Source organism: Alligator mississippiensis, chromosome 1, assembly GCF_030867095.1.
Source record: "Alligator mississippiensis isolate rAllMis1 chromosome 1, rAllMis1, whole genome shotgun sequence".
Lineage (NCBI taxonomy): Eukaryota > Metazoa > Chordata > Crocodylia > Alligatoridae > Alligator > Alligator mississippiensis.
In genome coordinates, this window is record NC_081824.1 from 201,138,023 (window position 1) to 201,282,201 (window position 144,179).

Genomic DNA, 144,179 nt, shown 5'->3' on the forward strand with positions numbered 1-144,179 from the left:
CCACTAACAACTCAGGTCTATTATTCTCCAACAATTCAGATCCATTATTTCCCTCTTGCAAGCCTTCCCAGGTATACAATCATTAATGATATGTATCTATCTATCTGATTGGGTATATGTTAATGAAAGGGGTTGATTGTGAAGACCTCCCCCACACCCACAGTGAACTGAAGAATTTGATAAGTTTAACTAGGATGGCCTTTCAGAAGTTATCAGTTAGGTTTTGATTTTTGACAATGAGTGCTATCCCTTGTGGTAGACAAGGTTCTTTGGGTAAATATGATATCTTTTATTAGACCAACTAAATAGTTGGGAAAATTGTTCTTTGCAAGTTTGGGGGCACAAACACCCTTCTTCAGGTATATAGAGAGTCTGCTGGTGAATTGTGAGCTCTCCTGGGTAGAATAGAAGCCAAAATGCAAAATGCAAGTCTATGAAAATGCAAATACCTGGCAGTGAGGATTAGAGGGGTGGAAGACAGTAGGTGTGAGACAGGAAGGGAGGTGGGGTGGGGAAAGGGGAATGTTGGACTGGTGCTAGAAGATTGTAGCTGGCAAAATGCAGACAAGTTACCTGGTGTTATAAGATGGTAGGTGGGGTACAATGTGCTATAAATCTGATGTCTATATTTAGTCCCTGATTTTTGTATCCAGTAGATTTTTGAAGTGAAGTTTGTAGGCTCATCTATGAAATGTGTTTGGTAAATTCCCTCTGAGGATTAGAACTGAGATATGGGAGAGAGACAGTGGTTATCTTGTGACAAGTGTGCACCCACAGGTAATTGGGTATTTTTGTCTTTGATAGATTTTTGGTGTGTGTTCATGTTTGGTTTCTTCTACATGTTTTCCATCAGGGCATTAGGTGCGCTGGATAAGATATTACATTTCTGGAGGTGCAGTGTAAAATCCAGGAATGGTGATGGTTTCGTTGCAGCATGTAGTTATTGTGGGGGTGGTAGAGATGTGTTGGCAGGTTTTGCATTTCTTGTCCCAGCACGGTCTGGATCCATTCAGTGCGCTTTGGGCCACAGGAAGTTTGCTTCTGGATTTGAGGTTGGCGAGGTTCAGTGCTCATTAAAAGGCTAGGATGGGTGGTTCTGGAAAGATCTCTTTAAGAATTGGGTCTTCGGGAATGGGTTGCAATTGTTTGAGGATTTTCCAAATAGGTTCCAGGGAAGGATGGTATATCTAATGGTTTGTGATTCGTGCGGATTTGCTTTTTGTATTGCAGCAATTTTTCATGTGGTATCCAGGTGGCTCTTTCACAAGTACAATTGATCTCTCTGGAGAAGTGTCTTTGTTGGGTGAAAGCCCTTTTGAGATTTGCAAAGTGACAATTGTGGGTATTCTTCTCAGTGCAAATTCTATGATATTGGAGGGCTTGGCTATATATTACAGCTTTCTTTGTGTGTTTAGGGTGATTGCTGGTTCTGTGTATGTTGGTCTGTAGGTAGGTTTCTTGTATATGGTGGTTTACATTGTATCCCTCATAGTAATGGGTTTCAGTTACTTTGTGTTATTAGGCTCAAATAGTTACATCAATGCTTTCCTACTTAAATCAGCAAAAACATGGAATCTGGCCTTGCAAGCCTGTCTCCATACAAGGATACCCAGAGTATTTTCTAGTCTTTATATAATGGAGGATGTATACAAGATGCAAGCACTTACACCAAGGCCTCTAATATATGCATGACACTTTCTCTTGCCTTGTATCTACATGTCTAGTCTCATGTCTCTCTAGTGGCTCAGGTGCTGGTCTGACTGAAGGTTGCATTTCATGCAGCAAGTCATCCCTGGGCCATTTCCTCCTTTGTTGCTGGTTTCTTATCCCATGAGACCTTGGTGGCTGCCTCAGTCCAATAGAAGTGGAGCATGCGAACAAGACACTGAAAGAGCTTGTTATATTTTGCCTATGCATAGAAAGGAGGGACTCCTCCCTTGTATGTTCTGAGTCAAAGCAAAGTTATGAGTTGATACTCTTGTCAGCTTGGAATGTCTTTATTACAGCTTGACACAATAGTTGTTCAGAAATTGCTGCTAGTCCATGAGTGCACTATGATAAAGGTTTAATGGGTAACGTTTGTTTAAAAAAAAGAAAGAAAAGAAAAACACTAGATAAAATGCTGGACCTGGTTGTGGGGTAGGGGCTAATATAATCAGACCAAGGACTTCTTACCAGCATTGTTTTTAAGAGTGTTTCAGATCAGGGTAGCCTCACAGGATGTTAATCTGCTGAGCATTCCTGACTAGAAGAAGGAGCAACATTTCCAAGTGAGTGATGGTGTATCATCTCTTCATATGAAGAAAACATCATCAATTGCTGACTGAACAGCAAATTAAGAAATGGCCTGTAAACTACAAAGCCAGCCATTGTAAGTTTGCCCTGCTCACGAATCTCACTAACTGCCTTGAGTGTTTCCCTGCATGAAAAATTGTCAGGAATTTCCCCAGGAAGTGGGGGAAATTCAGATGGACATTAACAGGATGTTCAAGTAGGATAAGAAAGCATGCCAACAGCAGAACTGCTATGGTCCCTTCCTTCCAACCCATACAGGGTTGGAAGAGCACCAAATAAGACCAGTCCTCATGGGCTTTTATATTTAAAGTAGTGGCTGCAGGCAGGTCATGGTACTGCATTAGCTTAGTCCTGTGACAGCATTACAGAAAGGTCAAGATATGCTGAATATTGCTTCATAATCCTCTAATCCCAGCACTGATTTTTCTCCCTCCTTTTTAACAAAAAATTACAACCAATTTAATGAGAATTAATCATCAGCACTAGGTTTGCATTTGGGGCTTTCTTCTATTTTGGAATCCATCTTAACTTTTGAAGGTGGGTAGGAGGAAGGATAGAGGAAGTAGGCCCAAACCGATCCTTGCAAGACAAGCCCAAGACATTACCTTAGTCATCTGCATGGCCTTCCTCAGCTCAGGGTCTCCATTGGCATGTGGTTGTGCTTTACCTCCCCTTTTGTCACCTGGATACCTTCTTGTGCCATTCCCATCTCATCTGCTTCTGATCAAAAAAATCAAACTGTCCATACTTGTAAGTTTGGTACACAGAGCTATGATCTACATGCTCAGGGCACTGGCAAGTACCCAGGCAAGCTCCTTGTAGTGGGAACAAATGAACAAGAAGTTGTCTAACCTGCAATTGTCATCCTTTGCTTTGCATGAGGCACTCTTAAGGTTTTTTATGTAATCCCTCAACTGGATGGCAAAACAAACCTGCACCTCTGCCAGCTTCTTTGATATGATTTCACACCAGTGCAGATGTTGGATTGCATTTCCCCAAATCATGGTCTTTGTGATAGTTGCCTGAGTGGTCACCCAGAAATATGATGTACATCTGTGGCCATCTAGCATAACATTGGGATGGCATCCTCTAGGGCTGTTGGGCTGAAGTGAGCTGAGACCAGAAGAAATGAAACAGGCCTCATGGAATGAAGGGGTTAGAGGTAAGTACCAGTCAGGTGCATATAAACAGAGTGGTCATGTCTAACATATAGGAGGAGACTGGGAAGTGAGTAAGCAGAAGAATATATGGGCTGGGGGAATTGTGGTATGGTATTGGAAGATTATCAAAACCCATGTGAATTCCACTGCCTAGGTCTTAGCTTCATACTGCTATAAATTGTCAGGTCAAAGTTCACCCTAAAGTAAACCCACAACATCAGCCAAGCAAACAAGTCAGTCTGGGTTCAAAGCACATTTGAGACCAGGTATAAGGGTCTTGTGTGAAGACAGTTAGGGGCATTGGGCTAAAACCCAGGAAGAGACTATTGGCAAGTTTACAATGAAGATAAACTCTTAAAGGAGTAGGACCAAGTTCCTAAAGGCTCTGCCAGCTCCTGAGGATGATGGAGATTCTATACAATCTGGGATTTTAAACAACCTAGACTGCAGCTCTTGAGAGGCTGTGGCTGAGAGCTTACCACAACAAACTGGGAGTTAATTCCCCTGGGCTAAGGACAGAAGTTAAACACAGACCAGTTTAAGTGATCAGAAACTGATTTAAACCTGTAACAGAACAGAAGCTCAGTGCACATAAACCAGTTTCAAAATGGCTGGAACTGGTTTAAGATAAACCTAGTTGAAAGTAGTATCAGACTTAACTGATTTGGGCCAAACCAGTTTATGAAACTTCTGTCCCAAACCCCTTCCTGGTTCAAGTTAAATCAGTTCCCTAGCAGCCCAGCATGCTTTGCTGTGCTGTCTGCTCCAGAGAGCAGGGCTGACCTTGCCCCTCCACTTTGTAGCTGGAGCGGTGAAGGCTGCCTGACAAATGGGTGGGGGAGGCAAATCTGGCTGGGGATGTAGGCCCCGGGTGGGGGGCATGGAAACCTTGTCTGGGTTCTGGGGCCTGGGAGGTGGGTGTTAAATGCCCCTTTCCCCACTCAAACTTACTGCTGTCTGTGATTGTGGAGTACAAATCCCAGAGGCACCTGTAAGCAGCAAGAGGAAGTGATAAGCAACTCTACAGAGTCCTGTTACTGTGATTTTGGATTGCAGATCCCAGAGATCTCCATGCAGCAGGAAGAGGGAGCAAACACACAGCCCCTGCTGGCTACATGCCAGAGAACCATGCTCTAGTGCCCGCCCTGCTTTTTACTTCTGGCCTGAGCCACTGCAGGCACGTGGCTGCGTTTTCTGAATCAAAGGTAAATATCTGTTCACTTCTGTTTCAATTTTATCTCTGTATTTTAGACTAACCTGCAAAGACTGAATCAATTCAGCCTCAGGCTTTTTGACTGTCTGTACTTAGCCCTAGAGTCCTATACCAGGACACTTGCAGATTGGGGACAGCACTGCAAGTGACTTGGGGTAGGACTCTAGGTGAATCACTTATAGCCTGATCTTCAGAGGTGATTCACCTAAACTTCCACAGGCACTATAACAATCATAATCTCTCTTTTTCCTCAGTTTACCCACTTGTAAAATGGGTATAATGAGATGATAAAAATCAGTGTCTCAAAGGAGTGTTGTGAATCTTAAGTATTTGCAAAGCACTTTGAAATAACTAAATGTGAGCCTGATTCAAAACCCAGTGAAGCCACTGGCAGTCTTTCAGCTGACCTCACTAGACTTTGGAACTCAGCCTATGTTTTTAATAATAAATTTGAACCATTAAACTATATTTGATGTGAGAAGGAAAATCAAATATTGTTTCTATTCAGTACAGCTGTGAATATTTTACACTATGAACCACAATGAAATAATTTTCTTTGAAAAGTACCCCAATTCTGTGTAAACCAAAGAATGCATCTATTTTTCCAGATTAGAAAATGAACTATAGCCAGCAGCCTTAAAATGGGTCAATTTTTTAAAAAGAAGTATTAAACCAGAAATGAAATAAGTTCAAGTGCTGTTGAATATACTGAAACAGCAAGTTAAAGGATGATTGTTAAAAGGCAAGTACTTTCCTTATAATAACAAAAAGAAATCACCATAATACAAGACAAAAATAACCAGAAAACAAACAAAACATGCTATTGATTGAGTCCTTCATTATCTAGTGTAGCCTTTAATGGAGAAACCTGCATGTGTCATTGCTGTTATCTTACGATAGGCAGTATGCACACACTGTAAAAATCAGTCTCTTCATTTTCTGCTTGAAAAGATCATTGTAAAAAAAGTGCCAGGGAGTAGAGGTCATGCTGATTTATTGGCAATTAAATCTGCAGGATTTCTGCACTCCCTTCAAAACAAAGTATCTCCGGGTAATTCAGCCTGGTAGATTACATAGTGGGCTATCTACTAAAATGCATGAGTCTTTCTCTTTGTGCACAAGAAACAATTGTCTTGGTCTTATTTAGAAAATTACTGCTATTTTCTATATAGGTACTTGTATCTTCCATAAATGGAGGGAGATGGTAAAGTTATGTAGCTTTACAATACAAAATTTGTACAAAGTAGTAAAACTGCTATTTTTACTCACTCCATTGTTAAGAGTAGAAAATCTACAGATAAACTTATTCTAGACCTAGTGCACATAGTCAGAGTGCTAAGCACTCAGACCAGATACATTTTGAAATGTAGCCAAAGCTTTAGTCCCTATTAGATGTGCAGGTTTCCCTCGCTTTATGCAGATTCTGTACATGCAAATTTGCTCTTACGTAATGACCCTCTTTATACTAAAGTTGTTATATGTGAGATAAATTCACTCTTATGCAATTGGTGTGGTGGAATCCCACAGTCAGCTGCTTTGTGCAGTGCATTGTGGGAGTGACCATAGGTGGAAGAAGAACAAATTATTTAGGGGGCCTGAGCTGGGTGGTGGTGTCCCAGGAGCTGTGAACCATGAAGCCACCCAGCAGCAGTGCCCATGACTGCTGCTCAAGGCACCTGGTGCCCATGCTTCTGAAGCTGCAGCTGCCCCAGGAGCGGTGAGATGCCACATCAGTACAGTCAAGGTCTTGGAAGGTATTCCTATTTGTTACATTGTAAAGTGGGTTCCCTTTATGCGAATTCGAGTTATACACTGTTTTCTAGGAACGCATGTACGGCATAAAGCGAGGAAAACTGTTGTATAGAATCCACATAAATTGAGAGAAACCTGTATTTATTATGAAGCAAAGCCACAGAGGCTATGACAGTGAAAATCATGTACAGAAAAGTATGTGTAATGGTAGCTACTTAAAGGCAGATAGTGGAAGGGCAAAAGGATGGACATAAGGATGAGCAAAGAAACAGAGATCCTGAGTTAAGGAGCTCTTTAGGAGCTTTTTTGTGCGTGTATCACAGTACCTTGCACAATGGGACCAGGATTATCGTGACTTGAATATAAATTAAGAATGAAACAGAGTGCAGACTCAAATTGGGCAAAGGTCATCATATTAGTATATGCACTGTTATTGCCAGGCACAGTGGTGAGTAGCACAGAAGATGCACTTAGAATATTGCAGGGGATGGGGCAGGAAACAACTTAAGCGAGCAGCAGGACAACTGAACTAGAAAGGTGGTGCCAGAAAAAAAGCTGTGCAACCTATCCCTCATAGCTTTGCCTGGGGCAATGAAAAAGATCATACACATGCCAAGTTGGTAGCAGCAGACTGCAAACTAGTAGAAATACATGAACACAAATTGTCAGCGGAGCATTACAAGTGGCATCTGGGTAGGTAGACATATTAACCTAGAGTGTATACAGAAGTGCTTCAGGCATGTTTTACAGCGCAATAATTAAGAGCACTTTTTATAGCACTAAAAAATTACAGCACTCTTAAACATGACAGAAGTGCAGTGTTTGGTGGCTCTGAGCCTCCCTGCACTTGCCAGGCTAGGAGGCAGGGGGTACTCTGCAGCCTCTTGGGGCTTCTCTACTGGTTAGAAATGTGACCAGTGTACAGAAGTTATTTAAAGCACTGTGGTTGCTAAAATGCAGTAAAATACAGCGCTTCATATTTAATGCCTTATTTAACAAGAGTTAATTTAAAGCTCTGTACCTATTTTTAGAGTGCTTTAAAACCATGCACTTCCGTTATGGCAATTAAGCATTTTAAATGGCAAAAAAGCAACTTCTGTACACACCCCTAGGGACTGAAGAAGTGGCTTTGAAGTTGTTGCTTTTACAAACACTCACCAATAGACAGAGAACTGCAACTCTAAGGAGCCATTTAAAGTTTATTTAAAAATCTTCAGAAAATCAGGTGCCTCTCGTGCACCAACATTTCTCCTTGTTCTCTAAATAAGGATGTTCAGTACCATGCAGAAAATATGAGGTCAATCCAATCTCCAGAATACTCAGTGGGCAAGACAGCTGATTTACAGTTTAGAATTTGCTAAGGCCCTTAAATTAAAGGTAACATAGGATTAGCAAAGGCTTGCATAACCAAGATCCTGGGAGATGCAGCTGTTGCCATGTGTTTACTATGTGATTTACTTTTCTAAAACACATTTTCAGCTGATATAGGTATGACAAAGATGCTGAAGAAGTACTTCATTGAGATGAACCCCTGATGATAGTAAGTGGAAAATTGACACATTAAAACTGCTACAGGGACTCTCCCAAATCCTTTTTCTACCCAAATTATCCCACCATGGCTACTACTGATTAAGTTGCATCAGTAACAACCACCTTTGCAGTAACAATGGCAGTGCTAGTGATAGACCTGAACTAACTGGTAGTACTGGTGTGGAATTTGAGAGTAAAAGGGCTGGATTAAATAAAGTCCACAGAGGGCTATGAATAGTGGTGGTTAATAAAAGAAGTAAACACAACTGGTAAACCACTTTTAAAAAATGAAGTGTTCTGATTTCAGCTGAAATTTTCTATTACATTTTTTCAAATTTTCAAAATATTTTTTTTCCAGTGGGGGGGTATTTTCATTTTTTTTTCTTTCAACTTTTTTACATTCTTCTGCTTTCACATTTTTTTTTAGTAAAATGTGAAGGGAAGTGGACCTTTTCTACTGAGATGAAGTTTTATTTTCAAATGAGCTTAGATTGACGTTTGTATATGGCTCCAAATTAAAGGTCGAAATGAAGCAACAAGTTGGTTAGACCCCCTCCTACAGTTAGGTGGCCAATCTTTAGCCCTAATTGAATACATTGAATAGAAACAGGTATTAACTTGCTACTTGATACAAAAGAGTACCAAGTCCCATTGATTCAAATACAAGCAGTATTCAACATTGAGAACAAAAGATGCCATTTGATAGGGAATGTGTGGCTTTGGGTGAGGCCTTTCCAGGCCAGACTTGATACCTTTTTGCTTAGAAATGGCATGGTCCTGTTTCTTCTGTAAACACAGCCAAACCTGCAGTGTCCTCAATCTGATGCTTTTATTAGAAATGTCATTACATTGTGCAATGGCTGCAGTTTATCACAATGTGATCCCATCTTAGCCATTTTAAGGCAGTCACACCCTTCTTTCTAGGTAAATTTGTTTTATGTCAGTCCACTCAAAGAAAATCTGGGCAACTCTCCCACTTTGCTGTGGTCCCCAACCCCTGGCAGGACCCGCCAATACTGCTCACTGTCTCTGGACATTAAAAAGTTAAAACCTGGTAAGTAGAACAAAGCTTGAGATTGTACACTGTGTATTACTTGCTTGATATTCTTGTCTGTCAGCTAGTGAATATTTAGGAGGACTGCCACCATGGTCTGGGTCTGAACAGGTCAGAGTGTTTGAAAGATAAGCACACAGTGTGGTATTGGCAGCATGCAGAAGTTTTTTTTGTAAAAAGCTAGATCCTCCTACAGCAGTGATCAGGAGTTGCTCTTAAGCAGCAGTCCCTTGATTTAAATGAATGGAATGGCAGCAGATTGTTATTTGCATGTATTTTCAACTTTAGCCCTTCCCCCTTGATTTGAAGAAATTCAGCTTTGTTGACCCTTAAGGCAGGCCACAAACCCTAATTACTATTTGTGAAGGGGAGGAGCTCGGTGGGATCATTGTTTATGAGCTGAAGAATTTTTGAAGGGCAAAGTTCAGTTGGGCTTGCCAACCAGCTTGCTGCTAGTTTTATTTTTATTATTTCTATCAAAGGTGTCTTGACTATTAGATATTTTAAATGACAATAACGACAATAAAAGCTTTCCAGTTGCAGTGAGGAGTACCCCAAAAGATCTCTCTCTGTGACGGGATAGGCATGGCTTTGTTGTTCCTGGCTTGCTGTGTTTTGTACATTCATAACATATGCTGCATGTGTGTGGACTAACAGTGATGATGATGATAATATTATATATATACACATATTGCCTTCCTCACCAAGGTGGGGGGGGGGGGGAGAGAATTGGGGGAAGCCAGAGACAAGCCTTGAAGCTGCAGACAGGGGAAAGGGAATCATGATATCCTTAGCAGGCAGTAATCAGGACCAACCTGAGGCTCAAAGCAAAACCAAGCTGCTGAGGGTGTGCAAAATTCAGTCTGGTGCAAACTTTGCAGCTCAGCCCTATTTGTGAACCAGGTCCTATTCTTTCCAAGGAAATAAATCTGAGTATGTTGCCGGGTGGGCATAAACCTCAACACTTGCTGGATCTGATTTCTCTTTTGCAAGGGGATGCTCAGTGAATCCTAAGACCACCCCTGAAAAAAATACAGAGAAACTGTTTCCTGACTGGTAAATGATTTAATAGTTAAAAATAGGTGACAAATAGTGTGGGATGGGAAAATATCTGTGGATTCCCCCTGCGAATGCATTATTGTCCTTTCCTACAAATAAATCATTGCAATGCATCAGAGGCAGCCAAAAGACAATTGAGCGCACTTCAACACTAAAGGAAGCCTCATAAGGAATGGGCAACCTTCCTATTGGGGAGTGGGGGAGGGATGGGAGGTACAAAATCTTTCTTTCTCCTCCGGCCAGCTTATTCCCAGGTCCTATTATGATGTTGTAAAACTGTAAGTGTACACAGCACTGTAAACTCGCCTAAACAAACAGCAAAGTTCCTGCCCTCAGGAGCTTAAAGCAAAAGGCACGAGCCAATACAATGCAGTGCAACCTAGAACAAACACTGCAGCGTGTGGTCCACGCAGCCGGGAGCCGGATTCTCTCCTCAAAAGGGATGAAAAATAAATAAAGCCGATTTTCTTTTCTGTGGAAGGGGGAGTCCTGCACTTGGCCAAAAAAATACACTCTTCAGAAAGCAAAGCTGAATGTTAAGCGCCCGCCAACACAGAGCTGGGTGCCTGCGGCTCCCAGGCTTGCAGGAGGGGGGTTGGATCTGGCAACAAGTGGTAATAGGTCGCCAGGTTAATCCCACGCCTAGCAGAAGGCAGGGTAGGGATGCAGTAGATAATGCAGTAGTGTTAAAGGGGCTGGATGAGTGGAGCAGCACCAGTCCAAGGGCTGGATCAAGATCCATGCTCTTTTCAAGGCTGGTGGCACCTGCTTCTGCACCCATGCCACATGCAAGACCCATCGCTGCTGGTTGGGGATCCACCCAGTCCAGGACTCTGCCCCAGGTACATGTCCTGGACCAGGCCCTGCACACGGGGGCTGGCTGGAGTGGGTGTTGTGCGCCCAGAGGGTCCTGAGCAGGTGCCACGTGCGGGGGGGGGGGACCTTTGACACCCCTGGACTCAATGAATCAGAGACCGCCTGCCCCCGCGTGGTGAGGCAAGCCCAGACACAGCCCTGCTTCCCTAGGGGCTGCAATCCCAGGGCAATAGGAGGTGTCCCCGCGAGAGAGGTGACAGACGGGATGGAGGGTGAATACCCCGGGCTATCTGAGGGCAGGGCAGTGCCCACCACGCATTGCAATGCCTGGCTCAGGCATGGGGGGCGCCGCCCCTGAGGGCAAAGGGGGCATGGGGAGGCTGTCTGGGCAGCCCCGCACTGCCCCGAGCGCTCCCCCCCGCGCCGGAGTGGACTCGTCCCGGTGTAGGCGGGCGGGCGGCGCCAGGGTCGGCCCACTCGGGCGCGGGGGGGCGGAGCCAGCGGCCCGGGCGCCCGGTTGCTATGGGGAGAGCGCGAGGGAGGCGCCGCAGCTGCTGATCCCTGACACGTCCCCCCGCCCCCCGCTGCCATATTGTGTCGGCCCCGGCCGCACCGAGCTTGCCTGCCTGCCTACACACGGGAGGTGAGCGCCCGCGAGCGGGCGGGGGGGGGGCAGCGCTGGGGGGGGCCTCGGCGCTTGGCGGGGAGGCGGGGGGGCTCCTCCTTCTCCGGTCCCGGCCTGGCCCGGGGCGCGGGCGTGGGGCGCGCCGGGGTCGACACGTGGCCGGAGCTGGGGGGGCTGCGCCACGAGCCCAACAAAGAGCCGGGAGTCGCCCCCCGCCGCACGTGCCGCCCCGGGCCCGCGCGGGGTGGCCTTCCCGGCAGGCCCCTGTCTCATTCGCTGTTCTGCTTTCCGCTCCCTCCTTTGCTTCTTCGCATTGTCTGCTCTGAGTTCTACTCCCTTCCTGCTGCTCTGCTTTCTGCCCTCTGCTCCTTTGTATTTCCTGCTCTCTTCCCACTGCTCTTTTTGCTCTCTTGCATTGTCTGCTCTGCTTCCTGGTCCCTTCCTGCTGCTCTGCTTTCTGCTCTGTACTCTCTGCTCCTTTGCATTGCCTGCTCTGCCTCCTGCTTCCTTCCTGCTTTCTGCTCCTTTGCATTACTTGCTCTGCTTCCTGCTGCTCCACTCCTTTGCATTGCCTGCTCTGCTTTCTGCTCCCTTCCCAATGCTCTGCTTTCTGCCCTCTGCTCCTTGCCTGATCTGCTGCTGTCTGCCCAGGAAGCAGGCTCTGTCCAGGAGGGCCCCTGGGGGCTTTTCTGTCCCTCTTCCTTCATGTGTCTGGGCATTTTCTGTGGTCAGGTGTTCGCTGGCTCCTTGGATTCGTTCTTGGGCCAGCGGACACTTTCTGGTGCACTTTTCTCCATGCCCCCGTGGCATTGTTGCAAGTCTGTGCCCTTCACTGCTTTCCCTGTTTCTTTTGTTTGTCCTCAGGAATCAATTGCTATATTTACAGTGGCCTCCTTTTTAAGGAAGGCATATAGTTTTACTTAGTGGGCCTAGGCCCACGCTTTCCTATGGCATAAGAAATAGGCTCCCTCTCTAATCTGCTGCTCTGCTTTCCCCTCCCTGCCTGATTTGCTGCTCTGCTTTCCTTTCCCTGATCCTGCCATGTGCCACACAGAGGCTACCCGTGCTGCACATGACACACATGCTGCAAGTTGGGCACCCCTGCCCTGAAGTATGAGGAGGGCTTCCTCAAGTTCCCTCTCTTGTTAGGGGAAAAATTTCTACCCCCAGTATGTGGTGCTCTTGAGAAAGCTAAAGCCAGGTTTGTTTTGATCCCTAGCTCCTAGTGCTCATCTTCATAAAGTTTCAAGGTTTCTCTTTAAAGGTTCTCAGAGTGGTGGGGGGCACACGTCTACCTGTGCACACAACAGGCTTGTGCATCTGGAAATGTGAGTGTGTGTTTACAATGCTATAATATTTTGATGGAATTGGTTGCTGCACTGAAAATATTAGCCAGCAATTCTCAAGCACCATAAATTGCACACCTTTTCCCAAAATTTAGCTGCTGGAAATTGTGCAAATTATAATCCAGGATGTATGATAACAGCAGTTTTGCCACTTTAAAAAAGTAAATAAAAGTAAGCAGCAGGTGCTTCACACAGAGCTGCCTGCCTGCCTGCTGCTGGCTGTGGATGATTTCTTTTCACCCCCAGCAGAGGCAAGGAAGGAGTTTTTTCCTTCATTCTGTCTTTCAAATACCTTCGCTCTCCACATTTTATTTGGGGTTTTTTACTGCATGCAAGTAAATATGATATGTTAATAATTAACTCAGAACCAGGCGGGCTTCTTTTATGTTTGGACCTCCCTGAATGTCCTTTTTGGCACGTGATGAATATAATATGGTATCAGTATGGTGGACTTCAGTTTGTCTTATCAGCTCTTTAACAAGTATCACAGAAATGAAACCACATACACTGTATTAAGTTAAGACTGTTACCTAACAAAAGAGCATGGTGCAACTCACAGCATTGTCCCTGATGCATTCTGAATCTTGTTTTTTGCGGGAAAGTCAGTTACTCTGACAGAATTGGGAGGATTTAGGAAATGTTGTGATTACTGTTAAAGAATGGGGTAGAGTGTGCTGCTTTTTTTTTTTTTTTTTTTTTAAACAGCACAACCCAACTGTAGCTGGGGAGAACACATTCTCATCATCTTATATAATGGTTGAGGTTTGGGGTTGAACACTCTCATTGTGGCTTTCCCTGTTTTTGTGTGTTTGAGTCAGAAATATGCAACTGAATGATCTTCATGGTTTAGGAAAAAAATGTAATATCACAGTTATGACCTTTGGGTTAAAATTATAGACTGATGAGAATATTACCATGGTAGTGGAATACAGTACTATTATTTTCCTGGTATATACTATATGCAAATTTTCTTAGGCTCATAGGAAAGTAGGGTTGGAAGGGATTTCGCAAGGTCATCTAGTCCAGCCCCCTGACTCAAATCCCAGCCAACTGTGTGTCTAACTTGCTTTTGAAACTTTCCAAGTATGGAGATATGATAGTTTCTCTAGGTAGCCTGTTCCAGTGTGTGACCAGTCTCATGGACAGAAAGTTCTAATCTCCAAACTAAATTTCCCCTGCTACAGCTTGAGGCCATTGCCCCTAGTCATGTGCTGGACAGTCACAGAGAAAAGCCTGTCTCTCTAATTGCCCTTCAGGTATTGGAAGATGCTTATCAAATTGCAACTCTCTTCTTTTCTCCAAACTAAGCCTAGTTCTTTCAGCTTGTCCTCATAAGTCTTGCCTCCCAGGGTCCTGCTTATTTTTGTTGTCCTGCACTGGACTGTTTGCAAACTGTTCATATCCCTCTTGAAGTGGGAGCCCCAAAACTGGACACAGTACTCCAGGTGAGGCCTGAACAGGTGTCGAATAGAGTAGAAGAATCACTTCCCTTGATTTGCAAGGGTAAGTGCCGTTCCCATTACACAACCCGGCATGCCGTTCGCTTTTTTGCAACAAGAGCACGTTGTTGGCTCACGCAGCTTATGGTTTACTAAAACACCACGTTCTTTTCTGCAGTAGTACCACTTAGCCACTCATTCCCCAGTCTGTATTTGTGCATGCAGTTATTCTGCCCCAAATGCAGTACTTTACACTTGTCCTTGTTGAATCTCATCTAATAATTGCAAACCAGTTATCCAGGTCATTCTGGATCCCAGCTCTAATCTTCACAGTATCTGCAGTTCTACCCAATTTACTGTCATCTGCAAATTTGCTAGTTCAGTCCCACCATACAAATCATTAAAGAAGATATTACACAAGACAGAACCCAGGACAGACTTCTGGGGGATCTCCTCTTGATACCTCCTCCAAACTAGAAGTTGAGCCACTGATGATTACTCATTGAGGAAAAATGATCCAACTACTTAGATATCTACTTTACAGTACTTTCATCTAGTCTGTATTTCCTTCACTTGTCAATGAGAATGGTGTTAAAAGCCTTGCTCAAGTCAAGGTGTATCATCACACCAACTGCTCTCCCCCATCCACAGTCTGTCACCTTATAGAGGAAATCAGGTTGGTCAGGCATGACTTGTTCTTGGTGAATCCATGCCGACTGTTCCTGATCATCACCTTGTTCTCCACTAGGTGCTTTGCAGTAGATTCCTTGAGGACCTGCTCCATGATCTTTCCCACTATAGAGGGCAGGCTAACTGATTTGTAGTTCTTTGGATCCTTCTTCTTCTCCCTCTTAAAGATGGATTTGCCCTTTTTGAGTCATTGGGGCCTCACCTGATCTCCACAAGTTCTCAAAGAGAACTGACAGAAGTGGGGGAGGTTAGGGGGGAGGGGGAAAAAAACCCAAAACAACAACAACAAAACAACCCCCAAAACACACGCTTTAACAGAAAAAATAGCATGTTAGTTCAACCTGGTTCCACAGTGTCTGTATAGAGCAGGCGCTTCAGCGGCGCTTTTTGGTGCTTTTGTTTAAAGCTGATTCAATCAGCTTTTGGACAACAGTGCCATAAAAGACCCGCTGAAGTGCCCAATCTATACATAATTGGATACACTGCTCCATTATGTATAGATGGATTTAAGTTGTCTGGGACCCAGTTTTCTTCAGTGTGGGTTGCTTTTGTCCTGGAAGTTGGTGAATGAAGACCCTAGTCATTATCTGGAGAAAAAGCTTGTAGAAATACATGCATAATTAAAATAACTTGTTTTTTCAATAATCCATCTTTAAACAATGTATTCTGATGCCAACCCCAAAAGGAAAAGATTGGGGTAACTTGAGATGTTTGCTTCACATAGATGAGAGAACACCAACTAGAAAAGTTTTCAGAATTTTTACTTTTACTTACTTATAACTGGACTTGAACACTTTTGGGGATGTTTGAATTCTGTTTACAGTGACAGTTACACTGTGTTAGGTGAGCCAGAATTATTTGTGTAACCAAGGTACACGATAAACTTGTTAATCCATTGCCTTGTACGCCCATCCGGTAATTTTAACTGGTGTTAAAAGATTGTTTAGAAGCAACTGAATCAGAACGGCAGGGCATATTTTGCTTTTCACTTACACTGGGGCATTACTCTTTACATGGGTGTAAATAAAAAGAGAATTAAGCTGGTTTCATCTGCTCTGGGTAGTGTGGACTCTTGTCAGATGCATCTGAGTTCAACTTAATGGCTATATTTGGTTAGTGATTAATTTTAAACTAGACTTAAATGTGTTTAATTATAAAAAGGAAACCCCATTGTGTGAGAACCAGGTTGTAACAATTTGGCTAGTACAAATGGAGTTGAATGATGTTTCTCAAAGTATGGAAGATGAGGGTCCTGGTTCTTTATTGGCTTGTACATCTTTTATAAGAAGACTTGTAAAAGATTTCCAAGTTAGAATGGTAACATTTTTGCATTAATTTTGCACATCATTTGAAATACAGGGCAGAAGAAAATCAAGCTTTTAAAAAAGTTTTTGGTGTTTTTGCTCTTTTAGGCATTTGCCCTTTTACTGATGACCTTAGTATAGGAAAGATTCCTGCAGGCATAACAGCTTTTAAAATATTTTTTAGGTTTTCCTGTGAACTGGCTTAAGGGACACACAATGTCTTTGGCTATGGGTACATTATTACATGTATCAATCTTAAGGCTGTCGGACCTTATCTGTATTAGAAAAGGTGCAGTGGTTTAAACAGCCTAGCTAAACTAGTGCAGATCCTTAATAACACTGATATACTTTACATTTGCATAGCTTTCCATTTACTGACACAAAAGGAACAGATTTAAACCATTTCAGCACTTATATGCATCTGCATTAGTGGCTTATGCTAGTTTAGACAGATTAATCTAGTTACATCAGAGCAGCTCTTCTAGTATAGAGAACCCTTTTATCTTCCAACTACTGGTGAAGCAAGTTTGGGAGTGTTCCTAAGAATCCCTTGTGTAGATTGGTTTTCATTCTTCTAATTCACTAGAGCTATAACTCGTGAATCTATTAGTCTGGACGAACATTCAAGGGTGTTGCAACTGTTCAGGTGCCTGAATCATTTATCTCTAATGAGAGCATTTAGAAATCTATTATGGGGCCTTTGGAGATTTGGTGTGTACATGAGCTTTTAAGCAAAAGAGTAATGAGGGTTTGCCTCCTTGTTGCTTGAATTTGGGAGCAGTGACAGAACACCCTGATTCAAGCTTTCCACTTCTTACAAAATAAGAGGCTTTTGGTTCCTTGTCTCTTTATTTTTTACTACATTCAGCCTGCATGGGAACTTAGCAGAATTTTTCTATTGTATTTCCATACCATTTTAAACTTGGCCCTAAAATTACATATAATCTTTTCACACTTTATAACTATGGGGCTTGATTCATGTCAGGTGGAGGGACGCTTACTGAGTTTTGGCAGGCTATCGAGGGCCGCACGACAGGTAGCCAGGGGCAGATAAATATTTATTTTCTAAATTTTTATGGGCTTCGCAGGCCAGATAGAATGGCCTGGCGGGCCGCATTTTGCCCACCTCTGTGTTAGATGAACGTCCATTGGCAGTCATGTCACCAAGTTTGGCTTATTGGGTAAGGTGCTTTCAGGCTTTCCCTATTATGAATTCTAGTTTTTTCTGCTGGCAGAATCTCAGGCAGGGGATGAGGTTGTGGCTGCTATGTGTCACTGCAACCTAGGTGAGGCTCAAGAAGACATTTGAAGATGGCTGAGCCCAAAGTGAGGTAATGTGAGCCCAAAAGGAATGTCAGCAGTGTGGTGTGCTAATTTGGCAGATCTCACTCTTGAAGATAGTACAGAGTTTTGCTGCACCCTTTGGAGAACCCATCGGTGGAGGGTACCAGCAACACCAGTGAAAGATTGTGTAGGGATGCTTCATTTCCACAACCCCCTTTTACTGGATATTAGGAGGTTGTCACAATGGAAAGGATGAAGGCTTTCTTGTGTGTTTTTGTATTTGTACCTGTTGAGTATTATGAAAATCTGGGGGTTTTTTTTTCCATGCTGTCTAAAGATTTTAGCTATGCCCATTAAACTAAGTAAGTTTAGAAACAAATGTAGTTGAATTGGTGCAAACCTGTTATGTGGATATTCTTTAAGCTTAAGTGTAAGATGCTTTCATTTAAGCTGGTAAGGAATTGGTAAAATATTGATGTGTGGACAAAGGAGATATCACCAATAGTCTACAAAATTAGAATCTCTCTCCCCGATATATATATCATGGTGATACAGTAGGACATTGAACATAATGATGTAAGCACAAATCATGTGAAGAAGTCAACAGCAACAGGATAGCAAGTTGATTTCAGCTTTACTATTTTAGCATTTGTCTTCCATCATTATTTTCAGTGGGACACTCTTGTTACAGAATATATGTGCAAAACAAGCTAAATAAAAACATGTCCTTTCCTGGACTGTAAGTATAAGGGAAGCTCCACAGTGTAAAGTAGCATGAAACTTCATGTCTTTTTGTCCCCCAAAAGAAATGATCAGTTTTATGGATGGAGCTGGGTTTGCACAGTTATCTTTTAAGATAAAAATAAATTCCATCCATTTTATTCTATTTGGCTGCACATGGTTCCAATATACCACGTGATAGTATTTGTTGGTACAGAAGTTTGATATCCCATTAAACTTTAATTTCTTGCTTAGCACTTTAGGCTTGTTTTTGTACCCTTCCTCTGACAGTTAATAAAATGTTGTGTAACTTCCTGTGCAGAAGTTGTGCTGCACCTTTTTACTTGATGAATCAAAGACACCTGCTGGTCTTTACAGTCTGCATACAAGTGCAAACTTGTCTAAAGCTTATCCATATCCAGGCTTCACAAATTATGTAGGTGGTGAGATTTTTTTAAAATCAGATGCGCAATGGTTCCGTGTTTCCCAGCCGAAAGAACCATGGAAAAAATAAGGCTCTAAAGCTTTCTTCTTTTCCTTTTGTAATTGCATCTTTATATATTGCATACACCTTCTATATTCTCCAGATTTTCAGTGTTACATTGTGGAAATTGTTATACTTTCCACCATCTAGGACGCTGAACAATACATTATATTGAAAAGTATCTGAACTTTCTTTATCGCATTAAGCAAAAGCAAATACTGACACTCCAGAGTACATGCCATGTATAATGTATGTCAACAAGTGGGGAAAGAATTAGCCTGCAGAAGGATAATAAATTTCAGTGTACAGAAAGACTGCTGCCTAGTGTCCAAGAGTGTCCTTATGACCTCTGGTGACTTTGTCTCTCCTCTTTACAACATCATAGTTACAGAAGTGCAAACATCCAAATGTGTTCTGTCTTGAAAAGAACTGATGGGTAGTATTTAGTACTGGGTGTCTGAAGGTCTATGAAGTGAGTAAGTTTGGAAGAGTACCTATTGTATTGTAAATATGGCTATTTCTGCCTCTTACAACATGGCAAGTTTTGTACAAGAATCACTTCAAATAAATTAGGTGCCAGAGTTTATGGGAAGTTTTTATAGCTGAAATCTTGTTACAAGATCTTGGGCTCAGTAAGTAGGGTAGTTTTGTTCTTCATACTGTACAAAATTGGCTTTTTAATTCACAGCTCAATTATTTTAATGAAATAAGGCTATGCATTAGGATTCCTGTGTTAGATTGGGTGGGTATCCTACTGCTGAAGGGTGTGGGAGTTTTTATTTATTTATTTATGTATTTCCAATATTTTTATATTCTGTTTTGACTAGAATTCAGATTGTGCTAATGACAACCATGCTTTCACCAAGTTCTTACAGGTAGCAAGGTGCTGATAAGGGTTTTTTTGGCCATTGTATTCAAGGGTGGCTAAATTGGAACAGTCTGTCCAAATAAACTATATTAATACTTTATTGGCTGAACCATTTTAAAACATGATTTTTATCTTGGGTTGATACAAGGTCAGAAGACTGTAACAGCTATTGCTATATCTATTCCCTAGCCTTTTCATCTGTCTTTGACAACTTGTGGAAAATGCAGCTTTTTTTTTCTCCCTCTAACTGGCACTGTACTCTCCACATCAGAGGTACGGATCAGCACAGTTCAATATCCCTTTCAACAGCATCATTGATTGTGTTTTGACTTTGTTAGAACTACTGTGTTTTCAATCCATTTAGTGTTGGCTTTGTGCATGTTCAGGAGCAGCTTCTTGATCTGTCGGATATCTTTGCTCACACTTTGCCCTGTCTTTAAGGGTTCTGTCAGGGCATGTGATGTTGGATTGCAGTTCTCTTTTTGGCTATTTGGATCCTGTAAATCCTTTAACTTGTTCCACCTTCCCAAAAGCCACCTCCTTTTGTACCACTTCACACATCAAAGATTTGTGTGTTCCTTCTCATCCCCCAAAATTATTCTTGGTACATTCCAACCTTATTTCTTACCTAATTTTAGTTTTCCAATTAAACTGTGGTCCCTCATTTGTCCTTTGTTTTCAGCTTAACAGGACATTGTTTTATTACATTATGTTTGAGTTCTGTGCAGTTAGCAATCCAAGTGATGCTGGGTTACTTCATGAAGAATCTTAGTGGTTACAGTCCCTGAATCTAGGGGACTATAGAGTAAAACACCAGTTGGCAGAGGATGCTGCCAAATACTGCTGAGAATATTATAACAGTATTCTTACCATTGATCCATCTTCTAGGTTAGTCTAGCCAAACAGAATAGGCATTGTACAGGCAAATTTGCTTTCCTCTAGGAGTGTTCATTAATCAAAGTACAGTATGAATATTTTTCTTTTTTATCTGTGGAGTCTTGACCATGTTATATGAGATGTATTAAGGTATTGGTATTCTCACAGTGCTGTTGTAACAAGTGCCTTTCTTTTTACCTTCATCAAGAGCATTGTGCTTATAGTTTCAGTTTAAGATTCATCTACTGTTTAGCTGAGTAGTGGGGGTGCTTGAAAAGCCAGTATGGCCGGTACATGGACTTACAAACCCTTCTCTCAGCCGTGCTGGCTTTCTCCTTACCTCTCCCCGTTCCAGTGTTGCTTGCAGTTTAAAAGTCAGAGGGTTTGGAGATCCAGCTTAGGGAATGCCTCTGTACTCCCGGCTGTGCTGGCATTTCAGTCACCAGTCCCACTGCTCAGCTGACCAGGAGCAGTGTGGGGCAAGGTAGACTACAGTACCACTGCAGGAAAGCTCAATAGCCTTGCCACTGCAGCAAAATGCCCCTGTCTTGCCCTGTACTGCTCTGGGTGAGCCCAAAGTGGTGCAAGATGAGGCAGGCTGCCGTGCCTCTGCAGCAACACTCCCAGAACTTGCTGCAATGCCAGTGCTCCACACTGCCTCCAGTCCTAACCTTGCACGTCTCTGGGTCAGCCCAGAGGAATACAAAGATCAGGGTTAATTCTCATGTGGGGAGAACCAGGGAAGTTCCCACCATGGGAGGATGTCCCCCCTCCTGCCAGTCAGCTGATTAGCAGGATGTGGGCAGGGCATTTTCCCAGGACAGGAACCCTCCCCACCTCTTTGTGGCAGCTGCTGCTTCTCATTACCTACCAAATTCCATTTGAGGGTCTGCCCCCTTCCCATGCAGGGAGAGGGCAAGCTGTCAATGAATGCACTACCCTAAGGGTAAGGATAGAAGAAACTTCTGGTAGAAGAAGGGAGGAGAGGCTAAGGGACCTGAACCTGTTTAGCCTCCACAAGAGAAGGCTGAGGGGGATCTAGTGGTTGTTTACAAACTGGTCAGAGGGGACCAGCAGGCATTGGGGAGTCCCTGTTCCCCTGAGCGCTCTCAGGAGTGACTAGAAATAACAGCCACAAGCTGGCAGAGGGTAGATTCAGACTAGACATCGGGAGGTGCTATTTCACTGTCAGGGCAGCTAGGATCTGGAACCAACTTCCAAGAGAAGTGGTGCTGGCTCCTACCCTGGGGGTCTTTAAGAGGAGGCTAGATGAACACCTCGCCAGGGTCATTTGACCCCAGTACTCTTTCCTGCCATGGCAGGGGGTCGGACTTGATGATCTGCTCAGGTCCCTTCTGACCCTACCAACTATGAAACTATAACGCCTGGACGCAGGAGCAGGGGTTGATGTTGCATACTTAGACTTCAGGAAGGCCTTCGATACGGTATCCCACACCATACTGGTCAACAAGTTAAGAGGCTGTGACTTGGATGACTACACAGTCCGATGGGTGGTGAATTGGCTAGAGGGTCGCACCCAGAGAGTCATAGTGGATGGGTCGGTATTGACCTGGAAGGGTGTGGGCAGTGGGGTCCCGCAGGGCTCGGTCCTTGGACCGATACTCTTTAATGTCTTCATCAGCGACTTGGACGAGGGAGTGAAATGTACTCTAAGTTTGCTGATGACACAAAACTGGGGAGAAGTGGACACGCCGGAGGGCAGGGAACAACTACAAGCAGACCTGGATAGGTTGGACATATGGGCAGAAAACAACAGAATGCAGTTCAACAAGGAGAAATGCAAAGTGCTGCACGTAGGGAGGAAAAATGTCCAGCATACCTACTGCCTAGGAAATGACCTGCTTGGTGGCACGGAAGCGGAAAGGGATCTTGGAGACTCCAAGATGAGCATGAGTCGGCAGTGTGACAAAGCCATCAGAAAAGCTAATGGCACTTTATCGTGCATCAGCAGATGCATGACGAACAGATCCAAGGAGGTGATACTTCCCCTCTATTGGGCACTGGTCAGACCGCAGTTGGAGTACTGCGTGCAGTTTTGGGCGCCACACTTCAAGAGGAATGTGGATAACCTGGAGAGGGTCCAGAGAAGGGCCACTCATATGGTTAAGGGCTTGCAGGCCCAGCCCGATGAGGAGAGACTAGGGCACCTGGACCTGTTCAGCCTCCGCAAGAGAAGGTTGAGAGGTGACCTTGTGGTTGCCTGTAAGTTCATCACGGGGGCACAGAAGGGAATTGGTGAGTATTTATTCACCAAGGCGCCCCCAGGGGTTACAAGAAATAATGGCCACAAGCTAACAGACAGCAGATTTAGATTGGACGTTAGGAAGAACTTCTTCCCAGTTCGAGTGGCCAAGGTCTGGAACAGGCTCCGAAGGGAGGTGGTGCTCTCCCCTACCCTGGGGGTCTTCAAGAGGAGGTTGGATATGCATCTAGCTGTGGTCATCTTGACCCAGCACTCTTTCCTGCCTATGCAGGGGGTCGGACTCGATGATCTATTGAGGTCCCTTCCAACCCTAGCATCTATGAATCTATAAGTGAATGTACCCACAATGGAAAACCAAAATGATTTAAAACAATCCCTAAATTTAATTCTGAACATGTAAAATACAGTAATTTTTCTTATTAGTATGTGGACCTTTTCCTGTTACCCTTGGTGTTCTAGATATTTGGACCTATTTAATGTATTTCTGCATTGTACTTTTGCTCCCTTGTATGTGTATGTAACTTTGATGTGCCAGAGAAAGCTCTCTCTTGTAGAACAAAAGTTCTAGCCTGATAACCAATGCCTTCCATATTTACAGAGAGAGTAGTATGAAGGCAAGGAAACTACATGTAGTTTTAGTTAAAACATGTTTGAAAATATATTAATACTACTGATATTAAGTTCTGTTGCCTCTGTTTTTAATTCATGCAACTTCTGGGGTGCAATCTAAAACTGCCTGAAGCATTAAATTTGGAGACATTGCAACAGGAAGGTCAAAATCTAGATCCTGTCTGGACACTAGAGGTGTTTTGGAATGCTGTGTTAAAACAAAAATTACAGGCAAACCACAAAGGAAGAAGAACTTACCTGCATAACGTATTGTATGTACTTGAAACTAAGACTAGGGGTTTTTTTGTCCAATGGCGTTGGGGTAAAGGGGAAGCTCCTCATCTTAGATTTGCATACAAAGCAGGGGGAGGGGCAGCAGCCTCCTGCCGCCTCCCTCAGCTTGACATCTGCAGTTTCCTCCCCCCACATACTTCTTTACTGTCAGCTCAGCTCTGGCTCAGGCTGGATCCCCTCCTGGGCACAGAGCACCTGGAAATGTTGTCCTCTGTTTGGCCAATGAACAGCACCAACACTGCTGCATTGCCTGCCCAACTAATCAGCAGTGCTGACACTGCTGCATGGCCCGGTAAGGGCAGAGTTTCCGGGTGCTGTGTTCCAGGAGAGAACAGAGTCCGAGCAGCGTCTGACAGTAAGGAAGGAGGGATGGGGGAGAAGAGGCAGAGATGGGAGTGGGGGTGAAGGGACAGAGACTCTGGGGGGGCTGAGGGTGTGGAGCTGCTGGTGTCAAAGGGGTAGGAAAGCTGCAAGAGGAAGAAGTGGAGGGGAGGGCTGAAGGCAAGGAGACAACCTGACCTCTCTAAGGTACTGCTTTCCTTGCTGTAGACTGCAAGGGGGATGAATTTAAGACAGCCCTTCAATAATTAGATTCTGTACCTGAAAAATTATACTAAATGCATAACTTTTCCGTATATCGAATCTAATTATTGGGGGGGGGTCATATTTAAATTTAGGGTTGACTTAAATTCAAGTAAATATGGCAATTTGAATGGGAGTTTGCAAGCTTCCTGATTTCTTTGAGTTATTTTTGTATAACCATAGTTATCTTCTGACATTGTGAAGGTGGTGATATCCTTTCTTTAAAATATACAGTCTCACTGCAGGGTCATTTAAAATGAAGTAAACGTTCTGTATTGTTTTTTAGTTAAGATTTCAGAGGGCTAGTGTTGTTTTTAGAAGGGTTGGAAGCTGTAAGAAAAGTAACACATTGGGAAACTTGTTATTGCTACAGTTCAGCTGAAATATATGTAACATCTTGGAAATGAAATTAGCACTTTGAATTATTATTTTGAAATGCATTTGCTCAAATGGCACAATTATTTAACTATATCTATAGCTCCCAGCTTTTTGTTTTTATTCATTTACTTAGGGACAAGCTAAATATAAGAAATGGGGGTGGGGTATCTCTTGTAAAAAGATACTATTGGCAATAACATTTCTGAAAAACAATTTCTGTTTCTTGCTTTTTAAATAAATATCCATATTCATTGCTTTGATTATTTGGTTTCAATTTTAGTTTTACTTTCTTGCTGTTCTATGTTTGTTCTATGTTTTTTGTCTCCCATGGTTTCACTATTCCAGCTGATTAATCAATTCATTCAGTTCCACTTTCAGATTCTAAGGAACATAGAGCAGGGATGGGCAATTTATTTTGCCTGGAGGGCCACTTAACAGTTTTGGTAAGCTGTTGAAGGCTGCGAGGGCATGCCTCTTGTCAAACTGTTAAGCCCTGCCCCCTGGTCACTATCTTCGGACCAGAAGTCTCACTCCTAACCCTTGACTGAGTCTCACCCCTAACCTGAGACTGAATGGATTAAATCTTTGCAGGTTAGTCTAACCTGCATAGATTGAACTGGCAAGCAAGTGAATAGACATTCACTTTTGATTCTGGAAATGCAGCCACATGCCTGCAGGGGCTCAGGCCAGAAGCTGGAGGTTGCTAGAGCAGCCCTCCATTCCCTTCCACAGTGGCCAAGCCAGAGGGAAGCTGAGCTGGGGGAGGTGGGTGGCCAGGCTGTGGCAGGCCTGAATATGATTGGGGAGGGGTTTAAACCCCGACTCTGGCCTGCAGGGATCCTGGGCAGGCTGTGCCTGGAGGGAGAGGGTGGGATTCAGCCCTTTCCTGGCTTGGGGGAGGGAGAGGCAGACCTTGGTCCACGGCCAGATACCAGCCTGGCATGGCTCCCTAAGGTGAACAGGGCAGGGAGGGGTTTTATTCCCCAGCCAGCCAATGGAATTCCCTCTTCTTGCCATGGAAGTACTCTTTTTGGGATGGGGGTTTGTGGTCTTGGAACTGTAAGTCCCGCTCCATCACAGTCTGTGACATAAAAAGACCCGCCTACCCAACATCGATTCCTGTCCCCCTTGCCACCCTGTTGGCCACCATGTTGGTCCTAGAATCCCCTGCCCCCATCACATGGTCCCTGACATCCACAGATCTACCCCTTGACTGGGAAAAAGTGCCCCTCTGGAGGGCCTTCTTTCCTGGTGCATGTAAACTCATGTCAAGGGGTGGGAGAGGGGAAGGCACCTAGAACTTGGCACCGACCAGCGCCTGCAGCAGGAGCTGGAGCAGAGGGAGAGGAAGGCAGGGGGTGTTTGGGGCTGGGTCCCTCCACGGCCCCTCAGGCACTGCTACATGCCTCAGCCCCTCATCACCCTCCATTTACAGGCTGCAGTCCTGGGCCAGAGCTGGAGCTGCTAATGCAGGCACCTCCCACGGGGGGGGAAGAAGAAGGGAAAATGCCGGGGGCCAGACGGAATCACTTGGTGGGTTGAATCCGGCCTGTGGCCCATGTTTTGCCCATCTTTGACATAGTCACATAGAAATCTGTGAAGAAAGACCTCCATTGACTTCAGTGGGTTTTGAATAAGGCCAGTGGACAGAGCTAAAATAAATGGCTTTGATTTTTTTGCAGTTTGTTGCATTCATCCTGACTGTACCCACCTGAACAAAACAAATTGCTGGATTGGTTCAGGGTTTGTACCCATGAAACTTATTTAAAAAACATTGTTTTCCTGTGAAGTCAGCCTTTTTTACTGGAATGTTTATAAGTGGATCTAGATGTTGTAAAAAAAAACTTTTAGAGAAAACTAAATCTCAGGCTAAATTTGATCTGCTCTTGTCACTGTAAGACTTCACTCCTTCCCTTTTCAGTCCTTTGTGTATTTCTGCATCTTCCCTGAAACTGTCTCCTGTTTACACCCAGGTTGTTTTTTTTTTTTTTCCAGTTTTAATTTTGCAGAAAGAAAACTGGCAAAGAACATTAAGGATGAGAGAAGCTTGAAAATATATCAGTAAAACCCAAACAACTTTATATTGTAGGAAATGAAATTCCAATAACAGGAAGAATTTAAAGGCTGAAAAAGTAGACTTAAGTAGTCTTGTCTCTGGAACAGTTTTTCTGCTGACTTTAATGCTGCATATACAATTTATTAAAGTTCCAAATGATTATAAATCTGATTTAGGGTTTTTTGTGTTTTAAATAAAAAGACATCTTAATGTGTACTGTCCAATGAGAATCTTGGGATCTTTTGTTTTTGTAATGCGTTTTGCTGAAGAGTGCAGCTGCTTGCATTTTTCGTCTGGAGACAACGGATCAGTCGCATGCCGAGTTGCCTGAATCTATGTATGACCAAGAGGCAGTTTTATCCCCAGGAGACCATAATGCCTTAGTTGTCTTGGATACATGACATCATATAGCATTGTAATCAAATATAGGCCTTTTGCTGTTCATTTGGGATTAAAATCTGACCTCCAATCTGAAAAGCAACTCTTGTGAGTTGGACAGCATGTTGCATGGAAAAGTCTGAGACAAAGAAAAGCAGAGGGAATAAAAGGTTAAATTAATAGGGGAATGGTCTGGTTGTCATGTCCTTAATATTAATACGCTAATCAGATAAAAGCATTGTTCTTAACATTTTCAGCTCATATCTCTAGTTTTACAGTGTTCAGAGATTCTTTTGACAACTGTGAGTTGTCAGTTTCTCTAATGCAGGAAGATATTCTGTGAACTTGTCCTCAGCCACTTGTATGCACACTGACTTTTAGGATTACAGAAATGTTTCTGCATCTGAATAGAATATTTTTTTTCTACAAGGGCCTGTCTAAACACAGGTTTTATATTGCTTTAACTGCTTCAGATTAAAATCTAAATAGTTAAATCAGTACCCATTGTGGATGCAGATCCCATACACTTAGAATCCCATACAAGACATCTTTAAAATAAAATTGCGTATGCGCTAAGGGCTGTACTGATATATTTGTTATGATTTAGGATAAGCCCACACCTAGTTTAAAATGGTTAAATCTGTACAAAAACTGTTTGTAGAACAGGTCTGAGACTTCTGGCATAATTAAAGTCCTAAGCATCCTGTAGTTTATAACTGAGTCCAGGGCTTGGTTACATCACTACTGTCCTCTGACACACTTACAGCATGCTTAAAAATGTTACCCTCTGTGTGACTTCCAGTGTCCCCACTGGACTTGGACTGCATACAGAAGAATTTTTTAGCTTTTGTCAGGGAGTAACTGCATTGTAAGTAAATGCCTTGATTCATCTGAATTAATAGTATGTTCTAGTGCCATCTGGAATCCATTCCCACAAGAATAAATGGGCCTGCTCCACAAAAATAAAGGTTTATCCAACCTAGGATATCACTTACACAGGAACAAGCACCATCTAAATGATACTCTTTTAATGAAGAAGAAAAGCAGAAAAACAAATTAGTTGTGGCTACTTAAGAAAACATCTCAGCACAGCTCTAAATTTAGTAGACATTTTATTAACTTTTTTATGGCAGATTAGCTCCAACTTTGTAATTGTATGGCCTGATTTCTGCCCTTCCCTCCTGCCCTCCCCCCACACCTTGTGCATTGTTTACACTTGGCAGTTCAAAATAGGTGTGAAATACCAATCTATGTGAACGGTGAGTTCTGATTCGGTATAGTTTACATGTCCATTTTGTCCAGGAGTAAATCACTGCACAGAATATAAAACAGTTTAGGTGAGGCTTTATTACTGCTGCTTTTGTGTGGCAAGAGATGTGATCAGTAATGTTTGGAGAACAAATGCTTATAGTAGGTGTGCACCAGCCTTATTTATTTCCTGTATAATATAAAGATAGTGACGAAGTGGTGGGGATTTGCCAGATTTCAAGAGATCTATTTCTGACCTTCTCTGTGTCAACTTGACACTTTTAGCAGTTAAGTAAAAGTGTGAGGTGCACACTCTAGCTGTCACTTGATTGGCAGTATGTTACTGCATCAGGAGCTGCAAGTTCACGAAGCAGTGTCCAGGTATTGTGACAGAAAGGAGTGAAGTCAACAGTCTCTATTATCTTGTTCCTTCCTTTTAGCAGGGCAGTGTTCAAAGATGCTCTTCCTGCTTTTGCTATACACTTCAAGAGTTTGAATGTTTCTGGTTTCTAGCAAGAAGAGTAGTCATTGCAGTAACTACAGGGAATGTGCTTTATGGCCATTTTGGTAACATGAACAAAATGATTTTGCTTTTCCAGGATCAGTTTGTTTTGGTGCATCATATCTTCAACTTCTGAGGTCCGCACAATTCAATCTGCTCTGCAGAAATTTCAGTAGAGTTTTGAGTTCAGTTTGATCAACAGGATTTCAGAGATGATCTGCAGCATAATAACGTGGTTATCCACAAAGAAAATGCCTACATCTGACACTTGGAGGGGAACAGCCCCATTGTCCAGTAGGCATCCCATGTTTATCTAGCTGAGTGAAAAGTCCCCGGTGTTGAAAAGAAGGTGATCACTCATAAATGAGCTTGCCAGCATCACTTCTCTTCCAGCCCCATTGTGAATGGTGGCTTTTAAAGTTCCCAAAGTACACAACTGGTTGGGGAGAAAGATGGTAATTCAGGTGTTGGGGTCAGTTGTCTGAAATTTTTAAATTCATCAACAGAAATTTTCAGTCTTGGATTCCTCCCAGAATTGCAACATCTGTGACAGTCTTAGCATGGTTGTACCTAAGGGTGTTCACAGTGGTGAAGAGTTCATAGTGATGAATCTTGCAGGTTATGCTTCGTGTGCAGGGAATTTCTGGTAGAGTAGTAATATTAGTGGTGTTCAGTTTGGCTAAGTACAGACAATCAAAAAGCCTGAGACTGAATGGATTAAATCTTTGCAGATTAGTCTAACTGTATAGATTGAACCGGCAAGCGAGTGAACAGACACTCACTTTTGATTCTGGAAATGCAGCCACATGCCTGCAGTGCCTCAGGCCAGAAGCTGGGAGGCACTAGAGCAAGCCTTCCCTTTCCTGCCCTTCCTCAGTAGCTGAGCTGGAGGGAAGCTGAGCAGGGCGTGGCCAGGCCCTGGCAGGCCTGAGTGTGATTGGGGAAAGGTTTAAACCCCCAACCTGGCCTGCAGGGACCACAGCTGAGGTGTGTCTGGAGAGGGGAAGCAGCACTTGCCAGGCTTGGGGAGGGGGGAGGGGGGATGATGAGTGTGGCTAGCCCCTGGCCAGATGCCAGCATGACATGGTCCCTTAAGGTGAAGGGAGCAGGGAGGTTTGTTTGCCTCTCCCCCCCCCCCGGGGGACCACAGCCAGGGTCTGCCAGCCCTGGCCACTGCCTCTGTTGCTCACCCCTGGCCAGGCAGACCCTGGCTGGGGTCCCTCGGGGGAGGGAGGGAATAAACCCCATCCCTGCCCTTTTTGACTTGGGAGGCATGCTGGACAAGTCCTTGCCCCTGCTGCTGGAGCAGTGAGGGAGGTGGGACCCTGACATGGTATCCCAGGGAGTGCAAGCCACTTTCTGGAGGGGGGATTGCACTACAGGTGGGAGCACTGCACTAAAGAAAAATGATACTGATTGTGACATTGGGTGGGGCGGCTTCTCCTTTCCTCTCCCCTCCCTGCCCCCACAAATACCGCAGCCCATAGAAGCTGAAAATTGGTTGTATATAGTCCAGCAGGCTCTAAAAATTCTCTTATCAGCCCCGCTGGTGCATGCTAGCAACTCACCTCTGGGAGTAAGGGCTGCTGGAAAGATGGTTAGTTTACCAATATATGTTATATAACATGCATATGCATTCTAAAACATGAGCTACACCATTGTCTTGCAAACAAATCCAAAACATTTAAAATCTCTGTACCTTCAACTGATTCATAATTTGCCAGACTAAGAAGCATCTCTACAACTGATGCTGAAGTTCTCTTCTTTCTTTTGGAAGTTCTCTTCTTTCTTTTCACTGTTTGCATGGCCTGAAAGGGATCAGAAGCAGCACATGTCTGCCAAATCACGTATGATGAACACTGCATCCCTATGTGGCAAGAAGCCAGATGCCATAGGAAGTCTGCCTGCAGGAGTTTCAGGAGCTGCTGCACAAAAATAAGTATGCAACGGGCCAGCCATGTCCCTTGATTACAGTTGCTCATCAGGTGTTCAAAAGATACTGAAGTTTGGGGGTGAAGGTGGCATTGTGCAGTCTACCTTTTCCCTGAACACAAAGGTAAACTACATGGACTGTGAACTCAGTAGTAGAATTTCAAGTGTGGCATGTAACGTGACAGTACATTTAGTAACCTTTATTTCTGGTGAACCTGTAATTACAGGGTAACACATATCATGTAACACGTGATCTTTCAGTAACAGCACTGGGAGTTTAGAGACACTGAATAGCCTTCTCCAGTATCTTATGGACTTGGTAAACCTGAACCTTATCTGGAGGTGCTTGTGCAACCTTCATTTGATCCATTGTACCTGCATATTGTAACAATTCCCTTAACTATGTGATCATGTGATAATTGTTCTGTGGGAAGCCTGTCTTATTTGGTCCATAGATCAGACAGTGATCCAGTCTGGGAATTATAAGAAGAAAGAGATGTTTGTTTTTGTTTTTTAAGGCACTGACTTGTATTCCTTGCCTTATCCCGGATTTATATAATACAGGGCAAGACTAAGGGTAGTCAGTCTTTGGCTTGCAGGCCAGCTCTAGTGCACAGCACCGTGTTGTCTGGCCTCGCTGTGGGTCCAGAAATTTGGTGGGAGAAGAGCAGTGCTACTGCTCCCCTACTGCCAAATCTCTGGACCCATGGAGAACCTTGGGCCCTGCATGCTAGATCTGGTGCCTGATCCTAGCACACAGGACCTGGGAGGGGGCAGCACTGGGCCATTGGGAGACAGTCTTGGTGTACAGGGCCTCGGAGGAGGCAGTGCTGGGTCTCTGGACCCAGTCTCAGCGTGCAGGACAGGAAGGAGTAAGTGCTGGGGCCAAGCCCTGATCCGGCCCACAGATGGGCTCCTCACTCTCATCTGGTCCAAGGGGCCAGAAGTTTGAGCACTGCTGGGCAAGACTGTTGAAGTGTGTAATCACAAGGATGAATCAAAGCCATTTAACCTTACCTTTAGCATTCTTAACTTGGGTGCTTGACCAAAAGTAGTTCTGTACCTAATTTTTTTATTTGTACTTAACATTAATAATTTCAGGTAGTCATGTGCCTGTCTCCACAGCTATAGTTTAGCAACTAAATATCTATATTTTGGCTGAGATTTCTCAAAAGGAGCTTGGTGTACAATTTCATTTGAATGTCCTCTGCATTTGGGTGCCTACCATCCTTAGGCTCCTTTGAAAATCTCAGACTTCATTTATATTTTTAAACTGCTGCATGGCTCCCTCTTCATCCCTACCCCAACTGCACTATGATGGCATGCCCTGGCCATTGGCTCCCTGAGCCCTGTGGGCTGTGCTGCCAGTGCCCTGTCCCAGAGGTCATGAGGGCAGGTAGTAGAAGCTGGGAAAGAAAGGGGGAGCCCAGAGTCAATAGTAGCAGCAGATAGTGATGGGGAGAGCAACACCCAGACCTGGAGCCCAGGAGCCACAGGTTAACCCCTTAGGGGCTGCATGTAGCCTGTGGGCTACCAGTTGGCAGCTCTGTTTTAAATAATGAGAAATATAGCACATTATGACTGATAGCAAGGTCGATACAATAGATTTGGCCTAAGCTGTTATGTTAATAGAGGGTCTAAAGATGCACAAATGGATAGGTTCATTTTATTTATAAGGATGGGATTACATTCTGCGTCTGCTTTCAGGACAGGAATTGTTACTGTAGGAATTTCAGGAGGTTTTTGGCCTTCAAAATGCCAAGCAGGGAGGTCTGTTAAGTGGTTGTCATCTGCCATCTTCCTTTGGTTATAGGAAACTCAGGGACAGCGGGAAGAGGAATAAATTGAGTGCATCTCATGAGCTGAACAGGTGCATGCCATTTTGAGGGTTGTTCATGATGCTTTCTAGCACTGAAGCAATAGCAGTGGCAGCAAAAAGAGTGAGGAGACTAGAGGTAAAGATAAATTGTACCAGGAGACCTTGCAACATTACCATGTAATTTATAGTCTTGTTTACACTAGAATGTTTTTCAAAATATTGTCTGACAGTCTAGTTCACCAGCAGCATGAGCAAGGTGTTGGTGGCCTCCTGTAAGCTTTTAGCCCTTCTCCCATAGAGCTGAACCATGGATAGCAACAGTAGGAAATGTTAGAAAAGGTCCCGATACAGCAACAATTCGGTTTATTTAGCCTGTTTTGTAGTAGTATTCCAATTTGTGGTACGCTTCCATTTGCGGTTCTTTTCTCTCAATGAGCAGTCTTTTTATTGAAGTGTTCATGCTAAAATACTACAGTTTCCCCCACAAAACCTCATTAACTTTCAGGTAAGACTGCTACAATAAATCATGTAACAGTTAGACAAAATAGATTAGAAAGAGAAATGCTGTGCATTAAAATTCTTGGAAATAACCACTTAATTTACGAATTATTCTATTATTCTTAATAGTTCATGTGCTCAGTTATTAACAGAATGATGTACAGGTTGAGAGGGCATAAAAATGTCTTATGGCAAATTCACATGTCAGGATGTCATTACCTGAATGTATGAATAGTGGGGATTGTTAGAAGGTTTCTGTAAATTAAATTGAACAGTTTATATTCTTTCAAATGCACACCAGAGATTGTACCAGTAGCTATCTATCGCCTAGCTTGCCATATGCAGATGGGGTGAAAGTAGTGTCATGTCAGCTATACAGCTGCAGTAATTCCTACAGGCTATCTGACTGTAGGCTTTTGGGAGATGAGGAGTAAAAAGGAGGAAATGGGAAAGCTCATTTTAATTAGCTCTCATTCCTTGAGTACTTCTGCCACACAATGTAGCTATTTTTTGTTTAGAGAAATGATGGGTTTTTGTGGCTTTGCAATTGTAAAGGAAGGTTGCCAGCATCATTTACCTTTTCAGGGCCTGTCAGCAGCGGGTCATGGCTATAATAGTTGGAAATAAGACCTAGAATATTGTTTTGAGATGAACAATAATTGCAAACCATGGTGACAAAGTACATTCATTATTTTTGAAGCTGAGGCCAGAACTCCAGGAAGAAACGCTGATTATCCATAGGAAGCTAACATCAAACATTTCAGCTAAAGAAACCTGTACCTTTTTCTAGGTGTCATGTAATCATGTCTACCTTAACTATATTATTACTATATTTTTCTTGCATATAAATACCCTGGAATATAATATGTAACTTGTTTTTGAAATGCAGAATGAAGTCTGCCATATTTGTGTTGGAAACCTGAGCTACAGGATTGACAGTCTTTTTTAAATCACTTAACAGAAATGTTAACCTGTAATGTTATTTCTGTCTGCTGTATTGATGGCAAGTTTGCAAAGGGCCATTTCACTTAACATGTGGCCTGACTTGTAAAATAACTGTAATGCATAGCTGAGTGGCATAACACTGAATATAATTGGGTGGGAAGGAACAGAACAAGGAAATGAAAATTGCTTACCATAAGGAAAATGGTGAAACCCACATTGCAGCAATTTGGGGAATCTCTGTATTGTATTTTTTCAAGACTTTAGTATTATAATATTGTTCTAATTTAAGGAATGTTGGGGAAAATACGTATATTCTCATCCATATACTGATTATCCACATATATCTGCTGTGAAGGTTTATTTGGTGGGGGAGGGGGGAAAGGAAAGCTATTTTTGACCAGCTAAAGCAAATCGGTATAGGCTTGCATGGTTTTTGAATGGTTGAGCTAGTTAATCATCCAAATCACTGCACACAAATAGAAAATGAAGCACTAGTTTCCAGCAGTAGCTGGTAATTTTAGGTGTGGTTAGTTTTGTTGTTGTTGTTGTTAATACAGAAGTCAAGCAAATGTGTTTTGCAAGTGTACACCTGCATGGAAAGTTTCTTTGCATTTTGTAAATGCCATTACCTGCACTCTAGGTCCAGAACAGTAAATTTTTGCTTGTGTGGTAGTTGGCAAACCCACTAGCATAGGAAAAATTAGTGAAGAGCTCTGTTCATGGATTTAAATGGCAGTAGTAGAAGAAAGTGGTGTATTTCCAACTGAACTGTAGCTTCTCCTTACTCATGATTTGCATCATGAATATTTAGCTGTGTTAAAATCAAACTCCTGGTATTGGTTGCTCAACGGCAGTTAAGTTCAATTCCTTAATTTGGTTTCTCGTACTTTTTATGCTCAAATGATGCAGTAGCCGTTGCAGTTAGTAAAATGCCATGGGACCAACTGCTGGGTCACTCTATTCTCACGCTGCTCTGTAGACATAGCTGTGAGACTAATGCCAAGGAGTAATCCAGTGGAATAGTGCCAGATTAAGTACCAAGGGATATGTGTGTCTATAGAAGCTGTGATGGTTTGAATGTAGTTTTAGCCTTTTATTCTTGATTTGTCCTGTGCAGGGTGTGCTGCCTTTTGGGTCCAGGTCACACAGCACTACTTTCTGAAACCTTGATTTCTGGGGCATTTCAAAAAGCCTTTTGGGAGTTCAGGGTAACTGTGAGAGAAGGTCAGAATCCTGTCCTGATTTCACAGCTCTTGCTGTTTTAAGCAAGAAGCACATTTCTATCCGGGAGCTTTGCAGTGAAAGGTCATACAGGCTGCTATCATTCAAATGGACCTAGAAACTGAATATTATCTGGGCAGGGATTTAAGGAAGGGAATTTTCTTACTAGCTTTCCTATGCACTGTTTTGCTGCAGCTCCTATTGTACATGATGTCATTGTAGAATGGCAGGCATGGAGATTTGTGTTTCTAATTAAATATTGCTTGATTCAGTTTACTTGTTTTAATTTAGTGTTATGTTTACACTGATAACAAGGGGTTAACTTACTTACGGAGGTGCTTGATGGACAGGAAGTCAATGTGGATTTCTTGACCTTAGCTGGGTCTGCCAGAGCAATACAGTAGATACGGTAAGGTGGTCAGACAAAGAGAACTGGTTCTGCCAAGGGGTTTGGTGTCAAGGCAACTCCTACCTAGTGTTAAGACCTCATGAACCTGGCCAGGGCGTTACCTGGCAGAAGGCACTGGAGGCTATAAAAGAAGAGGTCTCTGGCTGACTGTTTTAAGGGTACACAGAAAAGAGAGAAGTAGTAAAAAGCTGATTGCAAGAGTAAGAAGGTATGACCATAAATACACTTGGAGCCTTTTCAAAAGTTCAGCTATGGTTATGTTTTAATTGTCACCTGGGGACCAGCCAGGAATGACAGAAATGTAGAAAAACCACTTCAGCTTCAGGACTGCTTCATCCAGAGTACTGTTGGAGTGGTTTTGCTACATTTGGTTCATAACTGGCTTGTCCACACCTGATAATTAGATTGTAAGTGCTGCTGACCTTTTGAAGTGTTCTGCTTTGTCCATATCCAGAGACGCCATGATCTGGAGGACAAGCCATAAGACAGAGGAGGGTGAACCTGGAGGACTCTGACCTAATCCCAAGAATGCTCCGAAGTGATAAGGAAACACACACAGGTTCCCTGCTTGAGTAGGGATTTATTTTGCCTTGATCTGTGCGAAGGTAAAGAGTGCTACGCTCTAGGCTTTCCAGAGCCTTTACAAAGTCTTTGTGTCTGTTTACATCAGCTAGTGTCCCTGGAGTGCCCGCAGATAGAGCCTTGGAAAAAGATGTGCTTCACTAGACCTTGGTGTTCAGTACTTATCCAAGAGGCCTAGGAGAGCTGTGTCATAAGGTCCTACTTCCATCAAGGAGTAGTACCTGAAGAGTGTTCATCAAGGAAATGCATGTTAAGTAGTGACTAGTTTCTTCTGAGACACTAGGAAGCTAAAAGCATGTGGGCCCAGTGAGGTAGGACCAAACACGCCAGCCTGGTGCATATTCAGTAGGCCAATTCAATTAAGGCATGGTGGCATGCCCAAGTGCAAGTAACTGGATGTTATGGTAGAGCTCTTGTACAGAGTAAAATAAACCACTGCCTCCATTGAAGGCATGCTGCAGCATTTTTTTTTTTTTTTTTTTTTTTGTACATAAGCATGTGACATGACATCATCAGCCTTTCCATTCTGCTTCTCGAAATAAGGCAAATTGAGAAATCCCCTAGCTTGTCTTTGAAACAAAGTATTACCATGTGTTTTGAGACTTCTCATGTTTGCAGGGAGGTGTCACATTGTTGTTCTGCCAGTTTCTGATTATGCATCAAATGGTCACGTCATGGGGCCATGCTGATATATGATGTCTTTGGACCTGGTAAAAGATTTTTGTGCCTACCTACTCGTATGCAAGGGAATGCAGAATCACATAAAATAGAAAAAAATCCTTGGAAATAAATAACCTCAAACAAAGAATATTCCTAGCGAAATCTTTCCCAACATTCATTTAATCAGAAGTTAGCCAGAAACTGGTAGAGAGACTTTGGGGCATCTTCATGCACAGACTGCCAGAAGTAACCAGGCAAGGAAAAAGGCAGTTTAGCTTCCAGATCCACTATGGCCTTGAGCTCTTGGAGGTCTCCAGTAAGAGTCACTATTTGACTGATTCTTACTGAGTTGTATTTGTTTGCTCCCAAGGGCTAGGTACAGACATTCAGAAAACCTGAAGCAGAATTGATCTAAGTTACACAGTTTTCTGTAAGCAGCGCAGTTTAGATCGGTAGTGACTACAATGCACATCCACCATTTGGTGGGGGGAGTGGGCAAGGGTGGTAAATCTTAGACCAGGTTCTGCCATTGTTAAATCAGCCTCCGTGTGCTGAACTTCTGTTCTGTTACGAGTATAGACCAATTTTGCATGCTGAACTTCTGTTGTGAGTATAGACTGGCTTCTGATCACTTATACCAGTAAAAGTGTAATGTCCATACCTGGTCAAAGAGTTTGGAGTAAAAGCTTATGTATGCTGTAAGTTGGTAGCATGATTGAATTAATACATACTTCACTTCCAAAGGCATCGTTTCTGATTATAGGTGTAATGATGTAACAGTCCTGCTGTTGAGCGGGTCTGTTGTATGATTGTCAAGGTAGGGGCTCTCTACACATGCAAGTAAAGGTGTGATGGGATCTAATGCATAGGGACCTACCCAAATCAAGGTGGCACAGATTTCATGGAGACTGTGAAATCAGATCTCTGTGAAATCCAGGGTGGAAAAAAAACTTACTAAAATTAAGTGCTGGCTTCCCAATGGGAGTCGGCAGTCCTTCTGGCCTTGTAGCCCACCCAGGGGAAGGGCAGAGAGAGGCCACCAGAATGAAGGTGAGCAGGCAAGGTGGCTACTTCCCTTCGCCATTGATTGGCTGAGAAGGCTAGCTGTCATGCAGCCCTGCCCTTCCACCAATCAGCGATGAGGGTCGTGGCCACACAACAGACAGCCTTCACCAATCAGTGACAGAGGGTGGAGCCACCAGCCCCCCCGCCCTCCCCCCAGCCAATTGGAGGATGGGGGTGGGGAGCAGCTGCTATAATCCTTTGAAAATGGCAGCTGGCCCCATAATCTGCCTGTGATATTGGCTGGCTGCCTCCTCGAGTTTGGTAGAGCCCTACTTAGGTGTGATCTGTACAGTTGTGCCTCCTGCCATGCCACATGTGCATGGCAGGAAGCGTGATTGTGGGATCTTGCATTAGATCCCATTGTGCCTTATTGCCAGTGCAGAAGGAGCCCAATCCCAGGCTGCTGCCTGAAGATTTTCTGTAAGTAAAAACCTGGAAACTAGCCAGGAGTTAGGAATTATGTTTAGGCCAGTCGCATCTTAAAAGGATCATTGAGTTCAAGACTGTGTAAGGCTCACGTGCTTATGTTTGCTCAAAGTGTGTCGGGTTACAGCTTGCCTTGCTGTGTTACTGTGGTGGGAGAGAGAGAGAAGAGGCTTTCTGCCTCTATGCTTAGCCAGTGAAGTTTGTCTTTTTATTTTCCGTCAGTTCTACCTGATGCTATCTTTGGATGCTTCGGGCTGAAAGAAGCACCCAGAAATATTACCACGGACAAAGTACCCCCAAGGTTCACAGGGTTTGTGTGCCCCTGGCTGCATAGAGCCCTATCAGAGACCAGTGCCTGGGTGGTGGCAGCATTACCGGAGGCTTACAGGTGTTCTCCAGGAAACAAGACAGCTGGCTGTAGTCTCCCCGGGGGAGACTCCTGAAGCATGGTTTTGGGCCTGGCATAGTGAGGCAGGTGGCTCTGCATAGTAGTGCCTCCTACTGTGTATGCCACAGTGCACACCTGTACCTGGGACTCCCAGCTGCAGGGGAGACCCTGCTACATGCAAATTAAAGCTCAGTAGCAACCAGGTGTAAAGTTAGTACACATTTTCAAGTCTAACTTTAGCTGGTTGGAGCTTTTTATTGTGTGATAAGTACTTTGCATGTGTAGTTGATCTCCCAGTAATTGCACAATACCTTTAGCATGTAGAACAGGGTCTAGTACCACAGAGTGAGGCCACTAACTGAATCTAAATTGGTCAGCTCTTTTGTTCCATATGGGACAGGACTGAACAGATTGGGATTGGGTAATGTTGCTAGGTCAGCATGGGTTAGCAACATTTAGCCAATACTGGAGTGCTTGTTGCCAAGCTCCTGAAGAATAATAGTGCAATGCTAGAACTTGGTAAAATAGGGTAGGGGAAGGAGAATAATTTGTTAGGCTCTGTATTGTTGGTGTATTCCAGATTAGTACAGAAATCCTAGGACTTTTGTATGTACATGGGATTGAGAATAACATTGGCAATTGCCCAGAATCCTGTGGTCAGTACTACTGAGGCATCTGGGATAGCTGACCAGATAGTCCTAGAATGCACTGCTGCAAACACTGAGCGCCTATACACATGCAGCAAGGCTACTCCTACGCTCTGTAATTAATCAAGTCTGCTGGAGCATGGTAACTACCATTTCATGTATTAGCCACCCCACGCTTAAAAATGGCAGTGGAAGCACTTTTTAAAGTTAAAGCACCTCTGCTCCCATTTTTCAGTGTGGGAATGCTGATACATGAGATGCTCCAGCTCTTGGAGCTGCTCTAATTAAAGTGCCCCCTACCTCCCCACCCCTCATGGAGCATGTGTGTAAATGCCCACTGTGAGCACTTTGGTAGTGTGGAAGGGCGAGCACAACTGAAGCATGAATGTACCTAAAATGTCTAGTTGAATATACTGGACTACATCACTCTAGAGATATCTGGTTCACTGGTATCCATTTCTGTCACTGTTGGAGACCAGAATCTTGGGCTAGATGAACCATTGATCTGACCCATTATGTTCTTATAGTTAATTTACATTCTTATGTTATTAATTGAAACCTTGTCTCTTGGATACATCAAAGTCCAGATATATGGGACATGTTCCTATCTGTACTGTAAACGAGCCTCAAGGCCAGGTGTATGATATAGACTTCCGCCATGTTGATCAGGGGTGTGAAGAGACATGTTTCCTGACATCTTTGCTGGCATCAGCTGCTGGCGTAGATATATTATACTGGCAATATATTATGTCCCCAGTAGGCATACTTTCCAGGTATAGTGTATATTGATGTAACTATACCTCCACAGGACTGGGTAATTAGATTTGGTCTGATCATTTGACATGTTGCCAAATATATCGTTGAATATTGTAAAATAACCTTGAGGTAGATAGGGTTGTAGAAACAAAAAAGGTCCTTTGCCATGAGTGTTTTCCATTTGGGGTACTTTTTTACTCTATACCAGCAGAAGAATTCTTTTTATTACTTTTTGCCTGTATAAGCACCATTCCCATTCAATATTCCTATTGAGTCTATCTCCCACTTCACAATTCGTGATGTTTAAAATACCCACTCCTGCTGTATATAAGTGTGTTAGGACAAATTATATGAATTCCTAGGTAGTTAACATAATTTCAGAAACAAGGAACTGGTCACAAAGCAGTGGGAGCTATCATTTTGTAACGATATTACTATAAAGTTTCACCAGGTCTCAGAGTTTTAATGACCAGTGGCTGTAACAAATTCTAATAAATTTTAAAAATGTGGTGTTACCCCTGAGCAGGACAGGGCAGATGCAGTGCTGAATTCATTTTGGTTCTGTTTTTGTTGCAATGGTTGTACTAAGAGAAGTTTTTTAAGACTTGCATTGACTTTATAATTGTTTTCTTTGTTATAGACCAATACAATTAAATGGGTCCAGTAACTGGAATGACTCCGGATAAGAAAGCTGAAACACCAGGAGCAGGAAAAGCTGCAGGATTAAGGCAGATTTACAGAATGGGAAGCTTGCCTGAAGCAGTTGATGCTGCTCCACCAAAAGCCACTTTAGTGGACAGCGAATCAGCAGATGATGAGCTCACAAACTTGAACTGGCTGCATGAAAGTACTAATCTTCTAACAAACTTCAGCCTTGGAAGCGAGGGTCTTCCAATGGTTAGCCCTTTGTTTGACATTGAGGGTGATAATGTGCCATCTTTTTCACCATCTTGCTACCAGAACATGGAAAAAAAATCAGCCACTTCCAAACCCCCTTATTCCTTTAGTCTTCTCATTTACATGGCTATTGAACATTCTCCTAATAAAAGCTTGCCAGTCAAAGAAATTTACAGTTGGATTCTGGAACGCTTCCCTTATTTTGCTACAGCACCTACGGGGTGGAAGAACTCAGTCCGACACAATCTTTCCCTGAACAAATGTTTCCGGAAGGTGGAGAGAAGCCATGGCAAGGTGAGATTCTTTTGGTGGTGGGAAATGTTTAACTAAAATAAACTGCTTTGTCAGTTGGTTTTTATTTAAGTAAGTTCTTTTTAATGCACAGTACTACACAGATATTTTCATTTGTTGGAATCCTAGACTTAACAGCATTTTCTTGGCAACGAAAGATGGTTGCTTTGCAACAGAAGGTAGCTTGAAATGCCACTTCTAATAGGTGCTGGTGGGTTTTATTCCATATTATATTTGTATTTAGCATTATTATAAGTAGAGTTGGCAGTGGCACATGGTTTGTATGCACAAGGTCTATAGGAATTTGAGTAGCTCAGTTCTGTCAAGATGGCATCCTGCAACCCGGGGTATAGGCGCCTGTTCCCTCCCACGCTCTCTCTTCCACTCTGTCTCATGCAAGTACCATGGAGGAAACTGATCAACCCACCTGACTGATACACAAGAGGAAGGAACAGAAGGAGAAACTGAGGTAGGCTTGGGAGGGGAAAGAGGGATGCTAGAAGTAAATTAATTTAGAGGCTGGTGGGACAAAAGCCAGGTGAGTGTAAAAGCAGAAATAGAAAAATACAAGTAGAAAGAGTCTATAAGCAGATCTGTCTCCAGAACCTGGAATACAGTCTAAGGCCCCCCCCTGCTAGATGTTCAGGTAAAGGCATGATAGGATCTGATATTCAATACAGTTGTGTCTCCTGCCATGCCAAATGTGTGTGACAGGAGCTGTGTTTGTGGGATCCAGCATCAGAACCCATCACTCCTTATTGTCCATGCAGGTGGAGCCCCCACTGCACCAGCAATTAGCATGCTTCCATGGCTCAGAGGCTGCTGCTGATGGGGCTTCCAGCCGCAGGGGCACACCATGTGCCCCCAAGACTGGGAGCCCATTTAGCTGAGGATCATGGCTCATACCTACCACGCCATTAATTGAACATAGGGCCAGGTGTTCCCCTGTAGCTGGGAGCCCTGTCAGCTGATGGGGCTGTCAGCTGTAGGGATTCAACCTGTTTTTCTGTGACTGGGAGCTCCATCAGCTGATGGGGCTCCCAGCTGCCAGGGTGCTTGAGCGCATAGCTAATCTGGGCTCAGAACCAAGGGGTGTACCATGTGCCTCCATAGCTGAAAGCTGCAGCTGACTATGCTCACAGCTACAGAAGCACATGGTACACCCTTGCAGCTGGGAGCCCCATCAGCTGACAGAGCTCCTAGCCACAGGGGAGCACATGGCCACATGATTAATGGCGTGATAGGAAGGAGCCACAAAGTTATTCCACACTGTGGAATAACTCTGTGCCTTATTTCTCTTTTATCATGCCATTGATTGATTGAACACATGTCTGGGTCACACTTAAACAGTTAATCACATCTTAAGTTGTAGTGTGTGTGGCAGGGCCTAAGATTTCTTAGTTTTAATGCTTTTCTTCTTCTAGTCAGGCCTAACTGTCCTCTCTTGCTTTAAGTTATTCTGTTTGACCTATAGTCTGGACTGGATTTAAAAAGTGAACCCTGGTAATTACTTCAGTTGGGCATCATTGTGGTGTCATGAGCTGAGATTTCTATGTCTCTCTCCTTGTTTACTCAAGTTTTTATCCAGTGTGACATTCGGAAGCTTTTAACTTTGAGACCTCATCCTTTGTGTTTCTGTATATCCCCTCTCATTTGCTACATGCTTTCCAGTTTCTGCAACAGAATGTGGCAGGGGAGCTACTAACAGTCTTAGGCTAGGTATAGACATCACATTTCACATTTTTAGCAGTATAAGTGATCATAATCAGTGATCAGAACCAGTCTGAACCCATAACAGAACAGAAGTTTGGCATACATAGACTGCCTTAATAATGGCAGAACCCAGTGTAAGAGAGACAGCCAGTGTGCACTCCCCTCTCCCCCCCACCCCCAGCAAAAGGTGAATGTGTGTTATGTTTGCTACCAATCCAAACAACAGTGCTTACAGAAAACCGTATAACTTAGCTTGATCCCACTTCATACTTTTTGAATGTCTGTACCTAGCCTTAGTGACTCTGCAACTTTGATTCATTCTCTCATGTATTGTCCTATGCCTTGAATGAATCGGAGGATTCTGTGGGAAAACTAGGTCAAACTAAGATTGCTCAGGCCAGCTTCTGGTATTTCCTAGTACTGTTTGACTTAACCCCTTGACTTTTTTTTTTCCTTTTCAGTATGCATGTGTATATGCACGTATGCACATGTGCGCTTTTGGGTGGAGTTGTTTGTTTTTTCTTTCTCTCTCTCTCTCCCCCCCTCCCCCCCCATGGTTAGAACTCATGATTGACTAATCTCATAAATTTTATGTTGCTATTGTTGGACTATATCTCTGTTTTCTGGATTATACTTCTATTATCCTTAAATTTGTCATAGTTATTTAAATATTTATATCAACTCCTTGTTCTTCATGGTCCTCTTGAACTGTTACTTCAAGAAGAGGCTTTAGTATCTTGTATAAAACTATAGCCATTCAGACATTTGAGTGCTATTTTCGGACATAAGTGAAAAGTAGTTTAGCCTCTGACTTTTTTCTTTTCTAATGATTTTCCTGATGATTCTAATCATTCTACCAGTTCCCTATAAATTGATTGATTATTTGTAATAGACAATGTGTTAATTTAGGGTTTTTACGTAGAGACCAAGTGAATGCATATGTTGCCATTTATGCAAGATAAGTGTCACTCTAATGCACGAAACATTTCTTCCTTTCAGAAGAAAGTCTGTAAATCTAGATATTCATCCAGAAAAATGACCTTGTTCTCAGCCACATTACTAGTGACGTGTTCCACAGGAAGTCGGCTGTAAATGAAGAGAAGTAACCTCTATTTCCTCAAACACATTAGCCACATCATAACATTCATAATGTAGAAATCCATCTAATTGTTACAATATGGCATAATTGACAGCCTCTGCTTGAAAAGATCCTGGACCTTAAGTAGGAATGCTTTACGCAAGGAAAAAGCTATAGTGCACAAGGGAACATAAACATAATCCAATATTAATCAGATATAGTAGAGCAGATAATTTCATTAAAATTGTTAGTCCTTTGCTCATACAAACACTGCCTTTGCACAGAAAGAAAGAATAGAATTAAAAAAAAAAAATCAATGTTTCCTTCCTGCTATGCCTCACTCTATTGTCATAGTTGCCACTGAGCCTGGCTGGAGTTTAGGAATAGCCCACATGTACAGAATCAGGTTATAGTCGCACCATGTATGCATGTAATATATTTATCTTGGATATCGTTCAAGTAGGCTCTGTGCATCCGTGGGGCACAGTGCTGCCTGATATTGCTGCATAGTGGAGGACTATCCAGAGAGCCAGTTAGTTTTGGCAGGGATGTCATGTACCTTCAAAGAAAAAAAAAAAGAGGGGTGGGAGTGGACACAGCATGCCAGTTTGGACATTGAATGAATCATTGGAAACATTTCAAATGTAACAACACAATTTTTAGCATGAACATGTTGAATTTTTGTAGTAAACACACTTGGTAGGTAGGGAGATGTCTATTCTTTTATGGGGGTAGGAGATGAATACCTACAGGTCACACTAAATGTTACAATTTGACATACTCTAAACAGAACTAGTAGTGACTAACAAAATCGTACTGTATTTAGGATTCTGGATTTCTTGAATCTCATCTGTGATTGAAAACAGCTGAACTTCAGGAGACAATCTGGAAACTCTTTTGTTAATAGTTGCCAATCTAAAGTGAATACCTTGGCATAAGGGCATCAGGAAATACAAATGGTCTGATTCTTTTCTTATGCAAGACTATATTAAAAATGTTGTCATTGCAGGAAACCTGTAAGAGAAGAATTTTTATAGATGCGGTATTTCTGATTTGAAAGACAGAAATATGTAGAAAGGATGCCAACATCCCCCAACAGAGAGAAGACGCAGCCATTGAAGAGGGGTTTTTTGTTTTGTTTTGTTTTTAATTTTACGTTCTGTAAAATACATAAGAGGCGCAAAAGAGCTGTTGGTGTGCTGTATTGGTACATTCTGGTTAAATCAGAGTCCTTCTTTCATGTCCCAAATCTTCCCAAACGATTCCTTTTCCTTATGCATGTTTGGAGCCAAAGCAGACTTGTAGTTTTGGACTTGGGTGCAGGGTCATTATTTCTGGAGCCCTGTCTATAAATCTGTCTCTTAAGAGGCTCTAGCTGAGGACTGTAGTAATGTGGTTGTTACAGATCTTCTGTTCTTCTTTGGACTTCATTTCTTTTTCCTCTGGAAGCAATATTCTCTCTAAGGGATCAAGAAGCTGTTTTGTCTTGGTCAGTGAACTCGGACACTTCCTGTCTTGCCTCCAACAACTGAAAATGATGCACTTTCTGAAACTCCCTGCAACTCAGTGTAGAGTATTCAATGTGCCTTTGCTGGGCTTTCCATAGCAGGTTGGTTAAAGGTGACCCATGGAGAAAAGCTAGATCCATTCTGCCCCAGCCAGGAAGAAGCTACCCTGTTTGCAGTCAGTATGTGGCCTGCCCTGAACCTACCTCTGGTGTTCAGAATAAGATCTCTGGCTTGGCTAGGCTCTCCCAGCAGTGTTTCAAACATTAGCAGCTCCTCTGTTGCCACTTCCTTAACCAGGACTGAAGAAAATAGGGGCACAGCCAGTTTCTACCTGGGACAACTGGGTTTCCTAGGCCCAAGGGAAATCCTTTTCCAGCTAACCAAAAGAGCTATCTGCCTCAAACATGGGGTGTTTGTTTGCTGTCGTAGTTATAAGCTGGGTATGCCTTGTTTCATGTGTTCAACTGAAGTTCCAGCAGGCTAGTCAGAGTGCTTCATAATCCATGGGCTACTGCCTGGTACTTTCCCCTTTTAGAGAAGTGTTTCATGTGTTCTCAAGGGGATGGGATAAAGACTTCTCTTCTGCCTGTAAACACAGACTTAATAGCCACATGAGCACACACATGTTTCCCCTAGGATAGATAGCAGCAGCACAACTACGTGCTGCTGCTACTTGTCTTCAGGGAATGCCCGTGCATGTATGCTCTGGTGCAGAGCAAGTTGCACTGCATGGGATAGCACCTGGGCTGGCCCCTGCAGCCTTACCTGGGGTCCTGGGGCCTCGTGGGGCTCCAGCAGCTGTGATCCAGTATGGCCAGCAGCCAGAGTGTGGCTTCAGCCAGCCAGGCTCCAATTTCAGGCAGTGCATGCTGTCACCACGTGCACTGTCCTGCTTTTTTGAGCTGCAAGTTTGGGGGTGGGGTTTGACACCAGGGGTAGCAGAAAAGCCCACCACACTGCAAATCAGCAGCACAGCACAAACTGCATGTGTGTGCTCATCTAGACGCACACAATGAGCCTAAAGCTGTTTCTTAAAATGGGTATTCTAAAAGAAAACTTTGTCAATGAACAAAACTTTGAGAGAGTTCTCAGCAATTTGCAGCCAGTAAATTAAGGAGGATTGGACAAAATGCAAAAGTTTAATCTTAAAGTTAAATTTTGGGTTTCACTCACTGTGGTCCCTCTGTAATGGCAGTGTTCTCAGATGCTATGTTATGACTTCTTGATTGGAGAAAAAAAAAAGTTTCTAGAGCTTGGTCTCTCTCATGCCCATTTACAGTCCAGTTACTATTGGTGCAGATATATACACACACACACACTCTCACTCTCTCTCTCTCTCTCTCTGTCTCTCTCTCTCTGCCTTGGATTTTTTATCTTCATTTTGCTTCATTCCCAGAGTAAGATGAGCTGCCCCATCAGAACCAGGGTATGAGGAGAAAGAGCACAAAGACTAGTTTTCCCCCCACATCTTTTTGTAGCTGTTATATGAAGGTGTTCCCCACCTGTATCAGGTGACTAGTTCTGTCAAGAATCCTTCAAATCAGGGGTGATGCATAGGGGGTGCACATGTACTCCCTGAGCGTGGTGGTGCACCCCCTACAAAAAGGCACTACAGCGGTGCCTGTGGACGGTTGCTGCTCGTCACCCCCCTGGCAACGGCGCTAGTGGCATTTGTGGGAGCTCCACGCTTACCGCCGCTGTACTCCTGCTGCCACCAGCACAGCCGTGCCCCCACAGCCACCGGGGGCATGCGTCATTCTTTCTTCAAATAGTGAACGTACAAATTTGTTTGCCAAAGTGGATGTGAACTGCTTAAGCTCCATTATTCTCCTTATCTCCACTTATCCCCATGCCTTAAGCATGTGGTGGTGATCTTTTTTTTTAATTTCCTTTGCTGGAAACTTAATTAAGCCAGTAATTGATGACTGCAGTTCCCATTGCATCTTCTTTGGTAGGCCTGCGTTGGGTATATGTATGAAAGTACATTGGGTTGTTTTGCGTTTTTGGGACATCATAACCCCTTTTCTTTCCAAGTAGAAATGAGGGACACTAGGTTTAAAATGAATAGGAGGAGAACCAAGGAGACATTTGTGTTTCATGAAGATGATGACTTCAGAAATTTGACATTAGAAATCTGCTGAAGTCTAGTATTCACACTGCACCAAGGGTTATAACCTGTAATTTGGAATATGCTCCAAGTGTGTTCTTTGCAAAAGAAGCTTATTCCCTGGAAGACTTTTTTTTATTGTTTCCTGGAAACATTAGTGAACATCTGGCATTTGATCATCTTGAAATGTAGGTTTCAATAATAGAGATTAAGATCATAACCCAAATTTAGTTGTTAGGTTTCACTTTGGTTTCAGAGCAGTTTCCCACATTATATGGTTCTACCTATTTGCATATCACCCTTGCTCTTCCTTTATGAGCAAAGGTTTGCAAGAGGAAATTATTTCTTCTTGTTCCTTCTTTCATTGTTAATGCTATCTTTAGCGCTCATGACAATCACATGCATTTGGAAGGTGAGCGTGTTGGCAAGGTTGTGGTGTAAAGTTGTATCATGCAGGGTTTTATTATGGATGGGGGGTCTCTTTGTGTATTGCTCAAACATCTTGTTTGTACCTTAGCCAGGAAGTAGCCTTGCAAGGTTTCCATCCTTAGTAGTTTCCGTAAAAGAAATGCCAGTGTCCTCACAGAGATATCAGAGAGGTTTTCAAATTCTGTCACCATAGGTTTATTTTATCCCTGTCTATATTGTGCTGCAGAAGCCATCCAGATGAATTTCAGACCCAAAGCTCAGCGGTAGCATTCCAAAGTGTGTTGTGGGATGATAGCCATTGTTTTGACCACTAAAAATTGTGAGGTTTTTTTTCACCTCAGTTTCTAAAATTGGAGAAATTGATATGGAAAGTTGTGCAATTAAGGGACAGTTAAGTGTTTGGGGTATGGTCTCAAATAACGGCCTGGTTTTTGTTGCCATGGTAGCATTTCCTTTTACTCAGTTGCTCAGGAGCTGTTAGTAATGCAAGACAAGGCTATACTCTTGCTGATTTGGAAAAGTGTGTTTGTTCTAGTGTCTTTAGAGGAAAAACACCTCCTTTTTCTGCCTTTATTAACACTCCTTTGACAACTTGTGTGTGTTAGTGCATTTGTGGTGATATAATCTAATTAGCTGGAGGGAAAGTAGCTATTTTGAGTTCTCTTATAAACCCAGAATTGCAGTGTAGAAGAGGAACTACTTATACAACGGAAACAGGATGTATGTATGTCAAATCTCTGCTTGGTTAAAATTATAGATCAGTTTTTTGTTTGGGCTTATTGCAGTGTTGTTACATAAAGCTGTTTGTCGGGGTTTAAAACTGAGCTGAGGGATTCCTGAGTTGAAATATGTTTGACTTAGTTTGTCACAGTTGTGTCTTTCAGATTTGCCGTTTGATTGTCTTGTTGAATCCGTCTTGTGGCTGCTGATCCTGTGAGGTGGATGGTAGGGAGCTGCAGCCTACAAAAAATGGGGAAGGTATTGTAGCAGGTCATTGGTTATAGGGTACCTGCATAATCCCCAATGTACCCATAATAGCACTTGGGCCCTTCAAAACTGAAAGGTATAATTGCAAGTCACGTTCCAACAAAAGTCTTGCCCCTTATAAAGAAGTACAGACAGAGACCAAAGGTAAGGAAAAGGCAGGCAAGGGGCAGAAAGTGTGGGCCATTCTGGAGAGTGATCATGAAAACCATAGAAATGGTATAGAGAGCAGGTCATACAGGGAGAGGCTGAAAGACTTGTAACTATTCAGGTTGGAGAAGAGAAGATCAGAGCGGACTTGGTGGCAGCCTATAAGTATATTAGGGGCCTACATCAGGGGCTGGGGGAACATCCGTTCACCAAGGCATCCCAGGGGAGGACAAGAAACAATGGGCACAAACTGATTGAAGATTGTTTCAGATTGGACATAAGGAAAAACTTCTTTGCAAGTTGAGCGTCAAGAGTTTGGAACACACTCCCCCCAGAGGTGGTACAGTCACCCACCCTGGCAATCTTCAGAAAGCATCTTGACACCCACCTTGCTGAGGTCATCTGATCCCAGCAGTCTTTCCTGCCCAAGAGCAGGGGCCTGGACCCGATGATCTGTAAGGTCCCTTCTAGCCCCTAACATGCATGAATCTACGAAACCTGTTTTCTCTAGTATGCCTTCTGTCTGTACAGGCTCATTCCCTATAGGCTGTTCTTTAGTGTATCTTTCCTAGGTTTGCCATTTAAAAAAAAGTGAGAGAGTCTTGGCTGTCTGATGTCCTAACATCTGAAGGATTCTAGAGCCGCTTCTTGTGTGTTTAGGAAGGCGGAAGCAGGCATTGTTATTAGGGATGATTTCATCACTAGGAGTGAGGAAACTAGCTTGCGACCACTTCGCCCTTTTTACTTGAGCTGCAGTTTTGCTCCCCTTGCTATCTGAATGCAGAGCAGAGAGTGGCTCAGGAAATGTCTATATAGTGCAGTGCAGAGATGCCCTAAGCTAGCTGGTTCTGAGTACAGTAGGTCCCAGACTGGAAACGTGGTTATGCTAGTTAAAGAGTTGCACACAGTCCAACAAGCTCTGCCTCTGCACAGATACAGTGAAGTTGCTGCCAGTTGAAGAGCAAGTGTGTGTGTGACTAGTGTGGTACAGCTCTGCTTTCTCCATTATAGACATATCTTTAAAACTAGGGGGATCAGTGAGAGTGAGGTGCCTGTCCTTTGGGGAGGGAATGCTAGAAAGCACACCCTTGATTTGTTCACACTGGCAGTTTTGGAGATCTGTCCTGGCTGCAATTTTATTCATTCCATGTCAATCCTAACAGTATCTGGTGTTAGAAAACCTGCAGATCACTTGTAATCTAGTGAAACCCACAATAAGCACACTTCCTCTGTGGATTTCAGAGCGGGACTAAGGAACTTGCTCAAGACCACACAGGATGCCAATGGCAGAGCAAAGAATTTGACCCTGGGCTTCCCAGGTGCCTGACTATACTATTTACCATTGAACCATCCTTCCTCTCCCTTGTGGCACTAGCATTTGTGTTGCTCCACTAGTGTCAGCAGTAAAGTGCAGCCCAGGCACAGGCATCCCTGTATCGTTTTGATCCGGTCTTGCCCTAGCACTGCCACTATTGCTAGTACCAGTGGGAGGACTTCAGAAAGCTCTCAGTACAAACAGATCCAGTGGCTGTGAAAAAATGGAGAATCTTGTCTATGGGAGGGGCTGGGGACAAGGATGTACAGTCAATTTAATGGGGCAGAGAAACGGGAACACTAGTGTGGGAAGGGAAGGGAGCAGCGTGGGTACCAATGAGAGAAGCCTCACTTCCACCTCTCCAGGGCAAGGAGGTTGATGTGGCATCCTTTCTCTAAAGACACCAGGATGGCGGAAGTGAAGAGGGTAACTTCAGGAAGCGGTAACTTGCTGGAAGAGGGGCTTTGTGCAAGGATAAAAGACTGTAGGTGAAGAGAAGGGCTTTTATTAATTCAGATAAGATCAACATCCAAACTTCTGGGTGTTTGTTTAAAATTTCTGCAGCTCTGAATTAAAACAATGATATTGTGAAACAAGTTAAATTAAAACAGGAGGAAGCCTTCTGAAGACTGGGAATCCCAGCTTATTTCATGTTTACAGCTCTTAACAACTGACTTCCTTTTTCTTCTGAATGCTGTTGGCTAAACGTTCAGGACGCTAATATGCTCCAGTTGCTTTTGAGGTTTCTCAGTTAACTCTAACCTCTTTAACCTGTGCTCTTTTGGCTTCTACCTCCTCCATGGTTTGTACAGTTTGGGGTCTCTGGATAGCCTACTCAGAGTGGCAGTGGGGACAGTAGTCACTGGAGTGTTTTTGTTTGTGTTTTAAATACTTCGTGACCTCTGCTAGACTGTTCTTACAGCAGAGACCCAGTCTGCGTTATTGTGGGTCTCCTTCACGTGCCTCATTCCTCACACAGGAGGTAACTAAGCAGTAATGTCTTGCTTTTGGTAGGGTTTACTTTTGATGAAGCACAGGTCAGATAATGGTAAGATTCATCTGTGAATTTGTAGCTGGAGAGAAGAGAAGAGACTTCTTGATGAAAGGTGTGATACTGAGAAATAACAGTGAGTTGGTGAATTATTTTCAGTTCGAATGTGGTGCCATGTGTTGTGGTTTTGCCCAGTTTGCTACTAGTGTACCCATAGAAGTCAGTATTACACGGAGATTTGTTAACTGGCCTTGGAGACTTGTCATAAAATAATGCAAACATTTGTAATTTTGAAAGTTTCCATTTAGTTTGCTTTATGCTGCTGGGTAAAGTTACACCAAGTCAAGTTACAGACATTGCAATACACTTCAAAATATTGCTCTGTTGCTCTCTCTTTTTATCAAGCTTATTGACCCCAGAACTTAAAATGAATCAACAATACCATTCATTCCATCCAGGAAAAGCACATACCAACTGCTGAAACTTCCTTAGCCTGACGAAGGGTTTTTGAACCCGAAAGCTTGCTTAATAACTATTCTCCAACTATTTGGGTTGGTCTAATAAAAGATATCAAATTCACCCAAGGAACCTTGTCAACAATACAAGGCTTTTTGTTTTGGTATGTGTGAAATTAAACCCTGTAACTGCATTTCAGATAGCATATTGGTAGCAGCAGTGAAGGTAGTAAGTCACCCCCCCTCACCCACCCACTAATACCACGATGGTGTGTGACCTTCAAATCCTAATTAAGGTTAAGGCTATTTAGGATATTTCTTAACTAAATTAGTTCAAAGTGTTCTCCTGGCTGCCATGGCTACACTGCTTCTGATACTTAAGCCTAGTCCTCTAACTCTAGCTTGTGCCCTGTACTTCACTGTATTATACTGCACTGTACTTCAGCCTACTGTTGAGATGTACCCATACTATATTGTACTTAATTTTGTCTTTCATAGTTACTCAGTCACATGTTAATGCAATTAATGATGCACTAAAACAAGGAGTAAGCCACAAAGTTATTTCACAGAATACATGATAACTTTATGGCTGGTTCCCATCATGTCTTAAATTGCCAGTCCTGTTCAGCTGCCACTTTCAGTTTCTGGGAGCAGCAGCTAATCGCCCTGGGGTTCTCAGCCTCTAGGGTGCCTGACTCCACTATGCCCTAGAGGCTGGGAGCACAGATCATTTTGATTGGGGTTCCCAGTCTCTGAGGCCCATCAGAGTCCTTGACCAGTCAGAGTCCTGGTGTGCTCCGAAGGCTGAGAGCAGGGGATCAGCTGACTGGCTTCCTACTCTCCAGTGCAGGAGGAGCCTGGGATCGTGATCTCGGGCTTCCCCTTTACCGGCAATACGGCACAATTGGGATCGGATTCCCACTCCCGCAATCTTGTCTCCTGCCATGCACATACATTGGATCTCATCGTGTCTCTAATTTAATGTCTGCCAGGGGCCTTGCGTTGTTTTTGCTAAGTGTTAGCTCTGAGTGCAGTATTTATTCATTGATAAGTCTTTGTGGCTTCACTTGCATTACAGTTAAGTAACTCATCTGCACCATTTTTTAAAAATAATTAGTATATGAAAAGTACATCCTGTTCCAGAATAGGAGTATGGTATAGAACAATTGTTGATAATGATCCTTCCGTGAGCTCTGTTCAGAAAGGAACGAGAACTATTCAGAAAGATAGCCAGAGTGAGCCAGGTCCTTGGAGGAACAGGCTGAAAAGGAATGAACCAGAAGGCTAAGTGTGAGACATTTGTAGAGAGATGAAATCCCAGAAGAAAACTGGGAAAGAGATCAGGTTCACTGGCCACACAATGATTGCACAAAACCAGGCTAATATGGGACAATATATGCTCTACCCTTCAGTGACTGAATCTCTTCTGGGAGATGATTTAATAGTGAATAGTTAATGATCTATTTAGTTACACTTACTTAAAATAAACAACATATACCAACATCACTTTCAAAATCAGCTCAGTTTCAGAATAAATAAAACTACAAGGAAAAGGAATTCTGCAGAAAGAGAGCGCTTATCTTGTAATAAGACTCTGAAGTAACTCAAGAGTAACACGCATCTGTTTCTGAATTTTGAATCTTCTGAATTCTTAGTGGATGCTTTTAATAATTGCTTTATAACACAATATTTAATCTCATGGATAATTCCTGGTGATTTTTTTGCTGCTTTTCTGAATGCTGCAGCAGTGCTTTCTTAAGCCTTGGCAAAATTGAATATTACTTGAATATTAAATTCTTAAATGTTGTAAAAGTGAGGTCTCAGCTTGTGTAAATTATTACGGTCCCAGTGAAGTTAACAAGTCTAAAACAATTTACGCCAGCTAAGTTTCTCTCTCTGCTGAAGTTTTGACCTTATTCTGAAACTTTCTGCGAATTTTGAGAAGATTATTTTAGTATTCTTTAGAGGTTTATCTAGCGCAAGTATTTCATACCCTATACATGAAAATGGCTCTCTAATATTCTGTGACTTTTCTATTCTCCATTTTACAGATTAGTTGAGAAATGTTTATATGTCATCTTTTTGTTGTTGTTCTCTCCTTCTGCCATATGCATTTGTGGCCTTTGTAAGATGCTGCCAGATTTCTCAGCTGGAAAACTTGGCTGTGCTACCCATATAGCTGTGAGCTGATGTACTGGGTCAGTGGCCATAATGTTGCTTTAATGCTTCCTATCTGACTTCTCTCCTGTATTACAAGCAGCAACTGGCCTGAAAATGAGTTTTCCCCTGGTAGCAGTGAGTAGGCACAGAAGCCTTTGGGAGGAGCAGGGCATACTTTATCCTGCTTAGCTTTCTATGCATCAGTTTTTAATAATTTGGAATGAGCAGTAAAATGGTGATGCTAGTGTTAGATCTGCATGTGCTGCCAAGCAGCACTGTAGTTAATCTGCTTGTCACCTGGATATAACACATGATAACTTTACAGAGTAATATATGGCTGAAGTGCCAGGAAGTCACTGGCGTAATAGAAAAACACTCTAATAGGGAAAAGTTAAGTATTGGAGCCAGTTTATCTCAGTTGAATTAATGCTTAAATGCGTAAGGCACAGTTTGAATATTTTATCCAGTTTTTAATTGGCCACGGTCTGTTCTACACCATGAAGCTTTTCCATCATGCTTGCCTTATCTGTGGGTATGTATGTATGTCTGCGATGTTCCTGGTATGGATGGGGCTACACCACACAGACTGGTAGAAAACTGTTAGGGCTTGTGGTGTTTGAGGAGGTGGTATAGTTAACACAGAAGAAATTTTTTTTTCTGCCAGTATATGGTATGTCCCCAATATGAGTTTCTGTTTTAGCAGCGAAGAGTCCATAATGTAGACAAGCCCTGGTTTGGTCTAGTTTTATCTGCTAAAGTGTAAATTGTCTTTGCATTGGTGTTAAGTGAAGGGATTCAGTGGAGTTAAGGTAACTCAGAACAACTATCCACCTTCCTCCCAGTTGATTTCAGTCACCTTGTTTAAATTGGGAAGAAAACTGACCAGCAGCTTACATTTCTGACTGACTATAATATGCTGCCAGTCCACCCAAAATCTCGAGATGGTGAATGTTTAGAGACAAAAAGTCATTTGAATATTGCTCAAGCTGGATAACAGAAAAATCAGTGAAGAAGACACTCTTGAAATAAAAAGGGCTTGGACATCAACTCTGAAGTATTTGTATTTCCTCTTTCTGGAATTCTGAATCTCTTGTAAAAACCCTTGGGTTGTAATAGCAACTCCAAAAGCTGCTGAGCCATACTAATTTAACCCTCACTGCTTTCATTTTTAAGTGCTTGTCTATACACTGGTGGGAATAAAGTAATTCAAAATCTCTATACCATGTACACATTTGAGAACTCTATTGTTTTTAATGATTTCTAAACTGATATAGCTGTACACAAACTGTAGATCAGCCCTTGAATTTATGTATGTTTCTTAGATGCTGAACTCCATCTAGTTTCAGGCCAAAAGTGGTTTTGTTTTAAGGGTTAGGACAACATTTGAAAAGGTTTAGTTATGAAGTTGTTAATTCACTTTTATTTATCTATTGATTTAAAAATTAGGTTTCCTTATGTAATTACTCAAAATGATTGTTTTTTGGCTGGGTGTTTAGTCCTCAGTAATGACATGTGCCTTTGGTAGAGTGTGAAAAGATTTTGGCAAAAATGATAAATGTTTTACAAACATTTTTAAATACTAGCCCTTTTTTAGATGCTTATCTTTGCCAACAGGTCTTCCAATAGCTGTACCCCTCTCTACAGAAAAGAAAAAGGATGTGAATGAGAATCGACATGAAACTGATGGAGGGGAAAAACTTTTTTAGGAAGGCCTCCAAACCAGTTCTAGCCAGTAGAGACTCCAGTTCTTATTACTTTTAAGCAGCAATAAGATTTCCTTCTCCTTGTGCATCAGGGCAAAAGAAGGAGCAACTGACTAAATTCATAAGAACTTTACTTCAGGGCTTTGAGTTCAAGCAGTTGAATTATATTCAGAAAACAAAGCATCTAGACCCCTAGACATTGCCATGATCTGCCACTTGTCATAACCAAGATGGTTTCTGGCCTCATACCCACATGTGCTTTCTCCCTTCACCACCTGCTTTCCTTTCCTATTATATCTAGCTCCAGCCAAGATCAGAACAGGGTGCTCTGGACTGTTTGACCATAAGCCTTAGGCTGATCCTACATCCCTTCACAGCTCCTTAATCAGCCTATGACCTACCTACCAGCGTCTCCAAAGTCCAGGAGAGAGAGGGCGCCATCCTCCTGTTGGGACCCTATTTCTAGAAATGGGGAAATAATTGTTCCTCAAAAATGGCTGGACAGATTTTTCCTCAGGCTTACAAACATATTTAGCAGAGGTTCAAATGAGAGCATACAGCTTCCAGCAGATAAATTCAAGTGCATGAAAATGAGGCTTTAAAATGGAAGTGCCATTTCAGTTCAGAGAGTTAAAGCTGTGATGCATAAGAGGGCATTATGTAATAATACATTAGCAAGCACTATAATGGTCACCCCCTCTATAGTTTTGTTAATTTCTCACAAAATTTCTAATTTACACTACTCTGTTTTTTCGCAGGTGAATGGAAAAGGTTCATTATGGTGTGTTGATCCAGAATATAAGCCCAATCTTATACAAGCGTTGAAAAAACAACCTTTTCCTTCAGCACTTGCATTTTATACCCCACCAGCATCACCACCAAGGTAGGTCAGTTTTCTTTTACAGGTACAGAGCTGAGTTATGCTAATATTTCCAATGGATGAAATTTGGAAGAAAAGTTTGGAAACCTGTAACAAAAGAAATGACTATTTAGAAAAAAAATGGGGGGGGGTGGAATTTGCCCAAGTTCTTTCTTTTCTTAGTAGAGGAAAGACTAGAATGGAGGCAAAAGGTTGAGAGAGAGAGAGAGAGAGCATACTATGTGGAAGAGGTGAATGGGTGAAAGAGTGATCACCAGTCTCATCCACACACTGCTGCAGAGAGGGAGTTGAATAGGCTATGTGAGAACATAGATTTTCAAGTAAGGGGTTTTAATTTTTCTTTTTTCTTCTGTTTCAATTTGTAATTGGCAAGGTCTGGAAAAAGTAAAGGAAATCATTAGCAAAAAGGCTGGGCTCAAAGTCTTGAATGTGGAAGAGGCTTAGAATTTCTTTAAGTCAGACAATACCACAAGTGAGGGGGAATTATTTGGAGGGAAATGCTCCGGACCTAAATGGGTGAATAATCACATCAAGAAGAGTATCAAGAATAAGCAGGGAGCCTATAAGGAAAGTGGGAGGGGGAGCGATTATCTCTTTCTTTGATAATCAAAGTTGAACAAGGTTGGACCTTGCAAAGAAAATTAAAAGAATTAGCAAAAGTGTCTTTATAAACAAAGAGGAGGAAAGAAGTGGAGCCATTATGCTGAGAATGGGAATGAAATAAAAAGTATTCCACCTATAGCCTGAAACCCAAACCAGTACTTTGTAATCATTTTTAGTAAGGATAACATTGAACCTGGGAACAAAGACAGTATGGTTTGGAGGGGACTGAGAATATGGAAAAGGAAATTTCCACATCTCAGGTGGAAGCAAAACTCTGCTCTCAATTTTTTCATATTGGGCAGACCAAAAAATACCATCCAAAAATTATCAAAGAACTGGAAAATGAAATCTTAAATTTGGCAGCAAGGATTTTTAATGGCTATCAAGTCAGATGGAATAATGTATGTACAAACCTATATGTACCTATATGTAAGAAAAGAAGGTGGTAGAAGTAGTTTTAAGGCAACTGCATGCCTGGTTAATCTGACTTCAGTAGTGTGCAAGATTTTGGAACAGATTTCGAATGAAAGATATTAAAGATGTAGAAGTAAATGTAAAATTTGATAAAATGCAACATGAGTTTAGAAAAGATAGATTGTTTCAAAGTGACTTGATATCTTTCTTGGGTAAGGTAACAAATTAGCTAGGCAAGGAAGATGTGGTCAGTTTTCTCTGTTTAGATTTCTGCAGAGCACTTGATATGGTGCCACATGCAAAGATACTAGTGAGGATCATGATTAATACGAGAATTGTAGGATGGATGAGGAGCTGGCTAAGGGAGAGATGACCAAAATGAATACTGTGGGGCTGAATAGAGGTTATTAGTAGAATTCCACAATTTTTGAGATTTGATCTTATTTAACAGTGTCATTTTTGGCCTTACAAGGAGAAAGGGTGGGCTGATAAAAATTCCAGATAACGCTGAGTTGAGAGGTATAGCAGGCATGGTAGAGGATGAGAGTGTCCTAAAGGGAGAATTGGACAACCTTGAGGACTGGACTAACAAATTCACACACAACAAGGTTGTACACTTGGAAATTAAGAATAAGAATTCTGCTATAAACTTGGGGGCTCAGCTTTTACAAGCTGGGATGGAGGAGAAAGTAGTCTTTAATCAATTCATACACCTAGCAATGAGCTAGCAATGTGGTACAGCCTTTAAGAAGGCAGCTGTGATTCTGCAATCACAGTTGGTGAATTTTTTTCAATTCTAAGTATTATGTTCTTAAGTAGAGTAAGTATTATGTCATAGTAAAAGGTTCTGCTAGGATTTTGGTTACAGTTCCTTTCACCCATGTTCAAGAAAGACAAATTCAGATGCGAGTCAGGGGTAGAGAAGGGGCTCTGCAGTGTTAAGGGAATTGAGAAACCTACCTTGTGAAATGAGACTACAAGATCTTGACTTGTTCAGCTTGGCAAAACAATGGTTGAGAAGGGTTAGGCCTGCTCTGCTGAAGGACAGTGTAAGTGTAATAACAGTAGGTAAACACAATATTAAAAATATTAGACTGGATGTTTGAAAGAGCTATCAGAGGAATGAGATTTGGAAGAGGTTTCCAGTAGTAGTGGGGGAGGGACAAAAAACTGAAGTGATTTCAAGATGGAACATGGTAAGTTTGTGTTGTGGTTGCTTATAATAGAAGAGCTCTGGAAGAGATCTCCTGGGTCATTGAAGTCAGTCCTGTTCCTTATGTATTTCTCCATGCTTCAGAAGTGTTTGTATGTTCATAGATTCATAAATGTTAGGGTCGGAAGGGACCTCAATAGATCATCGAGTCCGACCCCCTGAATAAGCAGGAAAGAGTGCTGGGTCTAGATGACCCCAGCTAGATGCCCATCTAACCTCCTCTTGAAGACCCCCAGGGTAGGGGAGAGCACCACCTCCCTTGGGAGCCCGTTCCAGACCCTGGCCACTCGAACTGTGAAGAAGTTCTTCCTAATGTCCAATCTAAATCTGCTCTCTGCTAGCTTGTGGCCATTATTTCTTGTAACCCCCGGGGGCGCCTTTCTGAATAAATACTCACCAATTCCCTTCTGTGCCCCTGTGATGAACTTATAGGCAGCCACAAGGTCGCCTCTCAACCTTCTCTTGCGGAGGCTGAAAAGATCCAGTTTCTCTAGTCTCTCCCCATAGGGCTTGGTCTGTAGGCCCTTAACCATACGAGTGGCCCTTCTCTGGACCCTCTCCAGGTTATCCGCATCCTTTTTGAAGTGCGGCGCCCAGAATTGCACGCAGTACTCCAACTGTGGTCTGACCAGCGCCCGATAGAGGGGAAGTATCACCTCCTTGGACCTATTCTGGCTCTTTAATTTTTAAAAGTTTTTATTTTTCAAATTTTTCAAATTTCCAAAGCATTTTGTTTTGAAAAACCTATCATCTGAATTTAGAATGGTTATGTAACTATTGAAAAAAGAGAAAATAATTGGTTTTACTACTACTTTCTGATAAAGATGTTATTAGTCTGATAAAAATGTTATTAGGACTTCTGCAAATCCCCGTCTGGTATTTTACTTTAAAACAAGATTGCCACAGTGACCCTTAGATTTGCACCCCTTATGCAAGACTGAAATACATGGCAGAGAATAAAAAGATTTGCACAGCTTGGTCCCTTTATAATTGGGTTTTGTATCCCATTATTTTCAAAAGTGGTCTCTAACTTTCTAGTTATGCTAAGCTGTGTGTGATCTTTGATTTGAAAGGACCAGGCATAAGGTTGTGAAGCTATTGTATTGCACTTGATATGCGTACTTGGCACTTTGGGGTATTCTAAACTTGCTAAATGTTATCGATTTTAATATCTTCTCCAAAACATCTAATTTCTAAGTACTCTTTATGTAACTTATAACTGCATTTATTTAGAAACCAATTGTTTTGGGGATAAAATCATTAATAACATCAGAGCACAAAATGAATAGATGATTAAATAGTCAAAGTGAAAATACAGCATCATAATATGGTTAATAGCCCTTTCAGGCTTTGTTGTGGAAACGATGGTTATTGAGATTAATAATGTTGTATTTTAGAAAGTAATGTGTTTTACTAGAGCTAGTATTTTTTGCAAAAGGGATATGCAGATAATACACAAGTGTAGTCTTTGCAGAGCCCGATCCTAGATTTTTAGACCTCTTGGCTAGGCACAGACACTCAGAAAGCCCAAGGCTGAATTGATTCAATCTTTGCAAGTTTCTGTAAACTGCTTAGATTGAACTGATAAGAAAAGTGACTTCATGTTCACTTTTCAAAAGTAAAAGAGAGCCAGATCCCTGCAGTGGCCCATACCAGGAAGCAGGGAGCACTAGAACTCACCCCCCAGCCTGGCAGCCAGTGGGGAAATGAGTGATTTCCCCAGTCAAACCTCATCTCTAGCTTCCAGTCAGCAAAGGAGGGGATGTGGGGGGAATGCTTCCCCACCAGACCTCCAGCCAGGGTCTCCCTAGCACTGGGGAAGGGGGAGGAGGGAAGCCCCTAGGGGGTGTTTCTCCCTCTGTCCCTGTGCCCAAAGCTGGTCCCCCTAGCCATGCCCCCTCCTCAGTTTGGGCAGGCTGAGGGATGGACCTGGGGGGAAATCTGTCCTTCCCTGCCAGGCCCCAGCCAGGGTCTCCCCAACACAGGAGGAAGGGGGGAAGCACTCGGTAGGGCACCTCTGCCCTTCTCTTCTCAGTCTGGGCTGGTTTGGAGGGGAGGAGGGAAAACTCTCCCCTCAACCTGGCACTGGACCCCCAGCTGGTGTCTCCCTGGGACAAGGTGGGAGGGGGGAACCCTCAGTGGGGCAGTTCTCCCCACTACCCAGAGCCAGGAGCTGGGCTGATCACCGGGCCATTCCTCTTCCTTGGCCAGCTGAGGGAGTGGGGCAGGGGGGAATGGCCCCCACCCAGCTCTGGACCCCGAGCTGGGCTGTGCCAAGTGCAGGGGTGGGAAGCCCCCAGTGGGGACCGTTTCCCCTGCAACTCCCTCCTCAGCTGGCCTGCCAGCCAAGCAGGGTGCATGGCTGGGTGATCAGCCTCCTTCCCAGCTGCAGAGAAGCCTGCACTGGGGACTTTACTCCTGAGCCAGGAGCTGGCTGAATCACCTGACCACCAAATCACCAGGCCAGCTAAGGAGGGAATGCAGGGGGAAAACAGCCCCAACTGAGGGCTTCCCACCCCCTGGACCCTGAGCTGGGCTGTGCCTGGTACAAAGCCAGGCTGGGGGGGAGGGGCGTTTTCCCCACTCCCTCCTCAGCTGCCTTGCCGGCTGAGCAGCGGGCATGGCTGGGTGATCGGTCTGGCTCCTAGCTGTGGGGAAGCCTACAGTGGGGGCTTTACTCCCCTGCCTGAGCTGGGAGCTGGCCCAATCTCATGGCCACACCGCTTGCTTGGTTGGCAGGCCGGCTGAAGAGGGAGTTGGGGGTAAACAGCCCTCCCCTACCCCAGCTTTGGACCTCAGCTAGGCTGTGCCCAGTACAGAAGGTGGGAAACCCATAATGCAGGCCATTTCCACCCCCCACTCCTTCCTCAGCTGGCCCACTGGCTGGGGAGGGGGCACGGCTGGGTGATCAGGCCCTGGCTTCCAACTCAGGTGGGACTGCAGGCTTTTCTGCAGCCGGGAACTGGGCCAGTCACCCGATGACATTTGCTCCATGGCCAGTAGGCTGGCTGAGAAGGGTGTGGGGAAGAAAAACAGCAGCTTCTCCCCGTCCCTCTTCCACCCCTGTTCCAGACCTCTGCTGCTGTCCCAGGAGCTGCCGAGTGAGCACGGCCCCTGGCGCCACTGCTCTGCTGGAGCCAACTCAGAGGGTCAGAGTATCAGCTGCCTGGCACCTCCTGGGCAGAGCTGCAGCCTGGAGCCTCATCCCCACCCAGGAGCAGGGCTGGCAGCTGGGGTGGGACCAGCCCTTCTCTGTTGGAGCAGAGAGCACAGCCCAGCCCAGGGCTGCACAGCATGCTGGGATGCTGGGGGACTCTTATTTAACTTGAACCAGGAAAGCGTCTGGGACAGAAATTCCATAAACCTGTTTGACCCAAATTCATTAAACCTGATACTACATTCAACCAGATTTTATCTTCAACCAGTTTTGGCCATTTTGAAACTGGTTTATGTGCACTGAACTTGTGTTCTGTTACAGGTTTAAACTAGCCTCTGATTATTTAACCCAGTTTATGTACAACTTCTGTCCCTAGCCCTAGCTGGATGTAGCTTCCAGGTCTTCCAGTAGCTGTACCCCTCTCTGAAGACAGTAATTTATCACACATGCTAATTACAGCACCTCATTTACTGCAGTCAAGGTGAAATACAGGCCTTACTGAAGCCAGTGACAGAATTGCCATTGACTTCAGTAAATCCAGAATTGCACCCTCAATCTGTCATTGTTTTGTTACTATATTTTCTCACATACCACACATCTCCAAATAAGAAATGCTCCTTGATTTTGGAAGGCAGAACGAAGAGAAAATAAGGTCTTTCCAGAGTCCTGGCTCACTTCAGAGAGAACTCGCATCATGCAGCAGCTCACTATCTAAGCCAGCTCAGTAACTGCTTTAAGCAGAAGCTGTAGTGTTAATCCCTCTCATAGCTGCTGCCAAATTGGTAACAGATTTTTTCAGATCAGCTAAAAGCTACTGCCCAGTGCCAACCTAGCAGTGGCTATGAAACAGTTAGAACTAGACTCTACCGTTGCTGCTTGCTGGGCTGAAGAGAAGGAGCAGGTTTTATAGCATAGCTTCTAGGGCCATGTGATTCTTCGGTTGCTGATTTGATTCAGAGGAGATTCAGCCCGATTTTTTTCCAGTGGCCAATTCTCCAAATTGAATTGGGAGACCAATAAAAATGTCTGAATTGATCTGAAGCCTCCAAATCAATTTGGAGATTCGGACAGTCCCCGCTCGGCACCATAGGGAACGGGACCTGGACTCCGTGACAGGTCCCATCCCCTGCCTGCTCTCCCAGCCTGTCAATAGCTACCCCGCCTGGCCCCAGTGTCCTGGCACTTAAGAAAAAAGAAAAAAAAAAAAGCCCTGCACTCACCAGCTGCTGCAGCGGCTGTCAGGGCCTCTGGGGGCTTGTGGCAGAGCTCCACCATGCAGCATGAGGCAGTAGTGGGGTAGTGAGGATTGCTCCCCTGCCTGGCAGGAGCTGGTGAGCACAGGGCTTTTTCTTTTTCTTTTTTTTATTTGAAAGTATGGGGATGCTGGGGCCTGTGGGGCAGCCACTGATGGGGCTGGGAGAGCGGGCGGGGGATGGGGCCTGTTTCACTCGGCTGCAGCTGTATCTCCAAATCAGATCTGGGCAAATTGATTCAGGACAGTGATTCCAATCACTGAATCAAATCGCTGTCCCCCAAATCAGCCGAATCTGAATCCGAAGCAAATACTAGCCACTTCACTCAGGCCTACTAGTTCCTGTTGTAGGGAGAATGATTTCCTTTACCACATAAGATATGCAACCCAGCTTTGGAGAGCTGATTTTTTTTTTTTGGGGGGGGGGGAGGGGAATGTATGTGGTATGTGAGTATATATGGAATTATTTGTTGTTGCTGTTTATTTTCTCAAGGTGCTGAACAGTTACGGTATTTTCCCCCTCCAGTTCTAAGGTTTTCTCTTTTCTTTTATTTATTTTTTAATTTTTTTAAACTGCTGTTCTAAGGTCTATCCTCCAAGCAGAAAAAGGAGAGTTTCTTCCTTTACTTTTTTTATTAGCCAGAACTTGCATCTTAATCCAGAAAATTTCAGAAAGCCCTGGATTATGGCACAAGTAAATACTATTCTAAAGTTTCAGTACAAGAAGAATAATCCAAACATCTAGCTTTCAGCAGTAGTGCAGCCAAGAAATAGTTTTTACATAGTAGTAATTAACAAACGCACACAACTGCGGCTCTGCTTAGCAAACATACTGAATTTGTACAGTAGTGACAAGCAAAAAGGTGTACTTATACTTTTTCAAAGGCTTTATTCTGGCTACATGTCAACACAAGTAAGGAGGGAGACTGACTCTTGTTCCAGCTGGCATTTTGATTGCATTAGGAGGGATGGATCAGTACTCAGTCTTGGTGTAAGTAGAACTGTCTACCTGCAGCTCCACTAAGGTCAAAATTGTTACCTTTTTAATTGTGGACAGCTTCTTGCCTGCAGTAATTACTTCTAGGCCCATTTTTGGTACAGTAACTGATTGTAATCACTGAGGTACTTTGTTCCAACCTAGTTTGTCATGCAAGTTGGTGGATGGCCACACCTGGAGTACCCAGTTTCCTGTATGTGTATTATGCCTCTGGGCTACGGTGGGCAGCATCACCCTGATTATGCAAATCCTCAAGCACAGACATATCTTTACTCACATGTTTAGTTTAATTGAAGTCAAAGTTGCATGTGGATTTTTGCCCAAATCCCGTTCTACCTCTGAAGTGTCTAAAGCAGCCCTTCTGCAGTTTTTAGTTATCCAAGTCACTCAGTGCAATACTATCCCACCATACTCAATAGTCATGTGTTTAGCCAGTACCTGGAGTCATTATGCATCTCCGTGTTGGCCTAAGCCACTAGTCTTGGGCTGCTACATCTGCTCAGAAATGATCCAGAGCTGTCACCTTACCCGTCTAATTACTATCTAAGCTCTGATATGGTCCAGTTCCACCTAGAAAGTGCTTAAACTCAGCCTAAGCCCCTGGTTCCTTGATGGAGAGACCATGCTGAGCAACTGTTTGAAGCCTTTGTTATGTAGTATGGAAACAGTGGTGGCTGTAGCAGTGGTGGGGGACTTGCCTATTTTTCTCCTAGTAGCTATGTGGTCAGGACACTTGCCCAGGAAGTGTGAGACTTGGGTTGTAAGATCCAGTCAGTTGCAGTGGGTTTGGTTGCACATCTCCCACTTCCAAGGAAAGTGCCCTTGGGTCTGGGCTACACAGGGCATGTGACATCCTCCCCACTTCCTGTCGAAGCTAAACCATTGGATGGAAAGGAATGTGAGAATCATGGGAACATGAAAGCTGTTGCTTGACTGTAAACCCAGAAAAGAGAGCACTCTGGGAGAGAGAGAAAAAGAGAGAGTGAGCCGTGGGCTGTGTTCCCAATGCTGTTATGCATCTTGCACTATCTAGTTGTTAGAGAAAATGCATAAACAACAGTGGAAATGGACCCAGGAGTCTTCCCTCCTCTTCTGTCTATTTTTGGCCCCAAGAATCTTGACTGCCCAGTGACCTGCCTTCAGTTGGAAGAATAGAGAGTACTTTGTACCCTGCTGGCCAGTAGTCTGGTGGGTTGGGCACTTGCTGTCAAAGGTGGAAGAATTAGTGGTGTTTCCTTAGCTTTTCCCTCATTTGAATGTATTTTTGTCTATACATAGTGTAAACATTCTTTCATTTAATGTGACTTATTTATTCATAGCATAAATGTAAAACGATTTGTGCCCTTATTTTAACTCTTTTTTTTTTTTTCTTTCCTTTCAGTAGGCCATCGTCTCCTCACTATTTAACCTCAGTACTTAAGCAGAACCATGGTCGGTCTCTCAAAGGTAAATTTTCTGTGTCCTGCTATCTCCCAATTCATATACAACATAAATTATCATCTGAACTGTGCAGATCAACCTGTTCTGAAAGTATCTTTATACCATCTGAGGAAGTCAGTTAATAATGTGCATTCTAGTTGTATTTGTGGGTTTCTTCTCATTCCTTCCTCCTCTTCCCCTCCCCCCCCCCCCCCCAGTTTAAACCAATCAGTTGGGTCCTGAGACATAAAGCAAGTTTGTATTTCAGTGTCCAACATCCTCTTCATCATAGTATGGTACCTAACACATATATTGTTTGCTTGTCCCAAACTCTGACCTATTTTAAAACCTGTATAATCTAGTAGGATATCCATTCAAAAGCTAAATCTTTCTTGATTTTGTTCTTAAATCCACCATTCCATTACAGGGGATTTCTCTTTTTCTCTCCCTCTTCCTCTCTCTCTGTGTTTATAAGTTTTGACTTTGTACTTTGCTGCAATTTATATGAACACGTAATTTGTATAGGGGATGTTTTGTGGCTAGCGTTGCTGCCCCACCTCTAAGCTGTCCTAGATGCTGTTTTATTGCCACTTTTATGACCACATTCCACAAAGTGCACTTAAGTTGCTTATCTGTGTGTGTGTGTGTGTGTGTGTGTGTGTCTTCTCTGTTCACCAAGTCTTCTCTATTGTGCCTTGACGTTTAATCTTCTTTGTGAGTTGTGCATAAAAGCGAAAGATTATATATAAAGATAAGTGATTTTTGCCAAAAGAACCATATGATGCACCCTGACTTGGCACATCTTGCAGTGCCCAAGTTGTTAACTGTACTTCTTCAAAAAGAAATCCTAGGCTAACTCTTCCAGGCAGAGGTGCAGGATTACGAATTCATATTGTCTAGTAATGGGATGTATTAAGGTTGTGTGGTCCAGATGCTACTCTTGCAGTTATCACAAAATGGATATATAGCACCTGGTTCCTTCCCCAACCCCCTCCCAACCCCTTCCTGGTCCTAAGAACTTTTTGTTCACCTAGAATCCAGTTTCTTCTTCCTGCCTCTTTGTTCTTTGATGCCAAAGAGGCAGTGGATGGACATGTGACAGTCACTCTGCCATATGAATTCCATCATTTGTGTAGGCCTGTATTAATGACTCAGCAGGTGACAGTTTCTTTTCCCTGCTTGTCAAAGATTGTTTCCTTGCACCTTAAAAAAGGGACTGTCAGCCTTTCAAAAAGCCCTTTCTTTCCCTTCTCCTTATTTAAAGGAGAGAATTTTCTGCCATCAGATGAGGCTAAGTCTAATAGGAAGGATCCTGACAGTTTCTTTATTTTTTGTTCCTGCTTGTGGCGCAACTGTCTTTACTGCTATAATGATATTCCTCTTTTTTTATACTTCTTTTCAGGCAGGTTATCCACTCATTGCATTGACAAATGGGTTTTTACCCTCACCCTGCAAAATCCACATGGTATTTTCTTGCTGCATTTTTGAGCCTGCTTCCAATATTGGCTCTAAATATTGCTGATGACTCTGTAGACTGCGCTGCTGTCTCATAACAAGATTATATCTCTGTTTTTTCTGAACTCAGTAATAAAATGAATAAAAGGGCAGTAGCCCTTTGTCTCAGTAGCTCTTGAAGTATAGAGACACCTTGAACCTTCCACCAAAAACCTGATAGAGAACGGAAGGAGCTGACCTGGTATACTGCTAACGCTGAACAACATATTCAGCCATGGTTAAGGTTTAGCATTGCAGCATTTTTTCCCTTTCCCATTCACAACCTGGTTCAACTTGTTTATTCATTTTATAGAGCAGTCAGTGCCCGAAAGGTTCTTCACATCACATTGTGGTTCCTTGTGGCTGCAAGAGCTTCTCTACCGAGAAGCCTGAAATCATCTGAAAAGTTCAAAGCCACAATGGTAACTCCTCTAGATGTGCCCAAGCTTACTGACAGCATGCTTGCTCAGGTGGGCTTGCAGCCTTCACCAAGCTCTGTGCTGCCATAACTATAACATGTAGATTGTTAGCAGTACCTGAGCTAGCATAGGTATGTCTACACATGGTGGAGTCATATATATCTTTGACTGAAGTGTGGATGAATCCTAAGCTTTACTGCTAATGGATAGAAAACTGGCTGTATCGTCGGGCTCAGAGGTTTGTAGTCAATGGCTTGATGTCTAGTTGTCAGTTGGCATCAAGTGAAGTGCCTCAGGTCATTTCTGGGGTTGGTTTTGTTCAAGATCTTCATCAAAAGATCTTGGCAGCAAAAGAGCATAGCAGCTCCCCCTGGCTTTCCAGGGAACTAGCGGACCTCCTGTGTCTAAAAAGAGAGCCCTACAAAGGATGGAGGACTGGATCCACTTCCAAAGAGGAATACTCTGCACTGGTCCAGACCTGCAGGGAGCGAACCAGGAAACCCAAGGCTGCGATGGAACTCCAGCTAGCTACAAGTATCAAGGATAATAAAAAGTTCTTTTTTAGATATGTGGGGAGCCGGAGGAAAAGCAAGGGCAACATTGGATGCCTGTTAAACCACATGGGACAACTGATGCCCAGGAAAAAGCCAACTTGCTAAATGGGTACTTTGTTTCAGTTTTTCACCAGTCCAATTGGATGCCCCTGCCCATTTCGGGACAGGAAGGCCCAGGTGAGGGAGATTACTTACCCTCCATCAGTGCTGATGTTATGAAGGAACACCTTGAGAGGCTGGATACTTTCAAGTCAGCCAGCCCTGACAGTTTATACCCCAGGGTACTCAAGGAGCTGGCAAGCGTCATAGCCCAGCCCCTGGCACGGATCTTCGAGAACTCCTGGCGCTCTGGTGAAATGCCCAAAGATTGGAAGAAGGACAATGTGGTGCCTATCTTAAAGAAAGGGAGGAAAGTGGATCCGGCAAACTACAGGCCCATCAGCCTGACCTCTATCCCAAGGAAGGTCTTAGAAAAGATGATCAAAAAGGCCATTCTTAGCAGGCTGGCCAATGGCAACATCCTGAGGGATACCCAGCATGGGTTTGTTGCAGGTAGTTCTTGCTTGACCAATCTAATTTCCTTTTACAAACAGTGACCTATCACCTGGACAAGGGAGAAGAGATTGATGTCACATATGTTCACTTTAAAAAGCCCTTCTATCTGGTATCCCATGATCACCTGTTAGCAAAACTGGCTAACTGCGGCCTTGGGCTCACCACGATCCACTGGCTGGGGAATTGGCTCTATGGTAGGACCCAGAGGGTGGCAATTGATGGAAGACAATCGTTGTGGTGCGCTGTGACCAGTGGGGTCCCCCAAGGCTCTGTTGTTGGGCCTATACTGTTCAACATCATCAATGATGTAGACATTGGTCAGAAGCGGATTGGCCAAGTTCACCGATGACACCAAACTTAGGGGTAAAGCATCCACACCTGAGGACAGGAGGGTGATCCAGGCTGACCATGACAGGCTCAGGAAATGGGCAGACGAGAACCTGATGGTGTTTAACACTGAAAAATGCAAGGTTCTCCACCTTGGGAGGAAAAACCTGCAGCATGTTTATAGCCTTGGCAGTGCTACGCTGGCTAGCACTATGGATGAAAGGGACTTGGGGGTCATGATTGATCACAAGATGAACATGAGCCATCAATGTGATGCTGCAGCTAGTAAAGCAAGCAAAACGCTGGCTTGCATCCATAGATGTTTCTCAGGCAAATCCCAGGACGTCATTCTCCTGTTGTACTCGGCCTTGGTGAGGCCGCAGCTGGAGTACTGCATCCAGTTTTGGGCTCCTCAGTTCAAAAAGGATGTGGAGAAGCTTGAGAGAGTCCAGAGGAGAGCCACACGCATAATCAGAGGTCAGAAAAACAGACCTTATTATGAGAGGCTGAGAGCCATGGGACTCTTCAGCCTGGAAAAGTGCAGGCTTAGGGGTGAATCTGGTGGCCACCTATAATTTTATCAGCGGTGCTCACCAGGATCTGGGGGAACATCTGTTCACCAGAGCGACCCGAGAGATGACAAGATTCAGCGGTCACAAACTCCTCCGTGACCGTTTCAGGCTGGACATAAGGAAGAACTTCTTTACTGTCCGAGCCCCCAAGGTCTGGAATAGCCTGCTGCCAGAGGTGGTTCAAGCACCTACTTTGAACACCTTCAAGAGACATTTGGATGTTTCTCTTGCTGAGCTCCTCTGATCCTTGCTGACTTCTTCCCCCCTGGGGCAGGGGGCTGGACTCAGTGCTCTTCTGAGGTTCCTTCCAGCCCTAATGTCTATGAAATCAACAACCTGAAAGATTGGGGAGGTTGGCTATAGTCCTGTCTTGTAGATCTCCATTTCTGGTGTCCCACTAGGAAAAAATTAGGCTTTAGGACACTATAGCCTTCCCTTTAATGGTGGCATCATTGATTCAAGTAAAACGGTACATATGTCAACCGAGTTTCTCTCTATTTAAGTCCAAATGTGGTTGGAGGGGAGACTGTGGATATCTTATTGTGTGCAGGGGTTCCAGAAATGTACAACCATGGTCAGGTGAAATACAATTTCTGTGGAGAACTCTTGTTGTATGTGGCTTAGTGACAGTGATGAAGGCCAATACTAAGCCCTGTTCCATTGGAAATTTGCTGTCCCTGCCAAAAGGAGAAGTGTCTGTAGAGGAGTATTCCTGGCAGCAATCTCCTGTAAAGGTGACTTAGGATGAATCTTGAACAGGCTATCTATCTACCAAGAAAATATGATGGTATTTTTTGTGGCTGTATAGGTAGAGACTTTAGTGCTCTCTTGGAAGTCCAGTATGAGGTAGAATTGCGTGGGAATTCAGTATCGTTTGTCAGCAAAGGGCACTTCCTGGCCTGTCTGCTGATCCGCTGTTGAATCTTTTCTTCACGCTTGCCCTGATACTAACAGGATGGCTATGTCTGCTTGAGTAAACATAAGATACTAAAGGCTTTAGATGGAATAGGATTCTGTCTCTCTCACTTTCTTTTATGGCTGCTCTCTTCTGTCTGATGTCAGTGTTAAGTTTGCCAGGCAGATTCTGGCTATTCCAATTAAAGACAGCAATGGAACCAAATGTAGGAATTTCTTTGTGTTAATTTCAATTTTCACATCTCCCTATACCTTTCTATTAGAGGCAAGCCATTAGTATGCCATGAGTCAATGGAAACAGCTGTTCTTGAGAAATGAAGACTTTTAATGTATCCCGTAGGGCTGTTCAAAACAGCGCCGTTCTGATTCAGCTTCCATTTCGACTATTTGACGGAACAGCGTTTCATTTAGAGTTTCGTTTTATTTTGAAAGCACTATTCCATTTCGTTTTGTCTTCAGCACCAGTCCCACCCGACAGCACCCACTCCTCTCATCTGGCAGGCAGACTGGGGGCTCGCCCACACCCCCAGGAGGGTTGCGGGGGCTGTCTGCCAGATGACAGACTGGTTGATGCAGCCCGCACTCAGCACCGAGAAGATCGGTGCTGCCGCTAGCCCCAGGCAGCAGCACCTGTCTCCGGTCACCCAGCAAACAGATTGGGGGCACATACTGCTGGGAGGACTCCAACCCAGCCCCCACAGCCCTCCCGGGGATGCTGGCAGGCCCCAAATCTGCCTGCCAGCTGACAGGAGCCAGGTGCTGCCGCCTGAAGCCAGTGGCAGCCAGGGCTGTCCCGGGGGAGAGTGAATCAGGTCAACCACCCCGGGCCCCATGCTTGGAGCCAGGCATAATATCCATGATGACTCTGCACCGCTGCTGGCTTTGCGTCTGGCCAATCGCTACCTCCTGCTGCTGCTGCTGCCTCATCTTTGCATCCAGGGCGCGCAGGATTGGGGTGTTGCAGAGTTGCCACAGCCACTCCACCCAGCTCTGCGGGGCCCCCCAAAGTGCAGAGCCAGGGGCAGGGGTGGTTGCCCTGATTTGCAGCGCTGCCCCCCCCGGGACAGCCCTGGGTGCCACTGGCCCCAGGTGGTAGCACTTGGCTGGCTCCTGTCAGTTGGCAGGCAGATCTGGGGTTTGCCCGCACCCCTGGGAGGGCTACGGGGGCTGTGCCGGAGTTGTCCCAGTGGTTCATGCCCCCGATCTGCTTGCTGGGTGACAGGAACTGGGTGCTGCTGCCTGGGGCCAGTGGCAGCACCGATCTTCCCAGTGCTGGGTGTGGGCTGTGCCCCCCAGAGATGTCAGGGTGAAACTCTAATCCAGTGCCACCTAGATGGGCTGGGCACTGGCCCTTTTTCTCACCTGCCACGTCTTTGGTGTTTGTTGGGGAGGCAGTTCTCTGTTGGGGCCCAGAGGGGTCTCAACCCTGGGGGTGGTTTCGTGGAGCTCCAAACCTCCCCTTTACCCCACCCTTCCCATGCCTTCGGCTTGGGTTGGTGCTGCTCCCTGCATTTCTTCCCCACGCTGCCCCACCTTGCAGGGCCTGGAATTTCTGGGCCGTGAACTTTCAGAGTTTCACCCTGGGTTTTTGGGCTGGTTTTTCCCTCTTCACGAAAATAAACTTGCCCCTGCTGGGGTCATCTATAACGCAGCTGAAAATGCCGGTGCCTGCCGGTGGAGCTTCCGAGATTCCCTGCCTGCCTGCCTGCCTGCCTGCCTATCTCTTATCTCAGGGTTCCTTTCTATCCCCCCCAGGGGGGGGCCTGCTTGTCCTTTCCCTCTAACTGGTGCGGATACGGGGGGCATCCTTGTGCCCCGCCCCTACCAGTTCTTCTGGCATCTCCGCCCTGGAGCCCGGCTGACCTGAGGTCCTGTTGTCCTGGTCTCTCTTGCCAGCGTCATTCTTCTCCCCCTTTAGGGGACTCGTAGTTTCCCGTGCTGTGCCACATCCAAAGCCATCCGAGGACGGTTGAGTGCTTGAGGGTCTGCCCTCAGCCACGGTTCTGGAGCTCCTAGATAGAGCCCTGCCGATCTCCAGCGGTGTCCCACCTGATCACTGCCTCTCTGCGGGGCTCCTTGGCTCCTGCCAATCCCCAAGTCTGCCTCGCTGGTCAGGGTCTCCCGGTAGGCGACTGACCCCTTGTCTAGGGAGCTGGAGCTGGAGCCGGAGCTTCCCAGCTCTGGAGTCGGGGTCTCTTGGCTGGTGTTCCACTCCTCTCTCCCCAGCTCACCTCCAGCTGTTTCCCCATCTGCCTTTTGAGCAGCCCGAAGCCACGCCCCCAGTTCTCTCCAATTCGCAGGCTCAGGCAACTGCAAAACTGCTGAGCCTGCACCTCTGCCTGTGTCCGAGCTCCGGTCTCCTCCTCGCTTCTGCCCGTCTCTGCTCCTGCAGTGAGTGCCAGGCATTCTGATTAGGGGTCCGGGCCATGCTGGGGGGACTCGTGTTTCCCCTCTCACACACCTCTTAAATTTAAGCTAATTTTTCCCAGTTGAGGAAAAATTTGACCTGATGGGATTTAAGACCATTCAAATGACAACGCAGTAGTTTCTTTTCTTTTCTTTTTGTGGGGTTTTTTTGCGGGGGTGGGGAATCTATGAAGTGATTCCCACATAGGCAGTTATTTTGTAATAGCATGGCTGTGAACAAAACGAGAGCCATCTAAGGTAGTGCATGCCACCAATTTTTACTTCAGCTGCTGGTAACAGTGGGGAAAGTGCTGCTAGTCAAGCCTTTCTCAGCTTCCCTTACCCTGTTCAGCAGGATTGTAGGGTACAGGTTGTTAATAACCTGTTCTACCCCATGCACTGTCCTAAGTACGTTCTTTTTTTTTTCCATCACACCTCATGCATACTTACTGTCCCGCTCTGTGGTCTTCTCTGAGGCACAGAGGCTACTTTATGGAAACCTCTTGCCTTTTAAGATGCATTGTTCCTTTACTCCATAAATGTGTACACCCCTCTTCTTTTTTGTCTGATCAGTCCCCTAGTAAACCAGTGCTATAGTCCAAGGTGCAGAATTTTATAGGATCAGTCTCTTGATCTTCTGAAGACATTACAGAAGCCTTTGAACTTATTTATGACCTCTTCATATTTAAACTTCTACTTCATGTTTAATAGAGTGAATGAAAATAGAAGAAAGGAAGTCATATATGGAAAAATATAAATAAAGAACAAGGTGAAAAAATAGATACAATGTGGCATGATCTTTTTGATGTGCTATTCCTTAAGAAGTTTATCATCAGAATAGAAAGGTGTGCTCCGTATCAGTGTATAAATAGTTCTAGTAGAGAGCCTAATAGCTGTGTCACCGCTACCACAGAGCTAAATACGAATCCATCTGATTCTATTCTGATTCTAGTTAATAACTGTTGTTGTAATAGAGGCCTGTCTGTTCTCCTTGGGCTCTTTAAATAACCAATAAATCAGTGCTGCAGTTCCAAGGTATAGAATTTCTTAGAGAAGCGTTTTGAAATGACTAAAAGCACTACTGTTCATCCGTATCTTCAGGTCTTCAACTGCCCATTTATTATTTATACCTTCATGCATCTTGGATCGAATAGTTTTATCCATTCTTTTTCTTTTGGCTTCTTTCTCTATCTCTGTTATTCCATTTGACTTATTGGTTAGTGTGAAAAAGTGCATGGAGTACTCTGTAGTGCTCTTCTGTGAAGGTGCTGTTCATGCATGCTGAATTAATTCTGCATTTATGTAATGCATCAGCTTGACAAACTTACATATTTATAGAATGAAATCCAAGGCTGCTTAGGAAGAGCTCTGCTGTGGTGTATGCCTAATCTTTTTCTTTTTATGGTTACTTGTATATGAGAAGGCTTTCCTGTTATGCTTATCTACAATGGCCACTGCTCTTTCAATGCTTGTAGTGAAGTACATTAGAAACCAGACAAGCCTTTTAATGTACTCTGGTAGTGACAAATAATTTTTAATTAATTGTCCTGCAACAGGAGCCCTAATAGTCACATTCTTGCTCTATAGCAAGTTAATTTTGGCCATATAGTAGTCATATATACTCCATATTCTTAGACACATGAACCATCACAATACTAGAGGCAACTACAAGTGCATGTTATTGTTTCTGGGTAGGACAGCCTTTTGTGACTTCCGTAAAATGGAATCTAACTTTCTGCTTCCTCTTCTTTATAGAATCTGACATTGATGCTGCTACTGCCATGATGCTGTTAAATACTTCCATTGAACAAGGGATGTTGGACTGTAAGCATAAACAGTTTTATCTTTTGTTTTGTCCTTAGCTGGTAGTTGAAGACTTAGCCAGAAATTTTAGCAACAAAGTATTCTTTAGCTTATAAGTAGCAGGAAGGAAATAGTGTACCAAATTGGCTTATGCAGCCTCTTCTGCCACCATGCTCCAGTTTTTTTTACAGGTCAACCTTTCTGCTGTTTTTAACTAACTTAATATTTTTCTCTCCCTACATAGATAAAACATAGACACCTAATTGCAGACTAGTTGTCTACCACTATTTTTTGTTCAGATTTGCTGAATCTGCAAGTTTTCCAGTGGTCAGGAGGGCTGCTTATAGACATGGAAAAAAACCAAACAAACAGTGTTTTAGTTTCAGCTTGGTGCACCCCTGCCCCAAGTGCAGCGCATGTCCAAAAGAGGAATCATGTCAGTTTGACCAAGCTCACCCAGTGTCTCTATAGCTTGCGCGCTTCAGCAGGGCTTTTTGGCACTTTATCTAATAGCTGGTTCAATCAGCTATTAGGTAAAAAAAGCACCAAAAAGCCCTGTTGAAGTGCACGAGCTGTTCAGGTGCTGGATAAGCAGAGTCAAACTGACATGATTGTGCTTCCTGTAAAGTGCTGTGGTTTGTTTCTGTTTGTTTGTTTTGTTTTTGGGGAGGGTTTCCCACGTCTGTCAACACCCTACGTGTCCAGTGATGCATACCTATCGCCTCCTGTAGAAATGATGTGTTCATACAGTTTATCTCTGTCAGCTTATGTACCAAGGTGGCATGGTTCTGTTTGAGCTCTTTTGCTTACTGATAGATCTGTGCTTTCAATAATAGGTGAGAAGCCCCAGCCACTGAAGACAGCCAAGAAAAGGAGTTATGGCAGTGCATTTAATCCTCACAGTTCAGTGAATCTGCAAGAAAACGATTCTGCAGCCACCAATATCGATCCAAAGAAGGATCACAATTACAGTGTTAGCAGTGTGGCTTCACAGCGCTGTGCATCTAGATCCAGCGTGTCTTCCTTGTCCTCAGTTGATGAGGTATATGAATTCATCTCCAAGACCAGCCATGCAGGAAGTGACAGCAGTGAAGGATTTCACAGTGAAGTGGATACAGACGTTGACTATGAAGATGACCCGCTTGGAGACAGTGGCTATGCATCACAACCTTGTGTAAATACCTCTGACAGGGTTTTCAAGGAGTTATGTCAAGAAATAGATGAGGAGCTGAAAGAGGCAGCTGGTTCTCTGCTCCACCTGGCTGGAATCCACACATGTTTGGGTTCCTTAATAAGTACTGCAAAGGCCCACAGTCAGAAGCAGAGGAAAAAATAGTTATACCTGGTAGTGTGAATATATACTTATATTTTTTTTAAGTGTGGCAATACTCTTCTACTTTTACCCTTCACAAGGGAGATCAAAGCCATAAGAGGACTTGTTTGCTTTTTATTTTTGGCGCTAATTATAGCTTGGCCTTTTGTTTTTAAATCATTGGCTAGAAGATTTTATTTAATCATTTCAGATTAGAGGAGATGCCTGACTGGGGAAAACCCAATGGTATCCTTCTTAATGGTGATTGATTTGAATATTTGATTACTTCCTGAGAGATTAATTGGTTCAGATGCACATTATGAATAATTTTGCTCTGTACTAACCCTCAACACACACACTCAAGGGGAAATATCACCCAGGGTCGAGGGAAGACAGCTTTTCCATCTCTTCCCATAATACAAATAACTTTTACTGGTGAGACGGGTGAAAAGCTGCCATTTTGCGTGCGCGACGTGTGTGTGTGTGTGTGTGTGTGTGTGCGCGCGCGCGCGTGTTAGGGGAATGAGGGGGTCATTTTTCCCCAACTATTGAATATTCAGTAGTCGTTAGCAAAAGGTTCTTGTTGAATTCCTCCAGCCCCTCTCCCCCCACAAGCCCCATGTAGAAGTTACTGTCTTAAAAAACCCCCACAGAGTTCAGGCTATGCTGTCTTGTTGCATGAATGAATGAGGTGGGGATTCTAGATGGCTAAATTTTTAAGTGATTTCTGGGAACAGAACTTATGACACATTTAGGAAAAGCAAAACATAATAGTTTCATTTTGAAGATTAAGAAAACTGATTTAATAACTGTAATGTCTAAAGAGACCCTATGAGTGTTGCAGTGTTGGCTGCCATACTGCCCTTTTTCTAAGTCTACTGATTACTGTGTTTCAGCCTCATGCTATATGGACCACTTTAGCAACCTTTGAAATACAGTGTTAACCTATAATCAAGGTATGTTTAGGGCTTTTGGTATGCACTGTAACACAGAAGACCTCTTTACTTTGATGTGGGGGAAGCTCCTTAAAACTCATCATCTTTGCAATAAAAGAGCCTCTTTAAAATACCCAAACTTCCTGTGCCCAAGAATGTTAGTCATCAAATATAAGATTTTTTTAAAATAAAAAAGCTGAGTGATGACTGCTTGCATCTTACTATAGAAGATAGCATTTTGTAGTGTTTTGTGAAAAAAATGGGTATGCAGACATATTAGACTGGGTTTAACAGTACTTTAATTAAAAGAATGCCTTAAGTATATTTCAGAATTGTACAGAACTAAACATCGGTCATCTTGCCTGTTTCTGAGAGGCAGTAGGATGTGCCATTAATTTTTTTTTTAGTAATATGTTAAACTATTGCTTCCAGTATGTGTTGGGCAAGATGGTTTAGTATTAGAAGCAAATATACCCATGTAGGAACCCATGTCCACTGTTTTTGATTGTTGAGATCAAGGCTGGATTTTTAAAAAACCCTGAAACTTAGTGATAGAAAATATTTTTCTGGCCACTTGGAAATAAGGTGCTTGTAGTTCTGTGTTTTTCTTATTTATCTGTTTCTTCCTGCATATTGCCCTGTAGCTTTCCCAGCTAGTTAACATGTTTATACAGTGGTACTGCTTTGAAGGTCTCCTGTTCTGAGGGCCCGTTCCAGTGCCTGTTGAAGACAATGACAGTACTCCATTGATTTAATGGCCATTGGATCAAGCCTTAATATGTTAAGGTTTACATAGTGTGAGTTTGGTATTTAAAAAAGACAGCTTTAAAAACTGCAGAAAGCTCCTTTTGGTTACTCATTAGTTTTATGCATGGAAGGGTAAAAAGAGAAAGAAATGATCTCTCTTTCATGAACCTGTGTCTGCACACACCCACCAATCCACTCGCAGAGAAGGAAATATTGTATACAACCATGCTTCTTCCTGCGTCTCTGATAGCCTTAACTGCTATTGAACAAGCTATTGATTACATAATGTAATTAATGATCTCAAAATATAAAACAAAAAAACAAAACCCCTAATAACCCATTAATTTTAAGCACAAATATTGTGGTTCAGGGGATTTCTTCATAATGCAATGTAGATGCTGATGCCTAAGGACATTGCTTTCACTGATGTTTACCCATATACCTGTTAATAGTGTCTAATACAAAGCATATTTGTTACAGCAGTGCAATCACGTTTGACCTGTGGAGAAGTATCTTTAATCCATCGGAATTTCATTCAGAACCACAAGTGAGATTCCAAGGAACTGAACAAGTGGGTCACACAGCACCTGCTCAAGTCAGTCCCAGGCTTTCTGTTAACTTGGAAGGAAGCTAGATCCAGCCCCACTTATTCAGATACTGGCAGTCTGTTCATACTTGTTGTCTTGATATGTTTGCCAAAGTAATAATGTTAACCTTTTCAAATGTGGCCCTTTGTTTCCAAACAGAATCAGTGTAGCTAAAAGTAACAAGGTTCCATGCTTAATAGAGGCCTGACTGTGCCACCATTGACACTGAAATCAGTGGTACCCCTTGCCATGTGTGAGAGTGGCAGGCAGGCCACAAATTACTGCTATATTTCAGTTTCCATATGCAAAGACAAAGCAATAAAGTCATTATGTCATTAACAAAAAGCTAAGGCTGAAAGGGCTTCACTTGAAGCTCTAAGGAAGCAGACTGAGAATAGTGTGGTGGGGCTGGTGCTAGAATTCTCCCTTCTCAGCCTGGAAATGCGGCTTAGGCCGCACGTATAGCAGCAGTCTATGCTACACTCTTCCCCAGATAGTTATGTATTGCTGGTAACCAACCTATCAATGGCTACTAAGCAGATTGGTTACCTGCTGCTAACCAGTTGCCCCCATGTTCCTTTATATTCCAATGGGATGGAGGCATCCCAGTGCTCTCCCAGTTTCTAAGGGCTATGGAGTCCCTCTGTGGCCTCTTGCTTTTCAGCGCTCAGCACCTCCTGCTGCAGCGGATGTCAACTTAACTGTTCTGTTGTTGAGAAACCCTCTTTATATTTACCCGATATGGCTTCCTTTCTTTTCACTTGCACATTGTTTCCTTCTTTGAGTTCAGGATCCTGTTGTATATAAATATAAATTAGTATAATTGAGCATTGTTTTAATTTTGTCAGCAACATTATGTAAAATGTTCATACCAAATGGTCAGTTTAAATATGTTTTAGCAGCAGCTGAAAGGTAGGGAAAGGATGAATGAATCACATGCAATTCTTAAAAATTAAATGGAGAAGTAAGTGTATGAGACCTGTTTTACCAGGGGGGCTGCTCTATTTAAGATAAATACTGATGTGAATACTGTACAAAGCTGTATCAGTTTTTCATACTCCAGTACTAAATTATTGCTTTTGTGAAAGTCACATCATACGTTTTAAAATCCAACTTTAAAATGGAAGTTGTATGGTTTACAACTTTTTTGTTAGGCTAAAAAGTGAAAGCTTTGGTTAAAGCAAAGCACACTCAAACATGTTAATAATGGTGTAGTCAAAATATTTATTGAAAGAAAAAGTAGAGTATTTTAAATGTTGCACCTGCCATTATTTCTTAAAGCACATTCTTCACATTTTAACTGCCAGTGCCATTTATCAAGCCTGTTTTATAAATGTACATTTCTTCAAACTAAAAAGTGCATAATTAAAAGTATTATGTTGCCATCATATAGTGATATAAAACATTTTATAATTGCCAATTCATTGTAACTATTATTTATTTAAAAGTGAATTTGTGAGAATGCTTCTGATCAAACCAACCAGAATTGTTTTTAAAAATGTTCCCTTAGCTTGTTTTCTGATGTAGCATATAAGGAATGTCCTTGGGTTTGTTTAGAATAACTGCCATTAGGTGACCAATCCTAACCCTTGTCCCTCAAGTTTAGACCACTGCCCATTTTAAAGACAATTTACAGAAGTTTAGTTTTTTGTATGCTAACCTCTGTTAATTAAAATGTTTATAAAGTTTATTTTTACCAAAGAGATGCAATTCATTATGATAAAATATTGCAAAATAAAATTTGTTTTATAACATTTGTGATTGATTATTTTCTGCATATTTTGTTATACATATTAAGAGTGCTTGATGAAAGTAAACAGCTTCAAACATGGGAAGCACCACTGTGGTATCTATTTTTTCCATCGAATAAGGTCCAGATCTCAAGCAAGACTAAGTGCTTTCAAATCCCATGAAGTCAGTGCCTCATAGAATTTTCTTTTTTAAAAAGAAAAGAAAGTGTTTGTTTCTTTTTTCTTTCAAGAATTTGAGATCAGTTTAACGGACCTGTAATTGCTTTGATTGCTTTTTATCCCTTTCTTAACTGTAAGTACAGCATTTAATATTTTCCAGACACATGACTTGATAGGATTTAATGAGTCTATCAGACATGATTCCATATGCCTGGTTGTCTTGTATGCTAGGATGGAAGTTATCCAATCCCTCTGAAGCTTGAGTACATTTAACTCTTTGAATTTCCCTTTACCTTGGTTGTGGTAATTTCCATATGAAGACCTTTATTCCCATGAATTATCTTGCCCCTAAGTTCATCACTGTCCTTAGTAAAAATGGAGACAGATCAGTAGTTTACTTTTTAGGTCACACCTGTGCTGTCTTCAGTCTTGATGCCATCCTCACTGCATAGCAGCCCTGCTTCTTTCCTCCATTTACCATATTTACTCAAATCCAACCTGAGATGTTTTCCCCAGTCAACAAGGGGAGGGGAGTGGGGGGGATGACTTGTCTTAGATTCAAGTACTGTCCTGAGGCAGGCAGCTGCTCAGCTTTGTGTTTGGCCCTGGGGCCAAAGCTGGATGCTGCAGGCTGGGATGGCAAAGCATCAGGGGAGGGCGGCCATGGGAGGAGTGCTGGAAGAGATCATGTACAGGGGGTTTGGGCATGTGTGGATGGGGCGGGGGGGTGCACAGGGGAGACCTGCAGTGTGGAGTGTGGGAGGGATGATGCAACCTGCCCACCCTGCTGCCTCCCTGCTCTTCCCCACCCTTCCCGCCACTTACCTTCAGGTCCAGTTCTGGTCCTGACCTGGCCAGGGCCATTGCTGCTGACTGCCTCCAAGTCAAAGCAGAGTTGCCACAGACAGTAAGTGGTGGGGAATGGGTAGCGGGAGCAGTACAAGCCAAGCGCAGGCATGGGGGGGGCAAAGGACAGGGCATAAGGGGAAGCTGGCAAAGGGACAGGCACAGGGAGCAAGTGGCTGGGGTACAGGTCAGGCAGGGCAAAGGCTGGAGGAGCAGACAGGGAGGGCAAGGGTTTGGGGGGGCACAGGGTAGAAATCTGGCCCCCTGCCTCCCATTGCTGCTTTCCCTGCCACAGTGGTGGTTAGGGAGAACATTTAAGATGATCCTCCTAATGAAATCCTATCCATGGAAGATTCATATAACATTTATAATTTTCCATATGTAGAACTTATTGGAGGAGTTGGGGAAGTCATCTTTAATTCATAGTTGTCTTGGATTCAGATAAACGTGGTACATGGCTAAAGGGCCACCTGCTACGTCCTGTCCTAACAAAAGATCCAATTAGCAATGTACAAAGACAAAAACACACAATAGCTGTGGCCACTCAGGCAGCTAGTAACGAAAATAAATATAGTGGCTAAACATTGAGACCAGGCACTTAGCAGCCTCAGGTTGTAGATAAATTAACCCACAGGGGAGTTTTCAGATGCACCTTGGGTGCTTATACACGTGATCCAGGAGTGTGGGAGGGTGGGCTGCTTTAATTAGTCTGGCTCCAAGAGCCTCTCTAATTAAAGCACACATAGCGTCTCATGTACCAGTGTTCCCGGTTTAAAAATAGTGGCAGTGTTGCTTTAAAGCTCATTCAATGAGCCTTAAAGTGCCCTGCCACTATTTTTAAGCACAGGGATGCTGATGCATGAGACACTGGAATCTGCTGGAGCGTGGTAGTTACCATGCTCCAACAGACTTGGTTAATCAAGCCTCCTCCAACACGCTGCAATTGCAGAACATCGGAGCAGCCTTGCTGCTCGTGTGTTGGGTGTCAAATTCCCATTGATTATCATGGGAAGTTGGCACTTACCGGTGGGGGGGTTGTTTTGTTTTTTTAAACATGCACATTAGGTGTCTATGTACAATTCTAAGCACCTAAACTCCTTTAAAAATCTGGCCTTATGTGCTTTGTCTCACATTTGGAGGAACTGAAATAAATGCAAATCTATTTGTATTAATGATTAATGAAGTGGTGTCAGTGGGCTCACAATCATTTTAATCTTCAAATCAGCCCAACAAATGGGAACTGGGGTCACCAGGAAAAAATGTTGCTCTCTGGATTCTCTAGGGCCATATGTGTCTTCTGCTTGCTGCCCAGGGGATTCCAATCTCCACACATTGATAGTCCTCCCAGCACATTAGAAATACGTCTTTTAGTGCCTGTGTCAGAGGTGAAAGATGAAAAAAAGCACTGGAGTTACTTGAAGTTGGCTGTGGTAGAGTTGTGAAATGTCTCATTTTTTAAAATGCTTTGTGGCACCAAGAGAAGAGGCTGCTAGCTTTTCCAATAGTAGATAATGTTTAGTTGTGCCCATATAATGTTTTTAAGTCAAAAGCAGCTGTTTTTCACTAGATCTACGTGCACCTTGATATCAACTTCAATGCAATTGTGTTAGATGCTCTCTTAAAAATAATGATCCTACTGTGCAGCATGATGTCACTTTGACCCAATCATAGCCCATTTTCCATGAGCATAATGTTAACTCCCCAGAGAAGTGTGCAGTGAGTGATAGCAGCATCCCATGCAGCAGTCGCTAGGCAACAAGATTCAGCTTTCAGCAAGATCTAATTTTAAAGCATTTAACCCTAGAACTGTCAGGACTCATTATTTTTACGTGTTTATTAAGCTCTACTTGTTAGTTCTTTCAGAAGAATCCTACCTTTGCAGACAAACTGATTTTAGTGAAATTGCTCTTCAGTTAATAATTTAACTCGTATTGAAAAGTACTGAAAATACATTGGCAGATAAGTCTTGAATTCCACTGTCCTTAATAATAAATTCTACATGCAGAAACAAACGAAGGGCATTTTTACATGTGCTGTGGGTTGTGGCACCAGGCATTTTAATTAATGAGCCATCATAATTAAAAGCTCCAGTGCATCGTGTATCAGCATCCCCACACATCCCCATGCTGAAAAATGGTGGTGGGGTACTTTGAACTAAAACTCATCAAATGTGTTTTATTTCAAAATGCCCCACTTCCATTTTTTCAGCACAGAGACATGCTGGGATGCTGATACATGTGACATGGAAGGCTGTTGGATCGCAACAATTTCCATGCCCCAGAAAGCTTGATTCTGCTCCACACATGTGTATAGGAGCCCAAGATTGCGGGTGGAAGATTGGTTTTATTGCATTTTGAAGAAGCTCTTCTTTCCTGGCACTGCAACAAAGTTAGGAAACACCCACGCCATTTCTAAGGAAACATATTTTTCAAATCAGTGACTGGCTACGGGAAGTGAGAGTTGGGTTGTGCGGGGCAGGGAAAAATAATTTAAAATTCTAAATTGTACTGTGGTGTCTTTTGAATCCCAGATGAACTGTTCTATCAGTAGGCTAAACAATAAGTCCTATTATCAAAACAAATTTAGGTAATTTGTGTGCTATGTTGAAATTCAGCTTGGTATGCTGCACAGCCGTGCTTACCATTAGTCTGTCCTTAATAGTTTGTAGATGTTTGCTTTATTGTTTAAAATGGTTGAACTGCCCATGTAGCAGGGCAGTTTGTCCCCTTAAGAACTGGGGACAGCCATCCAGGGCAGGCAAGCCAACCTTAAGATGAAAGGGATCTGCTGAAAAGGGCAGGGCCCAGCTGAGAAACTTAACAGTGTTTCAAGATGGATGGTGAGAGAAAAGGGAAAGAAAAGTCTGTGAAGATTCAGTTCTACAGCAAAAGAGAATTTGGGTGGCATCAGCTCTTGGCTGCCCCTCCTGCCACCTCTTGTCCCTATGATCTGAAAAGGGGAAGGTGACTCTTGGGTTTGTTGGATTCATTTATGTTTTATGAATAATCTTAGCTGAAGAGGTTGTACCCAGGACCAGGGTGGAGCGCACTATCACTGCCCACATTGTTGAATGAGTGACCAGGCTACACTCAAATCTTGATGAGTGTTTTTATTTTATTTCATTCAAGCTTTTTAACTGTCACTTCTTTCTACACTACTGCACACAATCCCTTGAAAAATTACCTTGATGTCTTCTGTCTTGTTGAGAAGATGATGCCATGACTGCCAAACTCAACATGTCTCTCCTGTGGGTTAGTTCCTTCACACCGTGGGTAAGTACTCTCTTTTTTTAGTGTCAGCTGCTGAACTGTATACGGTATTTTAATTAGAAATGAGCTTGGACAAGGTAGCTTTTTGTGCTGAGTGCCACAACCGTGGATACAAGAATTAACATCAGATGCCTAATACTGAGGACTCAAAGAAACCATGGAAATTGTTACAATATACAGGAGAGAAGTAATGGGGATTAAGTTGATTGTTAAGGCTGGGAAAATATTCTTCTAAACAATCGTCTCCAAGATTCCGTTTTCTTCCCTCCTGTCATCTGGACTCTAACACAGAATGGCATTGCTTTTAATACCCTATTAAGAACATAAGAAGTGCCATACTGGGTCAGACAAATGGTCTATCTGGCCCACCTTCCTGTCCCCAACAATTCCCAGAATTGGATCCTATACAGTGAGAGCACTGAACTAGAGAGACCTAGAGTGGTTTACCCCCTGTTTCCCTCTGGCATCCATTACTGGTTTAAAGATGCCAGAGGAAATGCTTCCAACAGTTCTGTTCAATAGCCATTAATAGAGCTATCATCTATGACGGTCTAGTAGCTTTTTGAACCTGGCTGTATTATCTGCCTCTACTACCTACCTCCTGTGGCCATGGATACGACAAGTCAGCTACACACTGGGCACATCTACATGATATGTTTACTGTGGCGCAGACTAATTAGCTCCACGGTAAATATCTCAGCATCTACATGTGCAGTCTATTAGGCTGGAGTAAACTAACTCCAAAGCAGGGTAGTACTTGTAAATACTTTTAAGTACTGGCTGGCTAAGGCATGAAGGTGCTACAGTGCAAGGACTGCCTGCCAGCTAGCCCTGCACTGAAGCATCCTAGTGCCCAGGTCAGCCCCTGCACAGCACAGGCTGGTTGAAGCAGCCCTGGGCTGGCAGGCTGACCCCCAAGCTCCCTGCCAGCTGAGGCTGCTCCATGTGCTGTGCATGGATAAACTTTGGAGCTGATTTATTCCACAGTTAATTTCTCCTGGATGCACATTCAAATAGTGTGCCCAGGAGCAAAAAGCTCTAGAGCAACAAGCTCCAGAGTTTATTCATATGCACTTATTGCATGTGTAGATATGCCCACTGCCTAAAAAATGACAGTACTTTCTCTTGTTAGTATTAAACCTGTCGCCTACTAATTCCTACAGGTGTCTCCTACTTCTAGGATTCTGGGATTCAGTAAACAACAGCTCCTTGTTCACTTGGTCCACACCCTTCATGGCTTTAGACTTGTATCATCCACTCTCAGCCTTCTCTTTTCCAGACTAAAGAATTCAGACTCTCCTGGTACAGCAACTGCTCCATGTCCTGGATCATTTTTGATTGCCCTTCTTTGTACCTTTTTCTAATTCTTTTTGACATGTGGGGACCAAAACTGCACACAGTATTCAAGATGTGTGTACTGTGGATTTGTATAATGGTATAATGATGTTCTCCATTTTGCTTTCAATTCCCTTCTTAATAATGCCTAACATTTTTACTGGATTTTTGGTCACTGCTGCACACTGAGTTTGACATTTTTAGAGAGCTATTTACAGTGACTCCAAGGTCTTTTTCCTGAGTCAAAACAGCTAGTTCAGAACCCAGCATTCAGAACCCATATAGTTGAGGTTACTTTTCCTCATGTGCATTACCTCACACTTGTAGACACTGAAGTTCATCTACCACTTTTTCACCTACTCGCGCAACTTAATGAGATCATTTTGCAGCTCCTCACAATCAGCTTGGGACTTGACTACCTGGACTAATTTATTTCTCCTTTTATCAGTTCATACTAAAATACATGCATGGCCTACATCTGCAGAGGCATGCTCTCTGAGGGCATGTCTACACTGTCTCCAGTCCATGATAGGGAGGCACAACCCACTTTCTTAGTGCAAACTACACCCAGATGCATTGTAGCCCCTTAGTTGCCCTGGTACATCAATAAGCAGACCCAAGACAGGGTTTGATGTGCTCTTTTTGTCTCAGCAGCTGTGTTGCACCTGTTTCTGGGTTTGCTATGTACAGGGCTGGTGTGCCATGCTTCAGCGTAGTGCTTCCCAGCATTGGCAAGAGATGGTCTGCACATATCCCAAGTAAGCCTCTTTATTGCAGTGCTAACCCAGTCCCTCTTCAGTTGCATCAAGTACTTCTTTTAAACTTCTGTTCAATTCTGCTCCTTCCCTACCTCCTTCCCTTTTGCATTTCAGTCTGTCCTTGCCCCCAAGCTCCAGCAGTGACAAACCCTGTGGCTCTTGCACCAACATCACACCTTTTTTTCCATGCTGGTCTCCAGGGGTGTAATATCCTAACCCACATTCCTCCAAGAGGACTTTACTTCTCCCCATTCAAGTCCTAATTGAAGACAGTGATGCTTATGGAAATCTTGCCAACTAACAATGGCAAACTGGAGGAACCTGGGAAGAGATTATATGTTCTGCTTACAATATACCTGTTTGTTAGTGCAGTTTTGTACCTTTGACTTCACTGTTCCTTTGTGTTTGAATAGTGACTGATTTGGAATAGCTATCATACCATCTTTGCTGCTTAGTAAGTTCTACCTCATTGTGGATCACCAAAAAAAAATAACTTGAATGACTAGGGATTACTTGCCAAATAGCTCATGGGGTTTGACAGCACAAGTTGGTACAACTAAAAAGAACGTTCAGATTACAAAACAATGTTGATTTTATTTTCAGTGATGTTTCCCTCTTATCAGAGAACATTTCAGAACTGGAAACACCCCTTTTAAATAAGGGGGCACAGAAGGGAATTGGTGAGTATTTATTCACCAAGGCGCCCCCCGGGGTTACAAGCTAGCAGAGAGCAGATTTAGATTGGACATTAGGAAGAACTTCTTCACAGTTCGAGTGGCCAAGGTCTGGAACGGGCTCCCAAGGGAGGTGGTGCTCTCCCCTACCCTGGGCGTCTTCAAGAGGAGGTTAGATGAGTATCTAGCTGGGGTCATCTAGACCCAGCACTCTTTCCTGCTTATGCAGGGGGTCGGACTCGATGATCTATGAAACATCTATTGAGGTCCCTTCCGACCCTAACATCTATGAATCTATAACACTTCTTCTCATTTTTGTCTTTTATCTCTCCCTATGAAACTTGGTCATGTGTCTTGCTGAAAATTACAGAAGGTATGGCATGTGGTTGCATCTCTTTCCCTTTCTCCAGCAATAGTGCCTTCCAGTCAACTTTCAGTCATTACATCTGTTTGTTAAGGGCCTAAGCACCATTGTGCTGGGTTCTGTGCACATGCACAACAAAAAGACTAACTCTTCCCTGTTACCCTTTGCTCCTGAGTCCACAAAACTAGACCTGTTGGGGTGAGATGTTGCCCCTAAAGAGAAATACACGAACAACTTTCTAGGCTGGCAGGTCTGTATAAATGGTGATGAACAGGGCTTTAATAACAGGTGACCAGGCTGGGGAACATGAGTAGTTTAATTTTCCAGGGGAAGGGTCAGCTGCCATAAATGGAAGAAATGTTGACTGTTACAAATTTTATTGGTGTTTTCAAACCTCTGTTTGAACAATAATAGCACAGTTGCTCCTGTGCACCAAGACTTCCTGTGCATTTAATGGCATAAAATCACAATGCAGAATGACCCTTAGCACAGGAGGACAAAAAAAATCCTATGAGTTGTGAAATGGGAAACAGTTATCAGTCACTAGGCTCAGGTTGGAATGTAATCTTCATTTCTGTATCTTTTCTTTACCTGGCAGTTTCTTCACACACAGATACCTCCTATAAATTAATCAATTATTTCTCTTAAGGAAGAGATGCTTCTTTACATTTCTCTCCTTAGATACTGGAGGCATCATCAATGATGATGACATTGAGGACTGCAGAACTACCTAGGAAGGTAGTTCTGCAAAGTCTAGACGTGCAGAGGCATCGCACTTATCATTTTATAAGTGCCTGACTTGCTCTTATGAAACCAGAATGATCAACTGGGAAAAGAGATTTGCAACAGATTCACCCTGAGAAAGTGTTCCTCTCCTGCTGTTCAAACTTGCAGTTGCTACGATAACAGAAACAAAATAACAGTTCAGGGTGTTTGCAGCTTCTGAGGATGTGGTTTGTGCATTTTCTTCTGATAGATAGTCTGATGACTGAAGATGGCGCCGTTCCAAGTGGTGCTGAAACAGCTTCTAGTTCTTAGAAAACATTTTGTTGTAAATTATCATAAGGGTATAAATTATGACAATAAAGCTTGTTTTCCTATATTATGGGAAACAAGCTGAGTCACTGCAAGTGTAATTTTCATTCATGTCTGTACCTGTGTTTCTATATAGACTGTTTGTTCTGAATTAATTGGAGGTTGGGGGCATGAGGTGCTGGGATATGGGACTGGGAGGGGGGCATTGCAATCCCAGTAACTATCATCTTTAAATCATCTTCTATTATTATTTGTTTTGTGGTGGTGCTTAAGCCCTGTTGTGCTACAATATCAAATTTTAGGGACTGGAACTATTATAGTGAGGATCTAACTTTAGAAAACAGAGCTGCCTTGTTGCTTATCTCAGAATAATCAGCTATGCCCTTCAAGTCATGCAGAATGTCAGGTACAATCATTCTAGGCCAAAACAACAATTTATCTATCTTTCTGAGCTTCCTTTAGCTTTCTTAAACGAGCACTTTCCCTTGTTTTCTATTTGTATGGATCAGCAAACTGTTCCCCAGTGACTGGCTGGTTTACACATACATTTACTAACCTGAACTTTGTACCCTGACATCCCTGCCCCCTAACCTACTGCTGTGGCATGCAAACCAACAGCATGCAAGGAAAGCTGTCAGGCCAAAAATCTACTACAGCCATCCATGCCCTATAAACATACAGAAGGCTTATTGCATCAGGTTTTCAAGGCTGGGGGGGAAATCAGGTGGAAAAACAATGTATTTCTAGACTTGCTCCAGAGGGAACTGAGAACAGCATCGTGATATTGTGGTGGGTGGAAATAATTTATCTTTTATGCCATAGAAACCCAACAAACAATAATTAGTGCTATTTTTTTCACCTTCCCCAGGATCCACACCTGAGCAGACCAGGGACACAAAAATGTTGACCTTATCAACCACCCAAACCTGAGGGTGAAGAAGAAAAGAACAAGAGTGAACAATTGGTGAAATCCTAGCAGACAATTTTGTGGAAAGGGTTTCTTGCAATAACCCTGGAGATTATGGACAAGGATGAAGAGATACAGGGGCAGCTTCTGAAGATCATGAACAAACAGCAGTGCTAGAAAGCAGGCTCTTACCAGTCTCCCTTCCGCTCTTCTGGCTGCGCACCACAGCCTCAAGCAGTTCCAGGACCAGGCCTGGTGACCCTTGAGAACAACTCATCCTGAGAACAGCAGTTGGCTACTAGAAGAACTCTAAACAAAGCTCCTTCGTGCCATTGCAAGTAGCAGCAGCTGTGGAGAAACCCACCTTTATCCCCACAAACCAAATGCGGAGTTGCTACTCTGGCATCCAAGGGGTGACCAAGCAAATGATCCCCCATTGACAGAAACCTGTATGCTTTGAGGCTATAAGCCGTCTGAGTTGAGAATTCAAAACTACTGCACTGTTTGTACCACTCTAATCACTGTATGTAGTTCAAAGATGAGGTCTTTTTCTCCATTCAGCATGGGGGAAAAAGAAACCTCACCTTAGATTCAAGTATCAGCCTGGGGCAAGCAGTTGCTACAGCTCAGATTTAGGCTCTGACTCTGGCCCTGACACAGGGGGATTGTGTGGTGCTGTGGGGGCAGAAGGTGAGTGGAGCACAGCGAGGGCCAGGCTGGACCTGCCGCTGCTGCTGCCTGATCAAGGCCAGAGCTGCCATGTACTCCATGTCCCAGGCCAAAGCTGGAGCCAGAGCCACCGAATTGGAAAAGCAGTAGCAGGGAGTGGTAGGGAGGCAGGAACTGAGGGGGCTAATGGAAATGGGCTCCAGCACCAGGGGGAGACAGGCTGCAGTGGGAGCAAGTGGCAGGGGGAGCAGGCACCAGGGGGGTGCAAGTGGCATTGGGGCAGGAAAGGGGGGCAAGAGGCAGGCTGCTTGTCCCCTTGCTGCTGCTCTCCCCACCACAGCAGCGGGGGGAGGAACCTCTCTCCCTTTCAGCATTTACACTGCCACTGTGTGACAAGATAATGGGCAAGATGAACCTATGGTCTGACCTGGTAAATGGCAATTCTTACAGTAGTATGTTCTTATGTATAGAATCTAATTATTGGGGGGGGTTGTCTTAAATTTCAAGTTGTGTTGGATACAAATGAATGTGGTATGTTCCTGTTCTTTCCGCTCACCTGTATTTTTATTTTTGTTGCTAACTTGTATTTTTTCCATAACTTCTTGGTCCTTGTCTTGGCACTTTCACTACTGTAAATAAAGAAAAAAAAAGAATAGTTTTATTCAACTATGATGATTTGTAATATAAAATTTAAAATTAAGGTTCCATAAGAACAGTTTCCAAACCATGAAATGTAGCCCTTGTGCTCCCTACATCACTAGATTATTTATAATATACAATTATATTCCTAAAATGCAAACACAGTCCATACATTTAAAGTACTTAAAAAAGTTGTCCAGAAATGGAGTTAGAAAGACTTGGCACAAGAAAACAAGGTCCCCACACTTAAAATGGTATATGAAATGATCCATGAAAAGTTACATGAGGCATAAGGAAAATGAGGTAGCTGCTGGTATTTGTGTTACAAATGAAACAAAGCCAAGCTGTTGCTACCCTCAAAGTAGGAACTGAAAGCAACCTTGAACATGTGTCTGGTGCCTATCTTTTGGGGGTGGGGGGCATCTTGGTTATTTATGGCACCATGCAAATGCCAGAACCTCTGCTTTCCAGCCCACAGTAAAGTTTTCTTTCTTGCTTTCACAGATGTTTTATAACAGATGCACAGTTAATGGTAGGCAGGTATTGCTCAACCTATTTGTGAGACTGCATGATCTCCCCTTCTACAATCCATCATTGTCTTGCAGCTGCTGAGGCAGTAAGTTGGTCTGCACTACCCACCACTGTCTGCTGTTATGCTAGATCCAAAAATGCACTCCCAGCCTAGCCTCAGTAGTTGTTCTCAGGCCTGCTAGAAACTGAGAGCTTGAAAGAAAATGCTGGGGACAATCCTGGAGCAACCTCCCTTGTGAACTGCTAAGTCTGGAGTATCTCAGAGGGTATAGATGAGTGGGGCACATGCGGCCCAGTCTTTATGGGACCTATTGCATCAGCCAGGATGGTAGGTGAACAGAATCTCCGAATGTAATGGGAAAAGTCACCATCAGTATTGCTGCTGGCCAGAGAAGCAAATCTACCTTTTCGCATTACAGCGATGTTCATTCCTGAAAATTCTAGCATGGTCCAGCAGTTTCTCTATGCCTGATGAAGGGTGTTTGTGCCCAAAAGCTTGCAAAGAAGTCTTTCCCAACTATTTAGTTGGTCTAAGAAAAGATATCACATCTTTCCAAAAAACCTTGGTAGCCTAGCACAGTCCAGAAATTTCTGGACTGCCATGCCTTTGTGTTAGTACACCTTCCTGATGGCTTTGGCAGTAGAGAAGGACTCCTACTTATGAGCTCAGAGGCCTGATACAGTAGGGAAAGAGGAGGAATATAGGTTCCTATAACTGCCCCAGTGCAACTGGGGAATTCTGTTCATACAAAGCCATCAGTAACTTGTCACGCTTTGGCAAACCATAGGACATGCAACTCTAGTAACTTCTCAGTAGTACACTGCACAGCCCCAGTCAATCATCTCCTGCCTACTCTCCTCTTCTCATTCTCATGGGGCAGCTGCAGACAGATTAGATGTTGGTGCTGCTGCCAAAAGCACTGCAAAAGTTTCTGGGTAGTTCAGTGGTTGGCTTGCAAGCCGAAGCAGTACTGAGGTATCAAAAATGCCTGCAGAAGCTGTTGTGTATTGCAATGACAAGCAACCTGGCCCAGATACCCTGTCTTCTATAACAGTCTGAAAGTGGCACCAACTATCAGAAAAGACAGATCACTGGATGATGAAAGAGGAATCAAGGGAATCTATAAGTTTGATCCAAATTTTCAGACTTACGGTTGCTTCTGTGACTTAAACGATAATGTACAGAGCTGAGTAGTCAGATACAAGAGCATGGGCTACCTCCTGAATGCTTAATACAAAGACAGTCCCTGCTGTGTGGAAGAAATGATTTAATCATGAGTATGACATACCATCAAATATGCAGCAGTTAGTATGCCAGAGCTCAGTAAAAAGTAGGCATGCCCTACATTTCATTCTTAGAGCAGAAATGACTTCCAAGTCTAACAGGTATATAATGGATCTCATTAAAATTGAATGGTTCCCTCTGGCACTGCTGTGCTTGATAGGTGTGTCACTGAATCACGTGGTGAGGACCAGCAGCCTCTAGCCCAACCCTTCCCAGGTGGCCTGTCCCAGAGTAAAATATTTTGACTCAAGTCAATGCCTAATTGAATCATCTGATTCTTGTTTGGTTGCATAGCATATTCTCTCTAGCTGCTGCTAGCTTCAGATCAGTGATCAATAGGTGTTGGGGTAAAACTAACACCCCACAAGTACTGGAGTGGGTCAGGGAGGTTATATGGATTGCACCATGGCACACCTGTCTGATTAAAAGCTCAAGTGAAGCTTTATTGGCTACCCACGCAGCTAAAGCAGCAATGCTACACATGTGAAAGTGCATGTCACCGCACTGCAACAATCTTGGGTAGATGTAATGAGAGTCCTCACTCAGCCAGCCATGCTGAAGCAAGGATCCCAGGTCACCATGTCTGTCTGCACTGGTCCTGTGATGTTCTTGGGACACAGCCCAAGCAGAGAAAACTTGTTGTCTTTTGCTGTTTCCTTTATGACTTGGTGTGACACTGCAGTTGCTAGGCATTTGCTAGACACCATTGCTACTTTATTTTTCTAAGCAGCTTTATCTTTCTAAGTAATATTTACAGTATTTACAGCTGTAGTTGCCACTTTGTGCCAAATTAAGACAACACAAACGTATTTGTAGATCATTATACCCTCTAGATCATCTGCTAGCACTAGTGCACCCAAGCAGTAGCATGGCAGAAGGTAAAGAACTGAACAGTCAGAGGGGCGGCCACAACCAGCTCCAGCACTGACTTGTTCTGGACTTTGAAAAACCTCTTGGTTGTTCTCAGCTTAATTCCCCTGCCAATAGATTGTATTGTGTGTGATATCTCTGCTTCATTTCCCTACCATTATGTATATATTTATAATCATAATTAACTTATAATCAGAAAGAACTTCTTCATGGTAAGGGTGGCCAGGGTAAGGGTGGTGCTCTCCCCTATCTTGGGGGTCTTTAAGAGAAGGTTGGATAGGCATCTGGCTGGGGTCATCTGCCCCCAGCGCCCTTTCCTGCCCAGGCAGGGGGTTGGACTCAATGATCTGTTGAGGTCCCTTCCGACCCTAGCATCTATGAATTATATTACTATTTAATTAATTATATTATCCATAATGCATACACACGTGTGCATGTGCACATATAATGTAATATTTTGCTATAGTACATATCTCTGCCTCATTTCCCTGCCGTTATATTTCTAGTTATATTATTATATAATATATAGATGTGTGCATGTGCACATATAATGTAACATTGTTATAGTACATATTTCTGCATGTCCCTACCATATGTATATATTTATATTATATATACACACATGTCCATGTATAATGTAATATGGTGCTATATAGTACATATCTCTGCCTCATTTCCCTACCACTATATATATTTATAATTATATTAATATAAATGTGTGCATGTGCACATATAATGCAATATTGTGCTATACTACGCATCTCTGCTTCATTTCCCTACCATTATATACATTAACAATTATATTAATATAATGAATTACATTATATATATAATACTGCTTCATTTCTCTACCATTTTATTTATATACACATGCCCATATAATAATATAATATTCTAATAGAATGCAATATCGTATAATGTAATATTATGATATAGTATAATGTGATATAATTTAATATTCTAATATAATGCAGTGTAGGGTGTTATATGCCATGCAGGAAAACGCAGCCCTCGCCCCCGGCTTTTTTGCATGCAAACCAGCCTCCGGGGTCTTGACAATTAGCCATCCCACGCAAGAAGAACAAGCACCAACTGCAGCTGCTTCCTCAGCAGCCCGACCACAGGCTTTTATACCCGCAAGCTTGCAAAGAAGAATTTGTCCAACTCTTTGAGTTGTTGTCATAAAAGATACCGGATTTACCCCAAGAACCTTGCCTGCGTGTGACGCAATGTAATACTGTAACATGACATGACGTAATGTAGCGCACGGCCATGCCCTGGAAGGCGCCGCACCCCGCCCCGCGGGGGCGCTGTGGCGCCGGGAGCAAGCGCCAGATGCTCAGAGCTCCCCCGAGCTCCCCCGCGGCCCCCCGAATGCACAGGCGCAAGAGGAGGCGGGGTTCTAACGCAATTGTCCTCTGAGGCAGCCACAGCCACTGCCCAGCGCAGGGCACGAGCGCCCCCTGGCGCAGCAGCAGCGCGCGCGGCGCGGCTCATGAGAGGGGGGCGTGGCCGCCGTCTCACAACCCCGCTCCTCACTGCCCCCCATCCCCAGCACGCATGGACCCTTAAGTCTTTTGGGCCGCGCCGGGACCCGTAGCCCCAAGGCGTGTCCGCTTCGATGAGAAGCGCGTGTGTTGCCATAGTGACCACAGCTTCCTCCTCCCGCCCCACCGTGTTTTGTGACCCACTATCTCCCGGGCGGCCGGGGCCGTTGGGCTACCCCTCCCCTCCCCTCCCCCATCCCCTCTGCATTCCAACTCGAGCCTCGCGACCCGCCGCCATCTTGGATGCCGAGGCCAAGATGGCGGTGCCAGCGACCGGGGTCGACCCCGCCCCCTCCGGGCCCGAGCGAGGCTGCGTGGTGACATCAGGCGCTCCCTCCGCCCGAACCCGGAAGTGCGTGCGTCTCCCGGAGGCGGTGGCAGGCGTGGGGGCGGCGGCTGTGACTCGCGACTTCCCCGGTGGTGATGGCGGCCGCCGCCGAGCTGCAGGGAAAGTACCAGAAGCTGGCCCAGGAGTACTCCAAGGTAGCGCCCTTCTCCCCGCCTGTGCCCGCTGCCGGGGCCGCGGTGACATCATGCGAGCGCCCCTCGCCCCCGCCGCCCTATTGCCCCACACACGCGGGGCGGGAGGCAGTGGGTTGGGAGTGAGAGGCACTGAGTCAGGACTGCTCATCCATGTTGACAAATGGCTCCTGGTACAAACAAGGCTGAGAACCACTGGACTAGACCTCCTGAGGTCCCTTCCAACGCTGATATTTGTGTGTGTATTTCATATTGCTCATATTTCTGGAGCATCTAAGCATCTCAGGGATTTTAGCATGTGCTTTCCTTTTCCCCTCTGACCCAGGGAGCATTGTTATCTCTGCCTCTGCAGATTGACCTGAGGACTGTCCCTTCCCCAAGTCCCTGGGGAGTAAATAACCTGTCCCAAGTTGGTGGCAGATCCAGAACCAGGCCAGGTCTTCTGAGTTTCTGGTCTACTGTCTTTACCACTCTACCATCGTCTCCTTGTTTCGAGTCCCACCTGGGGCCTTGCTGTTTTTTATTGGGACATGAGTTGAAGTTGTGTTCCTGAAGTCTCTTTGAAAGTAGCAGGATAGGCATTTTGGCGAGCTCTTTCATAGAAAGGAGCCTGGGCATATTCTTCCCCCTCAATCCCCACCGGTGTTTCTTGGGGATCAGTACAGTTTGGGAGCACTCTGTCAGGTACTATCTCTTCTCTACTACTGCTGTTCAGTAATTTCCCTATTGGCTGTCTGATTTTATTGCAGGTGAGAGAGGAGAGTTGATCACACAGGGTGACGCATTGTCTGTTTCCTTGTGCAGTGAAAGCCTCAGGGAGAGCAGGGTAGGGCATTGATTGGTGCTTCTTAAGGAGTGCCTAAGGAAAGGATTTTTTTTATTTTTCCACAGAGGGCAGTCCAGGAGAGAGGATAGGAGAAACAATTTGAGATCTGTTGTGTCATGTAATCTCCTGACACCCTAACTCAGCCTGTGCCAGGGGCTTTAACTTGTAACAGCTCACTCACCAGCTGAGTAAAGTGTGACCCAGGTATTCCACTTCCATGCCTGACATTCTCCTGCACCGGTTGCTGTGGCATAGAAGAATGGGATCCTGCCCATGCGTGCTGCAACATCATCATGCTTTGCATTTTCTCTAGTATGGAACTTGCAGTTGACTTTCCTTTCTTTTCTGCTGCTTGATCAACTTGCAGGGAACAGAACAGGGCAGAAGATTTGGCTGCACAGCACTGTCCCTGAACTTCTGAAGTATGTTCAGGCTTTAGATCCAGCAATTTGGAAATCGCCACTTTCTGCAAATTCACACCTGTCTGCTAGCGGCCTTCCCAAGTCGGGGGCAAACCATCCTAATTTACTGTCTCCAGTAGCTGGACATGGAGATATATTAAATGAGTGAAAACTGCTGTTGAAAAAGCCATAATTAGAGTAGTTACTAAGGAATAGGAAATTGGGATGCTTTTAAATAGTTGAGATACCCTGTATGAAGTGGCTAGAAAATGGGCATTGTGGTACTCCATTTTGGCATGTGTGACTCCTAACTCAAACTGCTTAACTTCATAAATAAAAGTATAAAAGGTTTATTTTTTTTCTTCTAAGCCCTGCAGAGTCACTCTGAAATGTTAAGTCAAGCTCTGCTTTCTTTGGATCATGAATTACTACTGTTAACATGCATTTTGCAATTAGGATTCAGCTAACACTTCTGCCAAAAGATGAGACTGACATAGGCTCAACCTCATTCTGTCAGCAGTATTTGTAGGGTCAAGAGAAAGAAGAAGCAGAAATGAAACTGAGGAAGAAGGTGCCATTTTTTTCCATAGTTGTTCATTCAGACTGTAACCACATTTTAAAGTGTTTTGTTAGTAAGGTTAATATATCCTGTTTAAGAACGGCCTGATGGAGAGGGAAGATAAAATAACTTGTTCCCTGAAATGGCAAGAAAAAATAGCTTGTGCTTGTCTTTATACTTTTTTTAGCCTTATTACAACAGCATGTTGGTAATGGAACTAATAAGACTTTCCAAAGGGCACTATTTCATGTTTTCTGAAAGAAAACACATGCTTTCAAGTTGTTAATATGAGTTGTATGTTTATTTCTTCCTGCCCAGGTTAATGATTTACACCTTTTTATTTTCAGCTTCGGGCACAGAACCAGGTGCTAAAAAAAGGTGTTGTGGATGAGCAAGCAAATTCTGCGTCTCTAAAGGTACTCTTTCAAAATAATTTTCTTAAATGGCACTAAATCTTGAGGAATAGGATACTCCATTGATGGTGCTCCTGCAGAGTAGTATTCTTACATCCTCTTAAACAAAAGCTTGATTCACTAAATTTATTGTCTGCAACTATTCTACTACTCCTGTACAGTAGATGCTGATAGTGTAGTCACTAGGAAGATGATCTGTCCATTTGAATCATTTGAATTAAGAAGCATCCATTTGCAGTACCCTTTGGAGGCACGAGGGAGTAAAATTCTCTACTTAAAAATACAGCTCCCTGGAGAAAGTTTGCCCTTTTCTGTTAATCATCAATCAACAAGCAATGTGAACAGAGGAATTTGTTTTGAATCTTAGATTTCATGTATAGTGTACTTCACGTGTATGGACGGTGGGTAAGTACCTAACTGCACAAGAAAATGCTAGTCCCATCTTTTTTTAATCCGTTGGTTGCATTGGTAAACCTACCTATTGGATAAGTGCATGACTGCATACATAGCACTTTCTAGCCTTATTTCTGCTTTAATATAATCCCTTCCGTTCCTACGTAGAGAACTGGAGTATGAGAAGAATCTGTCAAATAGTCCCTGTTAGAAGCCTTAAAGTTGAGGGGAGTCGGGTCCTAAAACTGACTCTGTCCCTTCATTTTCCAGGCTTTTCATGTCAGCTTTGAAACTGACCATTCAAAGTCTTGAAAATGACGAGAGAGAGTTTCTGGACTTCTGGCATCACAGCCTTGGCATTATGTTAACAAGCATTGCTTATGCGGCGTTCAGATACTTGCATAATCTAGGCAATTGTATAACTTTTTTTTTGAGGTCCAGAACTAGGCACCTACAATATGTTATAACTATGACACTAATTAAGTAGCTTGAAAATTACTCTCTCAAAGCTTCACAGAGATCCTTGTGGCTTGATGAAACTTTGTATGTTAATACAGGAGCAACTGAAGATGAAGGATCAATCACTGAGGAAACTGCAACAAGAAATGGACAGTTTGACATTTCGAAATCAGCAGCTTGCCAAGAGAGTGGAACTACTTCAAGATGAACTTGCCTTAAGTGAAGCCAAGGGGAAAAAAAACAAGGTAGATCTCTGATTTTAAACCGTATAGTTAAAGCAAAATGTGCTTTGCTTTCCTTTTATTAGTCTTATTTTCATCAGCATCTTAGTGATAGACCTAAAACTACGTCCCTCCTTCTTCCTCCCCTTGTGAGTTTCTGCTTCCCAGATCTATTTTTTTTGTGTCCCCTGCACTGTATGGGGATTTCATAGAAGAAGCAATTGGTACATTACTGCTTCACTGGATAGGAACATTTAGACATCTGTCTAAAATAAACTACAATAAGTTTGTCATATCAAGTTACTCAGAATACCCTAAACTTAATCTGTATCATTTTCAAACATAATAGTTGACTTAGAACTTATACTCATTTTACAGATGTCCATTGGCTCTGTGCTGTAGTTGCAAGGCAAAATAATTGAGCAATAAAATACCTTTCTTGTATATTAGGTTGCTAGTCTCAGAGAATTCAGATAAAAGCAGTTCAGGGTGCAGTTTATCATCCTTAAACTTAATTCAGTTGAAGTCAGACATCTGCCTTCAGATGTGAGCACGCATTCTTATCGTGTGTGCAAACTCCTCACTCTGAACATTGCTGAAACCTAATGGCATTTAAGTGTGTGTGTGTGTGTGTGTGTGTGTGTGTACTTTGGCCTCCCTCTTATTTCAAAATTGGGAATATGGAAATTGTGATATTGCAGTAGAGTACAGGTCCTTCAAGTCCTAGAGTAGAGGTCCTTCTGGAATACTGCATCCAGTTCTGGGCTCCACAGTTTAAAAAGGACGTGGAGAAGCTTGAGAGAGTCCAGAGGAGAGCTACGCGCATGATCAGAGGGTAAGAGAAGAGGCCCTACAAAGAGAGGCTGAGAGCCATGGGACTCTTCAGCCTGGAAAAGCACAGACTCAGGGGTGACTAAGTGGCTACCTATAAGTATATAAGGGGTGTTCACCAGAGCGCCCCAAGGGATGACAGAGTCAAATGATCACAAACTCCTGCAAGACCGTTTTAGGCTGGACATAATGAAAAACATCTTTATTGTCCAAGCCTCAAGGCCTGGAATAGACTGCCTCCAGAGGTGGTGCAAGCACCTACTCAGGCATCCAAATGTTTCTTAAAGGAGTCCAATCTTGCTGGGATCCTTTGACCCTAGCTGACTTCCTGCCCCTGGGGCAGGGGGCTGGGCTCAATGATCTTCCAAAGTCCCTTCCAGCCCTAATGTCTATAGAATATCTATGAAATAATTGAAAATCCAAGCTCTTGTCAGAGGCAAATAGAGGAAGGTGTAAGAACCCCACTAGAGGTTGGTATATGGCAATCTACGCCCAAGCTAAGTTGCATTTTTGTTAGGGGTGCACCAATACAGATATTTTGGGCCGATGCTGATAGCGGATTTTTTTAAGGAGGCATATTGGCTGATTCCAATTTGATTTCTGATAGACTTCCGTGCAGCTAGTAAGTCCGTTGTGGTGGAAGGGGAGTGGGGAGAGAAGGGCGTGTGGAGTGCAGATCAGTGCCCCCTGCGGTGAAGGAGGGAGCAGGTGCTGCCCAGTTGGGGCGGGGTGCAGGACAGAAATGTGGCTTCGGGGGGTGGGGGGGCGGCTCCCACTGCTGCCTGCACCCCAGGAGGTCACCGGGGGGGGTGAGTGCCCCTGGATCTGCGCAGATTGTGGTGGGTGGGCTGCAGCTGCTGGCTGTGCTGGGCTCTTCTTGGTGGGGGCTGGGTGAGGGCTGCAGCCACCCCAAATTTCACCGTAGCCCTGGTTGCTGCGTTGGGTGTGCAGTGGTACTAGGAGCGGGGCTACAGCAAAATTTGAAGTGGCTGTAGCCCCCGCCCCAAGCCCATCCTGCCTCGCCGCATCCTGCACAGATCTGGAGGTACACGCTGCTGGCCAGCAGCACGCACCCCCGCCCCCGGGGGACATTGATTTGCCCTGCCATGCCTCTTTCCTCACCCATCCCATTCCATCACAATGGACTTATTAACTGCAAACAGCTCTGCTCTTCGCTGCCTGAGTGCTGCTCTGTGGCTGCGCGCACACATGAGCACTTATTGACCAAATTATTGGCCACATCAGGCCGATTTTTTTTTTTTTTTTTTTTTTTTTTTTTTTCCCAATACAGCCAATTTTCTTTATATCTGTACTGATCTGATATCAGACCAATGTATCAGTGGACCTCTAATTTTTGTTACTAATGGAAGTTGCTTTGCCCCAGAGCTTAAACCAAATATTCTGTCCAATAAGCTGTATCCATAAAAATTTATATAATGAGATGATGCTCAGTGCATCTGATACAGTTTATGCATGCAGTTGCCTTTATATGGACGTAGAGATCTGGGTGAAGCCATTGAACTTGTACGTAGTGGTAAGAAATATTGAGAGTTTTATTGACTGACATATTCTCCAACAGCTAATTGCTGCTGTGTACCCATCCTTAAATGCATTCACAAAGCATAATGACACCTTTAAAAGTTTCATATGTAAATAGAAATATTTTTTCTCTTTTCAGAAAAGTGGAGAATCTTCATCTCAGTTGAGTCAAGAGCAGAAAAGTGTCTTTAATGAAGATCTTCAAAAGAAGATAGAAGAGAATGAAAGACTTCACATACAAGTGAGTGGATCTCAAAGAATTTTCCTTTGGTTAGAAAGCTTGTTATGTGAGCTGAGATGGAGAAAGGGAGTGAACTGTTAAATAAAAAACTGCAGGCTACTTAGTTCTCATTTTAGAAGGACTGTAGTGAAAATAGCGTTAAATGCTTTTTATTAGTTATCTGAAGCATTGATCCACACCAAATAGTTCTGTTATATCTGTGTTGAATTCATGTTGGTGTGTCAAGCAACAGAATAACTAGAATTAGATGATAAGTGGTAAAGTATTCAGAATGTGTAACAGTATCCTTATCCTTCGTTGTCTTTGGGGTGGTCAGATATTTTGACACGGACTATTTAAGCAGACCTAGGTGCAAAATAGGGTTTTTGGTTCACTGGCAACCTCAGAATTTTGGTTTTATTTTGTGCAGTTTGGTATGAAAATCAAAACATGGAAATATGTTAGTAAATTGTAACCTTGGAAAAAATAATTTTGGTTGGTTAGTTAGAATGTGCTTTGATTTGACCTTTGCTTTCTTATTCAATCAAACTACGTAAAACTGTGAAACAAATTTATAGTAGTTTCCAAAAACTAAACATTATTTGTTTCAGATCTTTTTGGAACACTTTAAACTTTTAAAATAAGAATTTGGTGAATTCACAAAACCTTTTTTTGGCTGTGAAGTTGTATTTATTTTCAAAAAGAATTGTCCAGTTAATACCTTTGACGGTGCAATGTTACATAGGAACATGTACCTTGCTACGTTGTCTCATAGATGGAGTCTATGGGGTTAATATGTATTGATGTGACTTTAAAATATTGAAAGAAAATTAAACTTTCAAATAAGAGCTTCTTTTTTCTTTTTCCAGTTCTTTGAAGCAGATGAGCAGCACAAACGTTTAGAAGCTGAGCTAAGAAGTAGGCTTGAGGTTTTGGAAACAGATGCTGCCCAGCATCAAGCAGTGGTAGATGGTTTAACCCGAAAATACATGGAGACCATTGAAAAACTGCAGAATGATAAAGCCAAATTAGAAGTGAGCATTGCTGTAGTGCTTAATGCCTAAAAAGTTTTTTAAATTACTTGTTACATGCAACTGTGCTTACTTTGGGTTTCTGTTTTTTATATCTAAAGATCAAGTCTCAGGCACTTGAAAGAGAAGCCAAGGACTGTAGGCTTCGAACAGAAGAATGGTAAGCTCCTTGCACATGAGGAAAATAGTTTGCTTATTTTATTTTTCCTTTAAAGGGACTACATTAAAGAAATGACTAATGTAGGGGCACTGCAGAGCAACCTTATCTTTATATACACTTTTTTTTCTTGTAAACATGAGAGCTAATTAAAGTATGTGGTTTGTTAACTTTTATGTAGCAAGTAACAACATCTGCCACCTTTTGTTATATTTATGACAAAGAAATACTGATTGAGCTCAACTCCGAGTTCATCACTTACTAAATTCTTCTGTAAAGCTTTCTCTTTTCTTCCGTATCCAACTAGGCAGTTGTGTTTGGTGATGCTGCCAAAATCTTACTTGGCAAAGTCGAGAAGGAATACTAGTTTCATAGCGTACTCATGGTATTTCTTCTTTTCTTCCTTTGGGTTAAGTATAGAGAGAGGAAGGACTTTAAACAAGCTTTCTGACAAAAGTGTGTCCTCTGATCTTGGGTCAAAACCCTTTGCCCAGAGAAAAATTTCAACACCTTTAATATTAGATTTTCTCCAGAATATTTTGTTACTCTTCTAATATCAGTTGCATTTATCTGGTGAATGTTTTGGGAATAAAAAATTATCTACTTTTGCTTAAGTCATGGTTACTGAATATTGTGTACAAAATGCTTCTCGTAATAATCTGAGTTATTTTGGATGTCGCAAACTGTGGCATTTGACTTCTTAAATGATGCTGATTAAACATCCCCTGGAAAAGGGAAGTAATGGTTGCCATTTTCCTATGGGCATCTTTTTATGATGCAAGTCTGAAAGTGAAGTCAAGACTTATTCTGTTGCTTTTCCAATATTTTAATATTAAAAGGTCCTCTTTCCTGGACTCTGTGTTGACTGGATAATTAGTGAACTTGTGACATCCCAAGAAGCTGGCCTCTAGGATTTGGGAAGGAAAGAGTTTTTTTACTACATTTGGGGTTTTTTTTAAATCCAGTATCTAATACATATTTGGCAGAAAGGCCGACTTCATTAATAATGAAACACCTCTGCCTACGATCATTTCCTAGCTGAATTGGAGCAGGCTTAGAAAATACAGTTGAAATCCTAGGGATCTCTTTCACAAAAACTGGGGAGGACAAGTCTGGGGGTGGGGGTTGTTTTTTGGGAGGAGGGAGTTAGATTCTCTCCATTTACAAGAAAGTTTGATTTTTTTTTTTTTTTATCTCAAAGAAATGTAGAAAAGAGCTATTTTGTTTCTCTTACAGGTTATCTTTACTTTTCAGTTTATTAACACATCTCTATATGTGTTCTGCAGAGTTTTCATGCAATTTGTTTTCACTATTTTTTTTAATCAGATCCTTTCTTCCACGCTAAATAGCCCAAACTACTCATTGATCTGTGCCTACATTTTTCTTGCCCCTTTGTGGTGTTGCCCAGTACTCCCAGGATTAAGTATATTAAACTGTTGTCCATTCCTTGTTTGCTTTACAGATGATAAAATAAACAAGGAATTGCAAAGTATTAGATTTAAACTGGAGGATCAGTTCTTAAGAGTAACAAATACCAGAACTAGGGTGCATAAGGTGTGGAATTTGGACTGAAAACAGCAAACTTTCAGGAGTAAATTTAATGAAAACGTATATGTAGAAAGAGCCAGAAAGATTGTATGGATTGTGCTCGCACGGACTGTTTCCAGAATCTTACTCCCTAGTATTTGGCAAACACAGCCAACGGTTTCTTTTTGTTCTTTGAAGTACAGCCACTAGATTAACCCTACAAAATATAGAGTGTAGAAAACTGCCATAATCATTTCAAAATATTATGCAACATACACAAACATTTTCTTAATTATCAATCCTAAAAAGTGGTTACAGAGTTTGGATTAGAGTTAGCTAATGTTTTTCCAGTGCACTGGAATAACTAGCTTCTCTTATATTATATACAACGTATATATTATCTGTGCAGCTTAGAAATCTATTTGATAAATTATGACTAACAATAAAGCCTAAAGTTCTCCAGAAAACCAGAATGCTCTGGCTTTCCTTGCACTTATTGCGCTGGGTGGGAACTAGAAATCAAGAACTTTTATAATTTAGATGGCTGTTTTCATCTTGATAAAGGTCAAAGTCCCACCATCCCTGTTTTTCCTTACTCTCAACTTCTGGGGGGAAAAAAAGGGTTTTTTTTGCTGATTGTAGGGAACAGTAAGTTAAGGTATAACTGACACATTACTGATTTACTTGCATAGGATGATATTACTTTTTTTTTTTTTTTTAATCCAGCCAGCAGCAGTTGAAGAATCTTCATACAGATTTGGGCAGTCGATTGGATGAATCTTTATCCATCATCAGTGAAAAAGTACCTTTCAATGACACAAGTAGGTACTGCATTTTCTTGGCCATTCAGCTGAAGGAGATTCTTTCCTTGTGATATTAGTAGGCACTGTATCCCAAGAAACAGGAAGCCAGCTGTCTGAACTGCCTCTGTTCAAAATAACTAGTTTGTCTAGATGATCAACTTCCCTTTGATAGGGAGCATTGATTGATTAACAGGATTGCCCTATATCCTCCCAAAGAGAGTTCTTTAGATAGTTGTAGCCAAGAAATCTCTCTGGCCAGGAAAATGTGGTTGTTAAATTACTGATGGAAAACATTATTTTCATATGGCATTACAGAATTTCCAAATAAAGACCTAGCTTCAGTGTCCCACAGACAAACTTTAATTTAGTAATGGCAGTCTGTCAGCTTGCCTAGGATCAGTGGGAAACCATTCCTCAGCCACAGTTTATCTTTGTCAACACTCTTGCCTGTATTAATGCGTAAGGGTGTTACATTTCAAATGAGCAAACAGTCATCTAAATGTAATGTGTCCTTTTCCCACGGGTGCTTTGTCTTTACTTGAATTTCATCAACAGTAGGAAATTCAAGCTGAACTCTTCTGTCTTTTCTAAGCCCTCTTCCAGTCTCTCAGGTTCTTAAGTAGGCCTTATGATTTTCATGGTGTTTTTCTCCTCTTGCCGTGTTTGAGGGGGTAGATTCAACCACTGAACCACTGACTAGTCATAGGGCTAGTCCCTCCTGGAATTTCACTCAGAACTCTGCTGTATTTTCTCCCCTGCCCCACTTTCCTCTTGCCCAAGACCAGAAAGGCACGATTAATCCTCCAGGTTATAGCAGAGCTTCTTTTACTACTTTAAAAAAAAACTGAAGCTATTTTATTCTTCCACAAATAGATATTTTGATTAATGGTACTCTGTAGAAAATGTTTCAGGCCTGGGACAAGGAGCCATGACCTGGGCAAATTGCCCTTAACCTTTCTCTTTTTCCTCCAGCTACTGCTAGGTGCTTAAAAGTGAGGACACTGGACTAGGAAGCATGCAGCTCTTGCAGCTTTCCTGTAACTTTATGCTAAAGGGATAGTCAACTTGCCCAGGAAGTGGAGAAGAGCAGAATCTCCCCCTTCATATCTTTGTGGGGATAGATGTTTATTATAGCCAGCATGTAGGCAGAGTCATACTCAGCTGCTTGAGCAACCTGAGACTTTTCTTCACAAAGCTGTTTTTGCTGCCAGAAGGAAATGACTGAAGAGCAGGGAAAAGCAGAAGCAATGGATCTTATGGCAAGGACTTTCACGTTTTCTTTGATTCATAAAGTCTGTTGGAGCAGAAAAATCAGCCTGATAAAGTTAGTTTCTGAAAATCTGGGAAGTTGGCCTCTTGAAGAGCCTGGGGCTTTCTGGAAGATCATCTGTTAGACTGTCCCAGAACTGGGGCCTTCAGGTTTCCAGGCAGCCTGGGAGGCAAAGAAGCATATTTTACTTTTTGAAATGCTGTAACATTTCAGGGTGAGGATGATCTGGCTTTTCCAAAACATAGTATCTGTGCAGCTTCACTCTTTTTGTGACAGCTCATGAGGCTTTGGTGCTTTGTCTTGTTTAGAGACCCTTCCCAACCTCTCCCAAAAAAACCTTTTCACACAGGTGAAATTTACTTTCCTAACCAGCCTTTGTTTCCTTGTTGCCTGTTGAAAGCAGGGATGGTATCTTTGGATAGTGCTAGCTCATTTCAATCACCATGGTGTGAACCAGGGGTGTCAAAGATGTTTTGTGGGCTGTCATCCAGCCCCCAATGCTGGTCCTGTGTGGGGCCAGTCTAGCTCTGCCCCTTCCTGCCAGATTGAGCATGTCTCCCAAATCTCTTACTCTAGAGTGGGCACTAGATCCAGCCTACAGGGGTAGAGGGACCCCCATGGGTCTCCTGTGTGCCAGATCTGGTGCCTGCTTTGCTGGCTTGGGACTGTGCCACACATGGCACCTGCTTTAGCCAGGCCAGGACCCATGTTGTATGCAGCATCCACCCTGGACTGGCTGGAGCAGGCACCACATGTGTTCCAGTCCCAGTGCATCCAGACCAGGGACTGCTGGCATGGATCCAGCATGTGGGGGGCCAGGAAAAAATTGTGAACCTGATCCTGCCCACAAAGCTGGTCTTCCGCTGTTCATCCAGCCCATAGACGGGTCTGGGGCCGCTCATCAGGCCGATGGGGTCAGGTGAGTGTGACACCCCAGGTGTAAACTGAAACCACTCATTGCTGTCCAATCTTTGGAAGAGTGGTGTGTTCACTATGTTTTTGCTTCAGTGCATGCATGGCTTTCCTTCTGAAGTGTGAGGTATCAGTGGGGGTGGAGGGTAACTTTTTCCTGTTTATGGGGAAATTGATTTAAAACATGGCTGTTTCCAACAAAATGGACAGGTAATATTAAAATGCTTCTCTGAACCCATGGCCAAATAAAAACAAAATCACTAGATTTTTAATAAAAATTGTTGGCTTTGAATATGCGTATATTTGAAAGTGCCACATGTATCTGTTGGTAAAACCTGCTTGTAAATTAGTGATGGGTTTTTACATTTCTCCCACCTGGAATGATGTCTTTGATATTGGGCATCAGTTAGCTGATTTATTCTTTTTGATGAAGCACAAGAGAAAATTACAAACAAAGAATAAGTAAAAAGAGTTGTTAGTCAGTGACAGGTTTTTACTTCAAATTATGTGGCAAAATCTCATTAACTATGAAAAATTTATGAACCTAAGTGTTTAATCTGCATTACTGAAACATGCTACTTTATTTAAAACAAATACATTTGGCACAGAGCTGCTGCTGAAAAGAAAAAAAACCCCAAAGTCCATGGTTATATATGTAACTGTCAGGTTTTGTCTTGTAGAATCTAGTCATTATAATGCCCTGAATGTACCATTGCACAACAAAAGATATCAAGTAAGTAGCTTTTTATATGGCTTCATATTGCAAAGGTCTTTTGCCATAAATATGGGGACTTAACATAAATGCAAATATGCAGATTTGGGAACACAACAGTTGCAACTTATAAGTATAGCTATGAAGTTTCTGTTCCTGTGAGATGAGCATCATGTTGTCTTCAGGGCTTCTCTCTAGTATCAGTAAAGCTATTGACTACATCTAATCCATTTGTTGTTGCCTAATAGTTATGTGTCTCTTGTTCCCAGTTTATCATTGAAGGTGTGGATTCATATGGCTTGTACAGTAGGACTGTGCAAAGCTTTGGGTGCTGATTCGATTTGGGGGAGATTTGGCCTGATTCAGTGACCAGATCTCCAAATTCAAATCAAATTGGGACCAGTATAAAAGTCTGAATCGATTTGAAGCCCACCCCCATGGCTGCCCTGCCCACCACAGCTCCCTGTGCTTTGGGGGGGAAGCCCTGACTCACCAGGTGCTGCCAGGCAGGGGGGGTCATCCCTGCTGCCCCACACTGCCCCATGCCATGTGGGGGGCTTTGTATGAGGCCCACCCCCTGCTGTCCCAGCCCGCCTGCCCCTGCATGACCTGGCTGTCCTGCCTGCCCCAGCTCCGGCCCTTTAAGAAAAACACCAACCCCCCCGCTTCCCCCGGCTGCCCCCCCCCCCCCGCATCAGACTCACCAACTCCTGCAGCGGCCTTGGGGCTTTGACTTGTGGAAGAGCCCTCCACATGGTGTGGGGTAATGGGGGGGGGCAACAGGGATCACCCTCCCCACCTGGCAGCACCTGGTGAGTTGGGGCTTGTTGGGAGCTGTGGCAGGCAGGGCAGCCATTGCTGGGGCTGGGAGAGTGGGCAGGGGACAGGCCTGGGTGTTTTGGCAGTGTCTGGATCTCTGAATCGGATTTGGCCAAACTAAGATAATGATTCGAATCACCGAATTGAATCGCTGTCCCCTGAATCAACTGAATCCAAAGTGAATACTACCCGCTTCACACAGGCCTGTTGTACGATACTGCTGGGGTTGAGAAAGGGAAGAGGAACCACTGCAACATCAGTTGCAGAATATAGCAGTCGGGAGCTCTTAGGTGGGGGAGTCTTTGCTCTTAAGCCACACTGCTGAGCCATGAACTTGTCCTGTTTTGTGGCTGAGATTTGACTGAGAGTTTCCGGCTGAGAGTTTCTGGTTATTGCTCAGTGCTAGGGACTGACTGAATTGGTACGAGAAGTGTTCTCCCTTACGGGCTTATGGGACTGTGAGGTCACCAGACTCTGACCCTATAGAACAAAACCAGATGCATACTAATTTGTTGACTCTAGTTCTAATGTTTGCAGTCTGCCTGGCATAAAAACATTCTTAGAGAAGTGCTATACAATTTTAGGTAGGTTATTAGTTCCACTACACACACGCTAAGTTGTGCATTAAAAATATAAGTGGTTAAGTTCTTATTATAGTCTTTGTGTCATGTATTTTAGGCAGCAATCTCTACAAAAGTAGTGAAAGCCAGACTTTATGAAAGCTGTAGCTAATAAAACATACCTTAATACATTTTATTTAGAGACTTATTTAACTTTTTTTTTTTTTTTTGAAGCTGAAGTTGCGAGACCTTGCTGGACAGGCACTTGCTTTTGTTCATGATCTTGTGACTGCTCTTCTGAACTTTCATACTTACATGGAACAAAGAGTCCAGATCTTTCCCATTGATTCTGCCACAGACACTATATCACCACTAAATCAGAAGGTAAATTTGACAGACTTTGGTTAATACTGTTCAGAAATTAGAAGGTATCTCTGATTGTTTTTGTGGGAAGGTTGTCTTTGGACCCTTATCAGGGAACAGTACTGACAAGTTTCTGAGGGAGTAGCCTTTCTGAGGTCAAGGAATGTTACCATGATGCGAGTCCTTGGTTGTGGGAGAGGATCTGATAGCAGATTGGCATTATTTTCCCCTTCTGCCCATGCCTTCACTCTCTGACATAATGTAGTGGTAAAAAGTGTGCTCCTACCAAACATTAAAATATTTGTGCTTCCTCCTTAGATTTGTGAGAAGCAGGGATTTCTTACGGTGATGTTGTTTGTTGGACTGACTACATAGTTAATCCAGAGTTAGACAGATACTTGAATACAATCTTTAGGGTCTTACATTTGAAAACTTGTTTAACTCTATCACAGCTGTGCAGTTGGTCCAATAAAGTATCACCCTAAGTGATCCTTGCCTCTTGATAATTCCTGGCCCATCATGGCTATAATGTTAGTCTAACACTCCTTAGTTTTATCAGTACCCCTTAATTCAATCCATGTTTGTCCATGTATGAATGGTAGATAAGCATCACTTTTATTTGTCAGCACTACATTTCTACTTTTATTTATTTATTTATTTGTTGTAGGATCCATAGAGCATATTTGATTGGGTGCTATTGTATATATTTATCAATTAAAAATACTTTAAGAAAAAAAATCTACTTATGAGCATAAAAAATATATCTGTTCTGCAGATTTTCACTAAATTCTATGGGATCATTACAGTTGAAAGCCACTGTTACTGTTCTTATGTATAATTGCCATCGCCTAATAAAAATGCACATTAAAGTCATATTTGTCCTGAAGAAGATACTTGCAGAATAAGAAAGGTGTTGTCGGAACATTCTAAAAAGACTTCTTAAAAGACTTAAAGACTTATTGTGTTTTTTAAAAAGTAAGAGGGTTCTGTGTGCTATGCGTGACTATTAAAATGATCTCCCCTGCCTCTGTGTAAGGGCTTGTCTCGATATTCAGGGCCCCTGTTCTTCCCTTACCTACCTATCCCCTTATAATAGTGTAGAGTCCAGTGCCCTACAGAGATGTTTGCACATCTCTGTGAAATCCCTCGGGATTTTTCAAGCTGGAAGTTGTTATTGATGTTAAATATTAAGTTGTTTAATCTGGAGAAGGTTGGTAAAAGGCCTCAGAAAATGCCACATAAATCCCTTTTTATATTCAGTTCTCACAGTATCTTCATGAAAATGCATCCTATGTTCGCCCCCTGGAGGAAGGAATGCTTCACTTGTTTGAAAGTATTACAGAAGATACCGTGACTGTGCTGGTAACGGTTTTTATCCTCTTTTTTTTTCCTTGATGAAAAACAGGATCTTTGCTGTGCAAATACCTCTTATGTACATTATTATCTTTTTCTTAGGAAACAACTGTGAAATTGAAAGCCTTTTCAGAACATTTAACTACATACATATGTTTTCTCAGAAAGATTCTTCCTTATCAGTTAAAAAGGTACTTTTTTTTTTTCTTTTGGCCTTTAAATTGACGTTCTGGATTCTAAATGCATTACTGAATTGCTCACAGATGGAGTAGCAGTGTTTTTATTTTGTTTTTAAAACTAAATTGTGGTTTTTCCGTGAGTCTTTTTATGCTGCAGATGAGCCACAGTGGTCAGGCATTTTACCTCTTTCCCATACCCAAGAAGTGTAGAAACTTTACTTTAAAAAAAAAAAAAAATTGCCAAGATTCTCGATGCTCATAACCAGGCCTTTAGAAAAATAAAAATAGCATGAGCCTTGTGGCAGAATCATGAAATTTGGCAACAGTGGAATCGTTTTGAATTTCAGCCTACTGAGATCCTGGACTTCCTGGTTCTCCCAATTTTGGATGTCATGCAATAATTATATCATTGTAGCCAGCATGTCTGTCTTTACAAAAAAAAAAAAGAGAGAGACAGGCAGACTTGTGCGTGCCTCTCTCTTTTTTTTTTTTTCCAGATCTTGTCTCATGTTCTCTATTTATTCTAGTGCAGAGGCCATATTCTGTTCCATTGGTTATGATGAGAAAACAATTCCAAACTGTTATTTGGCTGAGGGAGGAAAAGAGGCATGCTGGAGGTCTCCCTGTCCCTGCTCTGTGCCCCCATCCCTCACTACTCTCACAAAGAAGTGCAACCAGGTTATTGGTAAAGCAAAAGGTTTCCAAATTGATAGGAAAATCCCCTGCTCACTGATAGTTCCACAGTGTTTTCCATGGTAACGTATTGATCCATTATCTGAGCTCCTAACCACTATGTTAATAATAATAATCTTCAGTAGCAAAGTAATAAGTTTGTGGAAGATGGTGAATAAGCCCATATTATTTGAATTCTTAGTTGATCCTTAATATAACTTCCAACTCACTTCTGTCACTTGTCTTTTCTGACTCAAACAGTCCTAGTGCTAAGTTTTATCAAAATCTATTCTGAAAATCATCTATTTACTGGACTGTATACCCACTCAGTTTTAAAAATAAATTCATATGTTCCTAGTTTGGAAGAAGAGTGTGAATCTTCTCTTTGCACAGCTGCTTTAAGAGCTAGGAATTTGGAGCTACACAATGATATGAAAAAGATGACTGCCATCTTTGAGAAGTTAAACGTGTACATTAGCCTTCTTGCCTTACCAAGTAAGTGTCCATTTTGGCTCCACTCTCTGGAAAAGTGAAGGGTGCTAATGTGTCCTGTTTCTGGACCAGTTTTACCTCTTAAATATGAAACAAAAAGGACTTGTACATGACAACTCCTGCTTTCCTAGAAGTATCAAATATTTATAGACCTACAAGTCTGTAAATATACCTTGTAGAAGAAAAGATTAAATGGGCTGTGAGTTCTTTGTGTACTTGATGCTTGTTCTCTGTTTTTTGTTTTGTTTTTTTTAAAGCCAATACTAGAGTATTCAGTCTTTGGAACAAAAGCATCCATCATTCCGATTCAACTTCTAGAAAAAGACAAAGTATGCCCCTAACCAGCTTAGTTTCCGTTGATAGTTGTGTATACATGCAATATTCTACACTATCTAAATTCAATATCAAACATAGAATCCAAGACAATTTGTCTACTTATATTTTGATTTGTGAATTGACCTGAACTTTTGGTGAGACAGAAGTGGCTTCTAGGGCCATATTAAAATAGCTATGTCAGTGTTGCATTGTCTAATCTTCTATAATAGCAACGTCTGAGAGAAGTCCTGAAGTTTGGCAGTCTTTGACTTGCTTGAGTTTAGCCAAAAGGGCGTTAACTTTTTTTAGGTGTTAATTCATTTAATCAACACAAGTCCATCTTCCATAGTACCAAAAACTGAAATTTCCTACTGGTAGTCCTGCTATTCAGAAACCAGATTATTTTTAAGATTAAACTTTTTTTTTGTTTTAACTTGATCATAAAATCTATTTTCACTTTTTTTTTTTTCATTTGGTTTTAGGTGTGAAAGCAGAAGGGCTGCTTCGGACAAATTATGGTTCAGTATTTGCCACCATTGCTGCAGGGCTTCATGGATTTCATGAAGTTATGAAAGGTGAGACCAATTAAGTGGTAAAACTTTTAAAGTAGACCACAGTTTTTAATTCTGTAAAGTAGGGAATATGCGTACATGCACGCACACACACGTGAAGTGCTGTACTGAATCAGAAGACAGGCCCATCTGTGCCTTGTATCTCTGGTAGACAGCAAATAAGGGAGAAAGTGATGCAGTTTAGCCAGACTGATTTGTTCCCTGCTTCTCTTCCCCTAGTTTCCACTATTTAGAGACCATAGTTTTGTAAATGGGCACAGTTTAAAGCCAAAAGAACTGAAAACCTACCAACATAATTTGGTTTGTAGGGTTGTATGGGCCTGTTGTGCTGCTCTGCCATTTTGGGGCTCTGCTTTGTTTTTGTGAGTTGAGACTAGTGTTCTGGGTGGTTCAGAGGGCAGCATTTTTATAATATCAGTGCTCTGTTTGCTCTTATGAAAATAATACGCAGTGTATCCACTTATGAATTGCATTGACCCACAATTACAAACTTCACAACTGATTTAGTCTTAGCCATTTGAAACTAGGGTGTCTTTTGCTTGTTTTTTTTTTCTGAACTTAGATTGTTTGTGAATAACTGAGAAACTTAAGATCCGCTCAGCCTTGGTACTGGTACTCCTAACTTTCTCTCTGAAACCGTAGCTATCTCTGCGAGTAGACAGTACTGTCTGTGGGACTGTTTTGGTTTTTTTTTCATTAAACTGTGCTAGTTGGTCACTAACAGAGAGGGGAGGCAATTCTTAACTCTGCAGGATAAGGGCCATTTTACAGTACATGAGGACAGTGTGGAAGTCTGCCTAACTGCAGACTAACATAACTAATTACCTCTCTAATGGCATGTTTGGCTGCTTTAAGTTTTTTGATGCCAGTGAGGAGAGGTAAGCTTAGTGACTTAATTTGATACTGTACACTAATCAGCTCTTATCATCAACATATATACCCTTCTATAATCTTAAATGAAGTAATTTTCAACGTTCTGTTTTAGTGGTAAACTGCTAACAGTATTGTTATATACTACAGAGTTCTTGTCTTTTAAAATGTTGAGATCGCTGATTCATCTTACTTTTTTTTTTATATATATATACTCCTTACCACCTGGACAAACTATCATTGACACAACAGTTTTATAAACATCTTGAGAAGCACAAGAACACTTATTTAGAGAGACTAAGGAATTGCTTGCCTACCAAGCAAAAACTAGGGTGCAAAGGAGAAATAACATTATGAAAAGCTGCTTAGATGGTTTGGGATTGGATTTCCCACATAAGCATAGTTCAAAAAAAGTAGCTAGATATTTAACTCAGTGTAAATATTTTACACAGAGGACAAAGCAAGCTTTTTTTTTTTTTTAGGGTTTGGTTTCCAAAAATGCCCAGTAACTGGTTAGCTGTCAGGGGCTGGAACTTGTATTGAAGTCAGGGGAAGAGTTGAGGATGATCCCATCCTAAATTGAGAACAATAGCAACTCTTGCGTGCATTTTTAGAAGCCCAGCATGGGTATGACACTCCCTTTGGCAATCTGGCCATGAAGTGTGGGGTATAGCGCACAGTTTAGCTTCTTAAATGGAATTAATGCCAGACTTCTCAGGATTTTACTGAGCATAAACTGAGGCATTTGTTCTACAGCAATGGAGGACTGGCCTTAGAAGTATCCAGATTAATCTTTCATACAAATCATGTTTACAGTAAAATAGTTACAACCTAGCAAAAGGGGAGAGAGATTCAGAGACTGAGGAAAGGAAGAAGAAACATTGATTGGATTTGAAAATAAAGATTTGCTTAGGTGTGGACAGCATGACAGGTAAGAGTACAGCTGCATGCAGCACACTTGTTTGGCGCTCACAAATTTGCCTGATGTTAAATTCTTGTAGCCCTTTTCATTTGCTGTGAATACTTTTTGCTAGCATCGTTGAAGCTGGCTAGATCCTGTGAATTTGGAGGCTGCTCCTAGAAACAAGGTGCTCTTGAGTAACAGGATAAGGAGCCTTAATGAGATGCCAGTACTTTGAGAACAGGCTGGTCCTTCATAACCTAGCCAGCATGCTTAAATTGAACTAAGTGCCTTTTTAATATTGAAATCCTTGGAACTGTGCAAATGATTGGAGGTATCTGCACAATTTAAATGGCTGCCTTCCATGAGCATTTCAAAGGGCTTTTATTGTATGATGTAATATGTAGACAGTTACTACACCTTAATTTGCTTTTCATTTCAGAAATTTCCAAGCACTACACTCAGAAAGCTACCTTAGAACATGAGCTTCCAACAGCCACGCAGAAACTAATAACTACAAATGACTGCATCTTATCATCTGTGGTGGCTTTAACAAATGGAGCAGGCAAGGTAATGTTGCTTAGCCATAACATGATGGAATCATGAATCAGTATTTAAAAATCTTTTGAAAATGTTAAGCAAGTACATTAAGATTGCAGGAAGTCACTAAGTATGTAAAGATCTGATTTATTCAAAGCTATTTTCAGACCTCATTTCAAAAGTTGTTTGAATGTTTGCAGTGTTGATGCATTTTTGGTATCATCCAAAGATGCATATTTAAAAGGTGATCAGGCACCTGACAGTGGCACCTGGGTAGCAGTTCTTCAGGGCCCCTTTATCTGTGTTTGCTGAATTTGCAGTGTGAACTTCAGTCCCACTGAATGTTCCGTTTCTTTTTGAAGTAGCTGTTTTGTTGTGTACCATATTTTCTATTTAAAATAAACTCTATCTTGACATGTCTAGATTGCTTCATTCTTTAGCAACAACTTAGACCACTTCACTGCTTCATTGAGCTATGGGCCAAAGGGAGGAACAGAGTTCGTCAGCCCTCTATCAGCTGAATGTATGCTTCAGTACAAGAAGAAAGCAGTGGCCTACATGAAATCTTTAAAGAAGGTATGTATTTATCTAGGATGCTTGGAAAAGGAAGGTGAAGGATAACAATTCTGTTACGTTGGACATGAGTGTCCTTTTAATTGGGATGTCATCTGGATTGAACTCTTCTTGACTATAAGCACCTAAACAGGATTGTTATAGGAATAGCATTGGAAGGAAGTTTGCACAGGACGCAGTTGCTAGAAAGACTCAGAAATGAGATTGCAAGCAGGTACTGACTCTGCTGTTTACTAGATTCTGCATCACGATCAACTGTTGGGTTCCTGGGAAGCTATATTAGCTTTCTCTTTCTGAATTAAATCGGGACCATAAGGTGAGGAACGTTCATATTCCACATGTAGTTCCACTGTGTAGGGACTGGAAACTCTTAGGTCTGTGGCAGATGTTACACTTAATATGTGATTAACCAGTTAATTGCATCTTAAAGTGTAATCTAGCCAGACATTCATGCAGTTAATAGTGTGACAAAAAGCAAAACCATCCACAAAATTATTACATAGAAAATTTATAATAATTTTGTGACTGGCTTCCATCGCACCAGGTGGACTGTACCAGGGCTTGAATGGGCCCTGGTGTGGTCCCTACCTGTCATTGATCAGCTGATTGTCAGTTCGCGGGGACTGTACTGTGGTCTGTTTAAGTCCTGGTGCAATCCTAGTTCAACTAGTGATCAGATGATTGGTAGCTGCTCCAGTGACTCCAACCTGGTGGGTCCCTGGAGCCAACCAACAAGCACCTGATTGTTGGGCACCTTTGCTGGTTCAGACCTCAATTGTGCCCTGCTTGCCAGTGTAGGGGGAGCATAGGATCTTGATCCTGGGCTCCCCCTGCACTGGCAAGTAGGGCTTGATTGGGACCTGATTTCCTGATCCCAAAATTGCATGTCCTGCCATAAATGTGTGGCATGGCAGGAGGCACAATTGTTGGAGTTGCCGATTTGGATCCCATCATGCCTTTAACTGAATGTCTGTCAGTGGTCTTAATGGATCCAGCAACCAAAAAAAAGGCATGAAATGGGTGGAGATTCCTTTGTATAAAAGGACTAAACGATGCTTTCCAAATAATGATAGAAGCCAAAAAAATAGAGTATAGCTACATCTCCCCAAAGTCTTTCTGTTAATCTTTATTACTACTGCTGTTACTTAAGATTGCTGACACATTTAGCTGTCATTTCAGTTAAGTTGTTTTCTAATCAAATGAACTTTGAACTGGTACATGACCTATACTAAGCATTTTAATTGATATCTATTGTTTGTTTGGAATTTGAACTGCCTTTGCATTAGGTTAAAAAGGGAATTTAATCCCCCTGAGAGAGAAAGGGAGGGGGGGGAAATATTTTGGTGGGGGAAGCAGGGTAAGGCAGAGAACAACAAGAAATGAATGTGCACAGAAAACACATGCAGGGATTTGCTGTAAACTCATGCGCTAACTTTTTTTTACTTTCTTGCAGCCCTGTTCTGATTCAGTGCCTTATGAAGAGGCTTTGGCCAATCGTAGAGTTCTTCTCAGTTCCACAGAAAGTAGAGAAGGTCTTGCACAACAGGTAATCTTGGATAGAGCGTGTGTCAAATCTGTGTGTAAAGCGCATGCTCTCTATGTAAACATTGCTTTTATATTGAAGTCATACAGGGTAAATATAATTAATGTACAGCACTGAATAAACTTCAGTAGTAATAATCATTGATTTTTAGCACATCTAATGTTGTGTGCAAGCTAACATTATTACAGATAATTTGCCTTCTCACAGTTTGCTACACTGCCCTGCCTTGTGACCGACTTCAGACTAACACAGCTGACTACCTCTCTTAAAAAAACAACAACAAACCAAAACCCTTAATTGGATTAGAAGAGAAGGGAATTTGATTTGGCTGCAGCACAGCTCAAACCATAAATGCGGGAATTTTGTTCTCAGTTGCCAAACAGATTTTTTTTCTCAGAAGGGAAGTGCTAATCTGACAACCTAATTAAACTCATTTGTGAAATTACTGTAATAACTGGTAAGCAAACTTTCTTCTAAATGAAGTTTACGTTATTAATTGCGTCGGCAAAGAATCAAAGGCAAAGAATTGTAAAATACAACACTTTGATTCCAGATGAGACGGCAGCTCACTTGCACTGAGAATTAGACAGTTTTGTAAGAAATAATTGGTTTATGAAACACACAGCATTCTTCAACACAGGGCTTAGTTTTGTTTGTAAATTTACAATCTCTTCGTATTGGAGAACTGCTTTTTTTTTTGGTATGCTAGTTGAACAGTATTGTCCTTAGGGAGGAGTTCTGTTCTCCTAACGTAACCCTAAACATAGGGCAGGCCAATAACAGCACCATGCTGCTTTTCCTTCTTAAAAACAAAAGACCTCTTATTTTGGCAAAAATTGGGAATTATGGTACACAAAAAATGCATATCTTATTTTTTCATTTCTTGCTGAGTGCTAATGTCCTGGTTTGTTTGTTTTTTAAAAAAAGCAATCTCTTGTATAATTTTTCAGCTTCTACTGTCCAGAAGCTTCCTCCTCCTGTTGGGTGTGTGTATTTAGCTAGTGTTTTCAATAGCATGCTGTTTGATCTAGCATTTTGCCACTTCCTCTCTTGTACCCTTGCCTTCATGCTGCAATAATGCACAGTCATTTTATTGAAGAATATTATATTTAAGACAATTTTGAAAACTCGTATTTTGCTCATGTGAAAATGGTCATGGACAGGAAACAGTGCTCTAGACCTGTAAACTTAATTATTTCTCTCTTGGAAACTATGGGACGAGAAGGCTAAACAGTGTTTATATATCTCGAATGGACAATTATTCTTAGTGCGTATAAATGTGAGAACCAAACATCAATGTTAGACTTCAGTGGTAATCTGATAGCTAGTTCAGAGCTGTGTAGGTCATTAATGAGTTTGTATAAATGATTAACTTTGTATTTCCTGTAGTGCTGTTGTTTGTTCTGAGTGTTACTATTGAAGAATGACTCCTGATCCTCTCTCTTTTTTGAAGAATTGCTGCATCTCAACCTGATTTACATTGTGCATGTCTGCTCCTTTTTGTGACATGGCTTTTGGGTTCCTAATGTTAAAACTGGAACATGGCTTGCTGCAGCTAGGGATGCAGCTGTTCAAATTTCTGAACATGATTCTTTTATTCTTGACCTATAGCTGTTCTGGATTTCACTTGAATGGAGGACTGCCAGTTGTGCAAACTGTTGTGATGTGAGCTGATGTCTACCAGGGACTAATGAAACCATTAATTTTTGTTCCATTCATGACCTAAGCCACATTTCTACCTAGAATGTGGTTCTCTAAGCATTAACCTGCTGTACCATCCAATTTCCTTTACCCACGTAGCAAGTTTTTGGAGAATGTTATCCTTAATATATTTCCTTCTGATTCTACAATTCAGACACTTAACTTCCTTCCTTAAGGTCCAGCAAAGTTTGGAGAAGATTGCAAAACTGGAGCAGGAAAAAGAGCACTGGATGTTGGAGGCCCAGCTGGCTAAAATAAAGCTAGAAAAAGAAAACCAGAAGCTAAAGAGCTCACTTAGTGGGCAGCTGATTGAGCCAACACAAGAACCTTCTGTTTTGTTGAATGCTTCTGAACAACAAAAGGAAGAGGCTATAGAAAGGACTTCGAGGGAGCCTATGAAAAGTACAAGTCTGGTAAGTGACTTCTCTCCAAATGTCTTTAGTTTTCAGTGTTGAAGGAGACTCATCCCTTTCTACTTAGAAATAGCAGCTTCTTGGCAGTAGTGTTTGAGCACTGGAATATGATAATTGGAGGTTTTAATGATTTTCAAAGTTTAACAGAAGTAAAGCACGTGTTGATTCTAAGTCAAGTTGCCTGCAGTTGTCCTTCTTGAAGAATTTGGGTTTTACTAACTTGGCTTGCTTTGTTTAGCAATTTCACTAGTATTACTTAAAGATCCACAGCATTGCTTACTAAAAGGGAGCATAAATACTGAATCTGTGTACTCGTACTGATTTTGAAGAGATGATGACCTGGAAGAGGTAATTTAGCATTGGCCTGAAATATTTGTATTTCTCCCCATAGTCAGGTACCAATGTAAATACATTTTTTTTTTTAGCTGGTTGATGAACTTAATGCAGTCTAGGGCAGTAAATATATCATCAGGATTGCTTCTCTTGAGCTAATTGCATGCATTTGCAGTAGGTCTGGAGTTCTGATTATCTGTTAAGCTTAAAATCAGAACTGACTTGCTAGTACACACTTTGGATATTCATGACTTGGTTTTACAAATGTCTCGGTGTTCTTCTGCACACTCTTCACCTCACTCCTCTGTATTAGTATATCTTTCTTTCCCTTTTTGTGATAGTCTTCACATTCTTTCTAAGCTTAGTTTTTATGCTGACATTTACCAAGTCATATGAAATTATTTTCGCTCTTTTTTTATTGTAACATTTATATTTAAGCCAGCTGTTTTTAAAACACAGAAAAGGCATCTGCAGGTTTTGTATCTATTTTTAAATGAGTCATTCTAGGTACAGACGTAGTGTTGGACCTGTACCTTCTGAGAACATCTGTGCTCTTTCTAGTTGCTTTTAGAAAGGTGTCATTGACTGTCAGTCTCATCGGAACCTAGGTAAAAGGTGGGTGCTGAGGAAGCAGTGATCAAAGCCCAACTTAACAGCTGCATAGGCCAGATGAGTGGCTTGCAGTCAGAGTGCAACCAACCATGCATCAGCCCAACACTGCACATGAGTATGATTTAGCGTGCATAATCTAGTGTGCAGGGCTAGAGCAGGGGAATGGCAAGTAATACTGTCACCACTTCCTTACTACCAAATTTCTCGACCTATGGGGAGCCCCGTAGGCTGGATGATATGGCTCCCTGGGCGATTTTGAGCACATCTGATCAAAGGTGTTAAAAGTAGTAGCTGGGTATATCCTATAAAATCTGGCATCAATGCAGAAGACCAACCTCCCTGCTGTCTGAGATGGAACCATAAGCAAAGCTGCAAAAACATCACCTCTTAAATGCTTTTTACCTTACCCAAGGTTTTGTCCCAGTCAGTATCTTGCATACTGGCACTGTTTTAATTGAGAAACACTGGGGTAACCTAATTTTTACTGTTGCACCATCATTACCAGCACATGTATGGCTTAAGTTATTTAATTTGTAACAATCCTTGAAAATTTGGTTTAAAACAAAATCTGTAACTAGGGGTCTGAGTAACCTGTTAGAACTTGAATCTTATAGTTTTGAGCTAAAGTTTTTTGTTTCTCTCTGATTCTAGATTGCAATGTTGACCATGACCACTGACAATGAAGAGGTATTTACATTATTATTTAATACCTGTTTGCCTAAATCTTTGCTAATTATAATTTAGACAGTATTTAAAATCATCATGGACCTGCTTGTTATACCAGTATTTGGTGACTCTTAGAATAACTCCATATACTGGTATGGGGTGGGGATGAAGCCTTAAATAGGTTTTGCATAACTTATTATTTTGACAAGCATCTATTGGAGTGTTGTTTAGTATACTTCTTTTTTTCTCCACTTTGGTCCATTCTGAGCAGTCATTTATAACCATGATTCATATTTCTTATTAAATAAAATTGCTCAAACAGTTTGAGAGTGCAACTCGCATCTAAAAAGTTGTCTGTGGCTCTGGAAAGTATAGGTCTGTGTTTTGTACTTCAAGCTTAGCTCAATTTCAGATTTCCAAGAAAGGACTAAAGCTGGGGAAGAGTTGGGTTGGTGCATTACCCTAGAAAACCTCTTCTTTACTCCAAAGTATAGTTTATTTTGTACAAAAACTAGTGATTAGACTAAACAAATAATCAGACCAAAGGCTCACTTTATTTCTTTAGTACTGTTATTGTGTACCATTTTCTATCCCAACATGAATCATAGCAGGCTAAAACATAATATTTTTCTTGTGTCTGTGTTCATAGCAATGATACATTCAGAGAACATATCGCTTAATAATGGCTTGAGTTTGCCCAACCCAAAATTAATACTCTTGAAATCTGATGGAGTGAGAGGAACTGTTTTCTGTGGGGGGAATGCAGGAGGGTTTTTTATAAGTCAGAATGGTGAGTATAGAGAGACTAGCCATTCTGTTAGACTGTAACGTCAAAACTTGAATTCAGGATGATGCAAGCTTAACATGAAAGTTACCCCTCTTCCCTATCTAGTAATTTCTATGAAGGACACTAAAAGTGCAGCATTCCTGCAAAGCTAACTTCAGATGTTTAAACAAGCCTCTAGAAAGATGGCCCATAATGGTCACTGGCAGCTGAAGCCTGGTTATTTGTGGGAATTTCTTCCCTTTGAGAATCCAAACGACAGTTGCATAGTAAGAATTTAGGCTTACATGAGGTCCCACCATGAATTTCTCTCCTTACCTTACCACACTTCCTTAATGTGAATTATGACCGCTGAAGTCTACTCCTTGCTCAATTATTTGAATCATGGGTTGGCAACATATGGCCCTTGAGCCAGATCTGACCCACGGTGCCTATGCCTGGGCTGTAGCTGGGCAGCTGGGAGTCGTTCCCACGTTGCTGCTGCTTCTGTCTTCCCTTTGCTTCCTGGCTGCAGTGTGGGTGCAGCTTCCAGCCAGTGGGGAACGGAGCTGTGGCTGGGCAGCTTTCAGCTGCACCTGCACCACAGCTGTGGGAGAGGAAGAAGGCCTACACAGGGAGAAGTGGTAGCTTTCAGCTGTCTGGCCCTGACAGTTCCCTGCTGGCTGGATGCTGTGCCTGTGCTGCAACCAGGGAGAAGCCATGGGTGCAGTTCCCAGCTGTCTGCCTCTGGTGCAGCTCCCCACCTGGCTGGAAGCTGCTCTCATGCCCTACTTGTGAGTGAGGAGCTGGGAAAAGTGGTAGTGGCACTGGCATAGCTCCCAGTTGTGTTAAGTGTGATTATTAGGAAGAGCCGAATTCAGTTGTGTTCTACTTGTTTCATAAGTAGTTTGCTTACTACATTTGGGGGAACTTGCTTCTTTTAAAAAACCAAACAAAAAATCCAAAGCTCATTACTATGATCTTCATACAGGTAACGAGCTTTTTGGTGAGCTGCAGTGAAAATAACTGATTTTTTTAACTGATCCCTTGAGCTCTTGTTTTGTAGGCTTCAGATGCAGAATCCCGTGAAGGCTTGATAAAAAATCACTACATGGCAAGGATAGCAGACCTCACTTCCCATCTACAGCTTGCTGACAGCAAATCAGTGCACTTTCACGCTGAGGTGAGCATGCCATCAGCTTGCTGCTTTCACAATGGGCAATCCTTTCTGCATGAGTAGTGAACTCGTAATAGGTGGTACAAAACTGGCTTCTGAAATGTATTCTTTGGCTGTACAAAAGGTGAAACTTACTGAGTCACGTACCAGTTTGCTTATTTCTGAAAAAATCATAAATTGTCATAGTCTGCTAGTCCATTGTATTTAATCGTGGACCTACCTGTATTACTTCCTAATGTATTATTGTAAACCTTGTTTGCTGCTTTTTTTTTAAATTACCAAACTATAGTTTTTGGTTTTGTGAGACAAACAACAGCATTCAACATTTTTTTGGCAGCTTGATGGTGGAGTGCTAGAACAAACTTTCTCACCCTAGAATCAGACTGTTATACACTGTAGACTGATTTAACTTTGGAAACTGAACTGTTTTCAGGCATTTGTTATGCTTAATTTTAGGAGCAAAAAATGTTTCTTTCTTCAATCAAAAAGTGACAGCTACTCTGAACAGTTTTTTGTTATGGTGATTAGTATATTCAGATGGGCCAGAAAAATGTCTGGAACATGTCCCATTGTTTTGATAGATTTGCCTTGTCAGCCTTAATATAAAAAATTACGTATATGCTAGATGAGTCTCTGCATAAGGATAGTCTTCCTGTAAGGCCATGCATGCATGCACTAACCTTGCATCTTGGCATCTCACTATTTTGAGCTGAGATTTATCTATAGCTATATAAATAAAGAAGAAGAAACATAACAGATTGTGCTGATCTAAAATGTTTTCTGGCGACAATGTCTAATATTAATTTTGCAAAATTTAATTAAGAGCACAGCACTTACCTCAAATAAATAAAACTTATTTTTTTTAATAATCTCAAATGTGTCATAGCTTCTCTTTATAATATTAAATAAGTCACAGTATTGCCATGTGAAGCTCTACATGCAAGCTTCCTGAAATTATGAGATTTTGGTTTACCCAGCTCTACAGAAGTTCCATAATACACATTCAAAACAAAACAAAAAAAACAAGGTCAAATAACAGGCTAGATATTAAAGATACTTTTAGGCTCTAACTTTTCCTTTTTCTAATTGACAGTGCCGAGCACTTGCCAAAAGGTTATCTTTAGCTGAAAAGTCTAAGGAATCACTAGTGGAGGAGCTGAAATTGGCCAGTCAGAACATCAGCAGGTTACAGGCAAGTGAACTATTAGCAGCATACTTTAATGGATGAACTCGGGCAACTGGTGGGTGGAAAAGCCATGAAAAACAATTTAAGTATGGCAATACTTGGAGTGGTGAGTGTGAAAACTGTAATGGGACATAAGTAAATTTTTTTTAAAGAACAAATTTCATTTATGCACATAATTACAGTTTAGCAAAGATGAAGTGAAATTATCTTTGGTGTCCATGTTTTAGCTCATTTTAAATAACCTGGCTCATTTAGATATACAGATGTTGCAGACAAACACTGTTTTTGCACGGTTGTTCTATGGGTTTTTTCCTTCCAAACTAGGTTTATATGTTTGTAAATCCAAGCAGTTTGGTCAGTAGGAAAAGCATTATGGAAGACCTATACGTAACAGGGATGGGCAAGTATTTGGGCTTGTGGGCCACACGGAGTTTTGGGGAGCTGTCGCACGCCAGGTCAGCAGTTTACCCCACCCCTCCCCCAACAGCTTACCAAACCTCCCTTTGTGGGATGGAGCTGTGGGTGGGGATGGGGAGCTGGCATGGGTATGGGTGGGAGCTTCAACAGGTTCAGCCTCTGGCCTGGCTGCCTACCCCAAGGAGGGGCTCAGGCATATGCCCTGATCCCTAGTGGGACCCTACCAGCTGTGTCCACAGCTGATGCCAGTGTCTGCCTGGCACCACTTCCAGCATGTGGGAGCTGGTGTTAAGTTTTTCAGGGATGTGGTGTGGGGGGAGGTGACTCTGCCCACAGTGAGCAGCAGTGGCTGGTGCTGGGCACCAGGCAAAAGGATCCAGCAGCGGGCATGCTCTGCACTGCCAGGGTCCTTCTGGATGCAGCTGTCTGGAGTCCATAGGGCAATGCTGGTGGCAGTGGTGGGGAGGTGCTTCAGGGCAGCCCTGGCACAGGAGGCAGGGCTGCCTCTTTGTCGCCCCCTGTCCCACACCTACAGCATATCCCCACAGCTTACACCAGCTTCTGGTCCATGTGCTGGAAGCAGCACTGGGCAGGTGCCGGCATCGGCTGTGGATGTAGCTGGTAGGTTCCCACTGGGGATCAGTGTGTCCCCCTGCATCTGCAAGTAATGCTGCTGCATCAGAGTGTCAGCTGTGGTCCTGTTCCAGCGGGAATCTGCAAGCAGTGTCTGCAGCTGATCCTGGTGCTCCTCCGGTGTACAGGGCAGGAGCTGGTGTAAGCTGCAGACAGGACTGGGATGTGGCTACCTGTCATGACACAACAACCAGAGCTGCTGGCTCCTGGCGGGTAAGATCCTAAGACTTTGCAGCCACTGACCTGTGGGTCAAATACATTCAGTTGGCAGGCTGGTTTCAGCCTGCAGGACATATTTTGCCTGCTCCTGATCTATGAATTCTTGTAAGTAAAGTCTTGCTTCCACATTACATGCCTCATCAAGGTACTACCAGCACCTTGCTTTCTGCTTCAGACACAAGCTACTATTGCTCAGCCAATGCTTATGGCTGAGAGGGTGAACACAGGATTCTGCCCCTTCTGTTTGCTGCCCCAGACGCAAGCAGTGGTCCTCTTGGTAGCTGCATGGCCTGCCCAGTATCTCTGGATGTACTTCTTTTCTAGTGAAGAAAGCAGCTTCCCTGCTTAAGATATGCCCCCCAATTTTGGGAGGACTGACTTTGTCGGGGGGGATGTCTGTTGTACGTAAAGAAAAATATATGGTACTCTATCAGTAAAGCTTCAAATATACTAGAAAGCAGCTTTAAGATGGGCTTCTCCAGTAATACAAATCCACATGTAAGAATACACAGATGCCAAATACAGGCAGTGCCTGCTAAAGACTCAGTTGAGGCCTACAAGATCTATTCAGGAGTGCAGAGGTGGGACTTTGAATTATACAGAATAACAACATAGCCTGCTTGTCGGTAGAATATTAAAGGACGATTGTCTTTCAATACTTTTAATACTTTACAGCCTCTAAACTTCCATGAGAATGGAAAATAAGTGTCACTTAAAATATAAACACTACTTTTGCTTTTATGTTGTCTTTTGGGCAGTAAGTGTTGCTGCAGCAAGCTGGAAAAATAGGCTCTACCATTTTGTGTTAACCTGTTATATTCTTTATGCTACCTCTTCCTTGTTTCTATCAATGCCATTCAAAGTCATTCCCTAAGCTCCTTAGAAACAGGTACATTTTTTAAACTAAAGGCTGTACATATCTTGTCCCTTAAACTCGCAAGGGTGAATATACACAAGCTGCATGATAGAGACAGCTTTAGGAATGCCATTTCACATGCCTTTGTCACATCTGAACTGGAAATGTCTTTTGTGTAATGTTTTGATATCACAAAGCCTTACATTGCTTTGGGTTTCACTGTCACAATTGAATTTAAAAGTAAAATTTCATTTGCCTTGGTGCAGTCCTTGTTTGCCTTGCTGCTTGAAGATCACATCTGATGTCAGAAGATGAACATCAATTAGCTGCCAGCTTGAAGTATTCTTTGGCACACTGCTAACAGAGGCATTTCCTGGCTCTTGTAATAGTTACTCCAGTAGCTTTTTCTCTGCCTGTAACTTGTTTTAACGTCTGATGCAGAACTTAACTGAAAGTATGGTGTCTGACCTTTGTAAACAAGACTGGCATGATGGAAATTATCTGCATAAATCCTTTCTTAAAACAGTGATTCATTATTTCAGTGCCTTTGTGTTTACATAAATATTAGGTACAAATGCACAGCAAACAAACTTACCGTAAGCATGTGTTGCAGGATGGGATCATCTGCCTTTTTAAACTGACTTTTCTTTGTGCTCAGTCACCACCTAAACCCGGCATGTATAAATTGTAAGTTTTAGATTATGCTCATCTACCGAGGTTCTTGGGTAAGACAGGTACACACCAAAGTATTGGAGTGCAATGGGATATCTATGCACGATATTAAGACCAGTATCTTTGTGGTAGTGTGAAGTCTATTGTAAGGTGAAATTTGACCACTTTTTCTTAGTGACAAATAAACTATTGAAATCCCTATGAATAAAATGAATCATGCTATCTGAAAAGCTCCGTATCCTTCTCCCAAGAAAATCACAAAAGTTGTTACCCACAGTTACTAACACACTTAAAAAAAAAACAAAAAACAAAAAACTTATAATCCTGGCTCTTAAACAGAAGTTTAATAAATAAAGTATTTGCACCAATAAAAATGCCTAATTCCAGACTAAAAAAAGTCTCAGTGGTTCTAACCATGTTCTTAATTCTGACCAGAACACGCTTCAGTCTTTTTGCACCATATGGTTGAGAAGTGATAGGGGAAGCGGGTGATTAAAAATATAAGAAAATAACTACTGACTTCTGCAGGAGTCATACTTCTTTCTGTTCTTCATAATAAAATGGCTTGAATGCATGGATTTGTCCAGGAAAACTTATGTCAACCAACTTAAGTACCTGCATTAGAGCAGTGTGCTGAATGTCACTGCTATTGAGCAAAATTGAATGCTACTGTTCTTTCACTTAGGATGAATTGATGACTACCAAAAGAAGCTATGAGGATCAGTTAAGTATGATGAGTGATCACCTCTGCAGTATGAATGAAACCTTAACGAAACAAAGGGAAGAAATTGATACGCTAAAGATGACTAGTAAGGTAGGTTATCCTGTGTTCGCTTTGGGCATGGTCTGCAATAGAAGTTTTTAGCCCGTGGTGCTTTAAACCAGGAGCTGGCCATGTTTTACAAGCCATGGGCCAGAACAATGCAGCCTTAGTCCAGTGCAGGCCAGTTGGCTTTGCCCTGGCGGTGCTGGGGGGGGGGGGGGGGGGGGGTCTTTTCCCACTCCCACATGGCCAGGCAGCTGGGAACTGCATCCATGCCACCACCACTTCTAGCTTCCTGACAGTAGCAATGGCGTAGCTTTCCCATGGGTGGGGAGGACCATGGATCCAGTGACTCTATGGATTAGATATTGTTGACCCTGCTCTTTAGTAAGCAGGTAGTTTCTGCTCTTAGGTTCTGGGTAGGAAAGCATAAGCTTCTGTAGATTGAAGTGAACAAGAAAATCCTGGAACTTCTGCCTGGGCAGGTAGAAATGAATAGTGGTTGTGGCCCATCACTTCCCTGCATACTTTCTTTCTCTGAAGATAGCTTGTCACATCCTCCCCACCTCAGATTAGGCTTTCAAAAGGAACTCCTTCATGAAGAACCTGAGCTGCAGAGCTTTTCCCAGCTACTTAAAAATAATTGTAGCTTGAAAATCCTTAGGGAGGAGATGGGGCAGTTGCAATTAACCTGTTTATTGCTGGGATGCTCATTATGAGTATTTTCCTGTAGTTACAGCATGTTTAGTTCAGAGATACTGTACTCTTTATCCCTTCTATCCCAGTGAACTAGCTGTAGCTGCTCCTGTTTTTCTGTTGAAATGGCACTTGGGTTTTTTTTTTTCCATCACTTCTTATTTCTGTGTGCTGTTCAGGGCAGGGCCCTTTTCAGTCACTAAATTGTCACTCAGGTTTAGCATTATCACCACCTATTAACAATTTTGTTTCCTAAGCAAGGAGTCTGTGTACTCATCATACATTGGTCTACAGCTTGGCGTTGTTACCAGTGCAAACAGAATATGAAACAAAGTGCCACTTGGAACATTTGATGTTTAATCATTATTTTTTTGTGGTGGGGAGTAATCTGGTGCTATGGAAGCTGTGTGTGTGTGTAAGGCAATTAATTCAGTATTTCTGGGGAGGGGCAGGGAAGTTAGGGGTAGAGCATGCCATTTGCTACACTTGTGGAAGTCTGGGAGTGAACACAAGCTGAAAGTGAAACCAGTAAAAGTGACTACCATGAGTTTAGATGCAGCTATGGGCTCCTCCCTGCATATAGAACCTCATGTTTTTCAGATATTTGGCTCTGCATAGTTTTGACTTGGCAGCATAAAAAGTTTCTTTGACATTTGGTTGTTTTGGCATGTAATGTAACTTTAAACGGACGCTGTCAAGTCAATGTGGAACTAACATTGAGGTTTTAGAAAAGCATGTTTGCCTAAAAAGTTTTACTGAGGTTGCCTTACGTTTTGTGGGAGGGTTGGTTTAGTTGGTTTGTTTGGTTTTTTTGTGTGTTAAAACATTCCAGTAGGCATGCTGTCTCTCTGAATATAGCCTTTTGGGACATTTTATGTGTCTGCAAAATGATTTTGAACCTAATTGAAAACAAAAATTAAGTATGAGGTTGATCTGTTTTATTGTACAGTTCTGATATAGGGATGAACAAAAAGTACACACACAGCTAAAACACTAGTTTAAAAAACAAACAACCATACTTTACTAATGTAAGATCTGCCTAATAAGATGCAAATTTCGGAATTAAATATGAATTGTAAAATAAGTGTTCCTTTAAACAGTGTTATCTTTAAGAGGTTTCACAAATTTACAATGAAATTTGTTTTTTACCCTCATATAAATGGCCAGAGTATTAATATGCCCTGTAATTCAGTTTTGGAAGCATAGTATGGCACAAAAATGTAATTAAAAAAATTAACCTCCCCCCTAAAATAGTTACTGTCTCTCTAGTAATTGGATTTTAAATTACCTGAAAGTTTGAAACCTTTCAAAAAGAGAAATCCTCAGGTCCTCATATTTAAAAGGCCACAATTTCACTTTAAAAATAATCTCATTTTAATGAGAAGTTCATGAAACTGAAAGTTAAATTTGGGGAGGATTTTATTTCCAGGTCCAATAAATATTTTCTCATTAGGGAAATAAGAAAGGATCGAACTCTACCAGCAATTAACCAGTTTTCTTTTAAAGCAGAAACTGTAAACCCCTAAAAAACCACTTATTTATGAATAAAGTTGTCAGTGATTATTGTTAGTAACCAATTGAGAACTTTCCTTTCCTTTTCCTTTGAGAAGATTCTGCTTTTACCAAAACCAAAATAATAAAGTTTAATGTTTTCTGAAAAAAAACTGAAAAGGAAGTTCTCCGTTTAGGTCTTTTGTCAAGTAGCCTGTAAGGTTTGTATTAAAAACAAATATCACTTAGTGGCCCAATGAGATCTCTCGTCTTCACTGTCACAGCATTTGAATTATGGTATACATGAGAACTTAGACATAATCTAAAAGCCTTTCTCCCAGCTCTTTATTGGACTGAGATATTTGTGGTTTTGATGTCTGAGAGCTCTGCTATCTTCTATTATGTCTATTAAAATTGAAGAAGTTCTACAGCAGCTATCTAGTGTTTTAACTACAGAAGCTTGTGGACAGTCTTTTTATCTTTATCTTTTTTTCCCCCAAAGTCAGAAACCATATTCTTGTGTAAGTATCCTATTTTTCTGTACATTTTTCTCTAAACTCATAGTGAATTAGGGCTCCATTTTTTTTCTTTGGCTTTTGTGGTTATTATGAATTTTCTAACATAAGTTTTGTGCATTATTTTTTCTCTTGCTACAGGGAAATGCCAAAAAGAATAAAAATCGATAGTTTGTGGCCAATCAGCTGCCTCTCAGACACTGTTGCTGCTGCTGCACAGAATTTGCAGATGCTGAAAATCTGATGTCTAATCTTGTTAGGTCTTTACAGGAAACAGAGGTGATATTGGACCTAGTGATTTGATGTTCATACGTGAGTTTGAAACAGTTAGAACTTGTAACCAGTAAATCAAACAATTAAATGTTGTCAGTAAAACAAAATTTACACTCCATTAGGACTTACCTTAAGTTTTTACAGTGCACTTTTTCAAACTAGGTTTTAATTTCATGTAATAACTTCAGAAACTTTTGTATATTTTCCAGTTCAATTATACATTAACCAGTTTTCTGTCTGTTTCTGGATAAAGATCAACATGTGAGCATCCATACATTCAGTTACTTGTTGAAAGTAATCTAAAGATTCATTAGAAAACTATTTTTGGCCATGCAAGCTGTGCAGTTATTGTAAATTTTATTGCCCCTTGCACTCAAATTTTCTGGAGTAACTGTGTTGGTTGCTAAAGGAAGCTCAAATCAATAAATTCATGCTTGAAGTAAATAGGTTTGGTCTTGTCTTGGTGTATACTCAATGATGGTAACTCCAGTTCACCACATTTAGGGGTCTGGGTTTTGAATTTAAGAGCATAAGTAGCTCAGTCAAGGAGCTCTTGAAATTGCCTCAAAGGACTTGTTTAGGGCATGTTTCAATTTTGAAACATACTGACATAAACTAGCTGGTAGAAGCTGGAGAAGATGTGAACATAAAATGTTGAAAAGGAATCAAAATCTCTTTTAACTTCCTCTCAGCAGCATAACAGCAGGCAGGCTAGATCAATCTGCTACTCTGCTGCAACAAAGAAGGGTCTATTAAATGCATAGAAGAGTTAAACACTGAATTTGCAGAGGAGTTTAAGGCATTTTATGGCATTTTTGAAATTGCCTTGAGGATCCCCTGTTTAAAAAAAAAATTTAAAAATCTGTTTTTACATTTGTTCATAATTATGGCTTATTTGGAAGCCTGTGGATTTTGGACTCATAAATCTCAAGATTTTGGGCACAATGTAACACTGCAGGTTTCCACAGCATTTTTTTTTAAATCAAATTCTGTGTTGCCCAACAATTTTGGGGTTTCTTGTTTTGTTTTTGGTGGGTTTTTTATTTTGTTTGGGTTTGGTTTGTTTTTTTTTACATTGAACTTCCCTTCAGTGATGGCACTTGCTTGTCCTGACAAAGATTCACTCTGTAATGGTCAGCCGTGTCAATGTATGTTATGAATCTTTAATAAAAAAAATCCATTGAAAAATAGGCTATTGTGAGTGCCTTTTTGTGTACACTTGCCTATAGTATGTTTCTGTTTTTTCAGAGACAGCAGAGTTCACAAGGACAAGTTCCTGGGAAGGAGAGGAAGATTTGATGAGAGAGGATCCTTAAGATCAATTTTTTTTTTCTTCCAGTCAAGGCTGCTCTGAAAATTAAAATATTCTCCTCTTTGAATCTATTCCTTGTTTCAGAGTATTAATACTGTATTTACCCAAATCCAAGACACCGTTGCATTTTAAATTACTCCCCAGTAATGAAATTCTATACATGAGGAATTTAATTATAAGGGGGATTATGTTAAATGAATCCCTCCAAAGCAATGTGGGGAGAGAGGGGGTCAAGGACACAAATGACTGCCTTTTTTTCCCCCTACTTGCCTTTGCCCCTTGACTCCCTCCAGCCTGGCCTGACCTAGCCAGGGAGAAATAGTTGCAGCAGCTCTGGGGCCAGCTGGGTTGGGGCTGGTACTGAAAGCCAGAGCTGAAAGCAAGAAGCCAGGTAGTGGAAAGGGAGTCGGGGGCAGGACAGCAAGTGGCCAAGAGAGCAGGCCACTTGGTCTCCCCCTCTGCCCCCCCCCAAGCCACACACTGTAGATCTCCCTCTGTATGCCCCTCCAATGTGCAGTCTCCCTTGTGATCACCATGTGCTCCCTTCACTGCATGATCCACCCAAGCTCAGCTCTTGCTTTGGCCCCGAGTCCAGAGCCAAAGCTGGAGCTCAGCTGTCCCAGCTGGTACTCAAATCTAACTTTCTATCTTGGTCTCTGCCTGAAGGTGAAGTTTTTTGGAAGTTAGAGCAAAAAAAGATAGCTTGAAGATAAAGAATCCACCCCCCCAACCCCCCCAAAAAACAAAACAAAACCAAACAAACCCTAGCAATCCATTACAATGACATCCATAAGTGCCTTGGTAAGATCAAGTTCATGCTGACATGCACTCTGTGGAACAGCAGTTTCAAAAGTAGAACTAATGCAAATTGTAGCATATAGTTCTTCAGAGCAAACTTGCCTGCCACAAGGCCAGCAATATCTGCTGCTCCCTTATTTACCTGGGGGATTGGCTTCATTGCCCTGTGCCATGCTCTATTTCCAGTCAATAGATGTGCTTTGGCTGGAAACATCCAGCCGTAAATGGGAGGGCACTACCAGTGTCAAGCAAACTTTTGAAACTGCCCATAGGTCAGTAGTGCTCAAGCTTTTGGCCCTGCAGGCCAGATCAGCAGTATGGGGCTGGTTTGCAAGCCCCAGCAGGGTTTGGGATTCCCCAAATGCCAAATTTCTGGACCCATGAGCAGCCTCAAGGACTAGAATGGGTTCCCAGACTGGTACATGTACCTTGGGGATAGGCAAGACATCTCTGGGGGGGGGGTATGTGGGAGAAATTATGTAATGGCGGGTTTAAATTTCATTATAATTGGTATTTAAGGGATTAAAATATAAAATGTATGTTGGTAGGGATACTGGGGCAGATGGTAAATTTGGAAGTGGGTATGCAATAAGAAAAAGTTTGGGAATCTCTGGACTAGATGACGGCACCAGGGGCTGGGTGTTGAGCATCCCTGCCATAGGTCTTGTCAGTCCAGAATTAGTTAACTTTGGGGTGCTACAAGGCTTCTTGGTGGGGGGAGGGCATATACATGTTCATGTGTGCAGAGGGGTTTGTACATGCTGATGACTGCTCCACTCTGACAGTATTTTAATGAGTCTGTTTTGTTGGGAAGTAGTCTTCCACACATGCAGCATTTTTTAAATTTTTTTTTTATTTTTGTTTGCTTTTTTATCTTTTTTGCTTTTAAATCATGAACTGGACAGGCAATGAAAGGGTAATTTTTACTCTACAGGAAAAAAAAAATAATTTCACTTGCAAATGTTGTTCAGGTAAGAGCCTGTATAGCAGTTCTTTTATACCTAGGTGTGGGCCTACTTATTGAGCAGACTTTTGAGTTTTGAACACCTTTAGACTTTGGCAGTATTCAGCTTTGGAAATGGGGTGTGGCCTGTCTTTGCACTCCATTAATAACTTGTTAGTCTGTAAGGTGCAACTCTGGTCCTGCCTTTTCTTATAACAAGATACTGAGATGTTAGCACTTTTTTAATATGCCAACTAGGAAGCTATTTCTATGGAGCTTATGCTGTACCATATACCCCATTCTCCCAAGCCCTTAAAACCAAGGAAAGGTCAAGCTAAGGTAGTCTCCAGCTGCAACAGAACTCTCTCTCTCTTTCTGAAAATGTATTTCCTCAAGTCAATTTATAATGGATACAAGGTGCAGCAAGCAAGAGAAGAATGCAGCAGCAAATCATTACTGGGGGTAACTGGCAAAGGGATTTGTTTGATTGGATTACTGCTGAGCCTGAACCAAAACTGGGAGTTTGTGTGCCTCAAAAGAAGTGGGCAATGTATTAACTGCATTTGTGGTAGTGCCGCTTTGGAGCAGGCATACTAACAATGGAAAATAACAGGCAGAAGGAATTTGTGGGAAACCATCCAAGAAATTTCCCAACTGGCAATAAAAGATGGGAGTAAATTACACATAGGAAATAAAGAGCTGAAACAAGGTGTGGAAGTAGAGTTTGGAGGACTGGGCTTAGGTCTCACCTGATATGGCAGGCTGAAGAAGAGGTCTGGGAGGTTTGGAGGTGGTGTAGCTTTAATATCTGGTGTAGCTAAGGCATGTGTCCTTGCCTACTGCCTGGCCCTGATTTGGCATCTGAACATTCCTCACCAACTGACTTGAAAAGCAAAATAAGTCTGCAATAGATTGCAGCAAAAAGTTAAATCCTTGTATGAATAGTTCTGGAAAATCTGGCCATTTAATTACCATGCCAGCATAAACACACAGGTTAGTCTTGCAACTAGTTTTCATGTTAAATTATTTCTTAGAATATTGATGTTCAGAAAAGGAGACTGTAGGTTTAACTCTTGATTTAAACTCAGTTGCAGTGGCAAAGCTTGCTACCTCCACTTCTTGCGGTGTGGAGGCTGCTGCCCAGTTCTGATGGCCTTGGAAATCAACTGTCCCACTAAACTGGAGGAGCTGCTTTATTGTCCCTAAGCTAGCATACTCTGCTGCTCTTTAGCTGATCTGACTAATGGCAATCCATGAATGGAGAGAAGTAGTATCTGATGAAGCAAGCCCTCTGCTTATGACAGTATGTTGTATGACAGATGCCATACATCTCTGATTTAGTCTATAAAGGTGCAAATCTACCTTGTCTTCTACCTGAGTTCATTAGTGGGATCCTCTAAAGTGGATGGACTGTCACTAGGTTCCCCTCTCATTCTCCATGGGGTTAGTCCTTGGGGGGCAGGGAGAAGGTGGTGTTGAGAGAGGAAGCCAGCTTCTCCTCACCCCTTCACCCTCAGCCTTAACCTTCCTTCAAATCAAGAATCTCCAGTGTCTCTGTTTCCTAAAGAAGTAACACCACAGGCTGTCGGCTGGGGCCCTGGCTGGGGGAAGCTTTGTGTGTCTGCTGGCTGCAGAGGCAGATGGGCATAGAAAGACCAATAGTCCCTGGATGACAGCTCAGGGGTAGTGTTTCTGGCCTGCGCAGGCTGAGGACCCTGGGTTTGAGATGCCTTTCTGCCATGGCTGGCTGCTCCACTGCTGACTGGCCTTCTCTCTCTCTCCGAATAAAAAGGAAGATTTACCTTCAGACCAAACACTCAGCCCTGCTAAGTGCCTAAGCTGTCTATACCTAGATGGTCATTGACATGAGTTCAAGGCAGTCCTCTTTAAATTAGTAAAACAGTGGCTAGAAATCCTTCACCATTTTTAAGTTAGGGACATTTTTCTTAAAAGCCCAATCTTTTAGCTAGCTTTTGTTAAAGAGCATGTTTTATTGTATTATGTACTATCTTATTGAAATTTTTGGTTTAGGATGGTGCCAAATAGACTGGATTGTGATTCATAATATCCTAAGAGCTTCATCTGATGTACTAACCAGTTTGCTACAAGGGATTTGGGCCGTTTCAAATACCTGAAAGCTAATATTTGCAATTCCAGATTGTGATGAACTCCACTTACAACAATGGTGAGAAAAGATACTGAAAATTAAACTGCAAAAAGAAAATGGTCTTTAAAAGTGTGAGTTTACTGGTATTCTGGGATAGTCTCAAAATGCTTGTACTTGCATTTGGAAAGTCATAGTTACACACTAACTGTATTTAATGTTCCTTAAGACAATTTTCTTTGTATTGGCAACAGTCAAATTCATAAAAACTTCAGAATATTATCCTTCTATAAACTATCACATGAATTTTAAAAACTACCTGAGAATGAAGTTCATCTCATGTAAGCTCCACATAATGTGATTAAATATCTTGGCTATTTTAAAAGGCTTTAAAATCTTAAAGAGCAGCAAATGCAGAGAGGATTACCTGCCAGCAAGATTAACTTTTAAGCTTTTTTTTTCCCCCTCCAAGACAGAGGTAGGCTTAAGTCATCAAAAGAATTACTTTTTCCCCGCTGTTTTTGTGAGTAAAATAATTATTTATAGTCTAACTACTCAATTTTGTGAGGAACTAGCAAACTTTTATAATCCTAACAACACAAAGTTGACATCACCCTCTACCCCTTACCAGTTATACTGTTAACAAAGCATCTGGTACATCAGCTCTCAGAGTTTATACTGAGCCTAAACTAATCCCTTTTTTTTCCCCAGCCTGGGCTGAAATACATTTGTTTACAGCAGAGAAAATAGAAAAATGGTGTGCCCTTGTTGCCAAGAAGGCTAATGGCATACTGGGCTACATTGGTAGGTGTGTTGCCAGCAAGTGAAGTGATTATTCCCAGCTATTCAGCACTGGTGAAGCCACATCTGGAGTACTGTGTCCAGTTTTGGGTCCCCCACAACAGAAAGGATGTGGACACATTGAAGAGGGTCCACAAGAGGGCAACGAAAATGGTTAGGAGGTTGGGGGACATGACTTATAAAGAAAAACTGAGGGAACTGGGTTTATTTAGTCTAGAGAAGAGGAGACTGAGAGGGGGCTTGGTAGCAGCCTTCAACTTCCTGAAGTGGGGTTCAAAAGAGGATGGAGCTAGACTGTTCTCAGTGGTGGCTGATGACAGAACAAGGAGCAATGGTCTCAAGTTGCGGCAAGGGAAGTTTAGGTTAGATGTTAGGAAGAATTTTCTCACTAAGAGGGTAGTAAAACACTGGAACAGGTTACCCAGAGAGATGGTGGAAGCTCCATCCTTGGAGGTTTTCAAAATCTGTCTCAACAAATCTTTGGCTGGGATGATCTGGTTGGGGATGGCTGTGCTTTGACCAGGGGGTTGGACTAGATGACCTCCCAAGGTCCCGTCCAACCCTCATTTTCTATGATTCTATGAACCTGTGTCTTGCTTTCTTTCTAGGCTAGCAGACTTTCTAACTGTTATCCATCATGGTTGGGGTTGGGGTTGGGGGGAGGGGGGGGGAAAGTAAGCCACAAAATTTATTCCACAAAATGCATAATAATGTTGTGGCTCCTTAATGGCTCCTCATGCCATTAAATGAATGTATGGTCAGCAAGCCCTGTGCCTGGCAGCCCTGAGTTGATTGGGGCTCCCAGTTGGGGGCCCATGTGCACCTGAGAGCCTGGAAGCTCACAGATGACAGGGCTCCCACTTGTGGAGGTGCTTATGGCACCCCCATGGCTGGGAGACCGCAGCTGGAGGCCCCATCAGCTGCGAGGGCTCTTCTGCCACAGAAATTTGCTACTTGCTGGAGGAGGGGAGCAAGTGGTGTAAGGATCATGAGCATGGGAGTTAGGGATAGATACAGCCTCTAGATCAGAACTTCCTAGACCTTAAATGCTGGAGGTTGCAAGTGAGAGAGGGAACAGAGGGAAAAACCCTGGCCATACCTGGCTCACTCGCCCTTTCAGCATCCTCTTTCTGCCACACAGGTCTATCTTGCCCAGTAACCTATCTATGGTCTGACCCAGTAAATGGCAATTTGTAAGTGATCTCAGACTCTCATTGCACCAGCAATAAGGTGTTATGGGACCTAGTTCATGATTCTACAATCACGCCTCCTACCATGCACATGTGGCATGGCAGGAAGTGCATTTGTGTAGATCACACATCAGATCCTATCAAGCCTTTAGCTGCATGTCTGAAGGGGGCTTCAGTAGAACAACAGCAGAGCTGGAAACCAAATCCAGGCTTCTGATTTAGTCTAGTGTCATGTTCATTGGGAAGATCACGCTACTTCTAAAGCCTTGCTCAAGGCAGCTTGCCCATATTTCTTTTATTTTATTCAAGTTACTGAACTTTCCTCCATAAAAGCCCCAGTCTCAGGCTCTGAACAAACTTGACACACTTCAATTCAGAGGTGTTGAACATTCAGCCTGCAGGCCAGATCTGGTGCGCAAAGCCATTCCATAGGGCCCCCCAGTGGTCCAGGTAGCTGCTGGATATGGGGGGTAGGGCTTGCCGCAGAATTTTGGGTCCCCGGTGCTGATGGACCAAATCTGGTGCCCAAATGCACCAGACAACACAACAACACACCGCTCTGCACCCATCCTGCTGCCTGAAAATGGTTCTGCGCTACTGCAGCCCCAACATGGCTATGTTGCTGCCCAACCGGAGCTCGGCACTGCCACCCAGTCCTGAAATCATGCTGCCACCCAAATGGGACTTCACTCCAGTTGCTGCTGGCCCAGCAGATCTGCCCCAGGGCCCAGGCTAAGTTTGTCACCCTTGGGCTAATTCATTCATCACAGACTGCAGTTGATATCTACACGGAGAGCACTACCTTAGCTAGCAGTAACATGCATGTACAAGAACAGGCTCCCAGCCTCTACCTTCTGTGGCTAAACAATGGCGCATTCAGCATGCTTGTCCCCTACAATTCCCACCTTTGTGGCCACTGGTATGGTACACAGCTGTGAATTAAGCCTACAGAATTAAGACGAGGAAAAGGCTGCAGCCATACCTAAAAGACATGTCAAGCAGTGGTTCCAAATTAGAAATGTAGTTTGTACTCAACATTTTCCAGCATGATCTCTAATTGCATCAAAGATGGAACTGAAGAAAGCTTTGGCGGCTTGTTATAAATGAAGGTCTGAGAGGCATTAGGAAAACTGAATGGAAATTTGCCTGAGGCAGTTCTCATTGTCTGTACTGTGCTGTGCGCTCAGGGCAAATTTATCCATGTCAATACTAATTCAGAGTCACCTAACATCTCACTTGCGCTTTAAATACAAACTTAAAGCCCTGTAATGCTGAGGTTACAATTTTAAGAGCTGGGAAATACGAAAGCTAAGACTTTGTATAACCTAATTTCACTCCCATTAGCATTTACGGCTTTGCCTTTGCATCTCCCAGTGAAGTTAGTGATGCTGTATGTACAATGAAGGTCACAAGTGAGGCAATGTTATATCTAGGTAGCCTAGTAATATTCTGCAGAAATCCAATGTATGTACAATATGAATGGCTCGAGGTGACTGTGGAGAGCCTGCAGTTTTGCAGTTGCAAATTATGTAAAATGCCAATCTTAAAACTTCAGGGTGAAATTAATATTTGCTTCTGTGATTTCCAATGAGAGATCATTTCCAATCATTTAACTCCACTGGCTGCATTCTGTAATTCACTATTGCAGGGCCAAAAACTTACAGACCATGGAGCTGTACGGTAAAACAGCAATCTAAAACTCAAAGACATAACAGGGCAGTTTTATCCCCTCAGCAGCAGCGCTGCTGGTGGTGGTGGCAGTGGCAGCACCAGTGGTGGTATACCCATCCATCAGGTTCAGTAGCTGCTACTTTTGCTTGCTTCCTTCCCCACCCTAATGATGACACCTGGGGCTGCTGCCTCAGTCATCCTCCCCCCCTCCCCTCCCCCCCACTTATAACTTGATCCAATCAGTGCATCATATTCACATTAAAAAGTATAACTAAACTTAGCACCAGAGTTGGACTGCCAAGTCCAAAATAGATTTTTCCAATCATTTTACCTCACTGTGCAGTTTGTTACAAGCTGCCTCAGAAATTAACCCATGATAACAACTAGTCACTTGCCAAGTTTCTCTTCCTGTCTTGCAGAGTTTTTCCTGACTCCCTTAAAAGTTCACTTCTGAAATGTGTATGTGGCAAAAAGACATGCCCTTACACTTTCTAAACCAAAGAACTTAGGTGATAGATTTTGCTTAAATTACCGTTGACCCTGCAAAAAAAAAAGGGGGGGGGGGAGGGGAAGGATTGGCTAATAAGAGACAATTTCAGCTAGAAATGGGTTTTTCAAAGAAGCTTTAAGTATGTGAAAATGTAGTCTGGCTAAGGAATTCAGTGTCATTTTATCAACAGAGGCTTTCATTGCAAGTAACAGCTAAAATACTGAAGTCTTTGCCGGGCCTGTTATCCAGCTGCCTTCTCCATTCAGAAACCTTCCAACTGCGTACTGTATCCACAGTGTCCAGTGCTAGCTTCTGGGATCAGTAATCTAACAACAAGTCTTCAGCCATTTAAAAAACAAAAAAACCCCTCCCCATTAATTTCAAACCATGAAATCAAAATAGCTTTTTTCTGAGCTTGAGAAATCTGAAGATTATGTTTCGTTCAAGCAAATGCACAAAAAGAAAATCCTTTTTTTGATTATAGGCTGGGCAATGAAGGTCAAGAGTATTTAAGGCCAGCTGCATCAACAAAGCACAATCTCTAATGAGGGAAGCAGGAGGAATGCATTTTGCTCCAAGTGTGCTTTGTTTATCTATCCTGTCTGATATGTTCTAACTCCCCAGCACACAGTGAATGCACTAAACTTACAGTTTTATTTTACTTTACAGTTGCAGACATTATAAGTGAAATCTAAATGCTTCAGATGTAGGGGAGGGAGGTATTGAGAGTGTATTTGCTTTGTCTTTTATTTTTCCATGAGATTTTGATTTGAGTTCTCAGTTAACACACGTTATCTTTTTCTGGAAATCTGCCCCAGTTAGAGACATTTAGATTGCCCTACTTTTCCCCCTTTTGTTTTAGAAAATGGTTAAAAGAAGATTAAAAATAACTACTGTACTTAGTTACCTTCAGTTAGGCATATATGCACAAGATGGTTCTACAATGTTAAACTTTACATAGTTCTAGCTATACACTAAGTGATATGCTTCACTATTTTCTTGCTGTATTAAATATTTTTAGCCATGCCATATTTACAGTATTTGATTAAAGTGGTTACACGGGAGAAGATAAATTAACATTAATTTCAGCACAGCAAGATCTTTAGAGAGCAGCTTTAATAACTGCCTATAGCTACATAGAGTAGTATTGTTGTCGTGTGATATACTATTATAAAACCCATTTTGTAAATAATCTTCTTTTAGTTTTTTCTTAAGGTGTTTTGAATATACTAGTCATTAAAATTTTTTCTGGAGGCATTGTAAACCTTTTTAATGATTTTTTTTCTCCTGATATAGGAGTTCATCCTTGCTAAATTGACTCTATTATACTGTACAGGATTATTTGGGGAAGGGAGGAGAGTGACAGCAGAGTCTTTGCAGGGGCGGGGGAAGGAGAGACGAGGCCATCATGTTTTCATAGGAATTCTTTATATCTCTGTTCACCCATAGTGTTTTGCAGGACTCTGTTCATTTTCTATCACCTCTTTGCCAATTAAGCACTCAATTTTTACTTATTGGAGCTAGTACAAACTGAAGAACTAAGTGGTAATTTTGCCACCACAAATGTTTAACAACACATCAGTCTCCCCAGTTTTCATCTCCCACACCCTTTGGTTTATCAGCAAGAAGCAGCGATAGGTCCTTTGTATGTACAGATTGCAGGTTTACGTTTGCTTCAGCTAAGGAAAAATCTCATACGTTGTTAGACAGATACTGACCTTGATAGGGAGATAGAAGCTTCAGCATATGAGGAAAAAACCATGAAAAATTGCTGAGGTAGAAGCTAACCAAGAGGCAAAAGGATTTATACATTTTTGTGGAAAAGTGTATGAGACTTCAGGGAACTAGCAATGCAAAAGCTGTTGGTTTCCCAGCTTCTCTGCTAAAATGGGAAGTGTAAATCTGTTGTTTTAATGGCCAGGCAGACACTGTGTGTCCTGCGAAAATTAATCCAGAGGAGGACTCATTTGATGAGAGGCATTGGGGCCAAATTCTGGCACTGTTATGTAATTTGAGAGTGGATGGCAGAATCAAGCTGTTGAAACCTGTTCTCTTGCCAATTGTTGCTGACCTGAGTCTAGAGGCCCAGGCTTGGCAGCAATGAAGATATCATCTGGAATGGAAAATATAAACATGAAAGTTTTCTACTTTGCAAAAGTAGCGAGAAGAAAGCTGCTTGTGTGCTAGAAGGAAAGATACCCTACCTTTTGGAAAAAAGAAAGTTGAAGCATGTACGTGACAAACATTTTTTTTTTCTCCTTCATTATCTTTTGCACTTATATCCATGTCTATGTATAGGCAGTCCTCAACTTGCAACATTTCGAGTTACAATGTTTCGCACTTACAATGTTTATAAATTGACGTTTCGACTTCACAACGCTTGATCCAACACTATGCCATGCCAGCGAACAAATTTGCTGTGTCGCCCATCTCCCTGGAGAACATCCAAACTTCCTTGGACACTGCCTTTAAGAAAGCAGACAAGACTCCAGAAAAACCTGCACCCAAGGCTCGTGAGACGACTCCAGCCAAGAACCTTTCAAAAAGTCCAGCAAAGTCACCTCAAAGAAGTCTTTCCAAATCAATATGATTGCTATTTACAATATAAATACATTGATGTAGCTATATTACTTATCTATAATTGATTGAGTACAAAATTCTGCGTTATTTCTGGTGAAAATAGGGTATCGGGCCTTGGTTCAGGAACCAATCCCCCTTTTATAACATTGGTTCCTATGGGAAAATCGGTTCTGAGATACAATGTTTCAACTTAAGACACGGTTTTCAGGAACCAATTGTCGTAAGTCCATTCATCTTTGCTTGCTTTCCCAGGAATAGACTTCCAGTAGAATCTTAAACTGATATTTTTGAAACCTTGCAAATTCAGTTAATTATAAGTAGCAAGTAAACGAATCTACAGGTAAAATTTTGAGAGATCTGACATATAGCATGAAGAAATGGTGCCAGCTCTCCTATGAAATATGAACTTTCATTTTTTCTGAGGAGAACTTCTACAATCTTTTCTCCTATCCCTGAAAAATGGTGTTTGTGCCCACAAGCTTGCAATTAAAGATTTTTTTTTTTTGCAAAAATCTAGTTGGTCTAATAAAAGATATCACCTCTTCCATGAGTCCTGATTCCTTTTGCCTCTAGACCAATATGGCTACAACCTGGATACCTTTTTCACAAGAAATGTTTGGTTTCCTGGAGTGATTTCACTCTGTTTGAAGAATAGGACTGTGACAAAATAATTTAATGTTTACATGAAAATCAATGCCCCAGTTAAAAATGGAAGGCTTAGTGATAATGGTGTCCTCCAAGGTGTGGACAGAAATCATCACTTAAAACTGTCCCTCTCCCCCCCCCCCGTCCCCTGAAATGACAAAATCCTTACTGATATAGGGAAAGAGGCAAATGGAAACATAACAAAACTTACAGATGACACAATTTTTTTTAGGCCCTGGAAAAGTCTGTGACAAAACTGTGAGAGCTGAGAAAATGGGCTAGAAGAAAAATACAGTTTCTGATAAATGTAAAGGAATAAACAATGGGAGAAATCATTTAAACAATTGATATTTTAGGCATTTCCAAATGAAATATTACCACTTCAGGGAGGGAAGGTCAGGTAGGAGGCAGGGAAAGGGAAACTTGGGCATCTATGTGGATAGCTTGCTGAAAAACCTTTCTCACTGAGGTGAAGAAAATTATTAAACAAAGAAACAAATGTTATGATGAGAAATGGTGAAAATATAATGCTATTACCTAGTAAGATGTATGATAAATACTCTGTGAGAATACTGAGTCATATATTTTCTAGTGCTCCAGGAACAGGTATGGAATTAGGCCAGTAGAAAAACTGCTGG

The 144,179-nt window shown here is 42.5% G+C and overlaps 2 protein-coding genes across 6 annotated transcripts; both read left to right on the forward strand.

The window, feature by feature from the left end:
* The first annotated feature begins 11,410 nt into the window (after positions 1 to 11,410).
* FOXN2 (forkhead box N2) lies at positions 11,411 to 80,230 on the forward strand. Of its 2 annotated transcripts, none has more exons than XM_014610960.3 (6): positions 11,411 to 11,522; positions 40,775 to 41,325; positions 56,674 to 56,798; positions 65,816 to 65,877; positions 74,848 to 74,916; positions 75,732 to 80,230. In XM_014610960.3, exons 2-6 carry the CDS (start codon positions 40,789 to 40,791, stop codon positions 76,229 to 76,231), a joined length of 1,293 nt encoding a protein of 430 aa, XP_014466446.1. In that variant the 5' UTR covers positions 11,411 to 11,522; positions 40,775 to 40,788; the 3' UTR covers positions 76,232 to 80,230. The 2 variants fall into 2 exon arrangements, with proteins under 2 accessions (XP_014466446.1, XP_006274765.1); XM_006274703.4 differs by having other exon boundaries at positions 11,414 to 11,522; positions 65,813 to 65,877.
* A 15,213-nt stretch (positions 80,231 to 95,443) lies between these two features.
* Positions 95,444 to 132,390, forward strand: PPP1R21 (protein phosphatase 1 regulatory subunit 21). 4 transcript variants are annotated; one of them, XR_009457590.1, is made up of 23 exons: positions 95,741 to 95,833; positions 97,729 to 97,797; positions 98,745 to 98,891; positions 101,377 to 101,478; positions 102,327 to 102,491; positions 102,590 to 102,648; positions 104,899 to 104,993; positions 107,838 to 107,890; positions 109,483 to 109,632; positions 110,872 to 110,973; positions 111,067 to 111,155; positions 112,174 to 112,310; positions 113,105 to 113,197; positions 115,408 to 115,535; positions 115,929 to 116,081; positions 117,532 to 117,624; positions 119,499 to 119,735; positions 121,332 to 121,367; positions 123,176 to 123,292; positions 124,380 to 124,478; positions 127,955 to 128,083; positions 130,876 to 131,046; positions 132,256 to 132,390. XR_009457590.1 is itself a non-coding variant. In XM_059719035.1 (22 exons), exons 1-22 carry the CDS (start codon positions 95,539 to 95,541, stop codon positions 130,903 to 130,905), a joined length of 2,343 nt encoding a protein of 780 aa, XP_059575018.1. In that variant the 5' UTR covers positions 95,444 to 95,538; the 3' UTR covers positions 130,906 to 132,197. The 4 variants fall into 4 exon arrangements, 2 of the variants coding, with proteins under 2 accessions (XP_059575018.1, XP_059575013.1); XR_009457591.1 differs by having other exon boundaries at positions 130,876 to 131,013; XM_059719035.1 differs by lacking the exons at positions 95,741 to 95,833; positions 132,256 to 132,390 and adding an exon at positions 95,444 to 95,598 and having other exon boundaries at positions 130,876 to 132,197.
* The last annotated feature ends 11,789 nt before the right edge of the window (positions 132,391 to 144,179 follow it).

What these genes read in the sequence shown, in the direction of transcription:
- FOXN2 (XM_006274703.4), top strand. Translation starts at nt 40,789, where the DNA reads ATGGGTCCAGTAACTGGAATGACTCCGGATAAGAAAGCTGAAACACCA. An exon ending in CCACCAGCATCACCACCAAG is followed by an intron (nt 56,799 to 65,812) that starts GTAGGTCAGTTT and finishes CTTTCCTTTCAG; the next exon opens with TAGGCCATCGTCTCCTCACT. An exon ending in TGAACAAGGGATGTTGGACT is followed by an intron (nt 74,917 to 75,731) that starts GTAAGCATAAAC and finishes TTTCAATAATAG; the next exon opens with GTGAGAAGCCCCAGCCACTG.
- PPP1R21 (XM_059719030.1), top strand. Translation starts at nt 95,759, where the DNA reads ATGGCTCCTGGTACAAACAAGGCTGAGAACCACTGGACTAGACCTCCT. An exon ending in AGGCTTCGAACAGAAGAATG is followed by an intron (nt 102,649 to 104,898) that starts GTAAGCTCCTTG and finishes TTTTTAATCCAG; the next exon opens with CCAGCAGCAGTTGAAGAATC. An exon ending in CGCTAAAGATGACTAGTAAG is followed by an intron (nt 128,084 to 130,875) that starts GTAGGTTATCCT and finishes CTCTTGCTACAG; the next exon opens with GGAAATGCCAAAAAGAATAA.